The sequence below is a fragment of the Phaseolus vulgaris genome, chromosome 4 (genome assembly GCF_051622355.1).
Source record: "Phaseolus vulgaris cultivar YP4 chromosome 4, ASM5162235v1, whole genome shotgun sequence".
NCBI lineage: Eukaryota > Viridiplantae > Streptophyta > Magnoliopsida > Fabales > Fabaceae > Phaseolus > Phaseolus vulgaris.
Genome location: NC_143501.1, coordinates 3,867,525 through 3,980,910, shown reverse-complemented (window position 1 = coordinate 3,980,910; position 113,386 = coordinate 3,867,525). Strand labels below are relative to the sequence as shown.

Sequence of the window (113,386 nt, the reverse complement as noted above, 5' to 3'; positions counted from 1 at the left end):
CAGAATTTTATAAACATCTATTTACAAGTTTTACGATTTGAAAAATGTTTAATTGTTGTTTAATTTGATCAAGGTAATTTTGATTTAGTTTAATATCACTGCAATTAACAATGTTGATTAACTATCAGGAATAAATGTGGATTAAAAGAGGATGTAAATAATGTTGACCAAACTCATGAGCGGATGCAAAGAAAGTAACATGCAAAAAAAAAAAGAATACAATTTTTAAAAGAATATGTAATGTGTTTATTTGTGCGACGCAAGAAATACTATTTTTAAGGTTTTAGATAGTATAGTATTAGTTTTTGTCAACACATAACTAAAATATAAAGTTAATTAAATATAGTTAAAATAATTTAATTGTTGATTAAAGGGTTAAAAGTAAATTGATGTAGGATTATTTTTTTATATAATTAAATAAGAAGTTTCAATATTACAATTATTTTTAAAAAAATATTTGAAAAGGTTAAAAAAGAAATGGAAAAATTGGAAAATAATAATTCAGTAAAGAAAAGAGTAGGTAAAACGAGCATTTAAAATAAATGAATAAATGAGTGAGAAAAAAAATTTGAAAAAAATTGGAATATCATTAAAATGAAATAAACATGTGGTGATATTTATAAAATTAAAATAAATAATTATAACTTTGCAAATTTTATATAAAATACTACCCACGTTTTAGAGATGTTAATTTGAGATTAATTGTTTAATTTAACGATTAACTTTCAAACTTAAAAATAAGGAACGAATTATCGCGATTTTTTTTATCAGTAATGAATTAATAAAATAAAAGTGAGACATTTAAGGGGTGTCTCAACCCTTATATATACAAACGAATTATGGTGGTAATATCTGAAAACAAATCTTGAAAAAGAAATAGATAAGTAAAACCTTGTTTGGGTAATTATTTTTAATATGAATAATGTAATTAAATCCAAATTTAAATTAAATTCATAAAATTTGTTTAATTTTGTTATATAGTCACTCTTGTTGATTTAAAACTTTTGTGAAAAATCTTTCAATTTTAATCCACAATAAGTGATCATATGCATAACATGAATAAAAATAAGAAAATGAAAGAAATTAAAAAGGAGTTAAAAGAAATTAGGAGTGAAATCTTTAAATTAATTAATTTCTTAGGTCTAGTCCAAAAGATAGCCTCATCCACTACTCCTTTCCCTATATCCAAACTCTCCTTAACCTAAACCTAAGAGAGTCCAATTTTGTTTTATCCACTAAATTCTACACATCAGCATTCATTGAACTCTTCCCATATCATGACCATCAATCTTTACAAAATTATTCTAATTCAAATTTAATTTTCTAAAATCTTGATGATAAAAGTTCGATACTCTACCTTCATTCCATAAGAGGAAAGTTACAATACTAAAATATAAAATATAACATATCTCACTATCACATACTAAAATATAACATTTCTGATTCTTTAAATTATATATAATGTTTCGTGTACACTTCGTAATCGATGAAATACGTGTTCTAATTACTGTGAGAAAATCGAGTTTAGGATTACTCATATTTTTCGTGAAAGAGATGTGTGTGCTGATAAGTTAGCTAATTTTAGATTTATTCATAAAGAATATTTTCATTGGTATAATAGGCTACCATCTAATCTACCTACATATCGTTTTTGTTAATATATGGGTTTTGATCTAGTTCTCCCATATTTTTATATTTTCTTTCTTCTTAAGTGTCGGTTTTCATCTTCTTATATTTATTTTTTTGTCGATGTTAAATCACGTTTTTTTTGTGATATTTATAAATAAAAAGAGTTGACAAAAATTACTTTATGAAAGAAAAAAATTTGCGTATTATTTAAATTTAGGTCGTAAAATTGACTGAATGTTAACAAAGTTCTCACTTTTATATAAAATAAAGAAAACTGAAATTTTGTGTTAAGCCTCAAAAATTTTCTTCAACAATAAAAATTTAAATTAAATGAGTGTTCTAATCCAATGTTTATATGTACACCGTCTATATACAAATAATAGTACCAAAAAATACATAATTTTTTTTTTAGCAAAGTTTTTTTTTTCAGCAAAGAATTAATAAATTAAAGTGTATTTATTTTAAAGTGTAAATATGAAACTCAATTAAAAAAAATTACGTCAAAAAAACTACGTCAAAATTCAGTACACTTTCATCACCCTTTCTATCCTTAGCCACCTAAAGTCAATAGTTTTGCATATAGTGCAACCAGCCGTTGGCATTGAATGGGAATAGAAATATTTTACTTATAATTTTGTTTAACTTAAAAGTTATTGATAATGTATTCAATACTCTACGTAGTCTATATTCCACTATATGTAGTCTATATTCAACTTTGTATCCAACTTCTTCAAGTTGGGACCTTGTGCCCTAAAATTTTACAATCTTTTTATAGAATTAAAGTGAACCTTAAATCTTATTTCTTTTTATAAATAAACACCATAAAATTTGCATTCACTTTATTCATTCTTAAATTTTTATCATTTATGCAAATAAAGACCTTTTAACTTTATTTTTTAGTATGACATGTATCTTTAAAATTTATCCTTTTTTTATATCCAATTATCAGTACAAGAAAAAAGTTTTAACAGAAGTTATCTAGCGGAAGTTAATATAATTTTAGGAATTAATTTAATTAGTGGAGTTTTTTTTTAACATTTGTTAAGTTTCAAATGTTATTCTAAAACATCAGCAAAATAACAGAGGTTTTCTTGTACCTTCATTAAATTTTAAAGGGTTTGTTTAACTTTCGTTAAATTCTAAAATTTTATTTTCAAATCTGAGCAAAATAACGAAAGTTTTTTCAACTTTCGTTAAATTTTAAAATTTTATTCTAAAATCTCAGCAAAATAACAAAGATTTTTTTAACTTTTACTAAGTTCCAAAGACTTATTTTATAACCTTATAAGTCTTTTCAACCTTTCTTAAGTTTCAAAGATTTATTCTAAACCCTCAACAAAATAAAGGAGGTTTTTTAACCTTTCTTAAATTTCAAAGATTTGTTGTAGAACCTCAATAAAACACTTCAATTTGTTCAAGCTTCAACAAATAAATTTAATTAAATCTATTTATAAATAAATAATTAGAAATTATATAGTTTTAATACATTTTATATATTTTATAACTGAATTTTATAAAATTTTGAAAGTGTAACTTTACATTACAAATGAGATTTCTAAAATTTCTAAAATTATTTTAAAAGCAAAATAACATTTGATAATAAGGATTTTAACAACTAATCTTGGATAATAAGTATTTCAACAGTAATTGCATATTTCTTATGATTGATGTAGTTGGTTTATATAATTCTTAGTTTTTTTGTTACAAGCTCATACTTCAAAAAAACTTGACTTATTTTGTTTTAACTTTTGATGTACATATATTTTATGTACAATTTTAGTTTTAGTTATAATTATAGTTGTTGATATTTAATTCTCATAATTTTGAAATATTTTAAATTAAGGTTTTTATTTTAAAATGCATTCAATAATTAATTCACTGTGAAAGTGAGAATAAAGTTAATTTCTCCTTGCAATACATTCTTGTAATCTTTGAAGCCATCGTAGCCAAGAACACATATGGCTTTGAATCCCACATCTGATAGATAATGCAATTATTTAGGATATATAAAGTTTGGGTAATAAGGTGATGGAAGAAGCAATATTGGATTAAAAAGAAGATAGTGCCTTATTTAGTATTTCTTCTCTTTAGATATAATAGACATAAGTGTGATTGAATTGTGATTCCTTGATAAGAATATTGTTGGCAATCATTAAGCCTGTGCTGGAGAGCAATGAACAAAGGATGGGTACAAGAGACCATGAATCCATGTGCTCTTCCAGTAATTTTGGTGCCTAAAATCGATGGTTATTGGTGCTTGTATATTTCCAAAAATTGACTTAAGAATTAGTTGTCATCAAATTAGGATTGGGGGGAGTGAATGGAAAACTGTCTTTACAACAAAATATGGATTGTATGAGTGGCGTGTGTTGCTATTTGGGCTAACAAATGCCTCAAGCACTTTTATGAGATTAATGAACCATGTTTTGAGAGAATTTTTGGGCAAAATTGTTATGGTGTATTTTGATGACATCTTGATTTATAGCACTACTCTGGAATTACATGTGGAACATTTGTGTGTTGTTGTAAATGTTCTTAGAACAGAAAAGTTGTATGCTAATCTTGAGAAATGCATATTTTATAATGAACAAATTGCATTCTTGTGTTTTTGTGGTAAGTGCCAAAGGAGTTCATGTAGATTATGAAAAGGTGACGGCTATCCAAGAATTATGTTTACATCATATCGAGTTTACTTACAATATGGTTGGTGATAGCACAACGAATTGTTATCCATTCACAGGCTAAGGTTGACTATATGAGCACAACACAACAGGCTGGGAATATTTAAAATAAAATAATATTATTATTTTATTTGGAGTTAGGATTTGAACTCAAGACCAACTTGAAAGTATCAACCTAACTACTGGGACAAATGATCATTTATTGAACTATAGGGATTGTATTTTTATTTTATTTATTTACAAACGAGTCAAGACCTATAACTCAATGTGTATTTATACACTTTTGGAAATCAGAATGGGGGACGAATATTTTGGCAATTTTAAGAGAGAGTATTTCTCTGCTAGGGTTTTCCCCTGCATCTTGCGATCTTATCAAGAATCCACCAATTCTTGTGGCGATCATCCTTAGGCTTATCAAACTTTGTTTGTAGTGCCTTCCTTTATCCAAGTTTTTATTGTTACTGTTTTTTAATTTATTCCGTTTCGTAACCCTAAATTCTCAATTTACTGTCATTTCTAATTTGGATTCATATCAAGTGTACTAGTACGTCGGACAGTCACCTAGACTCGGTCAGTATTACAAATCATCTGATCACTCACTTGTGATAACGAAGGCCACGAGGTAGCTCGTGACCGACCGATCCATGACGATGAGTCCTGGGTTGACCAAGTCAGCAAGGTTAACCCATAATTAAAGGTTATTTAGCGCAACCCTAAACACAAACTAATCTCCTAATTCGGCCCACCAACAAAGGCCTATTAAGGTAATATAAATAGTGTAGATTCCAAGAATCAGGTACGTCATTATCTACAGTGCTCTGACAACTAAGAGTCGAACCCTTTACTGACTTGATCGTCGGAGTGTCTTCTGCAAGTACCATCCGAGTCTGTGTTCCCAAGGAACTGTAACACGAGACGAGAAGATGAGGAAAAGTAGTAAGAAAGGAAGATTAAAAGCTGAAGTGACTGACAAGTGCATCAAACAATAATTCTCTGGGCCCTAATACCCGAACGAGAACAGGAAGCAAAACACAAATGACAGGAAGAAGGAGGAGGGATGAAGAAGGAGGAGTCCCTGATAGGGGCACGGACAAGAATAAAAATTGAATATCTTCCATGTTGTCCATTATCGGTTATCAACTTAAAAAATATATAATTGATTATTTACTTAAAAAAACACATAATCAATTCACTTATTCCAAGTTTCAACACTGGTAACACTAATGTCCGAATGTTTTCATGAATCTTTGAACCTCACATACTCACATGCAAGGTGTGCTAAAAAAAAAAAATAACAATGAAGTAAAAAATTATTAATCTACACACTTTACTCAACTTTCTAAACTGTAAATAATTTCTCACTCGCATTGTCATATTTACACTCTTTCTTAAATGCACAGATGATTCATACTCTTCCTTCATCGTGAACAAGAAAAAGGGACAATAAGATTCTATCAAACAATAAAGTAGTGAATGGGACAAAAATGCTCCAAGAATACTGAATATTTTAAAATAAGTCAAATTTTTCATTCTATTATTGCTAAGAAAATTCAAAAGACAACACTTTATATGAGAAAATTGAAAAAATACAAAGAATCCCGAAGAAAATAACACCCACAAATCAAGACAAGACTTTTAAAATTTAGTAGAAAAGTATAGAAATATAATTAAAATTAAGACACATTATATTAATGAATAAATTATGTTAGAATTCAAATTTTGAAAATCAAACCTAAATTAAGATGGACTAATTTAACAACAGTTTCAAAACGTCTTTATTTTCAAAAGAATTAAGATATTTTTAATTTGGTATATTATATCCTTTTCTAAAAATCTAAGTCAAATGGAGATGAAATTTAAAATAAAATAATTAAAATGGATTCAAAACATCAATAAATATGTAAAAATATTAGCTTTCTTCAAGTTTACTACTTTTTTTCCAATAGTTGCTTGGCTAAGAGAAATAGGGATTGGCAAATATTTCTAGATTGGATCAGGATTTGTTAAGACTAACATTATTCTGGATTTCTCGGCTTTATTTGCAATATTTTAAATTCTAATGTACATGAATCTTATAATTTATGATTCTCATATTTAATTATAAAAAAAATATTTATCTTGATTCATAACAAATAATGTGAAGAATTTCTTTAATCTCATATTTTCAATCTATTTTTTTATTTATTTTTATCTTTTCATACTCTTCCTTAATATTCAACTAGCATATTAATTAGTAACCTTTTGTAAAAACAAAACCTTGATTTGATTATTATTAGGTTTTTAAAATATTAGTGTTCCAAACAATAGTATTGACAATTTCAAGTGAGTATAAAATATAATGAGTGTACGGTCAAATATGAGTTGAAAGTGGTCTTATTATTGACTTAATTCAGTAATAAATGTTGTCTCCTATTTAAGGCTGATTATTCATAATCTCTTGATTTACGTTGATACGACATTAATGTCTTTAAATATAAATATCGGTAGACAACCTCTTTATACACAATGGTCCATGACGCTACAGCCCCCTAACCTCAGGCATAAGCCAATGGGGCTAAAAGTCAAGTTTACTCCGACAATCTCCAATCAACCTACATATCTCTTAACATCAGGTTTGGCCCATAACGCTACAACCCCCTAACCTCAAGCATAAGCCAATGAGGTTAAAAACTGTGTTTTATTTTGCTCATTTTTTGAATATATACATCACTAATATACATATTATGAACATACTTATGATGAAAATATTGTCTTTGAGGGCACCATAGGGAGTTAGGACCCTTCCATGGTTTTTTCGATTAGTAGTGGACTGAGCCTCTAGCTCGGCACCATGGAGGGTAAGGACCCTTCCATGGTTTTTGGTATTTGATCGAGACAATTGTTCTTGGTATTTGATCGAGACAATTGTTTGGCACAATGGAGAGTTAGGACCCTAACATGGTCTTGGTATTGACCTGAGACAATTACTCAATGCCATGGACCCTAGCGTGGTCTTGGTATTGGACTGAGACAATTGTTCGGCTCCATAAAGGGTTAGAACCCTAGCATGACCATGTATAAACAATCTTATTTTCAATCAACATAAATTTTAAATAAATCAAATTGTACCAAATATTAATTAGACAAAACAACAAAAAAATTACAAATATTTAATTAGCTATAATAAAAACGTAGATTAGCCACGTTCCATGATCTGATATAAGTCTCCTATCCAATAATTTTGAAACAACTAATTGAAGGGTCTATAACATATCACGATAAGAGAAAAATATTCAAAAACATATATATTTTATATTTTTTGTAACTGCTATTTGTTAGTATACAAGAAAAATTTTAATTTTTGAATTTCGAAATTTTTAATTTAATAAATTTCTGTCAAATAGATTTTCAAAATTTATGAAATTTATTATTATTTTTTGTTAGTGAAAATATATTTAATAATGAAACAACACAATCCATTATGAGTGCAAAATAAATCTTATGGCCATTAGTGGAACATGCCATTAGCAGAATCTGGTTTTTAATTCTGCATAATTATGCAGAAGAATGTAGAATTTGGTTTATCTGTGAACGCACTGAATTGGGTTTAGCAACTCTAAAGGCTGATGGAGTGAAGGGAGCGGAAGAGCGTTGCTGTGGGTGTCAGCGCCACAAGCAGAACAAGGGAGTCTTCTATATATTTATCAGTTCCAAAGAAGGGAAGTTAAGAGTAGCAGGAGCTGAAACTTTTTTTGTGCTATAAGGATTGGAAGCAGAACATAAAAGCTGCAGAAGATGGTGTTGACAGAACCGGAAGTGTTGGACAGGTGAAAGGGGCTTATCATAGAATAAATCCAAAGCAACCTCGGAAATTGGGAATGAACAACATCTCATTTATTCTTTTATGATAATATCTTCTCCAAAAAATCACAAACCCATACAGTAATACAAATAAATTTATTACAAGATCACATCTGTTTCATGACAGCTAAATACGTGTGACATAAATCTACCTAGGAACAAAACTATCACAAGTTCACATAACTTAGAATAGACCACAAACCATGATTCGATTTGAACACATACAACATATAAGACTCACAAAACCGTAGTTCTAAATGGCAGTTAACAACTGCAACTTCAGCCGCAAAATAAAGGTTTTTCAACTCATCACAATCACTTAGTTCCCATTTGTCCACAATTTCTTGTAATGTCAAGTTTTGCGAGGAAATTGTAACTGCAACCGCAACCATAACTTTGAACCATGGACAATGCCTTACATAAGGATTATAAAGCTTCATAGTAGTTTGGAGATAGGCGTGGCTTAACCAAAACTTCAAGTGGAGTAGCTCTGGTATTGGTAAATCCAAAGAACTCAGTCATATCAATTGGTTCAGCAGAAGGATTCGAGATGTCAAAGCAATGCAACATGTTAGCCAAACTGAAATGGATCACGTTTAAGCCAAGGGACATTCCAGCACACATTCTTCTCCCACTTCCAAAGGGTAGCAACTCAAAATGGCGACCCCTAAGATCCACATGTTTTTGAGTGGTGAGGAATCTTTCTGGTTTGAATTCCAATGGATCTGACCAAACACTGGGGTCTCTGTGGATCTTCCACAAGTTATGCATTAGTCGAGTTCCCTTTTTGATGTGGTAGCCACCTAAGGTGCAATTTTCTATGAATTCACGAGGTGATGAAAGAGGTGCTGGTGGATACAATCTCAATGTCTCTTTAACTACGGCTTGAAGATACACAAGTTTGCTTATATCTGACTCTTTTACGTGTCCATCTTTGCCAATATGCATCTCAATTTCTTCTTTAGCCTTTTCCATTGCAAGAGGATTTCGTAATAGCAGACTTAGTGCCCATGTAAGAGTAACAGCAGCTGTATCAGTTCCACCCAAAATCAATTCCTGCAAATATGTTCAAGTTTGATCAAAAGGGTCCTCTCATTCAAAACAGAGAAATAAAGTGGAATACTATATATGTACATTCAATCTTTGAAATGATGGCAAGTATTTAAATATATTGTAGTACTAACCAGGGAAGTGGCTTTGCATATTGTATCAGCATCAAACCCTTCAAGCTGAGCCCCATTCAGTGCTGAAATCATCACATCCATAAAGTCTCCATCACCCTTCTTCTCACGGTGCTCCTCCAACCACTCACTCAACAGCTTGTCCATTTCCTTAGCGGTTGCTTTCATGGCCTTCTCATAGCCCCCGAAATCAAACCACCTCAAGCAAGGAACTCCATCAGCCACAGTGAAAGTCCCCATCAAATTCATGAACTCCTCTAAATTCTTCAGAAACCTTTCTGCCTTCTCCTTTCCCTCCACATGCACCACACCAAAGTATCTCTTCCCCACCACCATCCTCACTATAATGTTGAAAGTCAAATGTGCAAACCACTCCTTCATGTCCACCAAAGTAGCAGCACTATAAGATTCATTCTCCTTTTTGTTCTTGTTGTTTACACTAGTATAACATAAATTGCAGAGCTCTTTGATAGAGGTTTGAACCTCTGAGACACGAATGTGACTGAGTTGCGCTATTTTTCGGTTGGAGAGAAATTCAGAAGTGACAATCTTTCGAAGCTCTCGCCAATAGGATCCGTAAGGTGACAACCCTACAAAGGCTTGGTTGTAGGACATGACTTCCACGGCAACGAGTTTAGGACGTGATGAAACGGCAAGGTCGTTGGTGGTGAAGAGTTCCTTGGACATTTCCCAGTTGCTGAGCACCAAAGCCTCTTTAACACCGAGCTTGATGGTGAACAAGGGTCCATAGTTGTCAGCCAAAGCACCCAAAGTCCAATGGGGTGTTTGTGAGGCATTCAAGAGTGAAAGATGACCAAGTATTGGCCAAGCACCTTTCACTGTTGGAGCCTGTTTTCCACGAGAATTTCTACGATATAGATAGAAAATGAAGAAGTTTAGAGAAAGGAATGATACAATAAGAGTGGTGGTTTTTAAGGTGAAGCAATTTAGGAGAAAATCCATTTTTGCTTGTTATGGTGGAATATATTTGAACTTGTTTTCCTTTCTGGTTTTATAGGTAGAAGATGGGTCTAGGGTCTTGTGCATGGCCGCATGGTTGGACCAATATGAGGTCATTTTGTTTAACATGTCACCCCATGTTGGTGTGCTTGATGTGCAAGTATTAGAATCTATTAGTATGTTCTGCATAATGGAGACTAAAGTTGTTATTTGAAGGTGGTTGAAACATATTTGTTTTTATTTGATAAAGTTAGAAGAATAGTCAATAATTTGAGAAGCTTGGTGAGCAAGGATAGTTGACCAGGAAGATAAGATTCTATGGTGACTCTGACTCATGTGGACCAAAAACAAGAACAGCGCATATATGCACACGGTTGGTTGTAATAATCAACTACGAAGAAAAGGAAAGTGGGAAATTGCTTCCTGCATCTTTCTATAATTTCTTTATGTACTTGTTTAGTATAGTAGAAAGATGAAAAAAATGACATTTTAAAATTTTTATATTTTTTTTGAAAAATACAATTTGAAATGTACTAAAATAATTGGAATTACATATTTTGGAAAATTTATGAAAAAACATACTTACGAATGAAGATTTTTGAATGTCTACTTGATTTTCAATTATTTTGAATTGATTACACTCTAATAATTTTTTTACTACAAAATAAAATGTTCAAAACAATTTAAAATATATCTTAATAGTTTTTTCCTGTGCTCCACCAACCACTCATCTAAGATCAAATCCAGTTCTTTGGCAGTTTCTTTCATGGCTTTCACTCCCAAATTCATCAATCTCAGAACAGGAACAGCATCAGCCACTGTGCACACCCCCAACATCTGCATGAACTTCCTCAAACCCTTCACACACTTCTCTGCTTCTTTCTCACTAACCACTGCACTTTTACCTAATGGAAAACAAATCTCTGTTTAACGATGTTATCTTTAAATTTAAACAAGAAAAATTATAACAACACTCTTTTAATCATACTTTCTATGTTTTCTTTCTCTTATAATAAGTTAAACTTATAAGAGGTGTGACACTCAAGAAAAACATTAATCAAATATGTGTGGATAGCAGTGAATAGAGTTGTGAATACATAGTAACAAGAGAATTTTTAACGGTGGTAAGATAGATCATTTGAAATCTTTACACTGACACAGATATGAAGATTTGGTTATGGATTTAGTTTTTATATATCAGGTTTTGAATTTTAATTATCATAAAATAGCTGAACCTTCCATAACTCAATTATGCAGCAAAGATTGATGCAGCACTGTCATGTACACAACCAATCGTTCTGATTTAGAAACAAAATGGATATTCCAATAATGTTTTTATTCATTTATTTCTATGATATGTGTTTGATCTATTTTATATAATTATAATTTTGTTAATTTCGTTGAACCCACTCTAATTTACAAAAAGTGAGTAATGTATTAGTCTGATGTATTATTATTACCTAAAAAATTATGTAATGTCCAGTTTTATTTTCACATATCAGCTTTAACAAAATGAACTTTTTTTTTTTTTAGACATGACGTATATTCAAAATCGTGATAAAATAATTTTTAAATTATAAAATATTATAATAAATAGTAATGGATGTGCAAAAAGTTTGAGTTAAGTTTATCAATGAGATATTATAAATATTAAAAAATAGAAAAATATTTAAATATAGTTAGAAAAATATCTATTAGAAAGAAATTCAATGTAAGTATTAACAAACAAATAATTATTATAACCATCACCAAATGAATTGTGTTGTTGGTCATGATTGTTGTCGTATTACACTTCGTCATTATATTGTATTTTGTTTTGTTGTTGTTAAGTATTTGGTTGTTGAAAAATATTTTGTGTAACTGCTACTGCTTGAACTAGTAGATTTTGAATTATAAAATTTTGAAATGATTAAAACTAGGAACTCATGTATTGAATAGTTTTTTTTTAAATCAATTTGCTGACTAGAAGATACTTGTGTTCCCTGTAAGTAACGATCAACACAATTGTCCTAAATATCAACACATCTAATCTCGTACATTCATTCCTTATATCTCTAACCTACAACTACTAACCAACAACGATTTCTTAGTTTTTCCACCTCAATAGAATCTAGTGGAGTGTATAGCGAGGTTCCCATAGAAGCTGACTCAAATAATACTTTTTGAGAAAATCTAATTTCAAAATCTTCCTATTCAAATAAAAAATATTTGTTATAAAATAGTAAGTAATGTACATCTAAAAAAAAGTTGAAAGATTGTTGGACCAGTTGATGTGAATACAAAAAGTGTGGCGAACAGTAGAACTGTTCGGACAGCGGAATGGACCGAGGCTTTTAAGGAAGGGTGTAGATATAAGAAGTACGGTGCAGATAGTAAAAGTGTTGGGGTGAAAATATTAAAATGAGGAGTCTGAAAAGCAACTAAAAGCCATGGGACTCACAAACCCATTGCATGCACATTTTGTTCCAATTCACACCAAATAAATGTGGACCCCACAAGCATTTAATGTACATAAATATTTTTTTGATACAAAAGAACAAATAAATAAGTAAACGATTTATTTGACTATTTCAAGACCGGCGGCGGTGATATTTTTACATCATACACAATAAGAAACATATACAGAATATGTAATAAATATATATTTTATAAATTAATTAATTAATATTTTAATTATATTTAATTTATTTTTAATTTAAAATATTATTATATTATTATAATAATTTGTCAATTATATGTATTTTATTTTGGTGTTAACAAAATCTTTTTCTTTCAACATCCCTATAAAACACAAGATCCTAGAAAGAAACCATATATGATATGATTGCATGTTTGGGAAAGAACTGATATAATTGAATAATGAATAAAATTAAGAGTCAGCAAGTATTGATGAGAAATAGAGATCAAACAGACCAAATCACAAATATTGATAAATATACGATAATCAACACAACCATATTCTAAACTTAAAAAGAATTATTTTTATTTTCATATTTCTTTTTATCAACAATAAACAATATATAAATGTAAACCACTTAAAAATGGGTGATCAAACTCATTTAGAAAAGAAAACAATAACAACCTAATAACATAATTTTTTTTAAGAGAAGAGTGTTTTGGTGAATAGTTGGAAATGATTGTTATTTTAAGCATATTGTAAACACTAATTATTTGCGAAATTAAGAGTTTCATAGGTAGATGTAAAGGCTTTCTATTTTTGGGTGAGATGTATTTATTGGTTGGTTCATATAGTTGTATTTATTTTAATTTAGTACCTTCATTTATTTTTGATAAAAAAATCAACTTACTTATTGAGAAGGTAAGTTCCTCTCCATTATGGCCATTTGTCTTAGTAAGTTATTTATTTAAGTTACAAGTACATATCTTTGACCTAATTCTTTAATTAAAAGTTTTGAAATTTTGATAGGAAACTTTATTTGGTTAGGGATATTAAAAAAAAAGGAAAATTAATTATTTCATTGAATAAGCTTTTCCATGACAATCAAAGAGGAGAGTTTAGGTTTGATTTTCATTTCCTATTTCCTCTTTAAATAAAGTTTGTGTTCCTAAAAGAACTTCGGATTTCCATTACTCTTGAATTACTTGACCTAAGCATACCAAGTCTACTTATTTGTGCAAAGGCATCCCTACTAAAAGCAATACATTCTCTTCCTCTTGGTTTGCTCTGGTCAAAGTCATTTTTTAATTACGTTTTATTTATTTTATCAACAAAAAATAATATAATTAAAATTAAAAGGGGAGATTTCATAAACCTTTATACAAAACTAAACTTTAAAGATACTATCCGATATGTATAAAAGTAAACTTTAAAGATACAATCCGATTACGTTTTGTTAAATAAAGTTAAGTTTATGTTGGTTCATGATGTATTATTAATTAAAAAATTATTTTCACAAGAAAGAGTAAAGCATTAACTAATTACTTGATAAATCATTTGATTAATGTAATAGACTTGCATCTAATCTGTTTTTAGAATTATTTATGAATAAGTTTAGTCTAATTATGTATCGTTTTTTTAACACATGAGTTTTGATCTAGTTTATATATATATATATATATATATATATATAAATAATATATTTTCATGTGATGACAGATGATTGTTGTTGTTACTTGAGGTGTGAGCCTAGCAGAGATATGAAGTTGTATAGTAATAGTTTTTATATAAAAGAAAATTACTTGGTAAATCTTATCATTATTCTTGGAGGGCCATTTTTATTAGAAGTGTGTGGTTTATTTAATTATTGCTTAATACATGCAACATGCTACGCTTATTCTCAAGTTCTAGTATCCTAGAACCCATATAGATTTTTTAAACCATCCTTATCATCTTGGGCTAGAATTCGTCGTATCCCTGCATATGTAGGTTCCATAACAGCGCCAGCAACGTTACTGTGTCCAAGCCCTAGAATGTGACCAATTTCATGCAAACTTACAGTTTCCATATCAATGCCTGACCCACCAATGCTCCAACTTTCATCTCCATCAAAGTGTAATCTTCCATCTTGTGGGGAAAAAGCGTGAGCCAGAACCCCAAATGCCCCATCAAACGGGTACCCATCACCGTGGCTTCCACGGTGGAAGCCATACACTATGTCAGAAGAACCAGTGACTTCAGTGAAGGTGAAACTGTTGTTCTGTCTCCACGTTTGAAAGGCATTCGCCACTGCTTGTCTCACAGCGTTTATAGTGAGGGAAATTGCAGCAGATGAACTGCGTCGATAGGTTAATGCAAATTTCCTCCATCTTGGTGAGCCTGGAAAGTAACTGTAGTTTTGAGGAGCATTAGGGTTAGGGTTAGAAATGATTGGAATATCAGGCAATCCACAACGTGGGAGGCTCATGGTTTCGATAGTTTGGTCATCCACCACCCCACTGGTTGGCAAGTGATGGAATGCTTGGTAGTGTTTGAGAGCAGATTCAACGTTTTCATCGAAGTTGTTGTTGGAAGAAAATTGTTCGTTTACTTGGTAGCCTAAATGTTTGAGGTGGCTTCTGAGTGTGCCTACGCCATTGGCGTTTTGTCCCTTGCGAAGGCCCCTCAGGTTTTGGAGAGTTCTGGTGAAGGGAGTTGCAGAGACTCCTGGCACAGCAGAGGGAAATGGATTCACCAGACAGAGTACGAGGAACAAGATTGGATATTTTAGAATATTCAGAGACATGGTTGAAAAACAAATGGAACTAGGGTTTTGGTTTTGTGAAAGTTTGATGTGTATTTTGGTGCATGCATGCATGGCAATTTATAGAAGGGGAGCTAGGCTATTTTAATTGGTGTGGTCACCTATTAAGGAGATTTTTTTCATGTAAAATTTAATATATAATTGGATCATAATCACTTTGTAAATCCACAAAGTCTAATCTTTTAACATGTTGGGTCACACCTAAAAATATATTAGGTACGTATAAGACAATTTGATGATATATATAGAGTTGATTTAAACATGTAAATTAAAGTTCAGAAGTTTATAAACATCTATTTACAAGTTTTATAATTTAAAAAATATTTTTTTAAATTAATTAAATATAATTAAAATAACTTAATTGTTGATTAAAGGGTTAAAAGTAAATTGACGTAGGATTATTTTTTGATATAATTAAATAAAAAGTTTCAATATTATAATTATTTAAAAAAAATTGAAAAGGTTAAAAAAGAAATGAAAAAATTGGAAAATAATAATTCAGTAAAGAAAAGAGTAGGTAAAATGAGCATTTAAAATAAAATAAAAAATGAGTGAGAAAAGAAAATTTGAAAATATTTGGAATATCATTAAAATAAAATAAACATGTGGTGATATTTATAAAATTAAAATAAATAATGATAACTTTGCAAATTTTATATAAAATACTATAAACGTTTTAGAGATGTTAATTTGAGATTAATTGTTTAATGTCAACCATTAACTTTAAAACTTAAAAATAAGGAATGAATTATTGTGGTAATATCTCAAAACAAATCTTGGAAAAGAAATAGGCAAGGTAAAACCTTGTTTTGGTAATTATTTTTAATATGAATAATGTAATTAAATCCAAATTTAAATTAAATTCATATAAAATTTGTTAAGTTAATTTGTTTAATTTTGTTATATAATCACTCTTGTTGATTTAAAAATTTTGTGAAAAATCTTTCAATTTTAATCAACAACAAGTGATCATATGCATGAATAAAAATAAGAAAATGAAAGAAATTATAGGAAGAGGTCTAGTACAAAAGATAGCCTCATCCACTAGTCCTAATATCCAAACTCTCCTTTATTACATTTTATTATTTGTTGATCAAAGAGTCAAATTTTGTTTCATCCACTAAATTCTACACATCAGCATTCATTAAACTCTTCCGATATCATGACCATCAATCTTTACAAAATTATTGTAATTCAAATTTAATTTTCTAAAATCTTGATGATAAAGTTCGATACCCCACCTTCATTCCACGAGAGGAAAGTTACAATACTAAAATATAAAATATAACATATCTCACTATCAAATACTAAAATATAAAATATAACATATCTCACTATCAAATCCTTCGTAATAGATGAAATATTTATCTTAATTATTTTTTTTTGAAAATCATGTTTAGGATTACTCATATATTTTTCGTGAAGGGAATGCGTGTGTTGATAAGTTAGCTAATTTTGGATTTATTCATAGAGAATCTTTTCATTGGTATAATAGGCTACTATCTAGTCTGTTTTTAGAATTCTTTATGAATATGTATAGTGTTCCTACCAGGGAGATGAGACCTAGAGAACTATTGAAGTCTTCTTCTCCTTCCTTCGGTCGGTGGTGAACTTGGATTCTCCTCGTCCTCCTGCTTCTCCTTCGGCACTCGGTCTCAAGTGAACATCAGATGGTGGGGGTACCTGCGAAGACACTCCGACGCTCAAGTCAGTAAAGCGGGTGAAGGTGTTCTGGTAGGTGAACAATTATAAATGACATACCTTACTCCTTGGGATGTGTGCTATTTATATTATTCTAATGGGCCTACATTGTTGGGCCCGTTTATCGAGGTGGATACCGCTTAGGGTTGCATTACCTAATTCCTAATGGTGAATTAACTTCGCTGACCTTGGTTTGAACGTTAGGGATAATCAGGGTTGGCTGTCGGCCAAGTTCTCCAGATGTGAGTCGGCCATCGACCAGATTTTCCTGGTCTCGGTCGTCTCGACCAAGTCTTCTAAGGTCTCGACTAGGTGGGTCGTCGACCTCGTCGTTCGGCCAAGTCTCTATTGGTCTCGGTCAGGCTAACCAGGCCTCGGTCAGACTGATTAGGTCTCGGCCTCGTCGTTCGGCCAAGTCTCTCTTGGTTTGGGTCAGGCTGACCAGGCCTCGGTCAGACTGACTAAGTCTCGGCCTCGCCCATACCGGTACATATATGTATCATTTTTGTTAATATATAGGTTTTGGTTAGTCCTCTCATATATTTGTATTTTTTTTCTTCTTTAAGTGTCAGTTTTAATCTTCTTATATTTATTTTTGTCAATGTTAAATCATGTTTTTGTTGTGGTGATATTTATAAATAAAAAGAGTTGATAAAAAATTACATTATCAAAGAAAAAAATTTGCGCATTATTTAAATTTAGATGGTAAAATTGACTGAATATTAACAAAGTTCTCACTTTTATATAAAATAAAGAAAACTGAAATTTTGAGTTAAGCCTCAAATTGTTTTCTTCAACAATAAAAATTTAAATTATATGAGGGTACTTGGAGTGTTGTAACCCATGTATGTACACCGTCTATATACAAATAATAGTACCAAAAAATACATACTTAAAGTGTATTTATCTTAAAGTGTATATATGAAACTCAATTAAAAAAACCTATGTCAAAATTAAGCTATACACTTTCATCACCCTTTTTATCCTTAGCCACCTAAAGTCAATAGTTTTGCGTACAGTGCAACTAGCCATTGGCATTGAATTGAATAGAAACATTTTACTTATAATTTTGTTTAACTTAAAAGTTATTGATAATGTATTCAATACTCTACGTAGTCTATATTCCACTATATGTAGTCTATATTCAACTTTGTATCCAACTTCTTCAAGTTGGGACCTTGTGCCCTAAAATTGTACAATCTTTTTATAAAATTAAAGTGAACCTTAAACCTTATTTCTTTTTATAAATAAACACCATAATTTTTATCATTTTTGTAAATAAAGAACTTTTAACTTTTTTATTATGAAATGTATCTTTAAAATTTATCCTTTTGACGAATAATTTCTTTTATATCCAATTACTACTACACGAAAAAAAGTTTTAATGCGTAGGACACCATATTATGAGTGATCCGATAATAGTTTGATAGCGGGTGACACGATAGACCCAACAAATACTTGTTAGGATGGACTTTAAATGGTTCTGATACCATATTACAAAGTAGACTTTAAGACTAACTCACCCCATAAAACCGACTCATGGAGTGAGGTTTGCACCCCTCTTATACACATTGAAATATTCTCATTTTTAGTTGATGTGGGATCTCCAACCGTTTGTTTAACTTTCGTTAAATTCTAAAAGTTTATTTTAAAATTTCAGCAAAATAACGGAAGTTTTTTTAACTTTCGTTAAATTCCAAAGTTTTTTTTTAACTTTAAGTAAATTTCAAAGGTTTATTCTACAACCTTATAAGTCTTTTTAACATTTCTTAAGTTTCAAAGATTTATTCTAAACCCTCAATAAAATAAGGGAGATTTTGTTAACCTTTCTTAAATTCTAAAGATTTATTGTAGAACCCCAATAAAACACTTCAATTTATTCAAACTTCAATAAATAAATTTAATTAAATCTATTTATATATAAATAATTAGAAATTATATAGTTTTAATACTTTTTATATATTTTATAACTAAATTCTCTTAAATTTTGAAAGTGTAACTTTACATTATAAATGAGTTTTCTAAAAAATCTAAAATTATTTTAAAAGCAAAATAACTTTCGATAATAAGTATTTTAACAACTAATCTTAGATAATAAGTATTTCAATAGTAATTGCATATTTCTTATGATTGATGGTAGTTGGTTTATATAATTCTTAGTTTTTTTGTTACAAGCTGATACTTCGAAAAAACTTTACTTATGTTGTTTTAACTTTTGATGTTGTTGATATTTAATTCTTATAATTTTGAAATATTTTAAATTAAGGCTTTTATTTTAAAATACATTCAATAATTAATTCACTATCAAAAGTGAGAATAAAGTTAATTTTTCCTTGCAACATGTTCTTGTAATCTTTGAAGCCCTCGTAGCCAAGAACACACATGACGTTGAAACCCACATTTGATAGATAATGCAATTATTTAGGATATATAAAGTTTGGGTAATAAAATGATGGAAAAAGCAATATTGGATTAAGAAAAAGATAATGTCTTATTTAGTATTTCTTCTCCTTAGATATAATAATCTATGGTGGAAGAGAGAAGTCAGGAGAATTGTCAAAGATAATGAAAAATAGGATTGAGGGTTATTTCAAACGACAAATCATTTGACGAAAATTTTGAAACTAGTGGTATCTTACTATGGTTCTTAAACCCATATATAATATTTAATAGAGGTTTTTAAACTCGTAGTATTTTACGAAGGTTCTTAAACCCATAATATTTAATGGAGGTTTTTAAACTCGTAGTATTTTACGAAGGTTCTTAAACCCATGATATTTTATGGAGGATTTGAAACTCATGGTATTTTACAGGTTTTTTCCATGTTATTTAACATGGGTTTGGAAGACTTTTCATGAGGATTAGAAAAATCTCAAGGAACACGTTCATGGTTAAGTGGGGAGAACTGCAACCTAAGTAAATGACTTAATAAAGATTTTAGAACTGCAACCTAAGTAAATGACTTAATAAAGATTTTAACTCTGAATAATGTAAAAATAAATCTCAGTTAAAATCATTTTTTCTTGTATTGTAAGTTAAAATGATTACAGTAAATATTAAAATTTATTTATTTATTCTTTTCTCACAGTTTTTTTTAGACTACAATAATAGTGTTTGCTTAATTAAATCCAAATAAAAACCATTCAGAGTGAAAAAAAACGATCTTAAATGGTCAAGATAATTAACGCAATTATCTTATTCTTACTTTTTTTTCATTAATGTAAAAATATAATTGATATTTTTATTTTATTGATTTGGAAACCGACAGAATACTTTTTAAATATTTGTAATATTTTTTTAATACATTTTTAAAAATTAATAAATAGAATTATCATAAAATATTTAATCTTAATATATTTTTAATTAATTATGAAAAATATGCTCTTTATTTGCTTTATATGATAGTTCTCATCTATTTTAACTTTATAAACTATAATTTTAATTTATTCATTTGATTGAAATATATATATATATATATTAGTAATGTTATATGATAATATTATATTTAAATAAGTATTTTTATCAATAAAAAATAAAATAAATATAATAGAATATTTTAGAGATAATCTGAAAATTTTAATATGAATCGGCACTTAAGCGTAACCAACCATGAATGGCTACCTTCTTGTTAACCCTCCCTTCAATTTCTCCGATCTCCTCCATAACCGGTGGCGCCGACGTTGAGCTGTAGCCCTGCAAAATTGCTACTGCCACTTTCTCCCTCCAAGACATGAAAACCTTGTCGATCTGAACTATAATCGGCGGTGATGAAAGTGAGAAGATGACTTACCGTTGATTCCGATCTTGACCTAGCGTGATCCACTCAATTGATTGGAAGAAAAAGAAAAAAGACTCAATTGATTTGTGTTGTATTTTGTGTTTTTTTTTTATGTAAATAAATTAATATTACTTAATTATTTTTTACGATTATTTGTGTGTGTTTGATTGAAAAAAAATTTCTTGTTTATTATGCGTAGGTTTGATCGATACAAATAATGTTTATTTCTTGACCAATAGCTTTTTACCACAATCAAACTTTGTTATTCTTGTAATGTTTTATTGATTAAAAAAACTAAATTCAATATCTATTTTATCTTTTTCTTCTAGTGTTAAATTATTTTGTCATGATTTTAATCACTTTTCATAAACATGGTGACCAAATTAACAACTAACCAACACAACCCATCAAAAGACAACATCATATTAACATCAAGTTCTATTTTGATAACCATATAGAGCTTTTATACCATCTTTATCATCTTGAGTTAGAATTCTCTTCACCCCTTCATAACTAGGGTACATGATTGAGCCCAGAACACTACTATGTCCTAGCCCTAAAAGATGACCTACTTCATGCAAAGTCACAGTTTCTAGATCAATTCCCCTTGTTGTTGGCCTTGTAGGCACTCTCCTTCTCCAACCCAGACCCCAAACCCACTCCCAACCCACATCCTCACCCGACCAAATACTCTGACCACCTGGCTCAGTGACCCATGATTCATCAGCATCAAAGTGTAACCTCCCATCTTGTGGTGCAAAAGTGTGAGCCAAAACTCGACCTGCCCCATCAAATGGGTGGCCATCTCCATGGTCTCGACGGTGAAATCCTATTACTATATTAATCGGGTTAGGGTTAAAGTAAGAAAAAAAACTATTCTCAAATGGTTTTTCTGTGAAAGTGAAGTCACTCACTGTTGACCAACTTCGGAAGGCATTCTGCACTGCATACCTCACAAGATCCATTCGCAGCACGTTAGCACTTGACACAAATCTGTAGGACAGTGCCCTCTTTGACTGTTCCCATTTTGGTGACCCTCGAAAGAAGGTATAGTTCGCAAGAATCAGCAACCCTTCAAGGTTGTTCTGTGGGGTGACAATATCAGGTACTCCACAACGTGGGAGACTCATTTTCCTTAGGGTTTCGGCATCCATGTGACCTGTGGCACGTAGGTGATGGAACACTTGGTACTCTTTAAGAGCAACCTCAACGTTTTCGTCGAAGTGGTTGTTGTGTGAATACTTGTTTAGGTAGCCAAATTTTTTGAGGTAGCTTTTGAGTTCGATCATGCCTATAGCCCTTTGTCCCCTTTTGATTCCCCTTAGGTTTCGGAGAGTTCTGGTGAATGAATGCTCCGAACCTTCTATGCTTCTTGGCTCAACAATGGGAGATGGCTTCACTACAAAGAATAGAAAGAACAAAATGGAAAATTTTAAGAGAATAAGAGCCATGAGTGCTACTAAGGAGTTTAGGGTTTTGTAATGGCTTGTGGGGATAGAAAATTGCATCCATATGTGACTATTTATAACTTGGCCAATGATATTTACTTACAAATATTCATTTTGTGTATTTTTTTTTATCACATTCTAATATATATATATATATATATATATATATATATATATATATATATATAAATAAGTATTATTTATTTAATATATTGTTATTATTTAATAATTTTCTACTTGTTGCGTATGTTTTAGAAATTAAATATATTAAACATATTTTCATATGACACGTATACTTTATTAAAATTAGTTACCAAATTTGCTAATCAAATTAATTTTAAATGGTTTGGTCGCATAGAGTTACTATTCTTCAATGCCAATATTAATTAGTCTATATGACACTATACAGAAGATATTGTATATATTAATTAAGCTATATAGTATGCTAATTACTAGTAATTAAATTTCTACATACATAGCCCACAATGTATGACTGGGTGAAATTACTAGGGAACTGAACATGACTTGCATAAGCAATTAAAAAATTATTATAAGTTGAAAGTTAATAAACTCACTTATGGATTATACAATTTTTAAATCGTTAACTTCTATATATTTAGCATTTATCTTTATTTTATTTGTATATATTTATCTCTCATTATATAAAAGTATAACATTCATACAATTTAAAAAACACTTAACATGGATTTAATTTTAGAATTAGTAATTAAAATATATTATATAAGAATAATTGAATATTAATAGAATCTAATAACATTAGTGACATTTGATATTGTTTTAAAATATTTGAAAACAAACAAATGATAAATATAATCTAACATTAGTTATCAAACTTTAGTTTTTATGTGTTTATTGTTCAATAATTTGATTTTAAAATTATGTGATGATAATGATATTTTTCATCACTATTTTGTGTGGAAATATTTAAAAGTAAACTGAATAATTTATAATATTAAATATTAACTGTTGACTATCTAATATAAATTTACACACACATTAATTGATCAATTTCGGGAAGTTCTTATTAATTGCTATAATCTCTTTTCGGTTTTTTAGGTAGATGATTTTATTTTTTTACAATGAACATTTGTGTATACAAAGGATATATCTCAACAAATAGTCGAAAGTTAATTGTGTAAAAACTGAACTATTTCGCATTAAAATTTAATTCTTTCAAATACATAATAATTCCTCATACAAAAATTCAGTAATCTAATAATTATGTTGGACTTTGTCAGCCTAATCAATAAAAAAATATTATATTAAGTAAGACGCTTAATGAGTTTAACTTTTGTATTATTTTATTTATTTTCTTTAATTTAATAAAAAAATTACATCTACTGACAAATAAATTTCACCCACTAATAAAGAATCTTTAATTGATAGTGCCCACAAATAAAGTCAAAAGAAACATCACAGGAAAGAAAAAAAAGTCCAATAATAATAAAAGTTTCTTATAAATTCACAAAAAGATGTGGTCATGTCAAGATTCAAAATTAAGAAAAAAAAAACACCCTTAATTTAACCTAACAATCTAAAATCCATGTAACCTTCTTTGCCCCTTCTAAGAAGACACTTAGTGATGATAACATTATGGAAAAGGTCCAAAATATATACTTATGTTGGTCCCAACAAGCTTCTAATGTAGAACCTTTGGGATTAGACCTCTAAACCCTCAACCACATGTGTGCAAACACAACCAAAGAGGAGTCCAATTAGTTCAAAAATATCTTGCAATTTGAAGCAAAAAATATCTTGCAATTTGAAGCAAGTAGATAATTTTCAAAGTTTTTTTAATTCTTAATTTAGGATTTATTCATAAAGAATCATTCCATTGGTATAATAGGCTTTAATCTATTATGTTCTTAGAATTTTTTATGAATATAAATAATTTACCTATGTATTAGTTTTGTTAACATATGAGTTTTAGTCTAGTGTACTCATATTTTTATTTTTTAAAAATATTTTTTTCATGTGATGGCAGATGATTATTGTTCTTTGAGGTGTTAGCCTAACTAAGATATCAAGTTACATAGTGATACCTAACATGAAAGTTTTTATAAAAAAAATCTTTGTAATTCTAAAACATATCTTTAAAATGAGGTAGCCATATGTATAAATAAGCATTGAAGTTGCCAAATTTGATTGCAGAAAGCCACATAACTCTCTCTTATAACTAGGTTTGCATCCCTCTTTGCTCAAGTTTAAGCTTGTTCATTGAAAAAAAAAATTACTTATGAAAAATGTGATCATCACGAAGTTTATACCTATGCTATAAATTTGATTTGAATCCAAAAAGGTTTAGAGCATATAAACCTCCCAAAAATGAAGCATGGTCATTTAAAAAAACTAAATTTATGTTTGAAATTATCCACTTGAACCCTGAATACAATAAACAAGAACCAAATGTTAAGACACCAATTTTCGTACAACATTCTCTCTATACTCCAAAATTTGCATAAATCTCTATTCACTACAAGAAAACCATGAAATAGAAACCAATTTGTAGAAACCAAAATAATTAGTTACAATAATAACTAAATTAGAGACCATTTTAGAAACTAAAAAAAAATTGGTTTCTAAATTAGTTTCTATTCTTTTCTATTATTGTTAAATAGTTTCTAAATTTGTATCTAATTAGCAACCAAGGTTTTTGCTACCAAATTTAGAAACTAAATAATTGATAGTTAAAACTTTGGTTGCTAATTAGATACCAATTTAGAAACTATTTAACAATAATAGAAAAGAATAGAAACTAGTTTAGAAATCAATTTCTTTTTTAGTTTCTAAAATGGTTTCTATTTTAACTAATTATTTTGGTTTCTAAAATTTGGTTTCTAAAAATTGGTTTCTATTGCATGATTTTCTTGTAGTGATTTCATTCAAACTACTCAGTGCCTTGGTACAATGAAATCTCAAATACAATATGTACATACACAAATCATGTTAAAAAAAAAGAGAAAGAGAAGAAAAGAATACAAATGAAACAATTTATCATTTACTATTAGAATTGAAATCAATGTGATATGTAGATACACAATTCATCTAATAAGTGTGAACTTATTTACAAAATTATAATCATATTTTTTATATCATTTTTCTTCTTAATCAATAAAATTCCATTTTTTTTACCTTAGACTACATTCAATTTTTTTTTCATAAAAATCACAAACATTTGAGACTACTTGTAGATGCTTACCAAAATAGGTGGTATTATAATAAATAATTCCGTGCATAAATTTTATTCTAATATTATGATAAAATTTATCTTAAAACCAAATTACAATTACAATTGTTTGACATATAGTTTTCATGGTTTTAATTAATACAAATTTTATAAATTAAAAACACATTTTTATTTGTGGATTATTTTGTTTAGGTTTACAATCTTAAATATTGGAATTTTAAATATGTTATGTATTCACAAGCGGGATACAATTATGTTAACTATATGGTTGAAATATTACGAATCTAACATATTAATGGTACATGTTTGATGTTTTATCAGAACATATATATAACATAAAATTAGTACTAGCTTTTAGATATGATATAAGAAAATCAACGTGTTTTTTTTTTTTTCAAATAATTCTTTCGATGAAAGATGTTTTGGGAAGAGCAATTAACTAAAGATAAAATAATTTTTTTCACAAATGTGACACTTAAATCGCTCTACTCGAGTTTGGAGACAAATGTACTATCGGATAGTTGAAAAGGTCAACATGACAGAATGTCCAAGAATACTGAATGACTCTCTTAATCCAAACATAACCCGTAAATTCACAGTTAATCATAATTAAGTCAATTTAGTTGTAAATCGTGATTAAGACACGATTGAGCCCTTTTTTGAACCCTCGAGCAGACTCATGACATCTGAGACCTATCTAAAAGGTGTAAATATCAAAGGAAGCCAAGCGTTAGAAGTAATGTTTTTCTCTCGACTCACTTGCATATTGAACTTGGACTGAGTGCCTTTGCAGGTTCACCCCACTCATTCGCCAATAAAAGACCACTACATGGAGACTGAAAACCAAAAGTATGAAGAAAAAAAATGACTCTCAACAAAGTTCAACCTTATAAAAACAAAAAATTAGAAAGAATCATAACCCGTAAATAATAAGTTTGCATAAAGAAAAATCATATATGTATGATGAAAATTACAACATTTTAAAAAAATAAATTGTAAAAGAAATAGAAAGCAGATAATATAAATTGCAAGAAAATAATAAATGCATAAAAAAATATTTTTTTTTATTACGCACAAGAATTTTGGGTGCAAAAACGTTGCACATGCTCCACATCCATGAAGTAACAAACTATTACTCAAATGTTGCTTCCTGCAACTCACTTCCACTCCTTCTACACTTTTCCTCTTCCTTCTTCTTCTTCTTCTTCTTCTTTGCACTTTTTCCCTTTTCAATTCCCCAAAACCAAAACCAAAAGTAAATTCCTAATTCGTTGTTCAACTACCAACTATGAAACCCGATCCCGTCGCTCCTCCGCCATTGAACAAATTGCGGAAAAGCTCCGCAGCCTCGGCATCACCGAGCAACCTCCTTCCTCCTCCGGCGGCGAAATTCGTGTGCTGTTCCCGCACGAACTCCCGAAACAGCGCGAGGGGAAAATGTTCGAGCCGAGCTGGAGCACGCCGCTGAACCCGGTGCCGGTCCCTGGGAGCGGCATCGCGGTGCTGAGTGCGAGGGAGGTGGAGAGGCGAAGGAAGCGGAGGGAGGAGGAGTTGATAAGGCGGAAGGAGCTGGTGCCGACGCTGGCGGAGCTGAGCCTCCCGGACTCCGAGATTCGGCGGCTAACTACGCTAGGGTTCTCGGCGAGGCGGAAGGTGCGGCTTGCGAAGGCTGGTGTCACGGAGCGGATCGTGAACGTGATTCACGACCTGTGGAAGCGCGCCGAGGTGGTGAGGATCTTATGTGAGGAGTTTTGTAGATTTGACATGAGAAGGACTCATGAGTTGTTGGAGGTAAGTTAACAAACATCACTGACACTTTTTGTATGGAAGTTCTGTTTGTTTACACAGTTTTCTTTTGGCTTTCATGGATACTCATTCGTGAAATTGGGTTAAGCTTTTCAAAAAATTTGTTTATCAACACTATGTTTGAACAGAAACTAATAAGAAGAAATAATTAAGTCTTTTTTATTAGGTCAAATCAATTTATGCAGTTAACCTTGTAACTTTTGTTAAAATTATCTCATAACTTTTAGGAGGTGCATAAATCAATTTTAACTTCTGTGAAAGAAAATAACATTTATTTAAAATAAACTTATGTACTTAACTTTTGACACAGTCTCTCATTTAACCTTTTTTTGAAAGCTGTGATGTATAAATTGATTTAATTTATGGAAAAATTCAATTTGTTTTGCATTCTTAAGATACTGAGTGGATAAACCTATCTACAACGCTTTGGAAAAAGAAATTGAAACGGTAAAATGAATTGGGTTTCTCATACAAACAAAAACAACATGTGCACTTCTGTAGAAGCTTTTTTAATTTAATTTTGCAAAAGGCTAAGGTACATAAGTTGGTATTAAAAGAGCATAACTTGTTTTACCTTCTTATTTTCTTGTTCTGCAAGTTTTCGTAGAGAAGTTTATTTAAACTAAGACTTTATTTTCTTATCCTACAGGAATGCTTCTAGAGAAATTTATTCAAATAGAATTTTTGTTCAGTGAAAATGAGATTTGGCTTTGTAAACGACATTGTTGTTTATCTTTTTTACTCAGTTAAAATGTTAGAAAACCACTTCAGCCATACAAGTAAATGTAGGAAAATCCCATGTGGTTCAGAACTCAACAATGCTGCTCCTGAAGTTGTTAAACATAAGTGTTCATGAGTGAATATTGAAAAATCCCATGTGGTTCAAAACTCAGCAATGCAACTCTTGAAGTTGTTAAACTTCTAAGTAAGTTTTCTGCCTGTACACCAGTGAATAATTGACACCAATTTGCAGGGTTTGATTAAGTTCCGGGTTCTAGTTGTTAAATTTTGCATTTTTTTTTCCTATAAAATTACAACAATGTTACCTTATTTTCAGGTTGTTTCTAGTTTACAAGATATTGTTAAAGAAAATAAAAGATAATAATTTGTTGTTTTTATTGTTACCCGGGCAAGTTTTTTGAGTCAGGTGGCAAAGTGGAAATAAAGTGTTATATTTATAATTATAAGTTAAAGCATATAAAGTGGAAATAACCAAACTCTGCCTAAGTTTGCAGTCATAGGAGCTCTTTACCTCCCCCTCAATAACCAATAGTTGGACAGCTATCTGCATTTTAGCCTTTTTCTCCAGTATGATATTATATTATGGTGCCCCCTGTATAAATGATTTGATTGTATCGTTTTTTTTTTCCTTTCATTGTCAGAGAAAAACTGGAGGCCTCGTTGTTTGGAGATCTGGAACTAAGATAATACTATACAGAGGGACTGATTATAAGTATCCTAACTTCCTATCAGATAAAGTTTTGAGACTAGACAACACTAGTGATGATGCTTCGCAACTTGTCAATGTTGATGATAAATCTTTTGATGGAAGTGAGAGTCACGTATCTGAATCAAAATCAATAGCATGTGCTGCGGAAAATTCACATGACAAAGCAGCAAAACCTGCACTTATACTAGGTGTTGGTACTCCCAATAAAGTACGATTTCAACTGCCAGATGAGGCAGAGCTAGCTGAAGATACAGACAGCTTGCTAATGGGGCTTGGGCCAAGGTTTACTGATTGGTGGGGAAGTGACCCTCTGCCTGTTGATGCTGATCTTCTGCCTGCCATTGGGTCTGGTTATAGAAAGCCTTTTCGTCTTCTTCCATATGGTGTGAATCCTAAACTAACAGCTGATGAAATGACCACTTTGAAGAGACTTGGCAGACCTCTACCTAGTCATTTTGCATTAGGTAAGTTTGTGCTACTTTTCTTACCTGACCAAAATTAGGTTTAATTACTTTTCTTCTTTTGTTTCACAGGGAGAAACAGAAACCTTCAAGGATTGGCTGCAGCAATTATTAAGCTTTGGGAAAGATGTGAGATAGCCAAGATTGCTGTGAAAAGAGGTGTGCAGAATACCAGCAGTAAGATAATGGCTAAAGAGTTAAAGGTCAGCTATTGTTTTTACTGATAATTTTCAGATTTTATAAAATTTAGCACTTATAGTATAAATAATTTCTTAGAATTTAGGTTTTAGACTTAACTCAATTTTATAAAACTATCTTTTAAGGTGATACAAGTCAGTATGGTAATAAACCTCCTCCTTTTGAGTTTACAATTAAGGCAAACTTTAAAGAGGTCACAACTAAGGTGGGGTAGGTAACTGTAATTAAGGCTGGTTTTCAACTCTCCCCCCCATGCTCAAGACATTCCCTGGAGTATCGCAAAAGCAGTTGGCCCAACACTCTGGTACCATCTTAGAATTTAAGTTTAAGCTTAACTTAACTCTACAAAATTAGTTTGTAGGGTGAGGTTTTGCATCTTGTTTCTATATATAACTAGTCAATGTGGGGGCTAAACCATTAGAATTTAAGTTTAAGCTTAACCTAACTCTACAAAATTAGTTTGTAAGGTGAGGTTTTGCATCTTGTTTCTATATATAACTAGTCAATGTGGTACTAAACCACCACTCTGAGATTGCAATTAAAACAACTCTGAAAGAGGCTCCAACTACGGCGGGTTGGGGGTGATGACAATTAAGGTGTCTTTCTAACATAATTAAATATGATAAATGGAAGTGTATAGCCTCTTAAATTCTATGACTTCCTTTTCTTGTACCATATATTGTGTGGGAATGACATTCTCTGCATTTAACTGCTATTATTGACTGATTAACCAGGCAATGCCTCTCTTTAGACAATGTCAATAAATTAATGGTCATGATATAATGTTGACTGATCAACCGCCAGATGGAATTCTTTACTAATCATAAGTTGCTAAATAGTTCTTTTAGTGCTTGTGATTACTAAAGATTGTAATCACCTTGAGATGTTTTATTTATTTATTTGGTGTATAATTAAAATAAGTAAAATATATCTTGTGAAAATATTCGTATTGTGTTGACCTCTGGCATGACTCTTGAGGACAGGAGTAGTAGACCTGTAGATTTGAAACTGATAGGGTTGGCTTTTTACTTATCTCTTTTATCTTTTTCCTGATATGAATAAAAAGACACAGATCCACTATCATTTTTGAATTTAATATTACATCACTGATCTGCAAACTGTCAGAAGAACCAGTTAAACATAGGCTTTGTAGCAATAGTAAACATATATTTTATGTAATAGTAATATTTGAGGTGGTTGATTTTAATTACAATAGAATACCAAAATGATATATATGATACCATATCTGCTTCTCTGCAGCGTCTGACAGGAGGAATTCTCCTTTCTCGGGATAGAGAATTCTTTGTTCTGTATAGAGGGAAGGACTATTTGCCAGCTACAATGTCTTCGGTCATTAAAAGGCACAGGAAATTTAGAATGCACGGACTGAAGGCTAGAAACAGTTCATCAGCTAAAGTCACTCCAGAACAGAAAGGGGGAACTATAGAGTGTGATTCTGAAGTAAAGGTTACGAACTTCCAGAAGGATACTAAACGACGAAAGTTGACAAAGGCTGAGTTAGCTATTAAAAGAATTAGCATCCAATTGTCGATGGTATGATTTCATTAAAAAGTCCAAATTTGCTGGTTTTTAGATTTTCTTTTTGAGTTACAGATGGTATAGGTTTGACATACAGGCAATAGAAAAGAAAGCAAAGGTGGAAAAACTTCTAGCTGATCTGATAAATGCAGAGAGTCCCCGAGAACAAGAACTTGATAAAGAGGGTATTACTAAAGAAGAGAAATACATGCTGCGGAGGATTGGTTTGATGATGAAACCCTTCCTATTACTAGGTGATTTGTGAAGATGATTTTTGATGTTCACAACCATAGATAGTTGATTGTTCTAAATTTGGAATAAAAAGCTTGACATCTTTAAAGCTACTTAAAATACAAGATAACCTTTTCTTATTATTCTCAGGTAGACGAGGAATTTTTGATGGAACGGTAGAAAATATGCATCTTCATTGGAAGTATCGGGAGCTTGTGAAGATAATATGCAATGGAAGCCTGGAAGATGTTCATCAGATATCTCTGACCCTAGAGGCAGAAAGTGGTGGGATATTAGTGGCCATAGAGAGAGTGAGAAAGGGCTTTGCAATCATTGTGTATCGTGGAAAGAATTATAGTGCCCCTCCTTGTCTGAGGCTTCAAAAGCTTTTAAATAAAAGGCAAGCTTTGAAGCGTTCTAAAGAGGCACAGCGCCGAGAGGTAACATTGTCCTCATCAACCTCTATTTGAGTAGGAGTTTCAGTTAGTTAATTTGTTTCAACACTTCCTTTGTGAAAAATAAGGGTAGGATGGGGCAGAGGTTTATTGCCTGTTAGCTACATTACACCACATGTAAAATTATAAGTATAGGTTGGTTTTGCACGAGCTTTCAGAAAATTATCTTTTCTGTGAATTTTGTTTTCAACATTTCCTTTGTGAATAAAAAGGGTAGGATGGGGCAGAGATTTATTTGCCTATTACACATGTAAAAATGATGACTGTAGGTTGTTTAGCACAGCTTTCAGAAAATGACCTTTTCTATATATTTTTTTAAATACCTTCATAAAAAAAATGGTTATTTTACATTGGATATGAAATTTGAGAAGCACTTTTTTTATGTTTGAATTGAACAGAATCTTTAATGTTGTAAAAGTTATCTTTCTTTACAAGCACACAATCCTTCGTTAAAAAAACATTTTGTATTGTTTTCAGTGCTTCAGCCCTTTTTAACTCATATGAACCCACTAAAATATATATATAATAAATAGATTCTTTCTTATCTTGGAAATGCACGTTACGGTTGATGCTTATTTGGTAGATATCCGGAGTTAATTCTGTTACTAGTGGTCTTGAAGGTGACCACTACACTGTGGCATGGATTTCCTTACTCACCATATATATATATATATTGGAAAAAGGAATTGACTGCTAATGCCTTTTTACTCATTTCCTGCAGTCGTACAAGCGTGGTATTTTGATGCTAGAAAAGAAAATAAATGAACTGAAACTTCAGATGGTAAGCGGTCCACATTTATAGTATTGTGTTGATGAAATATTTCTCCCCTTGATTTGAATTATTCAATATGGATTATTCACGTGATTAGATTGAAGATAAAGAGACTGACAGTAAGCAGATAGTTGAATGTGTCAATGGTATTTCTTTTTTTAGTTGTTTTTCTGCAAGATTATACTGGTGTAATTTTACCCTTTTTTATGAAAAGAACAACAGCAGCATACAAAATTCTCAACAACACCCAAACATGAAATTCTTGTTTAGATTCTTGTTTATAGTCAAATGACTAAAACTAGAAGACACTCATTGTATGTGAAGGACTATATGTTACGGTTTAATGAAATGAAAAAATGTGTTATATGGTACTGAATTGTCCTAATTTAATACTTGTGTGAATTATTTTGGCCATGATTTAAGCACTTGATTTCAGAGAGTTTCTTATGTTGTAATAAAGATGGACAAAATGAAAAGCGATAACGGTATGGGAGTATTTGACTAGTAGAAGTTTAGTAAGAATTATTATTGCATTGTTGTTACTGGTATTAGGTCTCTAAAATAGTATCTGAAATAGTTTATGGCTCGATTCAAGGCTACAGACAAACAAGAAACTTATTCAAATTCCATAAATTGGAATTCTCCTAAAGAAGCTTCTGTTGACAATCAACAAGCAATGCAGGAGCGGCCAGTTGAGCTGATTGACAGTGGTGAAGTTAATCAAGGTGAACAAGAAAATTCCTTAAGTTGGAAATCTCCTAGAGAAGCTTCTGTAAATCAACAAGCAATACAGGAGCATCCAGTTGAGCTGACTGATAGTGATGAAGTGAATCAAGGCGAACAAGAAAATTCTATAAATTGGAATTCTCCTACAGAAGCTTCCGTTGACAATCAACAGACACTACAGGAGCAGCCAATTGAGCTTATTGATGGATGTGGAGCTCATCATGGTGTACCAAAACATTCCATAAATTGGAATTCTCCTAAAGAAGTTTCTCTTGAAAATCTTCAAGCAATACAGAAGCACCCTGTTGAGCTTATTGATGGATGTGGAGCTCGTCAAGATGAACCAAAAAAATCCATAAATTGGAATTCTCCTAAAGAAGCTTCTGTTGACAATCTACTAGGAATACAGGATCAGCCAGATGTGCTGATTGATAGTAGTGGAGCTCATCAAGGTGAACCAGAAAATTCTACTAGTTGGAATTCTTCAATAAAAGCTTCCATTGGCAATCTACAAGCAATACAGGATAAACCGGTTGAGCTGATCGATGGTGGTGGATCTCGACAAGAAGAACCAGAATCCTGGCCTAGTTTGATTCACAAGGAAACACAAGTAAGCACACAGCTTTATAGATTAAAATTGAACTGTTGACTACAATTATCTCCTGGATTATCATCTGCTTTTTCCAAGGTTTTCATTTGACTTGTTTTTGGCTTTTTCTTAATTATTGATTTGGTAAAACTATCGTGGATTTCAGTTGGATGAAATGAGTGATTCTGTGGCTGATACTGAGCATTGCATCTCCAATAGCAAGGCAATGGAGCCATCAAACTCATCATCAAAAAATGATCCTGAACCATCAGCTCCAGTGATAAATATGAGTTTTCCTTCTAGATCTGTGCATCTTTCAACCAAAGAGAGGCTTCTTCTACGGAAGCAGGCCTTAAAGATTAAGGAACCTGTTGTTGTCATAGGTATCGTTTTCAGCTATACTTTCTTTTTGCCAATATTCATTGTTCTAGGTTGTCGGGCGAGGTGGGGCGATGTTCGCGTTTCCTTTCTCACCTTTTCAATTGATGTCAACATTTTGAAAAAAATTCATTTTGGATGATTAGGCTCTGGAACTGCTGCCTATTGATGTGTCTTGTGTTGTATTTCTTTTGTATTTTCCTGCAATGATGCTAACTGGGAGGAACCATCTCTCCTTCTCTCTCTTTTCCATGGCCATACAATTCTCAGGAAAGAACGATATTGCGTCTGGTGTTGTGCAAGCAATTAAAGTTCATTTCGAACGGTACCCTCTTGCTTTAGTTAATGTCAAAGGAAGGTCAAAGGGGACCACAGTTCAGGAGCTGGTGTTCAAGCTAGAGGTGCGCATGCTTAAAATTCCTTCCTTTTCCTCATATCTTCCTCGTTGAATCTTTCTTTCATGCCTCGATCAATAAATACTCCCTTCTTGCTAACTTCTCTTTTCCCCTGTTATTCTTGCAGCAAGAAACAGGTTCCCTTCTAGTCTCTCGGGAGCCTAGTAACATCATTCTTTATAGGGGTTGGCCAGCAGATAAACCTATCCCTGCAACATATGTTAATAAAATGAGTAGAGAGGGAGGGACAAAACCACCCAATACACACAGGAGCTGGAACACCAAAAGAAGAATAAGTATGATAGGGAAAAGAAGAATTGGGACTAGGATAGGGAAAAGAAGTATTGGTGGGAGAAGCTCTAGGTCAAATTTTAATTTTAGGAGAAATTCAAACCCCATCTTTAGCCCTAGTTCGTAACATCAATATTGAATTTTTTAGTGGGAAGAACCCCAAACAGGAACTGAAAACGAAAATATTATAAGAAAGAAGCCTCCACTAATTTTGAACCCTTCCTTCACTCCTCAAAGTGCTTGGTGTTTTGTTCTGTCAAACGTGTTTTTTCCTCTGGGACTCAACTCACATCTCCCTCCCAGGAACAGAGTCATAATGTTCAATATGCTTGAATCATATTTGGGCAATAGAAGAAAAAAATGTTAAAAAAATAAGAACATGAAAGAGTAACTGTCTTATAAACATAAAGGGGTGAAGTGAATGTTTATTTCAAAGTTAAATAGAATATGAATATTGTTTTAGTAAAAATAAGGAGGGTGAATATTTGTTTAAAATTAAAGAGGAGGTGAATGCTATTTAGTATAATGTGAGGGAAAGTAATTACAATTTTTCCTAATAAAATGAATAACTGAGTGGAAATAAAAGAAAAATAATTATTTTATTTAATTAGGTAAAGGAAATATTAGGTGATAACAGAAAAAACAATTCAAGACGCATAGAGTATCTTATTCAATTTGATTTAATTTTTTACTATTATTTAAAATTTCGTATTGAGATCTACTTTCTAATTATATTAAAAAAATACCATTTATTGCTGAGAATAGAGTTCATAATATTAACTATTATCTGTTAAACATAAGAATTAAAAAAGACAATGAACGAACCCTATTATTTGTTAAACATAAAAATTAAAAATGAAAACTTTTAAAACTAATTGGTTTAACAAATGTCTTCCTTTTTTAAACTAAAAGGAATATTTAAACTCCAAATAATTATTTAACATCGTAACTAAAAGGAATTAAAAAATAGAATTATAATATATTAGTTATGATCAATGCCACAAAATGACAGATTATGTTAACATTCCGTATTAAAAATAAATTAAATAAAAATAAAAAAGGGACGAGCGTGAATATAAGTAAAAAAAAATGAGAAGACTTGGATTATTAAAAAAGGGATTATCATAAAAATATTACTTGTTTTTCAACCTCACTGTTTTCTCTCTTTTCTTTTGTTTTTTTCGATACATTTCCTTTCTTAATTTTTTTTTCTTTCAACCTCTCTTCCTTGTACTTTAATCCCCTCCAAAATTGTAAAAAAAATCCCTCCCATTAGTAAGATATATCATACCTAGAGACAGATGAAGTATTTTTCATACAATAATTAATCATATTAAAAATTTATACAGCCATATTGATACTTTCAACAACTTCTAAAACAAAGTTAACCATATTTATAAATAGCTAATCACTTGTAACAATTAAGGGTTAGAAAGTTAGTCATATTTACGCATGTGTAGTAGCTAAAACCTTTCCTACATTATTTAGCACATGAAAAACCTATTATTAAATATTTCAATAACTCCATAACCTGCTTAATTATATAGACAACTCTCCTGATCATACATTATAACAAAATACATTCGTGGAAAAAACAACAATTTTTTTTAAAAAAAATCTTTCAAATTTCAAGATAAAAAAAACATTAATCATGATATATCTTCTTCTTTGTTTGGGTGGAAAGTTGATATTTATTGAAACACGATATAGAGTATCGTTATCCATGTCTATGTGTGTGTGTGCATGGAGTAACTAACTGCTTCTCTCAAATGTTGCTTCCTGCAACTCACTTCCACTTCCACTCCTTTCCTTCTTCTTCCTTTTCTTCTTCATCACTGCACATTTTCCCTCTTCAATTCCCCAAACCAAAACTCAAATTCCTCATTCGCTGCTCCGACACTGAAGCGGAAACCCTCCCCGACTCCGCCATACAGCGAATCGCCGAAAAGCTCCGCAGCCTTGGCATCGACGACCGGTCCTCCGCTCCTGTTCCCGCTCCAGCCTCTGGCGCCGGCGAGATCTTCGTACCGCTGCCGCAGCACCTGCCGAAGCGGCACGTTGGGCACACGATCGACCAGAGCTGGGACAAGCGGGAGGAGCGGGTGCCGACGCTGGCGGAGCTGAGCCTGTCGAATGCGGAGATAAAGCGGCTGACGACGGTGGGGTTGAGGCTGAGGCAGAAGCTGCGGGTGGGGAAGGCGGGGATCACGGAAGGGATCGTGAACGGGATTCACGAACGGTGGAGGAATTCGGAGGTTGTGAGAATCGCGTGCGATGATCTCTCTAGGTTTAACATGAAAAGGACTCATGACTTATTGGAGGTAAGTAAACAAAGCAAAACAGAAACCCCATTGTTTCTGCTATTTCTTCGAAGTTGCTTTCATTTCAAAATGTAACCCTGCAGTGTGTTCAAAACAGTGTGTTAGAGAGTATTTTTGCTTGCATTTTTTCCTATTGTTTGTGCTCTATGGAAATAGCACAAGGTTTGGAGTTGAAAGCCCCGGAAATGTCCTCAGAATTAAGAATCATAGTAGCTAGAATTTTGGCTATATTTGGATAATTTTTTTCGGAAACACGTGCAGGAGAACAAAATAGTAGCTAGAATTTTCTTTTTCTTTTGGTAAATTTCTGGGTAATCACTTCTTCGTGAAGGAAATAGTAGTTATGAATTTTGGTTGTGTGGATAAATTTCTCTAGAAGTACTCATAGAAGATGAAAAAACCCAAGATGAATTGATTTTCTCTCTTATGTTAAAATAAAATTATAGAACGTTTGGTTGGACGTTATCAACCATTCACCCACGTCCTTGTAAAAAGCATCTCAATCTTGCTTCTACTATCTTTTTAGGATTTTAACGTGTTTTTATCTAAATGTACGTGTTTCACAAGATTCCAGAAACCAAACATACACTTACGCACCTTGGCTTTTCAGTCCGGGAAAAACTAGATGAGATCTATAAAAGTTAAATTTATAAGTTGATTTTGAGACACTTAATTCACTTTAATTTCTTAATTCAATCTCTTATTAAGTGTTTCTTAACAAGTTTATCCAAACAAAACTTTCAATTAGAATGCCCTTCTTAGATTGACATTCAATCATGCATGGGATTTTTTTTTTCCAACTATCACAGACGCAAATGAAAATTCTTCAGCGAGAACACCAAATTCTGACATTTGCAAAGTAATCCTTGCTATTATTGTAAACAAAAGAAATTTTTACTGGCAAGTGTGCTGGTTGAGAAAAAAATACCCATGCATGACTTGTCTGTTAACAACTTGTAATTATTGATTTAAAAGTCGTATCTATTATCGTTGGTGATTTCTGTTGGTTGACATTGACAGGGTAATTTTTTTTAATAATGTCAGGTCAATAGCTAGTTCCAAAAGGGGTTGGTGTTAAGGTATTACTTTTTTCTATTAGTCCTAGGAATGTGATATTCGAAGAACTAGATGAAGAATGGAACTGTGAATAGCACAGTGACCGAATATTATTGAATACTGAGAGAGGGAAAGAATTACAGAGAAGAGATTGAATTCACAAGTCTGAACTGATACAAAGAGGTCAGTCTTGCCTTATATAGCAAGCTGACTCTCACCCCACAACCCTCAACTAACCAGCCTAGTCACTTGGACTAACGGCTTTACAAATTTCCTAACAGTTGGAAATCCAATTCTTGCTATTTGCAATCACATCTGTGTATAATTTATCTTTTTTTTTCTGGTATAAAGTTAACAATTAATACATGACTACTTCAAAATTTGTGATATAGTCGTATTGTATCAGGATGGTAGGGAATCTAACTAAGTGATCAACAAATACTTCTAAAGAAACCAATAAGAACTTTAAAGTTTAAGATGTGGTCGTGTTTTACCCAATTCATGTACCTGTGCATACTAAGAAGTTCCGTTCAACCATAAGTAAATGCAGAAATTACTGTGTGGTTCAAAGCTCACCCTTTTAATTCTACTAAGTGAGTTTTCTGCCTTTGTGCAAGAAATTATATATACATTACTTTGCATGGTTCGCTAAGTTCAGAGATGAATTCCTACGATTGGATTTGTTTAATTTTCCACTATCAATTGATATGATTTTATCTATGGTTTTTATGAGAATACCATTGAATTTTCATGTTGTCCTGTGTTTTCAGTGTATTCCTAAAATGGCAAAAACATAAATTTGGTTTTTTCACCTAATCCTGTTTTCTTTGCAAATTCTTGAAATCAAGAGATAAAGTGAATATGTGTCATTTGTATTTATTAGTGAAAACGTGTGAAATTAAAATTGAAATAGAAAATAAACCTAACATTACCATGGTTTGCAACCACGGGAGGTTTTCTAAAATAAACCTATGACTGAAGGGGCTATCTGCATTTTATCCTTTTATTTACTCCAACGTGATTTCAGTGCCCCATGTGTAATTATGTGATTGTCACTGTCAGAGAAAAACTGGAGGCCTTGTTGTCTGGAGATCTGGAAGTAAGATAATATTATACAGAGGGCCTGATTATAAGTATCCTTACTTTCTATCTGATAAAGTTTTGAGAGATGATCACAGTGGTGATGTTTTGCAACACATGGATGAGGATGATAAAAGTCGGGATAAAAGAGAGAGCCACTTGTCAGAAAAGAATTCAGTGACATACACTGGGCAAAGTTTAAATGCCAAAACGTCAAAACCAGCTTTGATACAAGGCATTGGGACTCCCAAAAAAGTAAGATTTCAACTGCCAGGTGAGGCAGAGCTTGCAAAAGATGCAGACAACTTGTTAACAGGGATTGGGCCACGGTTTTTTGATTGGTGGGGATATGACCCTCTGCCTGTTGATGCTGATCTTCTGCCAGCTGTTATTCCTGGATATCGGAAGCCTTTTCGCCTTCTTCCATATGGTGTGAAGCCAAAACTGACAGATGATGAAATGACCACAATGAGGAGGCTTGGCAACCATTTACCATGTCATTTTGCATTAGGTGAGTTTGCCTTACTTTTTCTTATATGACCAAAATTAGTTGTAATTGTTTTTCATGGTCTTTGGTTTCCCAGGTAGAAACAGGAAACTGCAAGGATTGGCTGTTGCAATTATTAAGCTTTGGGAAAGATGTGAGATTGTCAAGATTGCTATAAAGAGAGGTGTGGAGAATACTGATGGCGAGGTAATGGCTGAAGAGATAAAGGTCAGTTTTTTTTCTTATAGTTTTTAAATTTATGAAATTTGGCACTTATGATTTCAATATTATGGTAAATGGAAGTGTATAACCTGGTGTGTGTATTGCTGTCAACCACTATCATTCATTGATATCATATTGTAAATTATTTGAGATGATTAGCAAGTATATTTCACCCTGGATAGTAATTAAATTTACATATTTGCTGTCATTTTTATTTTCATTCTACTTCTCATGCTTGAACATTTATGACAAGTGGATGCTAGATTTGTTTGCATTATATCAAATTGTATCGGATGTTTCCAATCATCCTGTAAGTAAAATTTCGTAGTGCCTGAAAAAGAAATTCATAATTCTGGTTACTTCAGCTTGCAAGTTCGAAATGACACAATTAGACAATTTATTTTAAAAAAAGTTGTTTATTCACTTTCTCTTTTCCTTGTGTCGTTTTTGCTTTGTTGAGATTATTAGTCATATTTTGGTGGAAAACATCTGGCATACTATATTTAGAGTGCTCTGATTTATGAATGTGGGTCAAAATGTAATGGAATAATCAAAAGATCAAGAGATGTCTTGTAGTACAATCCGTAAGAATGTAATTAATGATTAAAATTCAGGTATTTTGAAGTAAGCTGCACGCAATACCACTCAAAGAAGACCAGCAACAACCCAATCAATTTCACACTCAACAAAACCGACACTAACCAGAAAATGAACATATAAACAAAGAAAATAACGCCTCCTAACTCCCAGAGTTATGACTTTGTAAGCCAGATAGCTGAATTCCTTTATAACTTCCTCTCTACGCCCATTCATTTCCATGCTACTTCTTATAATGAATGTTTACCACAGTAACAACCTCTTGTATAGCATAATGCCCCTTCTCATTGCTGTCATGTGCCCCTCTCCTCCTAACTCCCAGAGTTATGACTTTGTAAGCCAGATAGTTGAATTCCTTTATAACTTCCTCTCTACGCCCATTCATTTCCATGCTACTTCTTATAATGATTGTTTACCACAGTAACAACCTCTTGTATAGCATAATGCCCCTTCTCATTGCTGCCATGTGCCCCTCTCCTTCTCTTCATAATATTGGGTTGGGCCTCTAGTGGTTGTCCAGCAATTCATCTTGGGTTAATTCTCCCTGCACCAGATCAATTGTGATTTGCATCCAACACCTGCTGCATAAGAAATATCTATTTTGCCCTTAATCTTTTAGATATCCATATCCGTAACACAAATAAGAGAGTTTCGTATATGCAAATCCGGAACTAAGATGTGTCTTCCAAATATAACCATCCGCTGTCTTATTTGCACACAAAAATGTCTTCCGGACGCTAAGATCCGGAAGCTTTTTTTCTCATTCCGGATGTGGAAATCCGGAAAAGGTGACAAGGGCAGTTTAGGGTTTTAAAATAAATGTTGGGTCACAATTGATCTGGTGCAGGGAGAATTAGCCTTCATCTTGATGATATTGGATTCCATCATATTGCAAACAACTGGCTTCTGCTGATTTTGGGGAATTTATGTATATTAGGAATTTCATATTGTGGTGTTGAATATTGACTAATCACTGATCATCCAGTCAATGCTTATTTAGACAATGGTAGTAGATTGAGGAGGTCAAGATATCGTGTTGACCCATTAACTGGAAATGGAAATTCTCTATTAATTGCAAGTTGCCAAATGATGTTCTCGTGATAAGTTCATTAAATCTTGTGATGTTTCTTTAATTTGGTGTAATTAAAAATAAGTAAATTGAATCCAATCATAAAATTTATCTTGTGATGTTTCTTTAATTGGGTGTAATTAAAATAAGTAAATTGAATCTAATCATAAAATTCTTGTCAATTTTGACCTGTCTTGACAACAGGAATGGCAGCCCTGAAATCGTGTGTTTAAAACTCATGTAGTTGGCATTTTGTTTTATCTTGTTTTCTCAACATTTGTCCCGTGAATAGAAGAATTCAAAGATCCACTATCAGTTTTATATTGATTGTATTACTGATTTGACCGACTGTTAAGGCAGCTAGTTAAAGTTTTGTGGCAACATGGAACATAACATATTTTTTTTGTAAATACTTGCTTGTGATAGTTGCTTTAAAGAACTTAAATAAAACCAATTTTGTTTATGAGCAAAAAATATAAATATAATACTTTTATATCTCAATTTCAGTTCAATAAAAGGATATATTTCTCTGCAGTATCTGACTGGAGGTACTCTCCTTGCTCGGGATAAAGAATTCATTGTTTTCTATAGAGGAAAAGACTTCTTGCCAGCTGCAGTGTCATCAGCAATTGAACAACGGAGGAGTATTGGAATGAATAAACTGAAGACTGGAAATAGTTGGTCAGTTACAGATGCTCGAGATCTGAATGATGGAACCAGAGAGTGTGATTCTGTAGTAAAGGGTATGAACTTCCAGAAAGATACTAAACCAGGAATATTGACTGAGGCTGAGAAAGCTATTAAAAGCACCAGCATAAAATTGTCAATGGTATGATTTCATTAACAAACACCAATTTGTTGCTTTTCAATTTCTTTTTTGGAGTTACAGATGGTATAGTTGCTTTCACTTTCAGGCACTAGAGGAAAGAACAAAGGCTGAAAAACTTCTGGCAGAGATGGAAAATGCAGAGAAACCCCAAGAAGAAGAAATCAATAGAGAGGGTATTACTGAAGAAGAGAAATACATGTTGCGGAGGATTGGCTTGAAGATGGGTCCCTTCCTACTACTAGGTGATTTTGAAGATGATGTTTGAAATTCGTAATTATATATTTGATTGTTCTGAATTTGGACTGAAATGACTGGCTGAGGCCTCTACAACTTCTTTTCCTGATAAATCCTCTCTTCTTTCTTAGGTAGAAGGGGGGTTTTTGATGGAACGGTGCAAAATATGCATCTTCATTGGAAGTATCGGGAACTTGTGAAGATAATATGTAATAAACAGACATTAAGCCTAGAAGATGTCCAACAGATAGCGAAGACCTTAGAGGCAGAAAGTGGCGGAATATTGATTTCAGTAGAAAAAGTGGGCAAAGGCCATGCAATCATTGTGTATCGTGGAAAGAATTATAGTCGGCCTGCAAGTTTGAGGCCTCGAACACTTTTAAATAAAAGAGAAGCATTGAAGCGCTCTAAGGAAGCACAGCGCCACGAGGTAAAGTTGTCATCATTAACTTGTATTTGCAGAGGAGTTCTGTCAGCTGATTTTTTTACATTTTTTTGTGAAAAAGAGAAATGGAAGAGCAGGTAGGAGAAATTTATTTACCTGTATATCGCATGTACAATGATTATTAATAATAGTTTATAGATTGGTTTTGCATTACCTTTAATAAAACGGATCTTTTATATGTAAATTATTTTGAGTAATTTTCTTTCGGAAAAAAAAAGTTATTTTATGTTTTGATGTAAAATTTGAGAAGTACTTATTTTTTACTTTTTAATATTTCAGCCGGTTTTTCAATGTTGTAGACATGATACTTTATTACAAGCACCGGACTCTAGCTTAAAACATATCATTTGATCTTTTTTCAATGCTTCAAATTTTAAAGAAGGGCTCATCTGAACATACTAAAACATACTATTGGTGCTGGACAACTGAACACTACATGTGGCATGAGTCTTCATCCTGGTCATTCATTTACCCCATCATTTGAAAAGAGAGTTGATCGCCAATCTTATATGGCATAAATATCACGAACTTATTCCTTTCTCCTCACTTTTTGCAGTCGTTGAAGCTCCACGTTTTGAAGCTAGGTAGTAACATAAACAGATTGAAACTTCAAATGGTGAGTGCCCCTTGTTTTCTTTATTTGTTCCTGCAATACATTTTGATTTCAATTAAGGGATATAGGTCATTCACCTTATTAGGCTCAAGATATGGAGGTAAACAGTAAGCAGACTCCTGTTGACAATCAACAAGCAATAAAGGAGCAGCCAATTGAGCTGATTGATAGTTGTGGAGCTCATCAAGCTGAACCAGGAAATTCTATTAATTCGAAGTCTCCTTACGAACCTTCTGTTGACAACTCAATACAGGAGCAGTCTGTTGAGCTGGTTGATGATGGTGGAGCTCATCAAAGTGAAGCTGACAATTTCATAAATTGGAATCCTAACAAAGAAACTTCTGTTGATAATCCGGAAGCAATGCAGGGACAGACAGTTGAGCCGATAGATAGTGGTGAAGCCCATCCAGGTGAACCAGAAAGTTCAGCGAATTGGAATTCTCCTGAAGGAGCTTTTGTTGACAATCAGCAAGCAATACAGGATCATCCTGTTGAGCAGATTGATGGTCGTGGAGCTCATCAAGATGAACCAGAATCCTGGCCTGGTTTGATTCCTAAAGATAGAGAGGTAAGCAAATGACTTTCACTGATGAGAAACGAACTGCTGACCTCAATCCTCTCCTGGCTTATAATCTGTTTGTGTCATGGCTCCCTTTGACATTCTCGTTCTTGCTTCTTGTCTAAATATTGATTTGGTAAAATTATCTTGGACTTCAGTTCGATGGAGTTAGTGATTCTTTGGTTGATACTGAGCATAGCGTCTCAATTAGCGAAGTAATGGAATCATCAATCATGTCATCGAAGAGTCATGCTGACCTATCAACTCTGGTGAGAGATATGAGTTCAAACGAGTTACCTTCTGGATCTGTATGTCTTTCCAACAGAGAGAGACTTCTTCTGAGAAAACAGGCATTAACAATGAAAAAGCGGTCTGTCCTTTCTGTAGGTATTGTTTTTGGCTTTATTTTCCTTTTGCCAATGTTGTTGTTTGTTCTAGGTTGTCTCCACACTTTCCAAGTCTATCTAAGTTTATGCTATGCAGTCTTACTAAGATTTGTTTGTTTTGTAGCTCTATCTTGTGTGGCTTGCCACTTTCTCTTTTCTTTTTCTTCCCTGGGGGGTTATTAATACAGAAACTATAGTTTGTTTCAGCAAAGATAGCTGCTAACTAGCATTCTAGGTTTTGGTCCTTAAATAGCGCTTGGCCTTGTTTTTTGGGGGCTTCCCCTCTCCTTGTGTTTGGTGGTGAGGATGGAGAGCATATAATTAATATACGTTGTTGTTTGGTAGAAGAGAAATAATTTTAAAAACCTACCAGACTTATTGAACTACTTCTCACTTATTCTCATTCTTTTAACACCTTTTCTATTTCTCTTCAACCATACTGTTTTAATCTGTACTTTATTTTTCCCCTATTTCTTTTTATTCATTTGATTTCTATCCTACTTTTTTCTTTCCTCTTGAACAACGCAATTTTTAAAGAAGCGATAGAAAATAAATGTGGCTTTAACATTTTTAATCAACAAAAAACAAAAACAGAAACTTCCAGAGAGAGCTAATTGGAGGAGCTTCTTGCCTGAGAGGACAAGCTAAAAGGAGTACTTTAATTTTAATAATATCTTCGTTCTAGTTGATGTAAATTTTCAATTCAATTAATATCAACATCTTGAATGGTATTCATTGTAAATGATGTATTAAGTACTTTCTTTCCACGTGGATCTGGAGGCTAAAGCTGCTGTTTAATGCTTTGCCTTATTCCTTTGGTATTTTCCTGAAATTATACTAATTGGGAAGAATGTCTTAATCTCTTTATTGTTTTATGGCTTCAACTTCTTTTCAGGAAAGAGCAATAGTGTAACTGGAATTGCGAAAGCAATCAATGCTCACTTCCGGAAATACCCTCTTGCCGTAGTTAATGTCAAAGGAAGGGCAAATGGGACCTCAATTCAGGAGGTGGTGTCCAAGCTAGAGGTGCACATGCTGAAAAAATTCCTTCCCTTTTTCTCATCTCTTCCTTGTTGAATTTTTATTTCATGTCTTAGGCTAATATCACTCTCTAAATACCTGAAATTTGTTTTCTCTACTATTCTTGCAGCAAGAAACAGGTGCCGTTCTGGTTTCTCAGGAGCTTCACAAAGTCATACTGTACAGGGGCTGGGGGGAAGGAGAGAAACCTAGCACTGCTATAAATGTTAAGAAATTGGATAAAAAGGGAGAGGCAAAGCCCAGTGTCTCTCCTGAGCTCTTGGAAGCAATCAGAATTGAATGTGGATTGCAGTAACAAACGTAACACTGCTGCTCATTACTGATCAAAGTTTTTACAAACATTGCCAATTTTCTCATCAACACAACACTAGGATTTATAGAGATAGAGCTACTAAGGCAAAAAAAAAATTTGGAAATTGCTGTATTATTAATATTGAAAATTTTAGGGTGTCAGAAATATTTGAGTGTATATTTGTACTGGGATGGAGAACACCAACAAGAACTGAAAAAGAAATAGTAAATTAACAAAAGGAAGAGCTTAATTGCCTAAACTTCTGTCTGTTTAAACTCATGTAATGGCTCCCTGATCAATTCAACCAGGAATAGGTAAATGTAGAAGTCCGTGATCAACCATCAAAGTGAATTATGGCGATGTGGCAAGTGACGTTGGATAGTTGTTGTGGGCAGAGTGTTGAATGTTAGCAATGTGGTAGGTTACTTGGCAAAGCAGGTGCTGTCTGTGGTAGATGATTGGACGTGACACAAGTTTTGCATTTGTAAGAATGTACGTGATCAGATAGTCATAAAATTTTGCGTCTTAACACATTAAAATATTCTAAACAATGTGTTTTCTGTGGTGAGGTCCCAAAGTATGAGGCCTATTGTTGGGATGAATACAAATTCAAGATGGTAAGAGTCCTCAATAACAATAAGGAGGCACTTTCTTTTTACACTCTAAAAATCTTGAATAACACCTTTTTCATTCTGAAATAGATATTTCGGAATGTCTTTTTCAGGATTTAGGGTTGGAATCAGTACTCATTTCTGGATGGAGTTAAAGTGTTGGACTCAACTATTTCTCCTTTTCAAAAGTCTCCTAAAAGGTATCATTTCTATTGTTATGCTCTTTCAGAAAGTGCAAATACAGACTGCTAAGTGAATGCATCAAACTGGAATTGAATGTTAATTCATACATCATTTTCTTATGTAATTAAATGTTAATTGATACGTCATTCTCTAATTCTGTAACTTCATTTTCAGACATTTATCTAGCAACTAATTAAGGATTCTAATTCATCATATAAATAAGGATTATCATGTCATATAAATTAAATGTTAGTTGATACATCATTTTCTAATTTAATCACTTCTTTGACAGCTCGTGTCACTTGAAAAGTTTCTCTCAATAGATACATGAATCATTCATATTATGAACAAGTATATGTACTTGAAAACAAAAACAAGTTTTCTTCTGAATAAGTAAATGTTAATCGGTCATCATTATCTACTTTGTATAACTTATTTTACAGGTCTTGACACATTAAATAAAATTAATTATGATAATTTAATAACTATTTCACAATAATAAAAGCATGTGGGTGTATATCATGATAAAACTTAGCATACTACTATGCAAATTGAGATAAAATCATCATTCCTTTTATCATTGCTAGTTGTAACAGCATCATAAATTGGTTATCAATAAGGAATATAATTTTGTACAACACATAATGTATTAAGGTGTCTGCCACTCATAATTGAACTTAGAAAAAATATAGTAAATAATATTATGATAGTTTGTAAGCAAGGTAATGGTTTGGACAAGTGAGACATGTAATAGGGGATTTAGAGTAAATTATGTCGATATTTTTGTATTACATATTTTTTTTTAAATTTATAGCAATATTTTTTATAGAATAATACTGTGTACTAATTTTCAATTAATCAATAAAGTGTATATAGTATTCCAGAGTGTCAGTGGAATGGTTTTTAAACCATCAATGATATTTTTAGGTCCTGAAAAAAAAATGTATCAGAAAAAATCTGATGAAAGAGATTGAGATAAATATACATTACTTTAATAATTTATACAACTTTATTCTCTTATAATATTATTACTGAGAAAATTGTCCTGGTTAAATAACACTTTAGTTATCCTTAGAGCATAAATATAATTTATTAAAAGAATAAGTGAAAATGGTAAAGTAATACATTGCATAATATTAGCACTTAACAATGTAATTTGTTAAGGAGAATTCTTTGAATAATTCAAAACTATTTCAAAGTGTTAACAATTATACATTTGAAGACTACTAAAGAATTGAATGTGAAAAACTATATATTATAAATTGATAGATATACAACTTTGATTTGTGGTAAATTATTTAGATATAGAAATTTCTTTCTTGAGTTAATATACTGTGTTTAATATACCAAGTCTCGTATGGCTCCACATTCAAACAATATTGTCATTCATACTGAAACAATTTATTATTAGTGTTGTCCCTCAAAACCATGATGATTTTGGACTTTGAATTTTCAAATGGAATTTTAAATTATTTTTTAACTATTCATAATATAAATATTATTTATATACATAAAAAGACTATGAAATTTAATTAATATTTAAACCAACAAGGGTTAGAAAACACGATGAAAATCATGAAAAAAAATCCATAAACAATGAAATATATTGACACCACATGGGTTATAAAAACGTTCTTTTCATATCCTTTGTGTTGATTAGAGTTGGAGGGTTTTTTAGTGCATACTTATTGGATTCGATACTGTTTACATGAATGAATATAGTGAAACAAATTTCATATCTTAAATCAATATACCGAAAAATTAAATTATGCAGTAAAAAATCGTTTACTATTTAATAATAATAATAATGAATATAGATTTTTTCTAAATCTATAATACTGACGAAAAAAGATACCGCAACTTTATTTTCTTTAAATAATAAAATTGGTTGAATGTCAAAAATCATGTGCTCACAGATATTTTAAGGATTAACAAAATCTATAGATTTAAAAATCGATTATATTAAATTAAAAATATATTTAAACCAATCAAATGAGATATTAAAAATATGTTAACCTCTAGAAATAACAAAACTATCTGAACGTTATTGTGAAAGTAAAAAAGAAATCTTTTAATAAAAGAGAACTGATTTTATATATTTTATATGTGTGGTAAAAGGAAAATGAGATAAGAAACGTTTATGAAACTCAAATATAATATTCTTAACATGTTTTTATTTATCTTTTTTTTTAAATTCTCTGTTTCTTACATATTTTTAATCTTTTAAATAAGTGAATATTCAATTTTACTTCTTCTGTGCCAATCTTTTAAACTTTTTTTTCTATTTTGTTTTATTTATTTCCTCTTCTATGTTAGCATTTGGCAAAATCTTGAGTTCTGGTATCACAGTGACAGAGTACAATTGAATTCAACTTTTGAGTTCAGTCAAAGTTGTCAGACAAAGAGAAAAACAGCACTATAGATTATATGTACATGTGTACTAAATCTATATTTTCTTCTTCTTTTTGTTTTCTTTTATCACCATGGTTCTTCTTTTGGATCAACATGAACATCAAAAAAAAACTTCAATGTTGGTTTTCCATGAAACAAAAGTTATACTGATAAAATTTTCTAAATTTATACTCTTTTAAATTATATTGACAAAAAATAACAAATGAATAAATTAGATATTATTTTAGAGATTAAAAAATTATTAGTTTATAAATTAGTTTTTATTATTAATAAATAATTTTTAAAATTGTATCTAATTAGCTATCAAGTTTTTGTTATCAAATTTAGAATATAAATAATTGGTAGTTAAAATCTTTATAATTAATTAGATACTAATTTAAAAATTATTTATCAATAATAAAAACTAATTTAAAAATGAATCTTTAAAATAATATATAATTTAATTAATTTTATAATTAATTATTTTTAGTTTCTAAAATTTTCTTTTATTTAATAATTTTTTAGTATGGGTGTTCAAACTTAACATAAAAAATTTAAGTACAAATTAACAAGGCAGGATTATCTCAAATCAAGAATATTTATGAAATTAATAACACAATAAATATATTATTAATTATTTAACAAAGTTATGAGAGTGTAAGCCAATGTTGGTGACATTAACGTAGACAGTTTAGCTATGTATATAAAAAAATATGAAAAGTTGGTGGAATGTTTATCAGTTAAGGATGGACAACAAACCTACAATTTAATATATTTGATAACTAAATAATTTTCTAACTCGTTAGCCTAAAAATTAATCTTGTATTTTTTTTATTTTTTTTAGAAGGAACACTGTTACATTTATTCTGTTCAAAAGTAAGAATAGTAAATATAAAAAAGAATTGAGTATTAAATTATTTTAATATTGATATATATTTATAAGCATCTGATAGTAAGATTAAATAATTAAAAATATATTTAATTATTAATGACTTTTTTTATTCTTGATATAGTATTCTACAAGTCTGTGTTAAACTTAACTTAATTTTATAAATTTAGTTGGTAGGGTAAGGTTTGTAGTCTAATTTGATGTTATTTATAGTTAATATGAAATCTTTAACACTTTCCTATAAATAAATCTTTGAGTTTAAATTTAGATATTTATAAGTAATTTAATAAAAATTTTGTAATAAATGTCATTATAAAATTTGATTTATAAATAACTTTTATATATTTTAATAAGTGAGGTTACTTCAAATTTATTATCAATAAGCTTATAAAGTGATATTTGAACTTTAATTATATATTACAATTTAACATTTTTCTTAATTTAAATGAATCCTAAACTTCAATAACTTATAACAATAATATTTAATTTTAATATTGATACTTATCATTATAGTTAGTTTAACAAGTTTTTACAAATACCAAAAATAGAATATATATAATTTTCAAAAGTAATATATTTAACAATATATAAGTACATAATGTCTTGTGTGGTAATTAACCCAAATACTGAATTGAAATTTAACCTAACACAAATATTAGGATATATAGGAGTTGCTTTTGTTTGAGAGATTGGTGAAAAGTTTTATCATTATGGATTCTTTTATTTGATTGGAATATTTTTAATATTTCTAATTTCTTTATTATTTTTGTCGATAAAAAAATTAATATTTTGAAATTATTATTTTTAAGAAAAATCATCATCTTTTATTTTGATAGTTAATCTATATTCATGAAAATGTAAATTTTAAAAGAATAACCAGTGCTTAAGGTGCAATTTTATTTTTTTATAAATAAATTCTCATATTAATTTAGTCATTATAAAGACTAATGATTATATAATATTTTGTATGAATAAAAGATAAATTAGTTAAAAAAATTAAGAGAAAATGCATTGGTTTGTTAGGTCGACAAGAGGAGGATGGGATGTTCCACGTACCAAGAAAACTTTACATCTTTTGCTTTATTCGGTTTCAAGGAAAAAAATTGAAAGAGAATGTGAGAAAAAAAGGAAATAAAATGAATTTTTGAAAATAAAGTGCATTAAAAAACAAGAAAAAATGTTATTTTTTAAAAATAATTAATTAATCATAAATTAATAATTATCATTATAAGAAATTATTAAATAGTAATTAAATTTAGAGACAAAAAATAATTAATTATCTAAATTAGATACTAATTTAAAGAAAAAAAAATATTGATATCGAATGTGATTTATATTATTAATAAAATATTATAAAATAGTTTTTAAATTGGTATTAAATTAGCTATCAAAATTTTATCTATTAATATTTTAGATTTTAAATTAATTTTTAAAAAACTAATAAAAATTAATTTAGAAATAAGTAATTATTAACTAAATTCTTGATATCAATTTAGAAACTATTTTATAAATTTTTATTAATGATAAAAACTATTTTAGATATCAATAATTTTTTAATTTATAAAAAAATTAAATTTAATTAATATAATAATTAATTATTTTCATCTTTAAATTTAGTTTCTAAATTTTCATATATAGTGACAAAGTTATCAATATATATAAAGAAATGAGAGTGATAATTTTAAAAATAACATTTTTCTTTAGTTTTTCAGTGTTTTATGTTTTTATACAAGTGAAAGATAAAAAAAATGCAAGACCTAGTGGAAAGTGTTATCATTCTTTGTGACTTTCACTTGGACAAGTAAAATATTTTTCCCACATTAATTGTCTTGTATCACTCACTTTTCATTATATGTTTACTTCGTCAAACAAATATAGCCTTGAAGTAAAATTAATAATGATATTTTATACACACCAAAATTTTAAAAATATTGTGAATAATAAATCTTTTAATTATTTTTTATAGTATAATAAGCCATCTTTTTATGTAATTATTTTTTAAAGATACTTTTCTCCCATTTAAATGAAAAAACTATATGAAATGTTTTTAATAATCACAGGTATCCTTCACTAAAAACAGTCCTCAATTGAGTGAAGTGTAAGCATTTTTTTCAAGTCAGAACAACTTTATGTCAATTCCAAAAGTTGATAACAATACAATATCTAACACAATTTTTTTAACACGTTCTCAACTCTTTATTTTACATTCTTTTACCATGTCATAACCTTCAACAAATAATTTTTAATCAATAGTATAAAGTTTATTAATAGTATTCCTATGAAGGTTTTATGAAAAATAAAACATTTCCTTCCCAACAAATGCACATCAACCACCTTAATTATGAATTATTTCTATAGGACAAAGATTTATGAATTCTTTTATTAAAAAGACATAATTTTACTTATTAATTATTAAAATAGATAAAATTTTAAAAAAATAAGTCATGTCACATTATAAAGAAATTGTGCTAAAACAACATAATTTCAATATATATTTAAATAGAAGTCGTATTAATATAAGACGATTTTATTATACTCAAATTTTAACTAAAATAATATTTTTTATACTATTTATTTATTTTAATAATATTTTAAAATTTTACTTATTTTAATAATTATTCTATGACATCACATTTCAGTGGTAGAAATTCCAAATTTATGTTTCTAGATGCTTAAAAAAATTTAATATAAAAGATAAAAAAAATTATTTTTTTCTTGTAATTTATAAAAAGGTCTCTAAAGACAAAAGTGAATGGAATTACTAAATTTTAAACTAAAGAATACTTTAAATATGATTACTAGTCTTAATATATATTTTTTAATAAGTTAAAGTTAAAAAGAGTTGCAAATACACTAGAACTACGAGAATCATGTATAAATCTAAAGATACGTTAACTATGCATATACAAATCTAGAAAGAAAAAGTTAAAATATATGCTTAAGAAATTGTTGACCATGGTTAATTGAAAACTTGATAAGCATAAATCATAGCAAGAACATGTTACACGCAAACTTTTTCCATAATTCTTGCTTCTTTTTTCCACGCATGCAAAAGGTAAACCAAGGGTTTCCACTTAGAAGACAAAAGTCATTGAAAATACGTTGTATTATACAACTTTTAATTGATAATATTAAAAAGGTATTTTTCTTATTTTATATTTTAAATTATTATAAAGTGGATTTTAAACTGTAAATTTGTGTGAGATTATATATTATGGATGGTTCGATAGCGGTTCGATAAAGGGTGATACGATAGGCCTAATACAAACAATCGTTATCCTAAATGACTCTGATACCATATTACGAAGTGGACTTTAAGTCTAATTCAATCCTATAAAATTAATTTATAAAATTGAAATTTGCACCCACTTATATACAATTCAAGATTCTAGTATCTACTGGATGTAAAAAATTATATATTATTTTGTGATTATTTTGATTTGAGTTTAGAGTGGTAGAGAATAGATTAGTGTAGTAGATGGTAGCCCTGATGAAGCACATAGGTTTCATAAATGGATCCAACTCTCTAACATGTCAGAGATTTGATACAGATAGAAAGATAGAAAGATAGAAAGATAGAAAGATAAAGAGTCTCTTCTGCCTCTGTTTCAACGCCACAAATCATCATGTCCCTCTGCTATGTTCTCTATCGCCATCATTGTGCCCACATCATCATCACCATCACCCTTCTTTTCTCCTTAGCCCTCAACCACCCCACGAACCTAAACCCACCACCATCATTATTACTCCTCCTCCACCTCCTCCTCTTCCTCCTCCTCTTCCTCCCCCTCACCATAGTCATGAAAAAAGCCAAGGGAATGAAGCACAACACCACCAACAACAACCAGATCTCAATCACACTCTCTTGTGTTTGTGTTTGTGTTGCTGTTGTTGCTGCTGTTCTTGGTTGAAGAAAAAAATCACAGCAACAAGAGAAAGCCTGAGCTACATCCAACACCATCACTTTCTTCTCTCATACTATTCTTCCTAGTTTCTCACTGGAGAAAGTGTGCTACTACTCTTCATTCTTCTTCATCTCTCTCTCTCTTTCTGGGGAATCAAGCGTTGTGGTCCGATCATTAATTAACCTGCTTCATCAAGCAAGTTGATTTCTCTACTCTACTTTACTGTTCTTACTTTTTAGTTTGCAAACCCTTTTCCTTCATGTGGGTTTCTTCTCTTTCTCCCTTTCTCTCGTGTTTTTACATATCTAGGGTTTATGTTTTGTTGTACCTGAAAAGTGATCAAAAGTGAAAAGTTTGCGAGCTTCTTATCTTATGTTGATCTTTGTTGCTTTCAGCTAGGCTACTATATATATATATATATATATATATATATATATGTTCTGGTTTAACTTTCTTTCCTTCTTCTTTTGTATGAACTCTCTTGTTTCTCTATGTATTTGTTTGGTTATTCATAAATATTTATGTTCATCCCTTCAACTTTTTAAGCTTGTAAGAGAAAACATGTGTTATATATTCCAATTTTCTGTTAGATCTATGTCATGGATTTGGCTACAGTTTAATATCTGAGATTACTTATCTGGAAAATCAGATGGATATGAAGAACAATATTGAACATCTGATATTGATACACGTTCTTGAAGTTCTACAAAAGTTTCTAACCCTTTTTTCTCCTAGCTAGTGTGATTTTTTTGTGTGATTACTAGAATTTTCCGTTTGATTATGCTTAGGTTTTCTTTGCACTTGATCTCTACCAGTGAGGTTCATTTTCTGAATGGTTTTGAAAGGCATTGAAATGAAGATCCATTGAGTATATTTTGACTGATAACAACCAGATCGATCGATGGTGTTTTGTTTGTTCAAATGTTACTATGTTGATGTCGAATTTGTAAATTTTATACAGTTAAAACTGATTGAATGATGTACTTATTTTATGTTTGCATTATAATTAATGCATCAGAATAGTTATACTATAGTTATATAGCAGTATATTGCATGCTTCATAATGACATCTACGCAATTTAATGATCTTCATGATTTCCTTTTTCTCGAAATTCGTTCATGTCATTAATACTTAACTCTGATGCATTCGTAATTATTCTCTTACAATTTCAAAACAATTTTTTTAATATTTCAACCTTGAGTTTTTCATGTCTCTTCACATTCAGCTACAGTGTGTTTTTAATTCATTCATTTACTTCTTCCTTATTTTCATTACTTTTTATATGCATTGCATTTGTTACTCTTTTTACCCTATTTCTCTCTCTCTCTCTCTCTCTCTTACGTATTTTTTATATTATAAATCAAGTGATAATTCTTATTAATATTTATGCAGTATTTGAATTAAACAAGAAGAAATTTTTTTTATCAAATATAGTATACAAATTAACTGGTTGTTAGCTCAGTATATATCTTCAAGCAAGATTTCATGTTTGAATACTCAGATTATTGAAAATAGAGTCTCCTAATAAAAACCTCACAATTTATATATATATATATATATATATATATATATATTCAAACACTACAACAAGAAAAATCTAAATAAATAGCAACTAAATCTAAATCTAAATAAATAGCAACTAAATTTAGAGATAGAAATACAATCATTATATTTATTAATAAAAATTTAAAAATATTTTTTTAATTTAACTATTAATAATTTAATTTCTAAATTAGTTTATAAAATTAATAAAAATTAATTTTGATTATAAAATAATAAGTAGCTAAAATATTGATAGCATACTAATTTAAAAAATATTTTTTAAATTTTTATTAATAATAAAAATTACTTTTTCATACTTATAATTTTTTAAAATTTATAAAAGAATTGATTTTATTTTAGTTAAATAATAATTATTTATTTTAATTTTTAAAATTTATGATTTTTTTAGTAAAAGTATAGGATATAAATAATAGAGACAATTTATTCATAAAAGTTAATTCAGATTAAATCTCAAATTTAGATTGATTTTGCAAAATTTAGTTAAGATTAAATCCAAATTTTATAAATATTAGAGTCTATCTCAAGAACTATTGTTGTGTCTATCTGATTACTAGTTATTCACAAGAGATTTATCTGAGATATTAATGGAATTATTCATTCATTCTAGTAGTTCTCTGATTCTGCATATTATTTAAGCCAAAATGATGATGTTTATACAGAAGATGCTACTAGTAAATAGTAGTAATAATAATTAAATAGTTTAATATTGGTACTAGCTTTTTCAAACACAAGAATAATATTGTACAACTAATATTTTGAATTAACATGATATTAGGAAATGGAGTTTAACTTTAAGTTAATTTTACAACATCAGTTTTAATTTTAGTCGACACACAAAATTTAACATATCAAATTAGTTTTATAAAATCAGTTTTATTTTTAGTCAACGCAAAATCTTTAACACACTATCTTAGAATAAATATTTCAAATGTAAAAATTAGATGTTTGTGGATAGTTTCATAACGATCTGCATAAATTTTAAAAAATTTATTAAAATAAATTATGATGTTACAGTAAAAATAAAATTAAGTATAACTAAACCTCGTATAACCAAATTATAAAAAATATTTCATGAGGAAAAAGGTTATTTTGAAAATTTGACTTGGGTCAAGTCAAGGTTTCTGAATATTAATTGGTATGATTTGGAAAATAAGGAATGTGAATAGAAGTTCTACTTTTAGTAAAAATTGTAAAATGAGTAATATATAAATAAAAATACTTAAAAAAATTATTTTTCTTAAACTTTTAAATTTGAAGTAGTATCTTACTTTCTTATTGTTTATAAATTTATGTGTGTGAAAAAATTTCAATGTTTTTTTCTGGAAGAAGTAAAAAGTGGTATCAATTCAACAATGATACTTGTAAAAAAACACTAAACTAATGTACATATCATAATTAATAGATAATCATATTTCTTTTTTAAGTATTTTTTTAAACAATAGTCGCCAGTTTAATTTCTACATTTTTGTGAGATAAAATATTTATCGAAAATAATAGTTTCTTAAATAAATTTTAATTAGTATGTTAAAGAGTAATCATTCACTGTATATCTTGATTAAGAAAGTCAAAGGTATAAAAAATAAATAAAACATATTAACACGAATTTCCAAGAAAGTGTGCTTGAAATTTTGCTCTGAGACTGTTCTAGATCTTAGAGTTAGTAATGTTAAACATGTTCAAAATTTTGATAGAATTTAGACTTAATTGTTGATTTGTAATTGGAGATAATTGAATTATTTAAATTTGTGATGCTTAAACTACAAATCAGTGTGCCAAATTTGAAGAAACCACATGCTTCTAACCCTAAGGAGTTGGTCATAGGTCTTCCTATAAGTAGCAAGTTTGATTTTCCATTAGTGATTTTTTAAGGTGTTTGGTATAAAAAAATATAGTTTATGAATATTTATTCATATTTAATTTTTTTAGAATATGAGATTATAATAAACAATGTTTTTTGTGAATGCTTTTTGCTATATTTTCACGAAATTATTCTTGGGGATGAAAATCTAACCTTCTTGAATTAAAAAATACTATTGGGCTGAAACTATTTTTCAGTGAATTGGAAAGATAAATAATTAAAATTTATAATTAGTCCAACATAATTTTAAGGAATTATGTTTTGGCAAATTTGTGATTAGTAGAAATGAAAAAAAAGTAAGGTGAATATATTAAAATGTTTTTTTTTTAAAACTAAACGTAGACATAAGCTTTTTTAAGTGGTTTTGTTGTGATATACGTTAGAAGATGGCTTTTTAATGTGTTACACACGAACCTATTAATAGGGGTGGCAAAGTGGGGCGGACCATGCGGGCCGTCCCGTGACTCGTTGCAAAAAACGTGAGGCGGATTGCTTATTTCAACCAGTTGACCCGCTTAGGTCCGTCCCGCATAACCTGCAGCCCGCGCGGGCCAAGTGCAGGGCGGAGTGGGTTGACCCGCATAACTTTAAAATGTATAATTGTTTTTCTACAGCCCTATATTTTTTTCATCTAGTCTCATATTTTACATTTCAAAATTTTTAATAACATGTTATTATGCATGTTTCATGAAAATAATATTATGAAACCATTTACCTAATGCATCTAAATAAAAAAAATCAAAATTTATATTTAAAAAATTATTTTTTAATAAATATTTCTTATACGGGTTGGCCCACAGGCCCACGGGCCAATCCTTATACGGGACGGATTAGAAAAATCAGTCCACAAATTTTATGCGGGACGGACCAACCCAACTCACTTTTTGTGGATCAAGTGCGGGGCGGGCCAACCCACATTGCCACCCCTACCTATTAATGATCATATAATGTACCAACCTATTAATGATCTCTCCTAAAAGAAAAATAGTGGGTATTTTCAGCCAAAAATCTAAACTATGAACCCAACCAAAAAAAAAATACACATTAGCTGAGTAAATTAATCATACTTCCCTCTTGAATAAAGAAAGCAATAAATATTGTTTCAATTATTTTATTTCTGTATAATCAAAATAGTAAAGTTTGAGAACACATAAGTTATCCAAATTTCTTAAAAACAAAAAAAGATAGAAGTGAATTAAAACAAAGAAAATCATGAAATCCTCCTAAAATTTGCAAAAAATGAAACTAATTAAAAAAAAATACATAAACTAAAAATAAAAGGAGTAATAGTAGGATCTAAGTTTGGGGTGATCCAAATGGTGATGAGGTGGAATGTGGATAAGAAATTGAAGAGAGGCAAAGATGAACAATGGTTGGATTTGGAAGTTCAAAACCTTCAACATCAACAACCATTTAGATATTTTCACAATGAGTGGCTTCCACTCACTTCTCCAACTTTTTTTATTCCATAATAATAATAAATAAATAAAATTGTACCCCAATCTTATATTCCTTTCATTTTCAAAGAAAAAACAAAAAAAAAACAACCTTGTAAAAAAAAAGGAACAAACGAGATATTAACATAAAGATTTAAATTTGAGATCACTTATAATAGTGTGTATAATTTCATTTTTTGGACATTTTTTTTTCATTTTGCAATGGAATTTCTGAAAATTAACTAATTAGCTAGCTTTCCAAACATGTTCTAAAACATATAAAACTAAAATAATGTCATAGAAGTTAAGTTTTATGTGCATGGATCAAACATAAAAAAAAAAATTAATTAATATATTTTACCTAAAATAATAAAGATAAAAACATATAAAACGCAGAGCACAGATACTATTTGGTTTGGTTTTTCGTTCTCACACAATCTGGGAGCCACAACAAATCTTCCCCCTTTTCTCGCTCAACTAAATCTCCGCCAATGACCACCCAAGCTTCCGCCTTCTCCCTTGGCGTTCCCTCCGTCGCAACCCCTTTCCGCCGCCACCGCAATCCCGTCACTGTTCGAGCCCGAGGTAGATTTCATTCCAATGCAGTGCACTTTCTCTCTCCCCCTTTCAGTACCCAATTGCATAGGAATCGTTTCCCAACGCCGCAATTGTGTGTTTATGTGCCCCAATTCTTCTCTAATGTATGTGTAGTTTCATTGCTGCGTTGTCCAGAAAGTGTTTGTGGAAATGCTCACTCACTAAATCCTGAAATTCCGAGTTTTTTCCCCCTTTGTGTGTTATTATAGGGAGAGTTTGGTAACATTTGAATTGGGTTTTGGGGTTGAGGTTCGTTTTGTTCAAATTTGAAAGCTTGTTGGATTTTGACAGAACTTGGAACAGGTAGAACAAATGGTTATCAGCTGCGTGTGGGTAGATTGTGGGCGTGTTTATAAAATAAATCATGTTTTTTTTTATATTTACTAAATTTGATAAACTATGTTACCATTTTTTTGTTTTTTTTTTTAATTTATTTTTGCTTTCATTTTTATTACCGGGTCTGCAATTTTTTAATTCTGCTGCGTAATTTTGCAGTTGTTTGCTTTCAATTTGATGATTTGTTAACATTGCGTTTCAGTTGAAATAATTTTCTTGTTCTTTCAGCGGAACCTTCTGATAAATCCGTTGATATTATGAGGAAGTTCTCAGAGCAGTACGCTCGTAAGTCAGGAACATACTTTTGTGCTGACAAGGGAGTAACTGCAGTTGTCATCAAGGTACAGTTTCTATCTTTGGCATATTATTTGCTTATTAATATGAATTTTAGTTATTTTTATCCGTAGAGTACCTTTTAAGTTGATTAGAGAGTATTGCCAAACAACGTCTTATAGTATGATCCTTCTGAGACAGCAAGTCTTTTGACATGAGGAAGTTGTGCAATTTCGTAAGAAGTGAAAGTCATTGGCGGTTTGTTATTGTTGGCATTGGTGCATTTCAAAGTAAATTCATATTGACTGTTAGGATGTTTTTTAGTTATTCATCATGAATTGGGCTTTTATGCCTTGTGTTTACGATTTAGGATTTAGGGTACATGCATTGAATCAATGAGTGACAAATAAAGTTTTGTAATAATCAAATAGGGTAAGTTTACAAGTGTTTATTCAATTTCTTCATTTGGCAATTTAAGCTTATATGAATTTTCAATTTTTTTATGAGAATTGGGGAAAGAAGTGTAAAAATAAGAAAAATAATGAATTGTTGAATCAGATAATTTGAATCAATCACACTATATATCAATGATTCATTCATGTATAGTAAGACACAAAGTTATTTAAAATATATCTTATAATTTAAATTATTAGGTAGCTTAAGTATATCGAATTTTACTATTCGAATCATGAATCATAAGTTGTGATACCTATGATACTTGGTGCTTCCTGCATTACTCCTGTAACCTGATTGTCGAATTCATTTTTAACACTACAAATTGTGCTGGAATATATTCCTTCCGTTAGTAATTTGTTTTTCTTGTGATGCTATAACTATTAGGATTCATAAATAGGTTTCCCATCCTTCCAATCCCCCATCTATCCAATTTGAAACATTTGGAATGTAGAGGTCATTGATACGTAATTTACTTCAGATGAAAATGTTGGGAGGTGTCAATCTAAATCTTGTTTATTAAGATGAATCTTACCTGTTAAAGTTTTATAAGTTCTAACATAGTATGTTTCTAATGGGGTTTTCCAAGTATTGTAAATTTTGTGCATATTTCATAGTTAATTATTTTTTCTTTTGCATTTAAGAAGAAATTCATAGAAAATAAGTGTTTGGTTGAATTTGTATTTTAGAAAATCAACTTCACCTTCCTTCTCTTAGATGCTCACGATTTTCCTGTTTTAAATCAAGATTTTCTAAGTTGGTTTTGTATTTTTTAGGTTTACATGGTTCATTTTATCTTTTCTTAGCCATACACACCCTTAGTACTATGATAGGAAGAAGAAACAAAATGGGCTTCAACAGAGATGAATGGGTCAAAGGAGTAGATTGGTGTGAATGTAGAGGAGAGGGGACATAAAGAGGGGATTGCAGAAAAGATCTGCAACAGTGAGAAAAGACAGTCTTTTTAAAGGGAAGATGGCATGTGTTGATTGGTGGAGGAATGATTCTGGTATCATCAAGGGATAAATGTGAGGAAGTTGGTCTGTGGGGGAACAAGGGATTAGGCCATGGTTTAGGCAATTGTTGAGTTAATTTAGAGGCTAGGAGTTCTGTCAGCATTTGGGACCCTTGTGACTACTGTGTTTGTGTTTTTTTCTCTCTTGCTGTTCCACTTTAATATACAGGGCAACCTCTGAATTTCAGAGTTACTTTGGAAACATTTTCACCAAAACACTCGTTGCTTTTTATATAAAAATATTTTGGCATTTAATTACTAAACTTGATATTTTTTATTAAATTATTAATCTAAAAACAGAAAATTCTCAGCTAGACCTTGCTGGTCTAAGTGGCAAGGATCTTGGTTCCTGTAAAGTAAGGTCTTTGATTTGAATCCTTTGTGAATAGAAAATAGACACTTCTCTCCGTTTATTTAGGTCCACCAACTCCAAATATTGAGTGCGTAAGAGAAAAAGTAAAGAAGCATTATCTCGCTATAGTTCGTTTTAAACATTATCATATTTATGCCCCTTGTCATAAATGTTCTTTCTGGTTTTAATGCACCTGATTAAATTATTGTTTTCATCTTTTTTATACAAAAATGCAACTTTTGCATGTGGTGGGCAGCAAATTACTAAGAAATGAACTTGGAACTGAAATTCAGTAGGTTGCATGGTTTGAAATGCGCAATATTTAGAATAGACAGCCAAATAAGTTATCAAGCCTCATTTATTACTGTTGATGCATAAGATCACATTTCTAATCTAGAATCCGCACAGTTGAAAACTAATTGTGAAAATTGAGGTACATTCTGACAGTGATCATATAAAGGCTTTATGCAAATGGAAAATAAAGGAAAAATAATTTGGACGATGGAGATTAACTCGGAATAAAGTTAATGTAGCGAGTCGGAAAATGAGTTTCTCAGATTATATGATTCGAGGTCATATTAAGCCTTTCTGAAAAATAACTTGAATGGAAAAATTGAACTACCAAGTTGACATGTTGGAATGAAGTTACACAGTTTGAGAAAGAGTTTCACAGACTGTGATCTGATGGACTATATTATATTTCAGTAATAAAACTTACTTCAATTGGAGACTGACGTAGTAATTTTCTTGATTAATTAACCTTTCTTCCTTATATTATTTCTATTTTGATACAGGGGTTGGCTGACCACAAAGATTCATTGGGTGCACCACTGTGCCCTTGCCGGTAGATACTTGTTCTTTTAGCTTGTCAAGCAGAATTTGTCTTCATAGTATAGTTCTGGCAGTGTGGCTGCATACTTTGATCAGTATTGATGTCTTCTAACTTTCCAAGTCTAAGCCCAAACAAAATCATTGTATTTTAGGCATTATGACGATAAAGCTGCTGAGGCTGCACAAGGATTTTGGAATTGCCCTTGTGTTCCCATGAGAGAGAGGTATGTGTATCTGTTAGTATAGTATTACTACTTGGAAAATAATATCCCTTCTTTGATGTCAGTCTCATGAAGTTTGAAGCTCCTTCTATTGTAATGACCAAGTTTTATGACAATTCAGGCTTATGTTTGTTTCCATTATTTTAATTCAGGATTGTATCGTATAATTAATGTTTTGAAATCAGAATAGCACAATGGCACCCATTATTCTTGGCAGATGTTATATGCATTGATTATAATACCAGAAGCTTGAGACTTGTCTGTACCCTTGATAACTTTTTACCAATGTGGAATTTTTGTTTAACCTTTATTTTTTTTTCTTTTACGCATAAAGAACCATGTCACAGAACATTGTAGACATGATCTTATTTATCTTGTAAATACCTATTGAACAGAGGTAGCTTGTTTAGCAAGTATGCTAAAAACTGTTGTGAGGATATTGTTATCAGGTATAAAACCTGACTGCCTTTGTTTATATTTTTGTCAGATGCAGTGTAACTTTGATTCTTGAGTTATATACTAAATAATATCTCCACTGGCCTGTTTTTGTGCTATGAAAACGCTTATATATTGTATTGTTTTTGGTTATGAAACATGGATGAGGAAAAACTTAAGTCTTAAATTGTGCCTCTTGGGTATTGATTTTCAATTCGTGACTTTGTTTGATAGGAAGGAATGCCACTGCATGCTATTTCTCACTCCCGATAACGACTTTGCTGGCGATGAACAGGTAATTCTTTAATTCAATTTCTTCAAATTGTAATTTTACCCTGTTAGCAGAAAGTGCTATCTCCTTCATTTAGCGGCACAGACCTAATTGATTAGAACATACTATTTTCTCCTCTTAAATTCGTCTTCTTGCCTTGCAGGCTATCACATTGGACGAAATTAAAGAATCAACAGCTAATATGTAACACCCAGAATATTGTGTATTGAGTTACTTGTTAGTTGTTACGGGCTGTATGCTTTCAAAGACAAGTCAAAAGAAAGGTGTAATGATATGTAGGTATTATATTTGTATTTACTAAAACTCATTTGTAATTTCTCTATCTGCATTCTTATCTTACTCTCTATTACATATTTCATTCACCTCATCATTTCTTTTATTTAGTTTTTGCTGCGCATGCTAAACGCAGCTACGATTTCACCAGTTTCATATCATGTAAACCCACACAACCAATGGATCTGGTGTAAACAGATAGAAATCTGTCGTTAACTAGGAATATGACAAGTAATATACAAAGCGAGAAATATGAACTGAAAGAGATAAACCATTAAATAAGGCCAATTTTTTTGTATTTCTGCTGATAACTAAGGATGTGCATTGCAAAGGTGCTGTTTATGACATCAGTTTAAATGGGAGCAATGATGTATGCTACTACATGAGATCTAAATATAAAAAAAGAATCCCAATATTGTATTTTATGAAGTAATTTTGAACATTCAGTAAAATAATCTTACATTGCCATCAAACCATTCAAAAATCATAACATAAAGCAATATATTCAATGGACCTTAACAGAAGGAGTTGCACTAGTTTATGGCCTTTTCTGTTGTTCTGTTTTGAAACAAAAGCAGCTAAGAAAATTCTTCCACCCACCATCAGCAGCAGAAGCTGAAGCAGAAGCTGAAACTCCTCTGCTACAAGCATGATCAGAAGGAAAACGGTGTTTGAGGCACACCTTCAGGTGGCAAGTTTTACATGTGCTGGTGTTGGATATTGATAAAATCTCTTTGCACCCCTTGACAGGGCAAATGGGTTTCTTCTTCTTGTTGGTGGGATCACAGTTCCCAGACTTGTGGTGCTTCTCCAAGATTGCATCTTCGTCTTGTCCTACGTAGCCGGTGGTCTCAATGGACATAGAACATGTTTGGCAAACAATCACTTTTCTGCTTAGGTCTGATTTCGGGCATGCGTGGGACTTGTAAGATCTGTGCTCCGAACAAAACACCTGCCATTGTTGTCATGTTAGTGCTGCCCATGTCACTGTTTTCATCCATTTCAGATTACTGTGAGATTACTATTAATCAACATAAAATACGGGTCAATGCCACTAAACATAAATTGATTTACAATATAAATTACTTTCTTACAATTTTAATCTGACTGAAAATAATTAAATATAATCTACCCATTTGTTTGCAGTTATTTTTCTAATAAAATAAACAGTTCTCTATTTTTTAAACAAATTCTATCTCTTTCTACAGTGAGTAAATTTTTAAAAAGTTATTCATTTATTTAAAGTTTGCCTTTAGGGCACCGATATTTTGATTGCAGATATCCATTGTTAGGTTAATTGTTAAGGAAAAAAAAAAGGATTTCAATTGCAGAAGCGATGAACAAGGTGTTGTAATCAATTTGGAAGCGATGAGAAGAGAAAGATGAATTACTCGTTGGCAACCGTCGCAGATGTAAGGAAGAAAATCGAGGTGGTTACAGTCGCGGTGCTGGCAGTTTTTACCCAAATCTGGAAAAGTTTCGGTTCCACCTGAAGCCATGGATATACCAATAGGGTTCTGAGTTTTGTGAAAGATCGAAAAACTGATGAATAATTTGAAGAATATTCAATATAACACAGTGAATTCAAATAGAAGATTCTAGAAGCAATCGCGGATTCAGAGTTTTCCAACACGACGACCACACGCCATGGTATTTTTTTTTTCTTTTTTTTCCCTATATATATATTATATGTCATTGTTTATTTTTTTGGTTAGATAAAAGTATATGACATGTAAGTAAATATTAATATCTTAATTATTAAAAAAATAACTCTATTAAAAAAATCATGGATTAAAAAAAGGAAGATCAAAATTGTATTTTAGTAAAGTGATTTGTATTCTATATCCATCCTATTCAAATGATTTTAATAATGGAATCACTCCAATCTAACCTAAGGATCACAGATCCTAAAAGAATGACATGAATTGCACTGAAACACCAAAGGTATTCCTCCATTTCTCAAATAATGAAGGCACGAAAAACTTGTATTCACTCTCAGATGTCACATACTACAACTCTCTAGTCACTGTTAATATCAACAAGAAAGCTCAGGAAGGAGAATATTATTAATCCTATTTAGTTTCTTTTCTCTTTCTTCTCGGTTCTTAGAAACAAGCTTATGTATGAGGTTTTCTTTGCAAACTATGACTATTAGGATTCATAAATAGGTTCCCCCATCCCTCCAATCCCTCGTCTATTCAATTTGAATCTGTTATTGTATAGAGGGGCCGAGAGTATCTTTTACAGTGGAACAATTATCTCCTTGGCTTCGTCGGATTCTACTTCCTTCCTTCGCTTTTGGCTCGGTACCTTCAGCAGGAAGACACATGTAAAAGATATTTCGATGCTCAAAAGTAAGTGTTTGGTATTCAATGCAATAGATGCATAATAATGATGTATCTTTGTTTTGGTTATTGTGCCTATTTATACTACTATGATGAACTCTATGTTGGACAGAGATTAACATGATTAAGGATGTATTACCTAATTTTTCATAGCCTTGTTAACCATCTTGTTAACCATCCTTATACCTTAATGTATTTTAACATGTCGGTCAGTCGGCACTGAATACCGAAATCATCCGGTCCCCACCGGTAGAGAAACACTTTGGGTTGAAAATGTTGGGAGGTGTCAATAATAGCTATGTGTTTTAGGAAGCTGATGATTGGTCTTAAATATTAACATCGTTTGGTTGATTATGTATTTTAGTCAATCAACCTCAGTTTTTTGTCTTAGATGTTCATGTTTGCCTGTTTAAATCAAGATTTTCTAGGGTAGTTTTATACTTTTTGGTTTACAAGCTGCATTTGTTTTTCATCTTAGGCAAACACCCCCTTTAGCCCTGTACTATAATAGGAAGAAGAAACAACATGGCCTGTCTTCAATATATGAATGGATCAAAGGAGCAGATTGGGAAGCAATAAGGAGGGCATTGTAGGAAAGATCAGCCCAGTTAAGACAAAAGGAGGCTGTTGAAGTGGTAAATCCACAGGGAAACTTCTAATTTCAGAGTTAAACTTTCTTATTTTTTTAAATAAGTTGATCTAATAACAGCAAACAACTATATTTGCAAGTTCATATTGTCAATATCCAAAGAACATCTGGGAATATTTTGGAATTTCCCTTGTATTCATTCCCATGAGAAAGATTCGTATATCTGGTATTACTACCTGGGAAGAAATATGCCTTCTTTGATCACATGTTATTAAGTTTGAAGTTCCTTCCATTGTAACGACCAAGTTTTATTGCAATTCAGGCATATGCTTGTTTAAATTAGTTTCATTTTGGATTAATATTTTGAAATCAGCACACAGCACAAATATCAACCCAAAGAAAAAAGACAACTCAACTCAAGGAATTTTTTTTCTTCATAGGAAATTACAATTGTATATTTACGAACAAACTAATCACAGAACAATATAGACATGATCTTATTTATCTTGTAAATACCTATTTATTCAATAAGGTAGCTTCAAATAAAGTTGGCCAAAAACTGTTGTGAGGACATTGTATCAAGGTTTGAAACCTCACTGCCTTGGATTATATTTGTTTACTGGTGTAGCATAATTTTTACTGTTTTGAGTTTTACTAAAAATATCTGCACTGGACTATTTTTATGCTGTAAAAGCCCTTGCATGTTGTGTTGTTTTAGTCAAGAAACATGGATGAGAAAAACATAAGCCCTAAGTTTACTCCCCTTGGATGTTGATTTTCAATTTGTGATTTTGTTTGATATCATATCTTTACTAGTTTCATATCATATCTTTACCATCTGGAAAACCAACACAACCAATGACTCTGGTGTAAAGAGACAGTTATATAAATAGTACATATATAAGTGAGAAATAATAATGAGATAAAACTAATACATTAAAGAAGTTTCAGAACCATCATGAATAGTATGTAACCTTTTAGTATTTGTTTTCATAAGCAAGGATATACATTGAAAAGGTATTTATGGGTTTAGTTTAGAAGGGAACAATGATGTGTGCTACCACGAGATCTAAATTAAAAAAAAAAAAAAAACCGTATAGTAGTTTATGCTGTAAATTTGAACATTCAAATTGCAAAGGAACATGCTACAACATTGCCATCAAACCACTCTGAAATCATATGAAAGCAATTAGCATTCAATAGGCCTTCACAGAAGGAGTGCTAGGAGGAGAGGTTGAACGAGTTGCACCAGTTTTGGCACATTCCTGTGTAGTCCTTGAAACTAAAGCAGCCAAAAACCGATTCTTCCATCCACCATTAGCAGCAGAGGATGAGGAAGAAGCTGAAACTCCTCTGCTACAAGCATGATCAGCAGGGAAACGGTGCTTGAGGCACACCTTCATGTGGCAAGTTTTACAGCTGCTGGTGTTGGAGAAAGTCAAAACCTCCTTGCAGCGCTTGACAGGGCAAATGGGCTTCTTCTTCTTGGTGGGATCACAATTACCAGACTTGAGGTGCTTCTCCAAGATTGCCTCCTCGTCCTGTCCAACATAGCCGGTGGTCTCAATGGACATGGAACACGTTTCGCAGACAACCACTTTTCTGCTGTTGTGATCGGAGTTCGTGCATGCGTGGGACTTGTAGGATCTGTGCTCCAAACAAAACACCTGTCAAATTGCAGGCATGTTAGTGTTGTTGGCCTGACGGTTTACAAACATCTCAGATTAAGAGAAATTTTCCGTACAACAAATTTCTTGTTTGATCCACATCTTCTGAACACAATTTATTGCATGTCATTGTAATAGAAAGAGATAGTCACAAAAAAAGTATGTATATATTGTTTTATGAATTATTTGTATTTTTTTATCAGCCAAAAACAAGACTTTATATGAAAAAGTATGCAACCCAAGATAAAAAAAAAAATACACTTTAACTACAGAAATCAGTGTCAACTAGACTATTGCATCAAAATTACCCTTTTTATATACACAATCTAACAGAATGTAACCCAATTGCGGGAGTACATTACCAGATCAATGAAAACACCAAATGGGTGGTTTATTCCTGCACCTATAAATTTCTTGGGTCACTTCCCATTCCTTTTGAAATTTTCTAAAACGTAAAGAATACTTATTGAAAATCTATCCGAAATTAATGGAATGTGGGCAAAAAAATTAATAACCAAATAATACAGTAATCTGCTATATGTAATAGCCTCCATTTATTGATGATCCCCAACAACATTCTGGTTGCTGTATAAGTATCACATCTAAGAGATTAATTTGAATTTAAAGGTTCTTCCATTATACCCGAAAAAAAACTTCCTACAAACAATTATACACGCAGAATATTAAAAGATTTACTATTTCGACAAAAAAAAAAAAAACAAAAGGCTGATAGGTGCACATGATAAAAAAAACACGTTGAGAACTGAAAAACCATATTTAGTATATAAAAGTTGTGAGTATTAATTTCTGAATATGCAAAAACCATAATCGAATAATGAAATTAAACATGTTAAATAAAGTGTTGCAATTAACTTTGATGGTAGAAGAAGAGAAAGAGGAATTACCTTTTGGCAACCGTAGCAGGTGAAAGGAAGAAAATCGAGCTGGTGGCAATCGCGGTGCTGGCAGTGTTCACCCAAATCGGGAAAGGCTTCGGTTCCGCCTGATGCCATGAAAATATTGTTAGGGTTTTTGAGTTTTGCGAAAGAACGAAAACTGAAAATTGAAGAGAATGAATTGGGGAAGAAGAAAAGGAGAGAGGTATTTATAGGTTTGGAAATAGCTTGGAGCTTAAGTCAGCCATTACGAGACAAAAAGAACATTCTAGACTTCCAGCCTGGCGGCTACATACGCGCCATCGTATTTTCTTTTCCCTTTTTTACTCTTTTCTATTTTTTATTATAGTAATTAATATTTACAGTGAGTGATTTTTTTCAAATAATTAAATCAAAAAAATTAGTTATTTTTATAAGGGTAAAAAAATAATAAAAGAATAAGCAGTTACAAGACATAATTTCAATTGTATACCTATATATTGAAATTTTTATATTTGATAACAAAAAATAATGTTATTATTATTATTTTATTTTTACTTATAACATTGTGTGACTTAGAAGAGAGAAGGGTTAGGTTTGAGAAAAGGGAAATATAGTTATGATAAGTGAGATCTAGTCTTTGGTATATGATGTGTTGTTTTGAATTTTAAATTTGTAAAACACGAACTAATTTTTAAAATATTATAAAACTAAAATTAATATAAATAGTAAATTTTAACATACAAGGTTATAAAAATACAAATAAAAGGCTTATACTTTCCTTAATATAAAGATAAAAAAAAAAGATATTTTAATTGTGTAAAGCATGATGTAGAAATTATATTTTAAATTTAGAGAGATATTACAAGTGCAGATGTTACAAATTATTAGAATATTTATGTATGTCATTTTCATAAAGATAGTTAGACTTTTTTTTATTGTTGTCTCATAATAATTCAATTATTGATATTTAAAAAGAAAGTTAATTTTAATAATAATATTTGTTAATTTTTCTTGGTAAATGAGTTTATTTAACTCATCTTCATTAAAATTAGGTATTTAGTAAGTTGTCTAATAAGAATTTAATAAAGATAATATAATAGTTTACAAAGCACTTAATTGGATAGACTATAAATAAATTGGATCTTATATTATAGTAAACCTCACAAAACTATAATGATCTATATTATAATTAAATTTTATTTTTAATTGATATAAAATCTCCAATAATATAATATTTCAACAATATTGAAGTGCAATGTTTAACAAGAAATATCTGACCAATTTAAGTCTGTAATATTTTTTTTTTCATAAAGCACTTCAATATTAAGAACAGAAACTACAAAAGAATCAAATTTCTTAGTATTTGATATAACATAAAAGTTTTTCTTAGAGAAAAAGAAGAGTTAAGTTAAACATTTTTTTAACATAGTAAAAACTAGTAACTTCATTTTTATAAAAAAAAATGTCGCAGCCAGATAATAACGACACAATAATTTTAAAAAAATGGAGTCCCTAACATTATTTCTCCTATTATATAATATATACAATTCATCAATCATAAAACACAAGATCACAAATTTATTATTCATTGATTTTTCTTCTATTTTCGATATGTTTTTTTTATATGTAATGTGAAAAGAACACATTTCTTCTAAATACAAATATTTTGTATCATTACTTCACTAGTATAGATTGTTAACTACTTAAATGGAAAAAATAAAAATTAACTATAATACCCTCCCTCAATCTTATCCACAACATTTATCAATAATAATAATTATTAACCACACATAACACATTTCAATATTAATCTCAATATTAATGGCTTATCCCATTGTCGCATAAATAAATAAATAAAAATAGACAATTGATTATATAACTAACATAATCATTTATATGAATCTCATTATGCTCTAAACAATTAATGACAAAGATTAGTGATATAAATCCTTCTTATCATGTTTTAAATAAGATTCATTATTCCAATATTTTTTTATGCCAGATTAAAAAACTAACATAAAATAGAAAATCTTAACTATGTCGATTATAAAAATAACTAACATAGAAAGATGTTTTTTCTCTCTCTTTATTATAGTTAAAAAATCAGGTATCTCACATAACTGACATGATGAACACAATGGTGATTTTCTGATGATCTCATAGCCACTATTTTGTGGAAAAGATTGATGATAATAATGTAAGGGAAGGAGAACAAGAACGTCTCGTAAAAATTTCACACCAAAGACTAAGGCATAGTAAGTCCCAGACAGAGAGTGAATAAAACTGGTTTTCCGAAAACAAAACGTCCTGACTTTTATTTTCTATATCTTCTTTTTTGTGATTTATTTATGCACGTGTCTCCTTACCTGGATGCAAAAAAAAACATATGAAAGTACTTGTGTGAATTTTTTCAGCGCAATAAGGACCCAGAATAAAATTGCAAAAAGTTCCCCTTGATTCGCACAAAATTTCTGAAAAATTCTCCCGAAATAGTTTTTTTCTTGAAATTCCACGTAAGAATCTCCACTGAATTTTGGAAAAAACGCAACAAATTTCGGGTCAAACGGATGAGTATTCACCCACGAAAAAAATCAAACAGTTTCACACACAAACGAACCTTCCTTTCAACCCTGACAGTGATGGATACAAAATTTATTTCCAATCTTGTGGGACGAATCTGGAGCTCAAGTCTCAGCCAAAACTCAATGGACACAGTGACGAATGTCTGGTAAAAATTTCAGACCAAAATACCCAAGGAGTAACGCGTAGTAAGTCCTAGACCGAGAGTGAACAAAACTGGTGTTCCAAAAACAAACGTCCTGGTTTTCTTCCCTGTATCTTCTTTTTGTGATTTGTTTATGCATGTGCCTCCTTACCTGGGTGCAAACAACATATGAAAGTACTTGTGTGGATTTTTTTAGTGCAATATGGACCCAGAATAAAATTGCAGAAAGTTGGGCGAAATTTCACAAGTTTTGGTAGAGGATAGCCTTGGTTTGCAGAAAATTTCTGAAAAATTCTCCCGAAATAGTTTTTTCCTGAAATTCCACGTAAGAATATCCACTAAATTTGGGAGAAAACGCGACAAATTTTGGGTCAAACGGATGAGTATTCACCAACGAAAACTATCAAACAATTTCACACAAACGAACCTTCCTTTCAGCCTTGGTAGTGATGGATAAAAATTTATTACCTATCTTGGGGGACGATTCTGGAGATCAAGTCTCAGCAAAAACTCAATAGACACAGTCTGGTAAAAAATTCAAACCAAAATACCCAAGGAGTAACGCGTAGTAAGTCCTAGACCGAGAGTGAACAAAACTGGTGTTCCGAAAACAAACGTCCTGGTTTTCTTTCCTGTATCTTCTTTTTGTGATTTGTTTATGCACGTGCCTCCTTACCTAGGTGCAAACAACATATGAAAGTAGTTGTGTGAATTTTTCAGTGCAATACGGACCCAGAATAAAATTGCAGAAAGTTGGGCGAAATTTCACAAGTTTTGGTAGAGGATAGCCTTGGTTTGCAGAAAATTTCTGAAAAATTCTCCCGAAATAGTTTTTTCCTGAAATTCCACGTAAGAATCTCCACTCAATTTGGAACCAAACGCGACAAATTTTGGGTCAAAGGATGAGTATTCACCAACGAAAAAAATCAAACAGTTTCACACAAAAACGAACCTTCCTTTCAGTCCTGGCAGTGAAGAATAAAAAATTTATTGCCAAACTTGTGGGACGAATCTGGGGCTCAAATCTCAGCAAAAACTCAGTAGACACAGTGAAGAACGTCTGGTAAAAATTTCAGACTAAAATACCCAAGGAGTAAGGCGTAGTAAGTCCTAGACCGAGGGTGAACAAAACTGGTTTTCCGAAAACAAAACGTCCCGGCTTTTCTCCCCCATATCTTCTATTTGTGATTTTTTTATGGACGTGCCTCCTTACCTGGGTGCACACAACATACGAAAGTACTTGTGTGAATTTTTTCAGCGCAGTACGGACCCAAAATAAAGTTTCAGAAAGTAGGGCGAAATTTCACAAGTTTCGGTATATGATAGCCTTGGTTTGCACAAAATTTCTGAAAAATTCTACCGAAATAGTATTTTCCCAAAATTTCACGTAAGAATATCCACTGAATTTGGGACAAAACGCGACAAATTTCAGGTCTAACGGATGAGTATTCGCCCACGAAAAAAATCAAACAGTTTCACACACAAGCGAACCTTCCTTTCAGTCCTGGCAGTGATGAATAAAAAATTTATTGCCAATCTTGTGGGACGAATCTGGGGCTCAAATCTCAGCAAAAACTCAGTAGACACAGTGAAGAACGTCTGGTAAAAATTTCAGACCAAAATACCCAAAGGAGTAAGGCGTAGTAAGTCCCAGTCCGAGGATGAACAAAACTAGTTTCCGAAAACAAAACGTCATGGCTTTTCTCCCATATCTTCTTTTTAATTGAAACATGAATTATTAGGTTTATCACGTGGTGTGTGTGGATCCACCCAATAATTAAAATATATTGTGATAATGTCTTTATAGGTTGTAAATGTTAAGTAAGACAGAAGCTAGCTTAAGAAATAATGAATTCACTTAAAGGAAGAATACATAATTCCATCCATAATTGTTGTACCTTAGAACACAATGAAATGAAAAAAAGAGAGGAGAAAAACACATGGGTAGTTCATGTTATTGTGATCTAGGAAAAAAATCATTGAAATAAATTCCACATACATCTTTTATCTTTCTTCATTTTCCTCCTTCTTAACCCTCAAATTCATTATTACTACTCTAATACTTTCTAATTACTTCTCTAAATCCACATTTTAAAGGATTTTAAATAAATACATTCTGTAAGACTTTATATAAATATTTTTTAGGCTTGGCTTTAATCCTCTCACCTTCTCCAACAAAAAATACATCATCATATATTAAGAGTTAAAATGTTTTTCCTTGTTAATATTAGTTTTATTTTATTAAAATAAATTATCAATATAAATATTATTAGTCAGCATTAATATCCCGATGCATTACAATTTTGGCGGCCACTATGTGGTATTCCTCCCAATCTTTCATGTAAAATGGCTAAAATACCTTATGTAGTTTTAAATAGACGTGAAGAGACTCCAAATGTATTTTGGATTTGATATTTTGAAATACATTTTTGGATTTGAGTTTTTAAAATGCTTTTTAGATTTTTTTTTTTTTTGACAAATTATTTCTCCAACTTCATATTTTTCATGTACATTGTGAATAGTCGATTGAATCATTTTAAATTTTTTAAATAAAATATAATTTCACATTTTTAAATAATTCAAGTTGCATTCCTGCATTCTCATATATTTATTATAATCGTAATACTTTGATTTTTCTCTAATTACAAATATTCGAGAGAAACACAATTTCATCATTTAAATGTGTGAGATGATTAATGAAAAAATTTGTTGTATTCGACATTTTTAAGTTCAAAGATGTTTTTTGAAGCTTTGTACTTCATTTTTGCATGTTGCTGATTCTTTTTTTAAGGTTTTGTTACTTTCTATTGTACACCACAAAAATTACCTTAACCACCAAGGTTCACCATCAGTCGCCACAAACAACCATCACAAATAACCATCACTACTTGAAAATAAAGAATAATGCACCACACTTTTCATCATACTTGTAAAGATATTGTTGGAATTAAAACAAAGATGGACATGTTAGAGGGAAGGTATAGAAGTACGAGGAGAATTTGTCAATTTCATTTCTTGCACATATATTTATAGATTTTATTTCTTAGAATTTCTTTTCTATAATGTATTTTTTTATTTGGAATTGGACTTTGATTTTTTAAATCTATTCCAAATTTTCATTTTCATGACACAAAATCTATTTTGGATTTCCTTGTTTAGAATTTATTTTTTAATTTTAGATTTTTATTTCCCTAATAAGGGGCAAATTTGGAATTACAAAAGTTAATTGAGTGCAGCTGTAAAATAAGTGGGTGCAAAAAGTAAATGTCTTAAGAGATGGGCAGAAGTTTTGGGCCTAGTGATTTTTTTTTTCTTTGGGCTGTGTTACCTGGCTATAAAATTTAGGGTTTTACGTAAAGAATATATTTTGGTGCGAATTAGCTATGATGGAAAGATTTGAGACAGGTGTCAGAAGAAGTGCGCATCAAGCAAGGGAGCAGGAGGGAGGTTGATAGAGATGCGCAGCAGCATATAAGAGCGTTTCAATCCCCACTTCCCAAAATGGCTTCCACACTCTGCTCCTCTTCCACTTTTCTCCTCCTTCACGCTACGACGTCGTTTGCCCCTCGTCGGAGCCTTTTGCATGCTCAGTTTGGGACTCTCTAATCTCTACACCCCCTCGTATTCCTCTGCCCTCAAAAAGGGGTGCGTTCTGTCTCTCTTGCGGTATTCGCTGTTCCGTCTTCGTAACATCGTCCACTTTCTCTTCCTTTCTCTCTCCATTGAGTTCAATTCAATTGCCTCTGTTTCAGATCGAAATTGGGTATCCAAAAGCCACTCCACCGTCAGAATGGAAGCAAATAGCACCACTGTCCCCAGCATTGTTGTCTATGTCACTGTTCCCAACAAAGAAGCAGGTACTAGGAACATGTTCGGTTATTTAAGTTTTTTAACTTGTCTCTTTTATTTTCACGTGCGTTGGTGGTTGTGCAGGTAAGAAGTTGGCTGAAAGCATTGTCACAGAGAAGCTTGCAGCTTGTGTGAACAGGGTACCGGGTGAGAATTTCCCACTTGAGATCTGTTATAATCACTCACAACACACTGCAACTTTGTGTATCTAATGGTTTAAAATTAGTAATATCTGGGAGGGGTTTGGTACTTCTAGATATTAATTGTTGTAACAGAGTACTTTTTCTAATTATGTTATTTTTTGTGATTTTGTCCCTGGATTTGAATTGATTTGATAAATACTTGATTCTGGACAACGAGAACGAACAACAAATGTGCTTGCCATTGCATAACAGTTAACTACTAATAATGTATTGGGCTGTGTACTGTCTTGAGTTAGATTTTTGTTTTAAATGAAATAGCAAGCTCCGGAATAAAAAAATTTTGCTTGTATTATGGGTTACTTTGTTTGCATATACCAATCAATGTAGACGTCCCTCTTTTTTTTATCTTCACTTGATCACTTAAATTGAACGTGATTCTATTAATCGAAAATAGTTTCTCTGATTGAAAATATTTTGAATATTTTTAGTTACCTTCACGCGTGGCCAGAACTTCTTTTTGCATTCTTTGTCATGCCACATGTAGGTAACCAAGACTTGAATGAATTCCACCACTTGACAATTTTTCTTCACTTTTAGTTTATATACTTGTTTCACTTATGGTGTGTGTGACCATGTCCACCAGTGGCATTGTTCTGGTATATGGTCTTGACTCCATGGTTGTCAAACTCGCTAGTCTACGTAGACTCCTGGGGAGCTCCGTAGACTCGACCCGTAGACTCGTTTCATATTAAAAAAAAAAGTGTAAATAACTACATTTAGTCCTAAATGAGAATTAATAATATACCAAATCATCTAACTTCAAAGTCTCAAATAAAGAAGGTCATACAAATACTACAAAAGTTAAATTGTTCAATTCAAGTCATAGAAATTAAATAATTAGAAATTCAAATTTCTATGTCCAATCCTCTAATGATATCCTCTCCTCCATCATCTCCATCATCATCTTCATCATCATCTCCATCTTCATCTTCATCCACATTAACTCAAAAGTCAAATTTTCAAGATCAAATGCATCTAGAGTTGGAATTGTTAGTGTCGGATTTAAGTGAACATTTGCATCTTGAACTTGATCAATCTCATCAATATTATCTCCCTCTTCAGTTATCCATTCATCATCTGATTGAATATCATCAAAGGGAAGATCAACTGTTTTTCTACTTTGCTTATTACTCAACTTCAAGTTGTACATGACATACACCAAATCATTCATCTTTTTCTGATGCAAACGGTTTCTTCTCTTTGTATGAACCTATATTAAATAGGAAATTTAGTAACTAACCATATAAAACTAAATAAAGAAATTATAAATAACTTCAATTACCATTTCAAATGAGCTCCAATTTCGCTCACATCCAGAAGAGCTACAAGTCAAGCTTAGAATTCGGATAGCAAACCTCTTCAACTCTGGAGTTCTATACCCAAACATCTCCCACCATTCTCCAGGAAGTATTGTTTTTCTACTTTCCTTTGCGTCATCCATTGCAAAGGCTCCTCTACCAAAATGATACTCAACAAGTTGCACATTAATTATCCTTCTTTCAGCAGCATCCTTAACCAATCTTCTCATGGATGTATACAAGCCTTCTTTCACCTCAGGATCATCAGATCTAAACTCAGGTTCATAATGGAATTGGGGATTGAGATAGTACGCAGCTGCATGCGGAGGCCTATGAAGTTGATTATCCCATCTTGCATCAATTATTTTCCAAACCTCTTCATAGCTACATACATTCATTCAATAGTAATCAGTACCAACTATCATATAAGTAATAGAAGAAGGAGTAATTAAATTTTTAAAGAGAAAAGCTATAAAATTTTTACCTTTTCTTAATATGATTAAAATTGTTCTTAATCTTCTCCTTTGCACGATCCATCTCTTCATATATGAAACCCATTGCAGGTTTTGCATATGAATCCACCAATCTTAAGACCACATATAAAATATATGATGATTTTCTAAGAGCGTTTATATAAAATGACTTTATATAAAGTCATTTTAATGACTTTATATATTAATGACTTTATATAAATAAAGTTTAACTGCAGGATGTATGTTTGAGTCATTTTCAGATAATTGTCAATACAAAAATTACGTATGGCAAATAATATCAAAATATTTTTATAAAATGAAAAGGTAAATTTTATAAGACAGATTATTTCAGTGAATTTTATAAGACAAATTATTTCGGAGTTCCTGATAATACATATCAATATTTATTGAATTTGTTCTTTTTAATAATATTTTTATCTATTTCAAAATTAAATTTACTATTAAAAATATTTATTAATTAATTTAAATTTTGGATCACAGAGAGATAATTTTTTATTTTTAATAATGTTTGTGTTTATTATCTTCTTCTTGGTGTATTAAATACTCTGTCATTTATATAAATCGTGTAAATTAAGTTACACATTTATGTTAAATAAAATGGTATCATTCTAGTTTAACTTTATTGAAATATATATTTTAAAAAAATATAGATATAAATATGATATACTTAAAAAAATATTTCAAAATGAAAAAATTGTGTTTCAAAAAAGTATGATTTTAATTTTTAAATTATTGACTTTCTCATTCTAAAGTGGTATTATGAAGTAAATCTTTGTTATTTTTTTATATTTTTATAGATAAATTCTTTTTCTATATTCATATATTTTTTAATTTCAACAATATTCTTAAATTCAATTACAGACTAAAATTAACAAAAGGTTTAATCTATATTAATTTTTTTAATAAAAATATATTAAAAACTCATATATCTCATAAAGTTTCCTATTAAAAATGAAGTTAATACGATATGACTTTTAAGTTGATTTCTTTCTATTTTAATTTTTAAAAAAATACTATTTTTTTTAGAATAAAAGTATTAAATTATTTAAGTTAATTTGTGTTATTAAATTTATTTGGTCTTCATATATTTCGCCTTCCAAAACTCTTGTCCTTTGAAAAGTTTTTCATGGGTGACTTCCTACATATCAGCATATTCAAATAAAGGTCTGCATATTTGTTCTATGTGTACGCTATGTGAAAAACATGAGGAATCTATTTAACATTTATTTTTTGAATGTGTTAATGTTTTGCGTATTTGGAGTTGAGTTCGACACATTTTCCCTACTTATGATTTCTCTAATAAGGATGATTTTCTTTCTTTTATTAAGAGCGATGGTAGTCTGTTGGTTAAATTGGTTAAGTTAGCTGTGATAACCTTTTCTATTTGGATGATATGACGCATGATGAATTATGCTCATTTTCAGGATAAGATTGAGGTTTCTATGTCTATTTTGGTTATTAAAGATTTAACTTGTCTAGTGGGTAATTCATCTAAAGCTTCGATGAGGAATGATATGTTCAATTTCAATGTGCTCAAGTTTTTTGGTATTAACACTCGTACTGGTAAAGTTCTACGTTCTCTTCTTATTAGATGAGAGTTTCCTTCATCATGATGGGTTAAAATTAACACTAATGGGGTTGTTGAGGGTTATCCATGTCTTGCCGCTTGTGGAAGTATTTTCCGTGGGAGTATGAGGTAGTTTATTGGAGCTTTCTCTGCGTTTTTTGATGTTCAAACTATTTTGGTTGCTGAATTTTATGGAGTTATATATGCTTTGGAGGAAGCTCAAAAGTTAGGTCTTACTAATGTCTGGCTGGAATGTGACTATGCCTTTGTTTGTGCTGCGTTTACTGCTAGGACAAATGTTCCTTGAATGTTTCGTAATCGATAGAATATTTGTCTTAATTACTGTGGAAAAATCAGGTTTAAGGTGATAAGTGTCTAATTTCAGTAATATTTCATATTAAAATATAGGCACTTATGAGGATTTATTGCTAATTTACATATAAAATAATCCATAATTTATGAATTTATACTTTTTTACATTTTTATGAGCTTTATTTGAATAAAAGCACTTTATTGCCAAATTTGGTGTTAATTGCAGATTTATAGGGAAGATTGGAGATTTAGAATAAAGGAGAATAATTTGAGCTAAAAAGATAAAGCCGGAAGGTCCCAAAATGGAAAAAGATGCAAAGAAAGATTGAGTGTTTTTTATGTTTTATCATTTAGCTCATTAGCGCGACACATGAAGCAACCTAACCCTAGAAAACTATGATAAATAGAGGGCTAGAGGCTCAACCCTAGTGTGCCAGATTGAGAGGAAAACATCATAGAGTGAATTGTAACCAATTGGGAGAATGGAAGGTGATAGAAGTATGCGTCGCTAATTCTACCCTTTGGGATTGGGAGTAATATGCTCAAACTCTTATGTATTGTGGTGATATCTTATATATTGATATTCAGTTCCTGATTGATTATTGGTATTGTTGTTTTACTTTTTAACTTTTCGTGACCGAGATGTATTTTTAGGATTTGGACCTAAACATCAATACTTAAGCATATTTGAGTGCTAGGGATAGATTTGAAATGTTATTTGTCATTAACGTCTGAGTGTGATTCTAACTTGTTTTTATAAATATGCGAGAGATCAATATTTAGGAAAACATTCTTAAGAATTTTATATGCGAGAGATCGATATAAATGAATTTTCTACGTGCATCAATTTCAATCAAAGAACTCAATATTAACATCAAAATACATGAGTGGGAGAGATGAAACCTAATCCATATTTTTCCAATTGAAGCAACTAATTCTTTGTTTGCTTTCTGATTGATCAGTGCCCCCATATTTTTGTATTTTCTTCCTTTTTTTTTTTAATAATACTTTTTTCATGTGATGACAAATGATTGGTTTTACTTAAGGTGTCAGCCTAGTTGAGAAGTAACATAGTAATGTCTAACATGAAAGTTTTTTTATAAAAACATAAAAAAATGATTAAATTATTTCTCATTTAAATAATGAAAAAACTGTATCAAATAAAGTAGAAAGATATTTAAAAAAATTATGTTTACTTCTATTATTAGTTTGAGCGAAAGCATCATTTTATTTTTTCTATATTTTTAGTTATTTTTTCAGAAATTACAAAATAAATTTAAGATGAAAAATTGACTACAAAACTAAAAAAAAATATCTTCACACTATGGAAGGTAGAATACAACGAATATTCTTGTTAAGTTGTTCACATGTGCTTAAATGATTAAATTATTCTACCAAATGTTATAGTTGAAAAATAATAGAAGTGTTGCTACTAAAAGAGAGAATTTTGGAGTGCGGAAATGCAACTGAGATTATACTTCAATTAAGATTATTTAAAAAAGTTTTAAAAAATAAAAATCGACTTTTCAAAATTAATATACATGTAAAAGAAAAAGGTATGGAGGGAGGTTTGAAAATAATTTGTTTTTCTTTTGTAAAGTCGTAATTAAAAACATGTTTTTTTTTAAGTTCGTCCTTATTAGCATATTTTTATGTTTTAAAAAATCGTGTTTAATAGCAAGTTTATATTTTTTTTAAAAGATTTAACTATTTGGTGTACGGCTTTCAATACTTAGGATTTATTTGTTTTTAATGTTTGTAATTTTGTTTAATTTTCAAGTTTAAAAAAAAATTGTGTTTACTTATAATTGGGTGTAATTTTTTGATTTTATTTATTTTGAATTTAAGAAAGTTGTATATAATGTTATAATTTTAGTTCATTTAATTAATTAATCAAATTATTTATGTTAATTGAATGCAACATGGAAAAAATTAAAAGGATATCACTAAAATATATATTTTATTATAATAAATTAAATTTAACAAAATTGGAGAAATTGAATAATTGTTTTGATTATGACCGTGGTTCCAACAATAAGAATAATTTTTATTTATACTTAATTAATCATTATTTTTTCAACTAACACATTGACCAATTTCAAAAACTATATATTTATTCATACTGAATAGTTCTAATTATATACTATTAGATTATAATAATAAATAAATTCATTATTTTAATTCTTATTTATATAATTGTGTTTACTTTGGTCTTAACTAATTTTTGTATTAATTTTGTGTTTTTTTAGATTAGTCTAAAGGAAGTGTTTATCTTTGCAAATGAGTCAAATATGCAAAAGTCAAAGTTGATTATTTGAATCAAAATAGAAAACAAATATGAGGAAAAGAATGAGAAAATAAAATCTACAATATCTCAACAACAAAATTGGAAGCAAATATTTTGCAAAATACAAGGAAACAAAATTCAAGAATTATGAGAAGTTGAAAATTGAGAAATTGTTAATAAAGACCAAGTCAGGAGCTTCATATGGTTTTCTCTTAGTTTCTTTTCTTCTTTGTAACTTTTTTGCCTTCGCATGGAAGACTAAACATTTTTTATTGATTATTTTATAATTTCTCATTGAGTTCTAAAATTTTGATTAATAATTTTTTTTCCAATTTTCTATAGTAGTTGTTTAAATATTCTAATCTCTTAGAAATCTGGTTTTTGTGAGAGGTTGTACTTGAACGCATGATTAAGAGTCTTCTTTAACTTAAACTTTGATTTCATAGTTAGTTCGCAATGTTCTAATTAATTTATTGGCCACATGATGCTTTACTGGTGAACTTCAAGTTAAATTAGATTGACACATGTTTAATCTGGTTTAGCTATATGTGAGAATTGAAGGATGATAACCTTTAGATGACCTATGAAGAATTTATTGGTGAAAGAACTTGGGAACCAACGCTTTTTATTTTCTATTTTAATCATTCTTTTATATTTTTTTATTAAACAATCTCAACCCCTTTTTTATTTTTATTGTTACTACTAACTTATTTTGCTTGTAGATAGATTATAAACATTGATTTACTGATTTTATTATTGGATTCGTTGGGAAATGACTTAGAATCATCTAACCACAATTATATTATCATTTTTTAGCGTTAAAAATATCTACGTTGGAATCATCTTAATTTGACAGCAAAACAAACAAATATCAAATTTGACGCCTCCAACCAATATATTAACATATTAAATAATCTTTTAATATTGACGACTTTATGCCATAATATATTGATCAATTTAATTTTCAATTATATGTTTGAATGTATAGGTAAAACACATGTCTAAAAATGTTTTGATAATGTACGGAAATTGATTTTCATAAAAAACAACATGTTTAGAAATCTCAATTTTATGATTTTTCAAATTCAGGAAAAGAAAACCTTTTGTATGTGGTTTAAACAAGAGTAGCATAAACATCCAAACACACGCAAAACATAACGATCACAAATTTTATCATATTGTTTTTCATGCGGAGTGGTATTACTAGGAATAGGTATATGAATACAAATTATTAAGTAAGTAGCATGCTAGATAGAAAAAGTCCAAAAATTAACATAAGTTTAGAATGAAAAAAAGAGCTCTAGTAACATTTAAAAGATATTGATGCTTTGTCTCAACAATACCATTCTTCTTTGGTGTTTCCACAGAAGTAGTTTAGTGAACAATACCTTTGGATGCAAAAAAATATTTCATCATAAATTCAACATCATTATCAGTACATTTAGTCTTAATCTTTGTTTGAAAATGATTTTCAATATAAGAACTGAAATTCATAACATTATCTTTGATTTCAAACTTATCACGCATAGGAAAAAATCCAAGTATAATGAAAATTATCGATAACAGTGAGGAAGTATCTAAAACCATTCATAAAAATAACAGGACATGGCCCCATATATCCATATGTATCAAATAAAAAATATGAACAACATGCGAATTTTTAAAGAAAAAATGAAGTTTCTTTTTGTTTTGCTTGATGATAAGCATCACAAACATAAGTCTGTAAATGCTAGGATAATATGTTTTTAAAAGTTTAAACTTTCACTAGAGGGGTGTCCCATCCTATCATGTCAAAGCCTAATGTTTTGAGCAACACAATTGAAGATAGGAGAGACATTCTATTCATGAGAATTATTGAAAATGTACAAACCAACAACTAGCTCTCAAATGAGAAGAAAATGTATCATATACACTCATGAGAAGAAAATATGAGTTTACATTTAAGAGAGGAGGTAAGTTTTGAAATTGAAGCAAGGTTAAAAGAAAAATCTATAACATATAGCACAACACAATAGTAAGATAAATTATGTGATTGAGATGAACAATTCCAAAATGGTTACCAAACACATAATGGTCATTAGGTAACTTTATGAGAATAGAACTAATGCGGTGATAAGTAGTAAAAATAAATAATGTACAAAATACATGATTTGTGGTTCCATAGTCAAGAATCCTATTTATTGGAAATTAAATTATTTAATATGAACTTCTTACCTACAAATGAATATTCTAGATCTTGATGATTTATATTTGGTTATGAGATTGTTCCAAATGCTGGAATCGATTTTCGCAGGTTGAGGAGTTGTGTTGTCCATGAACTTGATCTTGTTCTTCGCACTTAATATCGTAAGCATTAACCTACTCCACGAGTGAAAATTGTTGGAGTAAAGTACCAGCGAGACGAGCAGAGTTGTGGGGTTCTCATCTGGGTGAAGGTATAGGTAAGTTTGTACAAAGAGCGCAATAAAGCTTTAATACAATATTAAGAAGTTGACTTTAAGTCTGACTGAACCTTATGAAATTGGTTTATAAAGTGAGGTTTGCACTCACTTATATACTATGAAATGTCCTTATCTCTAGTCAATGTGGGATCTCCAGCACACCTTCCACAGACCGAGACATGTCAACTCGTGTGTAAGACTATATATTTATAGGTGATTTGATAGCGATCATAGTGTATAAGTGAGTGCAAACATTACCTTATTGAATACCTTAAACTCACCCCGCACTCATGAAATCGAAGTGTAAGTTGCTTGTATGAAAAAAAAATGTTAATATCAAATATGACTTGTTTAATAAAATTTTATAAGATGTTGATTGATATTCTCCAGAGAATATCCTTGATATACGTGAAAACAATATGTACGAGTATAAATTCATGGATCAAATGAACTAAATTGGAAATTCATGGATCAAACATACACTCACATATCGCTACAAACAATGATAGAAAATCACAATTTAGAGAAGTTCAAATGATGAGATAACATAAACTCCAAAATACATTAGTGTTTCAGTCATAATCAACTCCAAATGAAGAAATTGAAAAGGGTAAAAAGAATAAGAACAAAAGTATAATTTCACAACGCATTCCAGAGGAACTCCAAATCATCGTATATAAAACACAAGATATGAAAGGTGCAAGTAGATGTACAAAGAAAATAATGTGAACTACACTTTAGTGTAATTTGCAGTCTTAGAATGAGAGATTAACCATTTTTCTTTAAAGGAAAAACAATTCATTATCACATGATGTCTCACTAATACATTTGTAATGTGTGTGAAGCATTTTGGTTTACCTTAATCAAAAGTTTCCCATTCTGTGATCACCACAACAGAGTTAGAATTTTGCATTGGTTGCTGCTTCTTAGGATTTCCCTGCCTCCTCTGCTATAATCCCACCTGTGGAAGCATCAGTCTCCAAAACTGCAACCTGTCCAATTTCAATTAATTAAAAGCATTAATTAGTAAGAAAAATAAGTACTCATAAATTAATATTGAAATTGTCCATATAAATTATGAAACTGAAACTAAGTACCTTCTTGCATAATTTGTCAACCTCAACTTTATTTAAAGAATTTTGAAGTCTTTTCCTTCTTTATAATTTTTAACTTATCAAGTATTCTTCTTTCTCTATTCTCAATGTCCACAAAAAGCACCAATTTCGACCCATCATTGACTCTCTCAACATCAAAATATGACTTTGAATCTCTCTCCTTGTTCTTGTAAAAGCTAAACAGCCCAAGAAGAAGAAAAAACTAAATGCCAATGGAACAATGAAAAGGAAAGCCTACAATAAGTTATGAAAGAAAAAGATAAAAGAGGAGTTTCATCCTAACAAACAAGAGAAAGTGAAAAATGATCCCCCATGTTAGCTTAAGAGCATCTTTATATTGATGCTGTAAATATGGTGGCATGAAATCCATAGTCCGTGCAATGCATAAGGCAACTAAATAGCACAGTTGGTTACCATACACTAGACATATTTGTCTACTGTTAAAATTTGAAAAATATAGCCTCTAGTAGTAATTGTTATAAGATTTGAAAGTAGTGAGCAATCACAGAAATACAAATGTTTTTAAAATTTAATCAATAACTGTTTTTATCAAATATGCATCTATTCTAATATAGTAACATCAATGTCATACATGTTTGAGTTCTCCTGGTCTTGTTCTTGTTTTTTATCCATTTCACCAAACAGATGAGAAACTGTTCTCTTCTACTGTTGACTCTTGACATCGACAAGGTGCTAATAATAACTTATGGAGAAATCACATGTAAAATAAGAGGACAACAAAAAATAAAAATAAGCAAATAAGAGTCAACAAAGAGGAGGTCAGAAAGAGGAGATCAGAAGTAGAAAAGAGAAAGTAAATTACACAATCACTAAAAAAAATACAGTATCACTACGAAACAATGGGACTAAGAGTCTCTCAAGAAGAGGTGGTAATTATTCATACCAATCAAAATAATATATTTAGGATAATATTTAATTTAATATAATTATTTTTAAAAATTTAATTTATTTTTTTAATAAAGTTTAATGGTTATTACATCTTCATAAAACATGATAATTATTGATGATGTCACATACATAATAACATTAATTTGTACAGTGTGGAACGAACGTAAATGAATATTTAAAAAAAAAATATTAACATTGTTTTTTTTAAATTATTATATTAAATTGAATATTAATTCTATATATAATATTATTTTTTTAAAAATCTCAATTAACCATAAATATGTGATAACTAAAGTTGATGTGATAAAAAATGATTTAATAAGTATAATATAAACTTTGAAAAATTAATTAATATTAAATAGAAGATAGAATTAATATACCACTGTTAAATAGTATATTCCACATCCAATAGATACTATTGAAAAAATACTTTATATACTAAATTCTCGTCATATCTTATTATAGATATTTTGTCTTTATTACATGACTTCATCATTAGTAACGGAGATCAAATAAAAAAAACTCTAAAATTAAATTGCAAAGTCGGCCTTGTATTCATGATTTTTTACAATACACAAAAAAAATCACATCTTTATCTTCATCTTTTGATGCTACACATAAATCATTTACACTTGAAGAATACTAACTTATATACTCGCGTGTGTATGAGTAAATTTAGGAAAATTCAAAAATATCATTCAAAATGGTGTTGTTGTGCTCTCTTTTATTTGGTTCGTTTCAATCTAGTAAATATTGACCATTTTGACATTTGAGTTGTCTACCAATTTGAATTGCATATTGTTGCTACAACTATCATGTACACGGATAAAAACTTATTATTATTATTTTCTTAATTTGGTTAGGTGAAAACTTGTCCCCAATTAACTATGAACAACTTTCATTAGCCTTAAATCACTTAAATCATGTTTGAAAGTTTAATTAGTAGTACACTCACTAGGTTATTCAAGTATCTACTTTTACTTATCTAAACAAGATATATAGTTTTACATAATTTTTAAAAGAAGTTTACTATATCAAGTATTAGATTATGGTTTTATTCTTCTTTGATTTTTTTTTTTATAATATTTTTTCGGTTCAATTAGATTTCACTTAGTAATTCATTGTATTTAATTCCTAAAATTTAAGATAATGTGATATTCGTTCCTAATATTTAAAGAAATATTTTAATTCTTCTAATATAAAATATATGATTTTTATTTTTAAAATAATTTATTATTGATTAATGTCAAGAATTATTAAAAATATATTTTTTTACTGTACTCACCATCCCATCAGAAATGTGAATTGACAAAATTAACCCTAAGAGGTTTTAAGAACCTAAACAAACATTTATTTCTTCTCTGTCATTTTCGTTGTCACTGCTCAGAGCAGGCCGCAATGAGTATTCTGGGCGATTTTTGTGATTTTAGTGCGTGGGTTCTCAGTAAATATAAACAAACATGTGTGCTTCTTTTCTGTGCTATGGTTAGTGGATGGTTTTGGAAACGTTGTTCGTCAAAGAAGAAAGGTAAGATTCATTTATGTGTTGCTTTCGAAATTTATAATCCATAATATTTGTGTAAATGATAAATGTAGAATGAAATGGGAAAGTGCATAAATAAAATAATTTATTATTAATTAATGTCAAGAACTATTAAAAATATTTTTTTACTGTACTCACCATCCCATCAGAAATGTGAATTGACAAAATTAACCCTAAGAGGTTTTAAGAACCTAAACAAACATTTCTTTGTTGTCACTGCTCAGAGCAAGCCGCAACGAGTATTATGGGCGATTTTGGTGATTTTAGTGCGTGAGTTCTCCGTAAATATCAACAAACATGTGTGCTTCTTTTCTGTGCGATGGTTAGTGGATGGTTTTGGAAACGTTGTTCGTCGAAGAAGAAAGGTAAAATTCATTTTTGTGTTGCTTTCGGAATTTATAATCCATAATATTTGTGTAAATGATAAATCTGGAATGAAATGAGAAGGTGCATATATTCCAAAAAAGGTAGTCTAGGTAGTCCTTAACCTGTTTTTGAAAAGGGCTAACCATTTTAAATATTTTTTCCATTTTGGAAATCAATAAATGTATCCTAGAAAGAGTATTTCAGAATGATGTTTTTGTTTTTCAGATTTCCTTTTCTGAAGACTCTTTTCTTTGACCGAACATCCTATTTTATAACCATTTAAAATTATTAAGAATAATTTGGATATTTTAGAAGATGTAGGGTTGGAGAAAAAATATAGGAGTGTAAAAGAAACCCTCTTTCTGAAATCAAGAAATTTTAAATATTTAATTTTTTAAAATAATTTCAAAAGTTTATATTAAATTTGAAGAACTAAAAATAAAATGAAACTTATTAATTTATAATTTAAAAGGGTCTTAATCCATTTTTTTCTATTAGATGAAATTTTACATGCGGGAAAAATACTCTCGCAACATGTTCCCTCCTTACACAAATAATTGGGACCTAAACCCTAAAGAAGAACAGAAAACCCTCACTCTCTAAACTCTTTCCTCCATTTACTATCATAATCCCAAATTATTTCACCCTTCCTCTCCAGACTCGCAATTGTGATACTTACTATCGACCTTCCTCTGAAGTGTTCCATTTCAGTCATATAATCTGTATTTTATTCTTCTCTCATTCTCGTAATCTTCCTATTTGAATGTTTTAATCAGTGTATGTTTTTTCTTTTTCATCCATTGTCGCAGTGCTTGCCTTTACAACTGTTTGGTGCATTGGCACATGTTTAGTAGCACACAACAGTTACGAAAGGGCTCTAATTTGATTTTGTAGGAAATATGCTAATGCTTGCCTTTTATAAGCTTACATAGTTGCAACTTGTTTATATATTTGTTAGTACATGATATATTTATGATAATTGGTAAGTTTTCTCTCTCTCACCGATATGGAATTCGAGTTGAAGCTAGCTAGCTACAAGCCCAAAGGAAAAAGAAACATGAATATCGGCTTAAAAAATAACAAAGATGTTTTCTGTTAGAACTATTTATTTGCGCTCAACTTGGGTATCAGAATTTTCATATTTAGGCTGTATGAAAAAGGAAGGATTTTGAACAACAACATATAAATATCAAGTGTTTGGTGTCTGGGGTTGTTTTCAATCTGAAGGGTTTTGGACTGATTTGTTTTGCTTCCCTCTGCAATTTCATTTGTTCTGTGGCAAGAATACTTGAATCAAGGGTCTTCCCTTTTTGTTTTTTGACCCCATAGTTTTTTTTGTGTGGTTGATGTGTGGTGTTCACTGTCACTGATATGTTTCTGTTTAGTTCTTATGTTCAGTGATGTGTTTGTTTGTTTGGACATCTATTTCAGAATATGCAATGCAAGGTTATGAAATTTTGTTGTGGCTATATTTTCCTTCAGTCCATCTTTCACACTGCTCTTTTAACCATGTTTCTCTTTAAATAGTTTAAACGTCAGACTCCATCTGTTTATACTTGCTGCATGTGTGATTTTCCTCTAAGTACATCAGATACACTCAAAATATTATAAGATATTTTAAGAAGTGATAGAAGTCACATTCTATTATGCACTATCTTATGTATCCATATTCTATTGCTTTCATTTATGTTACAAACAACTTAAGTTTCCTATTGGTAGGCTTCGCATCAGGTTTCTCATAACTGGGTCTGGTTTTAAGTTCTAATACACCAAATGAAGATAGTAACTGTTATCAATCTATCATTAACATACCTCATTTTTCTATATTATGATATGCAACTTCCTAGTAGCTATCTGTATGTTTCAATCCCTGATATGATACTGTGTTGGTATGTTATTGCCTTGATATATGCTGTTTTAAAACTTTTTCTTTTTTCTTTTTAATAGTGTGTGAAAATAAGACGGCCTCAATCATGCAGAGCTCTCAGCAATGGGTCGAGAAATAGTAACATAAGTTCTCTTTCAATTATTTCTATATTTTATTTTGTACAAATCTAATTTTGAATGTTGTAACCCAGCCGACCAAGGAAAGTGAAAGATGTTGCCCACCAAGAAGAAGTTGTTCGAGTGCTAACAAATACCCTTGAAACTGGAAGTGTAATTATCCTTTTCAAATACCTACTTTTCCCTTTCCTCCTCCTCCTCTTCCTCAATGAATCAAGCTAATCTTGTATTGCAGTGCCCCTACATGCTCTTCTATGGTCCTCCCGGCACTGGAAAAACAACTACTGCTCTTGCAATTGCCCACCAGCTTTTGGGTATCCCTCTTTAGTTTTATTTTCACAATTAGAAGAGCGCTTGTTTATTTCTAACTGTTATGCCAATTTCTTGTGATCAAGAGACCTTAAGCAGCTCTAACAACTACTAGCTTTGGTTGCTCTGTAGATCAAAATAAACAGAGCTGCTAAATAATATCTAATCAAGAATCCAAGATTGACTACATGTAATGGAAACCAAGGTGATATGAACTATCTGTTAAAACTTTCTCTTAAAATATGCTTTACACTCTTAAGAATATTTCAATAAACCTTTGTTAGTCAGTTTCACCATGAAATCATTTACCGAGTAAAAAGGAAATCAAATCTAATTTAAGGAATACCTTAAGTTCAAATATTTTCACAAAATTTATATAACTACCTTTGAATTCTTGACATGTTGAGTCATAGAGATCCAAAGACTATGCAAATTGTGCATCACTTTAATAGCAACTTACGGTAATAATTTTACTAGGAATATTTTTTGTTCAACTGTTAGAAATGAAAGACCTAATGTTATGCAGTAGAGGATCATTTTGAGGGTTGAATTTATCAAAATGTCAATTTTGTTTGTTTTATGAGTTGGGATTCATTGGTAGTAAAAAATGCTTCCGTTTTCTTCCTTAAGCTAATCTGTTGTGCTGATGGACACAATGACACATGTAATTTAATTTCTAACAACTATATATTACCGACCTGAGCTCTATAAGTCCAGGGTGCTGGAGCTGAATGCAAGTGATGATAGAGGGATTAATGTTGTTCGTACAAAGATAAAAGATTTTGCTGTTGTGGCTGTTGGTACTAACAAGCGTAAGAAGTATGGGAAATCTAATTCTCTTAAAAGTCTTTCCCCCTCCTTTCTCTGCTTGTAAGATTTGAATAACTTCCTCTTTGTTATGGTGTTTTGATATTGCAGGGGTCATCCTTGTCCACCATTTAAGATTATTGTTCTAGATGAGGCTGATTCAATGACAGAAGATGCTCAGGCATGTTTGTTATGTTTTTCATTTCTAACGTTGCTGTCTCAAAGTGTTCTGGTTTCACACCACCTTCAATTGCTGTAAAGAATGCCCTGAGGCGTACGATGGAAACTTACTCTAAAGTTACAAGGTTCTTTTTTATATGCAACTATGTGAGCAGGTATCTTGTCTTTCATGCTAATATGTTCTTCTTAATTTGGTATTCTCATATCTTTAAGGAGCTAATGAGTATTATAGTCACCATGATGAAAGTAATTAATCCAAATAGTGCCATGGAGTGGTTGGCTCCAAAAAAGCTATAGTGAGTTATAGGACAATTGCTATTTTGAAGCTTTATGATACGCATAGCATAAGTTTTATACCACACGTATATATGCTGAAAAATAAGATAAGAACTCCTAAATTGAATAAATTCATAATTAATGACAAAAAAAAGAGTTTGAGAGATGAACACATTAATAACAACCAACATCAAGGAATCAAACAAGTCTAAGCCTAAGGTTTAAAGCACCTAAATAAATAATTTTAACTACAAAATTATAATAGATATGTCCATAAGATACCATGACCATGATTTCCATCAATTTTGACATGTAATGCTAATGAAGTTTTAATTATTCTTTTGGTCCCTATTGTTGCAACATTTCCCCTTTTAGCCCTTATAACCTAAAACATCTAATTTTGGTCCCTGTATTTGCATCTCTTTACCCTTTCGTTCTCCTTGCCAAGTGTTGGCTAACATTGTTTGAAATGAATGAGACGTGGTTCATTTAATCAACATTAATCTGAAATGTCGTTGTATGACTTTAGAGAACAATGACCCAAAGGGTAAAAACATGGCAATTATAGGAACCAGAAGAGAATGTTTTAAACTATAGCAACTAAAAGGGAAAGTTGTTGCAATTGTAGGTACCAAATGGTAATTAAACCTTATGGGGTGCATTGTAAAAGGACTTTTATTTTGTATCCAAAGGGATGGCAATGGGGTGGGACAAGTGCGGGTTTTACTATCTCATCCCATCCTTGAAGTAAACATTCATCCCCATTCCCATCCTTATATCCAACAATTATGAATTTTTTGTCTCATCCCCATGCCCATCAAGGAACATGTGTATACTTGTACCCAACCCATACTTGCCCCTTTGCTATTTCACATCAGTGTTATCAATATTTGATTTGATAATGGAAAATATCAATCCTTTATGAAGTTATAACAAAAACCATAACGGGTTATGGCAGAAGCATTGCGTCAAAAGAAATTCAATATATAAATACACCACAAATTTCAAACTTAAAATAGCAACAAAACATTTCCAACTTAGCCACTCCACACCTCATCTCATGTAATTTCTTGATTTTCCACTGTCACCACAGCCTCATCAAACCTCGTGCAACAACCACACAACCTCATTAGATCTTGTGTTGCCGTTGCAAGCCTTCTTCTCTCTGTCTTTTATGGTATCTTTGTTCACTGCTAGTATCTCATGATGCAAAAAGTGGCTGCCATGACAAACTCGCATTGTCATTGCCATGTTGTGGCATTGATTAGAAATTCCTCTGTCAGTTTCCACCATAATTGGTTTTGAATAACATTGTTTCACATTATTAAGAAAACCTCTAATGTCTAGTCGACATGAGATATCCAACACACCCTCCTCACGTTGAAACTATCAACTCGTGCGTGAGACTATATATTTATATTTATGGATGGTCTGATAGCAGCTCGATAGCGGGTGACACGATAGGCATAGGAAACTCTCGCTAGGATAGATTCGAAATGATTTGGATACCATGTTAAGAAATGCTCTAATCTTTAGTTGATGTGAGATCTCTAACACACATTTTAATTAAATATTTTTTTTATAAAAAATAAAAATCACATTAAAGAAACATGATATTATCAAGTATTAAATATTAATAGGATATGAATTTTATTTTCTCTAATGTCAAATATCAAGAAAAAAAATTATAATTGTATAAATATCAAATTAGAGTATTAAATAACAATTGAATAAAGGTCAAATAATTATATAAAAGAGTAAAAATGACCAAATGTAAGACCTAGAAATAAGTTACAAAACTAAGGACCAAAGAAAACTTAATATAAGTTTTTTAAATTACCTAATAAATTAAAAGTGTTTTAGTAATTTAAAATGGGGATGAGTATGAGGACATGGATGAGTACTGGGAAATGTATGAAAAAAAAAACGGGGTAGATATGTACATATCCATTCTCATCCCCAATTTAATAAATTGGGTATTATCCATACCCGTACTGTAGTTAATGCGAGGATTTCTTGTCAAAATCGGGATAGGTTTGAATAATGCCCGCACATATGGGTTCATTTTCCATCCCTATGTCCAAGGATTGGAAGTTTATATAACCTTTTAAAAATTAATTTTTCAGGCAGCACCATTTCCTTTGAATGGACATTTACGGAGAAGAAAATCTAACATTCTTTAGTTAAAAGGAAAGTCTTAATGGAAAAAAGAATATCATGTTATTGTTATTAAATCACTTAATGTGGTAAGAATTTTGTAAAAATGACATTATTCTTTGAATTATAGAAAACTTGTATAAGTATTTCTGGTAATATATTTGATCAACCAAATAAAACTTATCATTTGTGTGAATCATAATTCTCAAGATTCATATTGATCAGGAATCATGATTCCCATGTATGAAAAGTTGCTTTGGTATCAAACGCCATGTTAATGTGATATATTGATACAGTCCTTTTCCTTTTGTTCTTGTTAATGGTTTCCAAGGATAGAACACATTGACTTCATACATTATATGGTTGTCATTTTTTTTTCCATATGATTATAGAACCACTTGCTTCAAGATGTGCAAAATTCAGGTTCAAGCCATTGTCAGAAGAAATCATGAGCAGCCGGATTTTGTACATATGCAAAGAAGAGGAACTCTGTCTTGATGCTGAGGTGAGAACCTTATGGGCTGTTTAGTTCAGTGGAGGGGAAGGGAAGGAAGATGAGGGATTTTGATTAGATACTCTGTTTAGTTAAGAGGAAGGGAGGGGAGGGATATAAATGGAGAGGATATGCAACTTGTTTCTTGTTTGGTTCACAAGGGGAGGGGAGACTTTTTAAAAATTAATTTACCTTCATTTCCTTGTTATTTTGGGTTCCCAAGTGTAAATAGGATTATTTTTGCCAATACATTTAAAATGTTTTAAATGACTTATCTTCCCCTCCAAATCCCCCCAATATTGGAGGGGAGCAAAAATTGAATGAGGGATTTGGCTCCCCTCCATTCCCAATCCAACTCCCCTCTCCTCTATTTCTCTCCAACCAAGCATGTTAGTTCTCACACAATGTAGTATCATTCTTAATGGTCAGTATTTTATCTTTAGAGGTTTTGTTACATCATAATGGATTATTTTTCATGCATTTGCTTCCATAGGCTCTTTCAACCCTTAGTTCTATTTCTCATGGAGATCTTCGCCGGGCAATCACATACTTGCAGGTGAGCGGCATTTCCTGGTCAACACATTCAATTTTCAAACAATTAAGTTATATGATTTCTATTTTCTTATAGTTTTCATGTGTAATTTAACTCAACCTCTTCACATCAAATAATGTAATCTTTCAATGTGATGCTTTTAACATATTCTGCTTGACTCCACCAGACTAATGAGTAACATTCCAAGTATGTTAATTCTGTGCTGTTTCTTAGGGAATAAATGTTACAAGAAAAACTGTTATTTTTCTTAAAAATATTGTTTTACAGTTGCATGTTGTCTTATTTTTAGGACATGTTTTCCATTTTTATTTATATCTAGTACTGAATCAACGATTAACATCAATGGAAAGTTGATGCGGTGATGAGGTCAAAAGTTCCCTGCTGATAAGATAGGAGAGCCTGCGTTATAAATAATATTTGTTTGATTGTACGAGCTGTTGGGTTTGGGCTCACTTCCTATGTGGAGGCCCATTCCAACATTAACCTTTAGAGTTTTTCAAACAGGGGCAGAGCCAGTAGCACATAGAGAAGAGAGAGAAAAAGTGAGAGAAAAAGAGAGAGAAAAGATTAAAGAGAGAGAAAGCTTCGCTCAGCAACTTCCGGCCACCATCGACTCTTTGTTCACCGTTGGATCGGGCTGAAATTTTGTCAGCAGGTTCATACTGGTAACTTCAATCTGACCGTTCGGATCTTGCAGAAGGTGTTTGAGCAGAGAGAAATTCATCTCACACTGCAGCAGCGTTTTTTAACGTTTCTTTTGAGAACGGGAATTTTCAGATTGCTGCTGCCGTTTCGTCCACCGTTGGATTGGGCTGAACTATTGTCAACAGGTTCATACCTCGTGGTTCTGCAGTTTGACCGTTCAGATTGTTCAAAAGTCACTGGAAAAGTGACATATATGCCGTGTACGGTAACTGCAGTTTGTGAATTTTTCAGGTTCCTTGTTCTCTGTTTTCATCTCTGTTGTATTGGTATTTTGCTGGTCATTGAGCACAAATTGTGCTGTGATTTGAGTCTCTTGTAACCATAATTTTTTATCATAGTGGAACCTTGATTGACTGGTTTGTGCCCGTGGTTTTTACTTCTCACATTGAGAAGGTTTTCCACGTTAAAATTCTTGTGTCTTCTTGAAGTGTGTTAAGTGTTGCTGCCATTATTTGCTATTGCTGCTCACAGATTCTTGCAAGTTGGGGAAATTGTTATCCGTTGCGTATTGCTCTTGTTGAGATATTATTGTTATTGTATTGAATTTCCCATCAGAGTGGTATCAGAGCTCTTTGGTTGGAGCTATTAGACTGCTTGAATGATGGAGGCAAAAACAAATAAGATGGTTTGTTTGAACGACACTACTTATAACTTGTGGAAGTGAAAAATGAAGGATCTGTTATTTGTGAAGAAATTGCCCCTTCCTGTATTTGCTACTGAAAAGCCAAAAGACAAGACTGATGAGGATTGGAAGTTTGAGCATCAGCACGTTTGTGGTTTTATTCGTCAGCATGTTGAAGACAATGTTTATAATCACATTGCTAATGAGGAAGATGCAAAATCCTTATGGAAGAAGATTGAGACTTCGTATGCCTCTAGTACAGGGAACAATAAATTATGCTTGTTGAATTCCTTGATGAATTTGAGGTACAAGGAGAGCACTTCTATTTCAGATCACTTAAATGATTTTCAGGGGCTCCGAGATCAATTGTCAGAAATGGGCATCAAGTTTGATGACAAAGTTTTGGGATTATGGCTGCTGAATACTCTACCAAATTCTTGGGAAACATTTCGGGTTTCAATTACAAACTCATCCTTTTGTTCTTGTTAATGGTTTCCAAGGATAGAACACATTGACTTCATACATTATATGTTGTCATTTTTTTTCCATAGGATTATAGAACCACTTGCTTCAAGATGTGCAAAATTCAGGTTCAAGCCATTGTCAGAAGAAATCATGAGCAGCCGGATTTTGTACATATGCAAAGAAGAGGAACTCTGTCTTGATGCTGAGGTGAGAACCTTATGGGCTGTTTAGTTCAGTGGAGGGGAAGGGAAAGAAGAGGAGGGATTTTTAGATACTCTGTTTAGTTAAGAGGAAGGGAGGGGAGGGATATCAATAAAGAGGATAAGCAACTTGTTTCTTGTTTGGTTCACAATTCATTTCCTTGTTATTTTGGGTTCCCAAGTGTAAATAGGATTATTTTTGTCAATACATTTAAAATGTTTTAAATGACTTATCTTCCCCTCCAAATCTCCCCAATATTGGAGGGGAGCAAAAATTGAATGAGGGATTTGGCTCCCCTCCATTCCCAATCCACTCCCTCTTAGAATTTGAATCAAACAAAAAAGTTTTATTAAAATCCCTCTTCAACTCCCCTCTCCTCTATTTCTCTCCAACCAAGCATGTTAGTTCTCACACAATGTAGTATCATTCTTAATGTTCAGTCTTTTATCTATAGAGGTTTTGTTACATCATAATGGATTATTTTTCATGCCTTTGCTTCCATAGGCTATTTCAACCCTTAGTTCTTTTTCTCAAGAGATCTTTGTCGGGCAATCACATACTTGCAGGTGAGCGGCATTTCCTGATCAACACACTCAATTTTCAAACAATTAAGTTATATGATTTCTATTTTCTTATAGTTTTCATGTGTAATTTAACTTAACCTCTTCACATCAAATAATGTAATCTTTGAATGTGATGCTTTTAACATATTCTGCTTGACTCCACCAGACTAATGAGTAACATTCCAAGTGTGTTAAGTCTGTGCTGTTTCTTAGGGAATAATTGTTACAAGAAAAACTGTTATACCGAGAAAAACTCCTTGGGCTGCACGTACAAATCTTCTGTAAATTATACCGAGAAAGAAAATAGTTTTATATCAGAACGGCTTGAAATAATTTCAAACGATCAATCTCATACTAATCCATTATGAACTACAGTACCTTAAGAAACATTTTACCGTTGGGGCTGTCATTTCGAACTTGAGAAAATTTAAAACAGCAGATTCCATCTGCAAAACCTGCATCGGATAATTTTGCTTGAGATGTGAGGTCCTCAAATACATACATAAACAGTTAACCTGAAGCCTCAAATGAATTCAAACCAAACCTCGTCTTTGAAGTACGTGTTATCAGTAATGTAACAAAATTCTTCCACTTGAGGTGCACAAATCTCCTCATATTTACTGCAAACAAATACCAAAAACCAATATCAATACTAGAAACCCCATCAATCAGAAAAATTACGAGGAACTTGTATGACTCCTTACGAGGCAATCATCATGGAGGCAACACCAAGTAATTGTAATCTTTGTCTGTTCATCACATTTCCTGAAAGATACCGGTCAATGTAGTTTACCGTCAAATACAATGTATCAGGTACTAGTCTATACTCTTCACCCACCTGCAATCCGAAACTGAGTTTAGCATGTAGCCATATACACCAGGTGTGGCACTGAACTATTATTGGAAAGAACAGCGACGTTCCCCCAAGAATAAAATATTACCTACATATTCCTATTTGCAATATAATAATGTTTGAGTTTAACATGTGTAGTTATCAACAAACATCATTTACCTCCACAAGCCAGTCAATCAATATTGCACGCATGCTGGGGTTTATGTCCTTCTGAATTCTCTCCATGAAGTCTGTGGAAGGCCTTTTCTTTGCCTAATATTTCAAAAACTAGAAAATATTAGACCAATACGACATTCTAAAATAAACAGCAATTATTCTAATAGCCACATTTTCTTTGCTTACTCTGATCATAAAAACAAAAATAACAGAGATCACTGCATATATTTTTCAAATGTAGCTTAACTATACCTCAGACGCACGAAGGTGCTTGTAGATATCACAAGCAAAGGATGCGCAGAGCTGAGGATCCGCGTAATTGTTATCAACATTGACAAACTTATCCCCTTTTTCCAACTCAACAAGTATGTCTCTACTACAAATGTTGCCTGCAAAGACTTCAATCAATATCTAATGTAAAAACATGAGCAGATAATTTTATATTCAGTAGAAGTGACCAGAATGAAACCTGATTCGGCAGAATCAGAGATATTGAGATTGCTGAACGTCTTCCTCTCAATTGAATCAACAGCCGCAATATCACTATTGTCCACATATTCAATGTCAGGACTCTTGAAGGAGTCACAAGAAGACATCGACTCATCCATAGAAACCGACATTGCATCAGATGTACTAGGTGAAGCATCCAGCACCGGAGGAGGAACAGTAACAGTGACAACGAGTGGAGGAGGAGGAGCTTGATTCCTCGCAGGGAGAGAATTAGCCTTCGGGAAAACAACTGCATTAATAGGTTTGACATTCGCCAACGCAGGCCTTTTATTGCCTGAGCAGAGCGGAACAGGCTCTTTCTTCGTCTTCGCGAGTTTAGCTGCGCACGAAACCTAGCAATGCGAAATTCGCAAGAAGCAATAGTTAATGAAGCTGTTTGCGATGTGTGTTAAGTTTGCAGAATTAGTTAAAAGAGGAATTAGTACCGAAGAGGAAGAGTTGCGCTGAGCGACGGTGTTGGTGAGGTTAGAGAGAGGTGGACGCTTCTTTGGCACGTTTGTAGGAGCGACTAAAGAGGAGGAGGTAGAGGAGGAAGAGGTGGTGGATGCAAACGGTTTCTAGAGGAGGAGGTAGAGGAGGAAGCAGTGGTGGATGCAAATGGTTTCTTCTCTTTGTATGAACCTATATTAAATAGGAAATTTAGTAACTAACCATATAAAACTAAATAAAGAAATTATAAATAACTTCAATTACCATTTCAAATGAGCTCCAATTTCGCTCACATCCAGAAGAGCTACAAGTCAAGCTTAGAATTCGGATAACAAACCTCTTCAACTCTGGAGTTCTATACCCAAACATCTCCCACCATTCTCCAGGAAGTATTGTTTTTCTACTTTCCTTTGCGTCATCCATTGCAAAGGCTCCTCTACCAAAATGATACTCAACAAGTTGCACATTAATTATCCTTCTTTCAGCAGCATCCTTAACCAATCTTCTCATGGATGTATACAAGTCTTCTTTCACCTCAGGATCATCAGATCTAAACTCAGGTTCATAATGGAATTGAGGATTGAGATAGTATGCAGCTGCATGCAGAGGCCTATGAAGTTGATTATCCCATCTTGCATCAATTATTTTCCAAACCTCTTCATAGCTACATACATTCATTCAATAGTAATCAATACTAACTATCATATAAGTAATAGAAGAAGAAGGAGTAATTAAATTTTTAAAGAGAAAAGCTATAAATTTTTTACCTTTTCTTAATATGATTAAAATTGTTCTTAATCTTCTCCTTTAAACGATCCATCTCTTCATATATGAAACCCATTGTTGGTTTTGCATCTGAATCCACCAATCTTAGGACCACCATATAAAATATATGATGATTTTCTAAGAGCGTTTATATAAAATGACTTTATATATTAATGACTTTATATAAATAAAGTTTAACTGCAGGATGTATGTTTGAGTCATTTTCAGACAATTGTCAATACAAAAATTACGTATGACAAATAATATCAAAATATTTTTATAAAATAAAAAGGTAAATTTTATAAGACAGATTATTTCAGTGAATTTTATAAGACAAATTATTTCGGAGTTCCTGATAATACATATCAATATTTATTGAATTTGTTCTTTTTAATAATATTTTTATCTATTTCAAAATTAAATTTACTATTAAAAATATTTATTAATTAATTTAAATTTTGGATCACAGAGAGATAATTTTTTATTTTTAATAATGTTTGTGTTTATTATCTTCTTCTTGGTGTATTAAATACTCTGTCATTTATGATTTATATATAAATTGTGTAAATTAAGTTACACATTTATGTTAAATTTATGAAAATGGTATCATTCTAGTTTAACTTTATTGAAAGATATATTTTAAAAAAATATAGATATAAATATGATATACTTAAAAAAATGATTTCAAAATGAAAAAATTGTGTTTCAAAAAAAGTATGATTTTAATTTTTAAATTATTGACTTTCTCATTCTAAAGTGGTATTATGAAGTAAATCTTTGTTATTTTTTTATATTTTTATATTTTTATAGATAAATTCTTTTTCTATATTGATATATTTTTTAATTTCAACAATATTCTTAAATTCAATTACAGACTAAAATTAACAAAAGGTTTAATCTATATTAATTTTTTTTAATAAAAATATATTAAAAACTCATATATCTCATAAAGTTTCCTATTAAAAATGAAGTTAATACGATATGACTTTTAAGTTCATTTCTTTCTATTTTAATTTTTAAAAAAATACTATTTTTTTTTAAAATAAAAGTATTAAATTATTTAAGTTAATTTGTGTTATTAAATTTATTTGGTCTTCATATATTTCGCCTTCCAAAACTCTTGTCCTTTGAAAAGTTTTTCATGGGTGACTTCCTACATATCAGCATATTCAAATAAAGGTCTGCATATTTGTTCTATGTGTATGCTATGTGAAAAACATGAGGAATCTATTTAACATTTATTTTTTGAATGTGTTAATGTTTTGCGTATTTGGAGTTGAGTTCGACACATTTTCCCTACTTATGATTTATCTAATAAGGATGATTTTCTTTCTTTTATTAAGAGTGATGGTAATCTGTTGGTTAAATTGGTTAAGTTAGCTGTGATAACTTTTTCTATTTGGATGATATGACGCATGATGAATTATGCTCATTTTCAGGATAAGATTGAGGTTTCTATGGCTATTTTGGTTATTAAAGATTTAACTTGTCTAGTGGGTAATTCATCTAAAGCTTCGATGAGGAATGATATGTTCAATTTCAATGTGCTCAAGTTTTTTGGTATTAACACTCGTACTGGTAAAGTTCTACGTTCTCTTCTTATTAGATGAGGGTTATCCATGTCTTGCCGCTTGTGGAAGTATTTTCCGTGGGAGTATGGGGTAGTTTATTGGAGCTTTCTCTGCGTTTTTTTATGTTCAAACTATTTTGGTTGCTGAATTTTATGGAGTTATATATGTTTTGGAGGAAGCTCAAAAGTTAGGTCTTACTAATGTCTGGCTGGAATGTGACTATGCCTTTGTTTGTGCTGCGTTTACTGCTAAGACAAATGTTCCTTGAATGTTTCGTAATCGATAGAATATTTGTCTTAATTACTGTGGAAAAATCAGGTTTAAGGTGATAAGTGTCTAATTTCAGTAATATTTCATATTAAAATATAGGCACTTATGAGGATTTATTGCTAATTTACATATAAAATAATCCATAATTTATGAATTTATACTTTTTTACATTTTTATGAGCTTTATTTGAATAAAAGCACTTTATTGCCAAATTTGGTGTTAATTGTAGATTTATAGGGAAGATTGGAGATTTAGAATAAAGGAGAATAATTTGAGCTAAAAAGATAAAGCCGGAAGGTCCCAGAATGGAAAAAGATGCAAAGAAAGATTGAGTCTCTTTTATGTTTTATCATTTAGCTCATTAGCGCGACACAGGAAGCAACCTAACCCTAGAAAACTATGATAAATAGAGGGCTAGAGGCTCAACCCTAGTGTGCCAGATTGAGAGGAAAACACCATAGAGTGAATTGTAACCAATTGGGAGAATGGAAGGTGATAGAAGTATGCGTCGTTAATTCTACCCTTTGGGATTGGGAGTAATATGCTCAAACTCTTATGTATTGTGGTGATATCTTATATATTGATATTCAGTTCCTGATTGATTATTGGTATTGTTGTTTTACTTTTTAACTTTTCGTGACCGAGATGTATTTTTAGGGTTTGGACCTAAACATCAATACTTAAGCATATTTGAGTGCTAGGGATAAACTTGAAATGTTATTTGTCATTAACGTCTGAGTGTGATTCTAACTTGTTTTTATAAATATGCGAGGGATCAATATTTAGGAAAACATTCTTAAGAATTTTATATGCGAGAGATCGATATAAATGAATTTTCTACGGGCATCAATTTCAATCAAAGAACTCAATATTAACATCAAAATACATGAGAGTGGGAGAGATGAAACCTAATCCATATTTTTCCAATTGAAGCAACTAATTCTTTGTTTGTTTTCTGATTGATCAGTGCCAACACAATAACTTCTAAACTATTTTTATTGTTATGTTGTTATATTTAGCGAATATTGTACTTGATAATTTATTGTTCCTTGTGGGATCGATATCCGTCTTGAGGGACAATTATTACTTCTGACAAACGCGGTGCACTTGCCGTAAAAAGTCATCATAAGGTTACTCATATTTTTCGTGAAGGGAATGTGTGTGCGAATAAGTTGGCTAATTTAAGATTTATTCATAGAGAATCATTTCATTGGTATAATAGGTTTTCATCTAGTCTGTTATTAGAATTCTTTATTAATAGGTATAGTCTACCTATGTATCGTTTTTGTTAACATATGGGTTTTGGTCTAGTCCTCCCATATTTTTGTATTTTCTTCCTTTTTTTTAATAATACTTTTCTCATATGATGACAAATGATTGTTTTTACTTAAGGTGTCAGCCTAGTTGAGATGTCAAGTAACATAGTAATGCCTAACATGAAAGCTTTTTATAAAAACATAAAAAAAATGATTAAATTATTTCTCATTTAAATAATGAAAAAACTGTATCAAATAAAGTAGAAAGATATTTAAAAAAATTATGTTTACTTCTATTATTAGTTTGAGCAAAAGCATCATTTTATTTTTTCTATATTTTTAGTTATTTTTTCAGAAATTACAAAATAAATTTAAGATGAAAAATTGACTACAAAACTAAAAAAAAATATCTTCACACTATGGAAGGTAGAATACAACGAATATTCTTGTTAAGTTGTTCACATGTGCTTAAATGATTAAATTATTCTACCAAATGTTATAGTTGAAAAATAATAGAAGTGTTGCTACTAAAAGAGAGAATTTTGGAGTGCGGAAATGCAACTGAGATTATACTCCAATTAAGATTATTTAAAAAAGTTTTAAAAAATAAAAATCGACTTTTCAAAATTAATATACATGTAAAAGAAAAAGGTATGGAGGTAGGTTTCAAAATAATTTGTTTTTCTTTTGTAAAGTCGTAATTAAAAACATGTTTTTTTAAGTTCGTCCTTATTAGTATATTTTTATGTTTTAAAAAATCGTGTTTAATAGCAAGTTTATATTTTTTTTAAAAGATTTAACTATTCGGTGTACGGCTTTCAATACTTAGGATTTATTTGTTTTTAATGTTTGTAATTTTGTTTAATTTTCAAGTTTAAAAAAAAATTGTGTTTACTTATAATTGGGTGTAATTTTTTGATTTTATTTATTTTGAATTTAAGAAAGTTGAATATAATGTTATAATTTTAGTTCATTTAATTAATTAATCAAATTATTTATGTTAATTGAATGCAACATGGAAAAAATTAAAAGGATATCACTAAAATATATATTTTATTATAATAAATTAAATTTAACAAAATTGGAGAAATTGAATAATTGTTTTGATTATGACCGTGGTTCCAACAATAAGAATAATTTTTATTTATACTTAATTAATCATTATTTTTTCAACTAACACATTGACCAATTTCAAAAACTCAAATTTTAAGTATATATTTATTCATACTGAATAGTTCTAATTATATACTATTAGATTATAATAATAAATAAATTCATTATTTTAATTATTATTCATATAATTGTGTTTATTTTGGTCTTAACTAATTTTTGTATTAATTTTGTGTTTTTTTAGATTAGTCTAAAGGAAGTGTTTATCTTTGCAAATGAGTCAAATATGCAAAAGTCAAAGTTGATTATTTGAATCAAAATAGAAAACAAATATGAGGAAAAGAATGAGAAAATAAAATCTACAATGTCTCAACAACAAAATTGGAAGCAAATATTTTGCAAAATACAAGGAAACAAAATTCAAGAATTATGAGAAGTTGGAAATTGAGAAATTGTTAATAAAGACAAAGTCAGGAGCTTCATATGGTTTTCTCTTAGTTTCTTTTCTTCTTTGTAACTTTTTTGCCTTCGCATGGAAGACTAAATATTTTTTATTGATTATTTTTTAATTTCTCATTGAGTTCTAAAATTTTGATTAATAATTTTTTTTCCAATTTTCTATAGTAGTTGTTTAAATATTCTAATCTCTTAGAAATCTGGTTTTTGTGAGAGGTTGTACTTGAACATGATTAAGAGTTTTCTTTATCTTAAAGTTTTATTTCATAGTTAGTTCGCAATGTTCTAATTAATTTATTGGCCACATGATGCTTTACTGGTGAACTTCAAGTTAAATTAGATTGACACATGTTTAATCTGGTTTAGCTATATGTGAGAATTGAAGGATGATAACCTTTAGATGACCTATGAAGAATTTATTGGTGAAAGAATTTGGGAACCAACGCTTTTTATTTTCTATTTTAATCATTCTTTTATATTTTTTTTTTATTAAACAATCTCAACCCCTTTTTTATTTTTATTGTTACTACTAACTTATTTTACTTGTAGATAGATTATGAACATTGATTTACTGATTTTATTATTGGATTCGTTGGGAAATGACTTAGAATCATCTAACTACAATTATATTATCATTTTTTTAGCATTAAAAATATCTACGTTGGAATCATCTTAATTTGACAGGAAAACGAACAAATATCAAATTTGACGCCTCCAACCAATATATTAACATATTAAATAATCTTTTAATATTGACGACTTTATGCCATAATATATTGATCAATTTAATTTTCAATTATATGTTTGAATGTATAGGTAAAACACATGTCTAAAAATGTTTTGATAATGTATAAAAATGTTTTGATAATGTATGGAAATTGATTTTCATAAAAAACAACATGTTTAGAAATCTCAATTTTATGATTTTTCAAATTCAGGAAAAGAAAACCTTTTGTATGTGGTTTAAACAAGAGTAGCATAAACATCCAAACACACGCAAAACATAACGATCACAAATTTTGTCATATTGTTTTTCATGCGGAGTGGTATTACTAAGAATAGGTATATGAATATAAATTATTAAGCAAGTAGCATGCTAGATAGAAAAAGTCCAAAAATTAACATAAGTTTAGAATGAAAAAAAGAGCTCTAGTGACATTTAAAAGATATTGATGCTTTGTCTCAACAATACCATTCTTCTTTGGTGTTTCCACAGAAGTAGTTTAGTGAACAATACCTTTGGATGCAAAAAATATTTCATCATAAATTCAACATCGTTATCAGTACATATAGTCTTAATCTTTGTTTGAAAATGATTTTCAATATAAGAACTGAAATTCATAACATTATCTTTGATTTCAAACTTATCATGCATAGGAAAAAATCCAAGTATAATGAAAATTATCGATAACAGTGAGGAAGTATCTAAAACCATTCATAAAAATAACAGGACATGGCCCCATATATCCATGTATCAAATAAAAAATATGAACAACATGCGAATTTTTAAAGAAAAAATGAAGTTTCTTTTTGTTTTGCTTGATGATAAGCATCATAAGTCTATAAATGCTAGGATAATATGTTTTTAAAAGTTTAAACTTTCACTAGAGGGGTGTCCCATCCTATCATGTCAAAGACTAATGTTTTGAGCAACACAATTGAAGATAGGTTTACCGCCCTGGTAGTCGGGAGTGATGACGTGGCAACAAACTACAGTATAGGCGTGTTGACAAGGCGCCAGGTTGGCAGAAGGGAAGGAAGTCGGGGGGCTCGTGAAGTCGCCAGTTATTAAGTTGGCGTGTTCCGATCTCCAGCATCCCAGAATAGGCGATCACCGGGTTAAAGATGAAGTCGCCAGATGTAAACTCAGGCGACCAAGCGGTTGGAGACCGCCAGAGAAAGCACATCGCCGAAGATGAAGGAGAAGCAGATTATGAAGGCGGCCGGCGAGACCACAGGGAAGGTGTAGGAAGGCCCCCTAACTCGCCAGTTCCAGTAGAGATCGCACTCCCAAGTTAGCTATGCACTGGGCAGCACCATGCATAAGTAACTTAGCCAAAATGAGAGTAGAAGCAGCGCCAAGTCAAGGAGGCTCCAGATGGTGGCACGTGTACGGTTGGATGCGAGCCACGTGTCCAAGTCTGTAACTGCCAGGAGAGAGAAAGCAACCAGGTATATAAGAGTTCTCAACGAACTTTCTGAGGTACGCACGTTCAGAATACACTCTTTACGCTTGCGAGTTATAGAGCTGACTGTGAGAGAGGATTTGCACGGTTCTTGTTCTCTTAGTATTTGGTGATTCGGTCACTGAGTTGGGCGTTGGAGTGCGATCGGCCGCAGCGGCACCGCTCTGTTTCTTTGCAGGTTCTTGAGGTGGATCTCGAAGAGGAACGGAGGTGTGAAGCGGTGCACACGTCGATCCTTTGACGAGGCAGTTTCCAGCGTTTCGGTCAACAGGCAGGATCATCAGGCGCCCACCGTGGGGCCGTGTAAAACTTGCTCCCATCCACAGCGTGAGTTCTTGGAGGTTTTCGAAGTTTTCTGCGTGGTTGTGTGCTGGTGCAACCATCGTCCGCTGTTTGCTTGAGTTTCGTTCGGTAAATTCGCGTTTTACAACGATCGTCCGGGTTTTCGATCGGTGAAGTGAGGTTTTACTGCTGGTTACGCGTAATTTGTTCGGTGGAGTTTGAGCCTTTTCGCTCGTTTGGTTGTCCGTGGGGAAGCGGTGGTTCCTGGCGAAGTTGTGGTTTTTTTTGAAGGTTTACGGTGTTCTTGAGTTTTGTTGTGCAGTTTCGCATAGTTTTCTCCGATTGATCGATCGTGGTTGAAGTGTCGTTCGCTGCATTCTGTGATTCACTGAGTTTCATGAGAAAAATGAGAAGCAATCGCTCAAGTCCAGTTGCACCCGTCGCTGCTGAAGGTGCCGCTGCCATGACCATGGCGCAGATGGCAGAGATGATGCGTTCGTTGCAGGCAACTGTGGAAGCCTCACGCATAGAACAGGCGAGAATGCATGAGGACCTGGTCGCCTCTCGTGCCAGGAATGAGGAGCTCAGCAAGGTGACTGAGGAGCTGCGTCAAGCTCTTCAGGAGCAGCAAGGGCGTTCTTCTGCTGAAGAGGTGGCGCCGGCGTAGCCACCTCGTGTTTTCCCTATGCCTTTTGTTCAGGCGATCACTGACACGCCTATTCCCACGAGCGTGGTTCCGGTTAAGGCTGTCTTTACCGGCGTGGAGGATCCAGAGGCTCATCTGACCACGTTCCATACGCAGATGATGCTGTCAGGAGGGTCAGACACCGTCTACTGCAAAATGTTCGTGAGTACGCTCCAGGGAACGGCGATGGAGTGGTTTGTGAGCCTACCTAACGGTCACATAACCAATTTTCAGCAGTTCTCGAAGGTTTTCGTCGAGCAATACATCGTGAACAAGGCACCGCCCAGGGTGTCTTATGATCTGTTTGATATAAGGCAGTACCAGGGAGAGTCCCTCAGAGACTACCTGAATCGCTTTGGAGCGCAGATGGTCAGATCGCCGGCCAAGGATGAAGAAATGCTGGTCTATGCATTCAAGAAGGGCGTGCTGCCAGGACCATTCTGCGAGGCCTTGATCAGGGCTCACCCTGCGACGTTTGCTGAAGTCAGGCGACTTGCGGTGGCTCACATCGCCGACGAGAGTGAAGTCGCCGAGAAGAGAGGAAGCGTGGCTCCCGCTAGGCCACGCGCCCAGACCAGGATCCAGCCGCAAAGGGTGCTGGAGACAGCGGCGGCGGCCAGGAAGGACCAGAGGACTCGCCATCCTTATGATAGGAGGAACAAGGGAAGGAGCCAGGGGCGCCAGCAACCAGCACGCCGGGAATACAATCGCCCGCCTAAGCACAAGTTTGTTATGGGATTAGCGGACCTGATCGCCATTCCCAACATATCTGCCAGGTTGAAAGTGCCTGAGAAGGTGGGCGACAAGGTGCTGGGACCAAAGCCAGACGCCTGGTGTGAGTTTCACAAGGGCTTTGGCCACACTTTGGACTCGTGTTTGTCCTTGGGATATCAGCTCGACGATCTGGTTAAGAGCGGGTTCCTAAATGACTATCTGCTGGACAGGAGGACGGGGGGAGCATCGAGTTCCCAGCCAGCGGGTGGGGAAGCCCAGCAACACGAGATGCCTATCCACGGGGAGATCCACACCATTGCGGGAGGCTTCTCGGGCGGTGGATGCACCGCATCGCAGAGGAAGAAGTACGCGCGATCGGTGATGACAGTGGATATGTTTGAAGATCACTCGCCGGAAGTGGACATTACGTTCACCAAGCAGGATCTTCGGGACGTTGTGCCTCATGACAACGATCCCATAGTCATTTCGTTGGTTACGGCGGGAAGGAAGGTCCACAGAGTTCTGGTGGACCAAGGAAGCTCGGCAGACGTGATGTTCTGGCCGACTTTCACGCAGCTGGAGTTGCCCCTTGACCAGCTAAGGCCCTATGGAGGGTGCTTGTATGGGTTCGCTGGTGACCAGGTGGAGGTCAGGGGGTATATTGAGCTGAGAACCACGTTTACAGATGAGGCTGGTTCGAGGACGGAGAAAATCAAGTACCTCATCGTGAACGCTCCTTCAGCCTACAACATCCTGTTGGGAAGGCCCACGCTTAACAGGATAGGCGTCATTCCGTCGACTCGGCACATGAAGGTGAAGTTGCCGTCTATGGAGGGGGTGGTGATCACGATCAAATCTGATCAGAAAGAAGCGAAAAAGTGCTATGAGAATAGCCTGAAAAACAAGAGATCAGTAAGTTATGTAACAACCACCCCACCTCCCGGTGTGAAGCCCAGATCGACGGTAGCGGACGAGACCGCCGGAAGGGACGTGGAGATGGTGGACGCTGAGCTAGTGGAGGGAAATGCTGGTCTGGAGGAGGAAGAGGCGCGGAATCGCCCTGAGGAAGCGAGGGAGCAGGGAATCGCCAGGGCGGTGATCGCCCGAGAATCCTGGCCAAAACCTGTCGAGCAGTGGCTCGAAAAGGAGATCGGAGGAAAGATCTTCAAGCTGGGAAGATCTTTGGAGGTCGAGCTCCAGGACCAAATCGCCAAGGTGATTGAGCGGCATCTGGACGCGTTTGCATGGTCCGCTTCGGACATGCCTGGGATTGATCCCGACTTCTTGTGCCATCATCTGGCGATGGACAATTTGGTGAGACCAGTGCGACAAAGAAGAAGAAAGTTCAACGAGGAGAGGAGGCAGGCGATCAGGGACGAAAACAGAAACTCCTCGCTGCAGGCCACATCAGGGAAGTCCAGTACCCTGAATGGCTGGCAAATGTCGTGCTGGTGAAGAAGAGTAACGGGAAATGGCGCATGTGTGTCGATTTCACCGACCTGAATAAGGCTTGCCCAAAGGATTCGTATCCTTTGCCAAGCATAGACGCCCTGGTCGATAGTGCTGCAGGGTGCAAGTTGCTGAGTTTCCTGGATGCCTTCTCGGGGTATAATCAGATCAAGATGCATCCCATGGATGAAGAGAAGACAGCTTTCATGACGGAGAGATCGTGCTATTGCTATAAGGTGATGCCGTTTGGGCTGAAGAACGCGGGGGCCACGTACCAGAGGCTGATGGATCGAGTACTTGCACCAATGTTGGGAAGGAACGTGCAAGCGTACGTCGATGACATGGTCGTGACCTCGCCGGAAAAGAGCAAGCACGTTGCAGACTTGGAAGAATTGTTCGCAACGATCGCCAAGTACAAGTTGAAGCTGAATCCAGAGAAGTGCATTTTCGGCGTGGAGGCTGGAAAGTTTTTGGGTTTCCTCTTAACTGAAAGAGGAATAGAAGCCAACCCAGACAAGTGTGCCGCCATCTTGGCGATGAGGAGCCCAGCTACGGTGAAGGAGGTTCAACAGCTAACAGGTCGGATGGCAGCCCTGTCTCGCTTCGTGTCAGCTAGCGGAGAGAAGGGACATCCCTATTTTCAGTGCTTGAGGCGCAACAACAAGTTTGCTTGGACGAAGGAGTGCGAGGAAGCCTTCGTCAAGCTGAAGGAGTATCTGGCGAGCCTGCCGGTTTTGTGCAAACCGCTGGTGGGGATCCCTCTCAGGTTGTATTTTGCTGTAACTGAGAGGGCGGTAAGTGCGGTGCTCGCCCAAGACCAAGATCAGGTCCAAAAGCCTATCTACTTTGTTAGTAAGGTGCTGCAGGGCCCAGAAACGAGGTATCAGGCCATAGAGAAAGCTGCGTTGGCAGTGGTGTTTTCGGCGAGGAGATTGAGCCACTACTTCCATAGCTTCACCATACTGGTGATGACTGACCTGCCCATCCAGAAGGTTTTGAAGAAGCCCGATGTTGCGGGAAGAATGGTGAAATGGGCAGTGGAGCTGTCAGAGTTTGATATCAAGTATGAGCCCCGAGGCCCGATCAAGGGGCAAATCTTCGCAGATTTCGTGGTTGAGCTCTCATCAGAGGCGACGCGAGTTGAAGGGGATGATTTCCATTGGGTACTCTCGGTGGATGGATCGTCGAACCAGCAGGGTACCGGTGCTGGAGTCATTTTGGAAGGACCCAACGGCGTGCTGATCGAACAATCTTTGAGATTTGCTTTCAAAGCCAGTAACAATCAAGCAGAGTATGAGGCGCTGATCGCCGGAATTTTGCTGGCCAAGGAGATGGGAGCTAGGGTGTTGATGGCTAAGAGTGACTCGCTGCTAGTCACGGGGCAAGTAACAGGCGAGTTCCAGGCTAAAGATCCACAAATGGCGGCTTACTTGGCGTATGTGCAGAAATTGAAGAGTTCCTTTGCCTCCTTTGAAGTAGTGCATGTGCCCAGAGAGTAGAATGCCCGAGCTGACTTGCTTGCTAAGCTCGCCAGCTCAGGCAAGGGGGGTAGGCAGAGGACGGTGATTCAAGAAACTCTGAAGACGCCAAGGGCATTTGTAGCAGATCACCTGGTTCTTCAGATAAGCAAGTCGACGGAGAGGGCAGCAAGAAGTGATAAGTCCCTGACGCAAGAAACTCTCAGATCGCCGAGAATTAGAGCATGTCGAGGAGAGAAGGTGAATACGGCGCAGGTGTGTGCCATCCATGAGCCAGACACCTGGATAACCCAGTACAAGCGGTGCCTGGCAGATGGCCTCCTCCCACTGGATCCGACAGAAGCTAGGAAGGTAAAGAAAAATTCCAGCAAGTACACATTGATTGATGGCGATCTGTACAGGTTTGGGTTCACTCACCCACTCCTGGAATGCGTACATGGCGAGAAGTGCACGAGGATCATGGCAGAGCTCCACGAGGGTGTATGCGGAAGCCACGTTGGGGGTTGAGCTCTGGCCGCGAGGACTCTCCGTGCAGGCTACTACTGGCCATCGATGAGAGAAGATTGCAAGAAGTATGCCCAGTGTTGCAAACAATGCCAACAGCACGCCGATTGGCATAAGGCGCCTCCCGAGGAGTTGAAGTCGATCTATAGCCCATGGCCGTTTCATACCTGGGGAATCGACATCCTGGGACCTTTCCCACTGGCGATCAGGCAGATGAAGTACTTGGTGGTGGCGATTGAATATTTCACCAAGTGGATCGAAGCAGAACCAGTGGCCCAGATCACCGCACACAAGGTCGAAGGTTTCGTGTGGAAGAACATCGTGTGCCGGTTTGGAGTGCCTAAACGCCTGGTGTCGGATAATGGGACTCAGTTTGCAAGCCACCTGTTGAAGAAGCTTTGCGAAGGAGTGGGAATTCAACAAGTGTTTGCATCCGTCGAGCACCCTCAGACAAATGGCCAGGTGGAGTCAGCCAATCGGGTGTTGTTGAGAGGTTCGAAGAGAAGGCTTGAGAAAGCCAAGGGAAGTTGGGTTGAGGAGGTACCCCGTATAGTCTGGGCGTACCACACCACTGAGCAGTCAGGAACCCATGAGACCCCGTTCAGCTTGGTCTATGGGTGTGATGCCATGATTCCAGTGGATATCCAGGAGAGCTCAGTTAAAGTTTTAAGTCCTCATCGTCTTTCGGCGATCGGAGGCGCCAGTTAAAAGACCTCAACGCCCTC

The 113,386-nt window shown here is 32.1% G+C and overlaps 10 protein-coding genes, 1 long non-coding RNA gene and 2 pseudogenes across 28 annotated transcripts; 6 read left to right on the top strand and 7 right to left on the bottom strand.

The window, feature by feature from the left end:
- Window positions 1-8,161: 8,161 nt before the first annotated feature.
- On the bottom strand, window positions 8,162-10,340 carry LOC137836822 (cytochrome P450 82A3). The gene is made up of 2 exons (XM_068645579.2): window positions 9,335-10,340; window positions 8,162-9,206 (listed from the first exon to the last, which is right to left on the bottom strand). The coding sequence occupies exons 1-2, from the start codon at window positions 10,292-10,294 to the stop codon at window positions 8,577-8,579; spliced, it is 1,590 nt and encodes a 529-aa protein (XP_068501680.2). The 5' UTR covers window positions 10,295-10,340; the 3' UTR covers window positions 8,162-8,576.
- A 4,199-nt stretch (window positions 10,341-14,539) lies between these two features.
- On the bottom strand, window positions 14,540-15,520 carry LOC150027828 (metalloendoproteinase 5-MMP-like). The gene has a single exon (XM_090301764.1). The coding sequence runs from the start codon at window positions 15,472-15,474 to the stop codon at window positions 14,605-14,607; it is 870 nt and encodes a 289-aa protein (XP_090157890.1). The 5' UTR covers window positions 15,475-15,520; the 3' UTR covers window positions 14,540-14,604.
- A 5,871-nt stretch (window positions 15,521-21,391) lies between these two features.
- Window positions 21,392-22,459, bottom strand: LOC150027827 (metalloendoproteinase 1-like). The gene has a single exon (XM_090301706.1). The coding sequence runs from the start codon at window positions 22,420-22,422 to the stop codon at window positions 21,403-21,405; it is 1,020 nt and encodes a 339-aa protein (XP_090157832.1). The 5' UTR covers window positions 22,423-22,459; the 3' UTR covers window positions 21,392-21,402.
- Window positions 22,460-26,693: 4,234 nt separating this feature from the next.
- On the top strand, window positions 26,694-35,154 carry LOC137836821 (CRM-domain containing factor CFM2, chloroplastic). Of its 4 annotated transcripts, none has more exons than XR_016520608.1 (11): window positions 26,694-27,418; window positions 28,816-29,347; window positions 29,417-29,547; window positions 30,803-31,096; window positions 31,179-31,335; window positions 31,463-31,752; window positions 32,489-32,548; window positions 33,142-33,875; window positions 34,021-34,237; window positions 34,503-34,633; window positions 34,755-35,154. XR_016520608.1 is itself a non-coding variant. In XM_068645578.2 (11 exons), exons 1-11 carry the CDS (start codon window positions 26,768-26,770, stop codon window positions 35,043-35,045), a joined length of 3,495 nt encoding a protein of 1,164 aa, XP_068501679.2. In that variant the 5' UTR covers window positions 26,694-26,767; the 3' UTR covers window positions 35,046-35,154. The 4 variants fall into 4 exon arrangements, 3 of the variants coding, with proteins under 3 accessions (XP_068501679.2, XP_090157885.1, XP_090157884.1); XM_068645578.2 differs by having other exon boundaries at window positions 33,135-33,875; XM_090301759.1 differs by having other exon boundaries at window positions 26,749-27,418; window positions 30,813-31,096; window positions 33,135-33,875.
- Window positions 35,155-36,593: 1,439 nt separating this feature from the next.
- On the top strand, window positions 36,594-47,096 carry CFM2 (CRM family member 2). Of its 13 annotated transcripts, none has more exons than XM_068645576.2 (14): window positions 36,596-37,239; window positions 39,358-39,886; window positions 39,960-40,090; window positions 42,286-42,579; window positions 42,665-42,821; window positions 42,945-43,243; window positions 43,815-43,874; window positions 44,125-44,439; window positions 44,589-44,817; window positions 45,712-45,842; window positions 45,967-46,157; window positions 46,458-46,641; window positions 46,728-46,766; window positions 46,874-47,096. In XM_068645576.2, the coding sequence occupies exons 1-11, from the start codon at window positions 36,688-36,690 to the stop codon at window positions 46,150-46,152; spliced, it is 2,883 nt and encodes a 960-aa protein (XP_068501677.2). In that variant the 5' UTR covers window positions 36,596-36,687; the 3' UTR covers window positions 46,153-46,157; window positions 46,458-46,641; window positions 46,728-46,766; window positions 46,874-47,096. The 13 variants fall into 13 exon arrangements, with proteins under 13 accessions (XP_068501678.2, XP_068501676.2, XP_090157888.1 ...); XM_068645571.2 differs by having other exon boundaries at window positions 43,957-44,439; window positions 46,458-46,633; XM_068645569.2 differs by having other exon boundaries at window positions 43,957-44,439.
- Window positions 47,097-59,193: 12,097 nt separating this feature from the next.
- Window positions 59,194-64,158, top strand: LOC137836817 (ferredoxin thioredoxin reductase catalytic beta chain family protein). Its single transcript, XM_068645566.2, has 6 exons — window positions 59,194-59,571; window positions 60,148-60,260; window positions 62,807-62,856; window positions 62,996-63,067; window positions 63,734-63,794; window positions 63,934-64,158. The coding sequence occupies exons 1-6, from the start codon at window positions 59,478-59,480 to the stop codon at window positions 63,976-63,978; spliced, it is 435 nt and encodes a 144-aa protein (XP_068501667.1). The 5' UTR covers window positions 59,194-59,477; the 3' UTR covers window positions 63,979-64,158.
- A 277-nt stretch (window positions 64,159-64,435) lies between these two features.
- Window positions 64,436-65,587, bottom strand: LOC137836816 (zinc finger AN1 domain-containing stress-associated protein 12). Its single transcript, XM_068645565.2, is given in 3 exon segments — window positions 64,436-64,650; window positions 64,652-65,016; window positions 65,456-65,587. Coding segments are annotated over 3 exon segments (582 nt in total). The 5' UTR covers window positions 65,564-65,587; the 3' UTR covers window positions 64,436-64,541.
- On the top strand, window positions 65,573-68,847 carry LOC150027826 (uncharacterized). Of its 2 annotated transcripts, none has more exons than XR_016520607.1 (2): window positions 65,573-65,714; window positions 66,288-68,847. It is a non-coding gene; the product is annotated as an uncharacterized LOC150027826 (long non-coding RNA). The 2 variants fall into 2 exon arrangements; XR_016520606.1 differs by having other exon boundaries at window positions 65,578-65,714; window positions 66,220-68,847.
- On the bottom strand, window positions 67,917-69,755 carry LOC137836815 (zinc finger AN1 domain-containing stress-associated protein 12). The gene is made up of 2 exons (XM_068645564.2): window positions 69,571-69,755; window positions 67,917-68,665 (listed from the first exon to the last, which is right to left on the bottom strand). Exons 1-2 carry the CDS (start codon window positions 69,676-69,678, stop codon window positions 68,195-68,197), a joined length of 579 nt encoding a protein of 192 aa, XP_068501665.2. The 5' UTR covers window positions 69,679-69,755; the 3' UTR covers window positions 67,917-68,194.
- Window positions 69,756-75,754: 5,999 nt separating this feature from the next.
- Window positions 75,755-90,984, top strand: LOC150027824 (protein CutA, chloroplastic-like; annotated as a pseudogene). Its single transcript, XR_016520495.1, has 6 exons — window positions 75,755-75,934; window positions 76,021-76,125; window positions 76,202-76,264; window positions 90,600-90,657; window positions 90,731-90,809; window positions 90,892-90,984. The product of XR_016520495.1 is annotated as a protein CutA, chloroplastic-like (transcript).
- LOC150027825 (uncharacterized) lies at window positions 77,166-90,469 on the bottom strand (annotated as a pseudogene).
- A 174-nt stretch (window positions 90,985-91,158) lies between the features above and the next one.
- LOC150027823 (replication factor C subunit 4-like) lies at window positions 91,159-97,479 on the top strand. The gene is made up of 5 exons (XM_090301523.1): window positions 91,159-91,170; window positions 91,669-91,784; window positions 91,884-91,953; window positions 92,034-92,107; window positions 97,310-97,479. The coding sequence occupies exons 1-5, from the start codon at window positions 91,159-91,161 to the stop codon at window positions 97,452-97,454; spliced, it is 417 nt and encodes a 138-aa protein (XP_090157649.1). The 3' UTR covers window positions 97,455-97,479.
- Window positions 97,480-98,196: 717 nt separating this feature from the next.
- Window positions 98,197-99,829, bottom strand: LOC150027822 (cyclin-A1-1-like; the record flags this gene model as incomplete). Its single annotated transcript, XM_090301522.1, has 7 exons — window positions 98,197-98,266; window positions 98,366-98,442; window positions 98,532-98,607; window positions 98,692-98,825; window positions 99,000-99,092; window positions 99,249-99,385; window positions 99,466-99,829. Coding segments are annotated over 7 exons (951 nt in total), but the record flags the coding sequence as incomplete, so codon positions are not given.
- Window positions 99,830-113,386: the final 13,557 nt, after the last annotated feature.

Excerpts from the sequence above, each read along its gene's own strand:
- LOC137836822 (XM_068645579.2), bottom strand. The coding sequence starts at position 10,294 with ATGGATTTTCTCCTAAATTGCTTCACCTTAAAAACCACCACTCTTATT. Across the intron at positions 9,207-9,334 it reads TATGCAAAGCCACTTCCCTG|GAATTGATTTTGGGTGGAAC; the intron begins GTTAGTACTACA and ends ACATATTTGCAG.
- LOC150027828 (XM_090301764.1), bottom strand. The coding sequence starts at position 15,474 with ATGTCTCTGAATATTCTAAAATATCCAATCTTGTTCCTCGTACTCTGT.
- LOC150027827 (XM_090301706.1), bottom strand. The coding sequence starts at position 22,422 with ATGGCTCTTATTCTCTTAAAATTTTCCATTTTGTTCTTTCTATTCTTT.
- LOC137836821 (XM_068645578.2), top strand. The coding sequence starts at position 26,768 with ATGTTGCTTCCTGCAACTCACTTCCACTCCTTCTACACTTTTCCTCTT. Across the intron at positions 31,097-31,178 it reads TTAGCATCCAATTGTCGATG|GCAATAGAAAAGAAAGCAAA; the intron begins GTATGATTTCAT and ends TTTGACATACAG. Across the intron at positions 31,753-32,488 it reads AAGAGGCACAGCGCCGAGAG|TCGTACAAGCGTGGTATTTT; the intron begins GTAACATTGTCC and ends CATTTCCTGCAG.
- CFM2 (XM_090301762.1), top strand. The coding sequence starts at position 36,688 with ATGTTGCTTCCTGCAACTCACTTCCACTTCCACTCCTTTCCTTCTTCT. Across the intron at positions 39,887-39,959 it reads ACCATGTCATTTTGCATTAG|GTAGAAACAGGAAACTGCAA; the intron begins GTGAGTTTGCCT and ends TTGGTTTCCCAG. Across the intron at positions 44,818-45,711 it reads GCGGTCTGTCCTTTCTGTAG|GAAAGAGCAATAGTGTAACT; the intron begins GTATTGTTTTTG and ends ACTTCTTTTCAG.
- LOC137836817 (XM_068645566.2), top strand. The coding sequence starts at position 59,478 with ATGACCACCCAAGCTTCCGCCTTCTCCCTTGGCGTTCCCTCCGTCGCA. Across the intron at positions 59,572-60,147 it reads CGTCACTGTTCGAGCCCGAG|CGGAACCTTCTGATAAATCC; the intron begins GTAGATTTCATT and ends TTGTTCTTTCAG. Across the intron at positions 63,795-63,933 it reads ACTTTGCTGGCGATGAACAG|GCTATCACATTGGACGAAAT; the intron begins GTAATTCTTTAA and ends CTTGCCTTGCAG.
- LOC137836815 (XM_068645564.2), bottom strand. The coding sequence starts at position 69,678 with ATGGCATCAGGCGGAACCGAAGCCTTTCCCGATTTGGGTGAACACTGC. Across the intron at positions 68,666-69,570 it reads CCTGCTACGGTTGCCAAAAG|GTGTTTTGTTTGGAGCACAG; the intron begins GTAATTCCTCTT and ends GCAATTTGACAG.
- LOC150027823 (XM_090301523.1), top strand. Across the intron at positions 91,954-92,033 it reads CAATGACAGAAGATGCTCAG|AATGCCCTGAGGCGTACGAT; the intron begins GCATGTTTGTTA and ends ATTGCTGTAAAG. Across the intron at positions 92,108-97,309 it reads ATATGCAACTATGTGAGCAG|GATTATAGAACCACTTGCTT; the intron begins GTATCTTGTCTT and ends TTTTTTCCATAG.